We start from the raw sequence: 129,078 nt of genomic DNA on the forward strand, positions 1-129,078 counted from the left end.
GAGCAGGCCAAGGCCGCGGAGGACGCAGCAGCGGCGTGGGCGCGGCGAGAGAAAGAGCTCAATTCCGCCAAGGAAAAGAGCGCCCATCTCGAGTCCGAATTGTCCACCACCCGGGGCGAGCTCGTCAAGATGGGCAAGGATAACGTGGCCAAGGTCAAGGAGATCGCGCGGCTCGCAGAACTCCTCCGCAAGGCCAGGCATGCGGTGGCGTTGGCACGCGGCAACCATGACAAGCTGGCGGAGGGAGACCGAGAAGCTGCACGACATCGCCCAGGCCGTACGCGAGCTTCTGCCGAGGTTTGAGCTGCAGGCTGCCAAGGTGGATGGCACGGACGTCAGCACCCTGATCCCGTTCTTCTCCGACATGGTGGGGAAGCTCGGGGTGCTGGACGTGTGGATCTCCAAGTTCTGCGACGGGGAGATAGCGTCGTGCGCCAGGGAGATCGCCGAGACGATCCTCCCCCGGGTGCATTACCACCACCCTGACTTCCACTTCGAGACGCTGTTGGACGCTTGGTCGGACAGCGAGGACGGCCCCTCCCAAACGAGGGCAGTAGGCCGGTTCGTCGACGAAATGGTGGATTGGATGCAGAGGAAGCCGGAGCCGGAGCCCCCAGTGGAAGCCCCCGGCAACCAGCCGTCTTAGTCCTCTGCAATCTTTTGTTTTTCCTTTATTTCCTGCAAGTGGCGCTTGGCGCCGTTGAACAATTATGGTTTCATTATTCCATGTAATCATTCGCTACTCTTTTAGCAATTTTGCTTTCTGGTTCTACTTGGTACTTGTCCCCAAAATTGACTCGCGGGGTGGATCTTCTTGTCCTTGTGTGTTATGCTTTGTGTTGCCGGGGGCTCGTGCGCTACCCACTTAACCAGACCAGGGACCCGGGACGGACCCGCAGTGCCAACCTGGGGCCAAGTAGCAGCGGCGAGCCACTCCGCTTGCGGGTTAGCTACTCCCAAGCACGCGCCCACGGGGCGGACCCGCAAGCCGCATGAGGAGGGCACTCCCCCCGCAAACGTCCTTTTAACACTCCAGCCTCACGCAAGACCCGACCCACACCAACGAGCCAGCATTGAGTATGAGAAAGCTAGGCGTCTAAGATAATGCACTTAGCTGTCTGTTCTCACGTCGAACGTATCAGTTCCGCACTTGGAATGCCTGCTGGAGGGGTGCGGCAGGGGCACGGTGGCAGTGCACCCATCGGCCCTTAGCACTGATGGCATGCACCACCACCGTGTCTCTGCGGCCTCCCTCGCCTTTGTAGCCATCTCCTTCGCTTTGCTCTGAGTTTCTTCGTGGCCACCATGCCCTTTTATAGGCATGGCGAAGAATCCCGCCGCCGCGCGCGCCGTGCTACCGCTGTACCCGTGGCTTCCCGCTAGGCGACACAGCCCGTGGGTACTCCACGAGCATCACAGTGTGTCCGATCCCTATCTTTATCCTGCATGTCAGATGTTGCAATTTTTTTTTCGAAATACACGAATAAAGGTATAGCACAGACAACCCTCTTGCCTCCCAGCCCCCGGGCACAGAAGGGTCGATACCAAACTTGGGTGTGAGCACTCTTCCATTCCCAAGGCGCAGGTATTGCACGGTGCACGTTGTGGGGAACCCGGCAATGGCACGACCCCGTGCCGGAGTGATCCGGCAACGGGATTTTTGTTTTCGAGGCTCCAGCAGCCCCTTGCTCACAGCCAAGGATGGAGAGAGACTTCTGTGCACCTAAAGCAGGAGACAGAAGAAAGAACATGCAATAATCGAGACAACTTGAAATCCAGAGGAAATTACTTATCTTTATTCATAGAAACTAGCAGATTACAATTGGGGGTTGCCCGGCTACACTAGTTCGAGAGGCATGCTGTAGGAGCATCACCCGTGGGTCAGGCTCCGCCGCTTCACGGGTAGAACTTGCGCAAGTGCTCAAGATTCCAACTGTTTTGCACCGGCAAGCCTTCTTAGGTTTCTAGCTGGACAGCCCCCGGCCTGGTCACCTGCACTACCCGGAAGGGCCCCTCCCATTTCGGAGCCAACTTGTTCCCGGCCTTCGTTCCTTGTATCCGGCGCAGGACAAGGTCTCCGACCTCGAGCTCCCAGGTACGGACCCGCCTGTCATAATAACGGTGGAGTCCCTGCTGATAACATGCAGCTCGTACAACAGCCCGGCATCGAAGTTCTTCGATGAAGTTAAGATCGTCAACCCTTTGCTCGTGTTGGCTATGCTTGCCGTACGTGCGTACCTGAGGGGATCCATGCTTGAGCTCGAGGGGCAGCACCGCTTCTGTCCCGTAGACAAGGGCGAAAGGAGTTTCACCCGTTGCCCGGCTAGGTGTGCTCCTGATTGACCAAAGCACGGGTTGGAGTTCTTCGACCCAGTGCTTCTCGTGGCCTTTGAGCTTGTCAAAGGTTCTCGTCCTGAGCCCCCGCAGCACCTCTGCGTTGGCTCGCTCCGCCTGTCCGTTGTTCCTCGGGTGAGCAACAGAAGCGAAGTGGATCTTGGTGCCCATGTCCTCGCAGTAGGCTTGGAACACGGCGCTTGTAAATTGTGTGCCATTATCGGTGATGATGCCGTTAGGCACACCAAATCGGCACACAATGCTCTTGAAGAATTTGATGGCCGCCTGAGCGGTCACCTTCTGCACTGGCTCCACTTCCACCCACTTGGAGAACTTGTCGATGGCCACGAGCAAAAACTCGTAGCCGCCAACCGCTCTTGGCAACTTGCCGACGATGTCCAGCCCCCAGACTGCGAATGGCCAGGAGGATGGGATGATGGGATGACTTGCAGGGCTTGTGCCGACTGATTACTCTTCTTTGCGTAGAACTGGCACGCCTCGCATGTCTTGACTAGTTGCTCGGCATCGGCTAGCGCTGTAGGCCAGGAGAAGCCGTGCCGAAAAGCCTTGCCGGCTAGAGCACGGGAGGCCACATGGTGCGAGCATGTGCCTCGGTGTATGTCTTCCAGAAGTGTGCGCCCTTCGTCTTGGGGCACGCAGAGGAGCTTTACTCCATTTGCACGTCTCCAGTAGAGATCTCCGTCTAGCAGAGCGTACATCTTGGCTTGCCGGGTTACGCGCTCCGCGGCAACGTCGTCTTCAGGGAGGGCCTCCCCCTTGAGGTAGCGGGCGATGTCCACCGCCCAAGGAGGAGTTTCCCTGCTCATGCATGCTGCCACATCGGCGGCATGGACCCCCGCCGTTGCGGGGTTTCCTTCGGTTGCCGGAGGGGCTTCCTCGGCAGCCGGCTTGGGAGTGACTGAAGGCGCAGTCTGCCTGTGCCAGAACACTCCTGCCGGGATTTTCCGGCTCTCTGCTGCCCACTTGGACAGTTCATCAGCCGCGAAGTTATCCTTGCGCTTGATGTGTTCGAATCACAAACCCTTAAACTTGCGTTCTAACTTGCGGGCTTCATCCACATACGCTGCCATCTGCGGGCAGTCGTAGTCCTTGTTAACCTGGTTGATCACGAGTTGGGAATCCCCGCGAACGACCAGGCGCTTGATATCGAGGGCGATTGCCGCCCACAACCCGGCGAGCAACCCCTCGTAGTCAGCCGTGTTGTTGGTGGAGTTGGGGAAGTTGAGTTGGATGGCGAATTTCAGCTGGTCTCCCGCGGGTGACTTGATGACGACTCCGGCGCCGGCTCCCTGCAGGCTGAACGCGCCGTCGAAGTACATGATCCAGTGACCTTTGCCCAGCTTGCCGGACAGGCTGGTCTGCGACTCCTCTTCTTTTACGCTCGTCGAGGTCCACTCGGCAACGAAATCAGCCAGAGCGGCACTCTTGATACTCTTGGTGTTCGTGAAGTGTAGATCAAACTCCGACAACTCCATCCTCCACTTGGCCACTCTCCCCGTGGCTTCACGGTTGGTGAGGGCCCGCTCGAGGCAGAATCCTGACACCACCATGATGCGGTACGCCTGGAAGTAATGGCGCAGCTTGAGTGATGCAAGAAGAATCCCCAGCAAGAGCTTCGGCACTTGCGGGTATCGCATGCGGGCGTTGCACAACACCGTGCTGACGAAGTACACAAGGTGCTGCACGAGTCGTCTGCGCGGCGTCGTCACTGCTGGCTCGATGGTGGTTCCCGGGTCCGAAGCGGTTGCCGAGGCTGACCTAGCCCCCTGCCCCGTGAGCTCAGCCCCCGGGAGATTTTCTTCTCTCTCAGCAACAAGCACCGAGCTGACCACTTGGTTAGTTGCCGCTAGATAGAGCAGCAACGGCTCGCCCGGCTTAGGGGCGACGAGGATTGGTGGCGACTTCAGGTGCCGCTTCAGGTCCTGGAATGCTGCCTCAGCCTCGGGGGTCCAATCCATTGGGCCCTCCTTCTTCATTACCTTGAAGAAAGGCAAGGCGCGCTCGCCCAGCCTTGAGATGAAGCGCCCTAGCACGGCTACACAGCCGTTGAAGCGGTGGACGTCCTTCACCCTGCGGATAGCCTCCATCATCTCGATAGCTTCTATCTTTTTTGGGTTGGCCTGAATCCCCCTGTGTGAAACCAAGAAGCTTAGACCAGCCCTGCTTGCTTGTGCCATACTCCACGCCTTGACCAGCCCTGCTCGCGAGGAGCCTGTCGGGCGGCCACGTGGCGTCAATGCCCTGCCTGCTGGGTACCGGCCCTGTGGTAAGTGCCTGCGCCAGGGAGCGCTCTCCTGGCAAGTGACCCTCCCGGGGGGCGCCCTGACGGAGATTCTCTTGTTGCCTTACGGGGTGACCCCCGCAGCCCGGCTAGTCCTGCCGCGCCGATGACTTCCTAGGTAGCTCAGGCGGTGCTGCCCAGGGTGCTGCCCTTGCCTGGGGCAAGTGAGGCGACCCACACGCTAAGCAACGGTGGGACCCCGGGTGCCACTGGTGCGACAATGGCCTAACAACCATGGCAATAATCACCCAACCAATGGTTGGTTGCCCTAAACATTCTTTACTACTAGATGATGCCCTGCACGTTGTTGTGGAAATTTTTAGTTAATATCTATGAGTGAAATTGAGTAGCTATGAAAGAGTATCCAAAATTGAAAACATATAATGAAATTGTATGATAAACTCTTCACTTAGTAGGAATAGCTTGATGGAGGGTACATCATGCATGCATGTGCAAAAAATATGAGTTTTCCACTAAATAGGTGTGTACAAATTAATGATGTAATGATGTGACATGCTTGCATGTTGAGAGAAATAAAGTAGTGTGGTTCTCGTACTTAGATATAGAAGATTAAAGTGGACCGCGTTGTAGAACAACTGCATTTTCACTCTAAGTTATGTATTGAGGCTGTTGACCTCAAAATAGAACTGAAAACTTGTGGGGATACTTATTTGTCCTTTCTCATCGAGACATTCGCCACCTCTCTCGTGCAACAATACCCTAATCAATTATTTCAATGATGGCTTCGGGGCCATGAGTCTTGTCTGCGAGTACAGAAAACCAAAATTTTAAGCGGTTGAGCTAGTTAATGTAGCAACCTATGTGCCAGTTGGTAGGCACGTGTGGTTTGTGATCGTTTGTATCCTTAGATTTGAACAACTCCCGCAGAATAACTAGGTTGCGGAACCTTGAAATTGACAAAGTCACCACCAACACTTCACTATGAATGCATACATCACCTAACACTTAAACTGTAATCCGCCTTTATAAGATACATAAAAGCTCAAACCTAGGGCCTGACCCCCGACCCTCGGTCGGTGAGGCATACAATCTTTTTCAAGAATGCAACCCAGCGGGTGCATCATCAGATTAAGAAGGAGAAGCCAGAAGGCCAGTTACAACACCGCGAAGCGGCCAAAACACGAAAAGAACTAAGTAGAGCGTCAAGCAACCCACTCGCCAAGGTTGCCGCGAGCGACATCCCGCTCCTAAACAGTCCGGCACTCTCCCACCTCACCACTTCCTCACGCACAAGAAGAAAAATACGTCGAACCGAAGGAGTGGCTCCATTGAAGACCACATCATTCATGTGACACAAAATGGCCCAAAGCACAAGAGTGACCGCCGTCCGGTAGCTCTTGATCACCGCACGAGGCCCTGTGATGCCGGCCCACCACTCTTGGATGTTGGAGTCTATGCTAGGCCTCCAGTCTTGGCAATCCCACGCCACAAAGACCACCTCCCAAACCTGTCTCGCCACTACACAACCCAGTAGGAGGTGCGACAGGGTCTTCGACTCCTGAGAACAAAGCGGACATTGAGAAGGGTGAGGGAGCCCCCTCCTCTCGCCACCAGCTGGAAGCGTTGAATCCTCGTCCACAGGGCAAGGAACTCAGCAAGAGCCACCTCACCCAGGTTGGGCCCCACATCAGAGAGCCAGGCACCCTGCAACCCCTCGCGAACTGACCTTTTGATCATGACCCGAGGACGAACAGCCGTCACAAGAGAAGGGTACTCATCCCGAATTCTACAGCCCTCAAGCCATCTGTCTGTCTAGAATAGAGTCCTGGCGCCGTTGCCAATCCTCGACGAAGTGGCAGCCTCGAAGAGATCCCTCACCTTAGGAGTGGTCTGGACGGCAAACTCCTTCCGAGGTTTCGAGTCATCCACACGCTCGAGCCAGAGCCACCTAGCATGGAGCGCCTTGTTGAGGAGGCCAAGATTGGGAACGCCCAGGCCCCCCAACTCTTTCGGCCGGCACACCATGTCCCACGCCACGAGGCAGCTGCCACCATTAGCCTCCTTACGCCCTTTCCATAGGAAGCCGCGGCAGATTTTCTCCACACTCTTGAGAACCTTCACCGGAATATCAAGCGACATCATCGAATAGACCGGCATGGCAGAAGAGTCGACTTCACGACCACAAGCCGCCCTCCTTTGGACAGGAGCGGGGCTTTCCACGAAGCCACCCGATTGCCCACCTTGTCAACCATCGAGCTCAACTGGGTGGCGGTAACTCTCCAGATGCCCAGGGGAAGCCCAGATAAGTACAAGGGAAACCACCCACCTCGCAACAAAGCAAGGAGCCAACAAGAGCCTGCTGTTCCGGAGAGCAACGAATGAGTTGAGCCGAGCACTTAGCGAAATTGGTGCGCAACCCGGAGGCCACCCCAAAGTCGCTAATGATGGCCAAGCAAGCCAATAGGTCCTTCCGAGTCGGTTGTAAGAAGGTAACCACATCATCCGCAAAGATGGAAGTACGATGACGGAAACCACGCTCCGCGAGGCGGGAAAGGAGCCCATGCCTCGCCGCCGCCTCAAGGAGATCATGTAGGATGTCCATCACCAAGATAAACAACATCGGGGATAGGGGGTCCCCTTGACGAAGCCCACGACGGTGGAGAATGGTTTCACCAGGGATCCCATTCAGCAGCACGCAGGTTGTGGCCGTCGAGAGCAAGCCACAAATCCAGGATTTGAAACGAGGGCCAAACCCGTGCTTCGTCAGCATCTCCAAAAGAAACACCCAATCCACGGTATCGAAAGCCTTCGTGATGTTCAACTTGAGGAGAACCGCATCAATCCTCGCACTGTGAAGCTTCCGGGCAGTGTTGTGGACAAGCATGAAGTTGTCGTGCAAGCAACGGCCCTTCACGAAGGCACTCTGATGAGCCCCTGCAAGGTCGGGAAGATGCGGCGACAGTCTCGACGCCACAACCTTAGCGAAGAGCTTCGCCATGCCGTGGATAAGACTAACAGGCCTGAAGTCCCGAACCTCCATTCATCCTGCCGTTTCGGCAAAAGGGAAATAAGAGCCCTGTTAATCGCCTCCATACCACATGTATCCAGCCTCGCCAAAGCCTGGAACACAGCCAGCACATCCTCTTTAATGATGTCCCAACAAACCACATAGAAGCGCCCAGTGAAGCCGTCAGGACCGAGAGCCTTATCCCGCTCCATCGACCGCACCACCCCCCAAATCTCCTCCTCCTGGAAGTCGGCCTCCAGACCCGCAAGATCGCAGGTCGGCACCTCCAGAGCGTCAAGGTCCAGCGTGAACTCCCGCTCCGGCACTGATCCCAGAAGGGAACATAAAAACTCGCCCACCGCCACAACCTTGGCCTCATGGTCCGTCACCAAAACTCCGTCAACCGAGAGCTGGTCTATGAAGTTCTTCCGTCTATGATGACTCGCCTGGAGATGAAATTTTTTGGTGCAGGCATCCCCTTCTTTAAGCCACAACAGTCTCGATCTCTGCCTAGCCATCGTCCGCTCCAAGGAAGCAAGGCCCAACAGCTTCCGCTTCAAGACCTTGCGCAATGCTCTCTCCTCCGGGGACAGGGGGCGACCCTCCATCGCAACATCGAGGCGGAGGATGACTTCCGTTGCCACCAAGATTTGCAACTTCGTATTACCCACGAACCGGTCACTCCAGCTCTGAAGCCTCTTGGCCACCGCCCTAAGGCGAGCGTCGAACCACACGAAGGGGTTTGGGCTGTCGGAGCCCCCCAACCACGCCTCACGGACCACCTCCTGGAAACCCTCCACCTTGGGCCAAAAGCATTGGACGATGAAATGATGGCCCCTCAGAAGCTGGGCCTCCAATGCCAAGAAGAGCAGGCAATGATCCGAGGTAGCCGTGCTAAGGGCCGAAAGGAACGCGTCCGGATAGCACGTCTCCCAATCCACAGAAGCGAACACTCTATCGAGCTTCTCGAGTGTCGCAAACTCACGCTCATTAGACCACGTGAACCTGCGCCCATTGAGGTACAACTCCTTGAGATCGAGGTCCCGAAGCACACGCCTAAAGCGCCCCAACATCCTGCGATTAATATTCGCATTGCTCTTTTCACTAGGGTCAACAATTAAGTTGAAATCCCCAGCCAAGATCCACAGGCAGGCATGAAGATCTCTAATGTCCCGAAGCTCCTGGAGAAAGACACCTTGTCCACGTCACTTTGAGGTCCATACACGACAGTGAACCACCAGCCCATCCTCGACCCCTCTCGGACAAACACCGTGACTGCGTTTTTCGACAGATGTTGGTTGGAAAGAGTGACCTATCCACTCTTCCATGCAATCAAAATGCCACCACAAGTGCCATCCGCTGGGAGAAAGAAAAAGGAATCAAACTCAGGCCCCAAGCACTCCTCCACGGTATACTGAGTAACCGAGTTAAGCTTAGACTCCTGCAATCCAACAATGTTGGCCCCAGAAGAGGTCACCACTTGCCTCACGGCCGTACGTTTGGCTCTCGAGTTCAAGCCACGTACATTCCACACAAGCAAATTCAGATTACAAGCCATGGAACTGGCCCACACAACAACGGCCTAAGGCCCAAAAGGCAGCAGCGACTAGCTCGCCGTCGCCACCACCGCACCCTCCTCAAGCAGAAGTGCCTGGAACTCCCAACCGAACAGCGCCAAGATGGCACTCAAGTGCTCAGTGCTCAACGGCTGCTCGAATAGGCGCAAGTAGGCCTGCAGAGCCTCATCCCCAATGTGCTCGCCCTCACGCGCAAGACCGAGATGCTGGATAAGCACCTTCTGCTGACGTTTCACCCCGAAGGAAGGCACTCCTTTGATCGCAAGCCGACGGCTGCGACGTGGTGACGGGGGCGTAGACACCCGCCTACGTGAGCGCCGCGCAGCCAGCCTAGCGAGGATCGAGTCCACCGGGCACTGCACCGACGCCCTGAAGAGCTCGACATCACGCTCCTCCATCTCACCCACTGCCTGCGAATCCACCTCTGGCGAAGGCAGGGCCACCACCTCCATTGACGACAAGCACACCTCGAAGGTGCTCAATGCCGGCTGCCCAAGGCACGACTGGTCAGCCAACCGGAGGTCATCCGCCAACTCGCCAGTACGCCGCGAAGAGTCCCGGGAATCTCTGGCAGCTTCTCCAGAACAGGCACCCCCGGCTCCGGTAGCGTGTCCTCTGATAGAAGAGAACCCGCCACCAGCGCCCGCGGAGAGAGGGAGGCCTCAAGGAGCATCGGGTCCCAGCCCTCCTCCGAGGAGGCAGACCAGTCCCTCGGAAGGAGAGGAAGAGGATCCACCCCTATCTCCGACAGGGCCATCCCTGCCGGACCTGCCGGCTCCTCAGCAGAGAAGAGGGCCCCGCTCACCACAGTGTTCGCACCAGCAAGCACACGGCCGCCGGCGTTTACATGCCTCCCGTAGCGGTCGCCGAAATTGTCGTAGTCGACCCTGCCACGAGAGCACGAGAAGGAGTTCCTTCGGGGTCCACGCGCCACACGTTCGGCACCCGAATAGAAGCCAGGGTCGTCACTATCGTCGTCCGAAGACGAGCAGTCCGTCGACTCGCCCCCCTCCTCCACCTGAAGAAGATGGACTAGAACCCTGTACTCCAACAGATCAACCACAAGCGAAACCATCTGCTCCGGGGGCACCATCAGGTCATCATCTTCCTCCACCGGCGCCGGTGGTTCCACAATCTGAAGGATTTTCTAACCGGGGATCAAATTAGGATTCCCCGTCCTTGCGATTCTCCGTGCACGACCCCATCTGCTCAATCGAGCAAGCCGTGCCCAAAACAGACACCGGGGTCGCCACACTCCAGGCATGCGGCGGGATACCCTCAAGCTCCAGGTGAACCTGGAACAGCTGTGAGCGACCCACCGCCTGCCGGAACCGGTTCCACGGTGCGAAGCTAAGGGTGAAGCCTCGGCCACCCAAGGTCTCCGTCGCTAGCACATCGTCCCGCCCCGCACGCGAGCAGAAGACCACCAAGAAGTCATCCGGCTAGAAACGATGTGCAGAGAAGGATCCCACCAGCGCCGGGAACTGGTCGCTGATGACCGAGATGACAGAAGAGAGTGGCACGCAGGGGCGGTTCCCGACCCCCGTGACCACCAAGCTCCACTGCAAGGTCTCCTCCTCGTCCATGATCGCCCGGGACCTCGGGATGATGCAAGTCTCCACCCTCGGGCGTGCCGAAGCAGCACCCCAAGGCAGCAAGGCCGGCGGCGACACCAGGAGGCCAGGCGCCGGAATCTCCGCAGGCCTAGCTGCCGCAGCCACCTGCCTAGTCGGACGCATCCCTCCAACAGCCGGCTGCGCAGGAGCGACCGGCTGCACCGGGGCCACCGCTATCGATCGCCTGCGCGCCTGCAGAGCCGCCACCCGCTCCTGCACGGGCCTCGACGGCACCACCTGTGCCACCGCGGGAGCACCACGCGCCACCGCCGTCCGCGGAGTCTTAGCCGCCGTAGCAGCAGGCCCCAGCCACGCCAGCAAGGTCACGCTAGGCCGACGGCCACCGGTAATCAGGCCCGCCTGCCCCTCAACTGGCGGCGGAGGACCCCTCACCTGGCGCGCCAACGGAGAGCTGGACGAGCTGTGCCTCACCAGGCAGAGGCGCGCCACTTGGCCTTCGCCCCGACAATGGAGGCACACCGTCGAGTTGGGACAGAGGGCCGCCATGTGATACTCCGCCAAGCAGTTAAAGCAACGGCCGGCGAGCTCCTGGGGCAGCTCCTCCCGCACCACCGTTGCCGGTAGAGGAGCAATTCTTCTTTTTCCCGATGCGGTTCTAGGCCCCGCCCGCCGCCTCAGTCTCCACACCAGCCGGCTCAGCCGCTGGAGGCACCACCACAGACGCAATGCGTCGAACAGGTGGCGTGCGTTCCCCGCAGACCACCTCCGTCGGGGCCAGAGATGCCACCGGAGGGCTGCCGCTCCGGAGCACCTCACAGTAGGACCGCAGAGAGTCCTCCCCCTCCGACGACGGGCTCGAATCCGTCCACCGCTGTTCCATGGTGGAAGGGCGGGACGAAACACCAGGGGTGGACGCCATCCCCGCGCGAAGGGAGAGGGAGGAGAGGAAGGGAGGAAGGTGGGAAGGGGAGCGGAAGGGAGAGCGGGGAGGTGATCGCCGGGACCGGAGTGGTCACCGGCGAGAGGTGTACTCTGGCGCCGGAGTGGTGGCGGTGGAAACCCTAGTCACCTAGTCGCCTAGAGACGGTTTTTCGGGAGAACTCCTCTTCCGCCTTTTTCATCGTGAGGCATACAATCATGGCACTAACCACTCAACTAATGGTTAGTTCCCCTAAATATTCTTTATCAACTGCCTTTTCTGCCTCAAGTATGTACTGAGGCTGTTGACCTCACAATACGGAGAGGGATCCCTTGACTTAAAGTCAGTAACTGTAAAGTCACTGACGTGTGGACAGGGGATCCTGGTCCCTCACAATACATACTGAAAACTTCTGGGAATTCTTACTTGTCCATTCTCACCAAGACATTCACCACCTCTCTCATGGAAGGCCTCAACTGGCAAGCCACCTCTGTGCAGGAAATCGCCAGATCAAGCAAGTGCAATGCTTTGGCCTGCTCATCTTCAGGCCAGTAGACGATCTCCTCATCTAGGCAGCTCATGACGCTGCAATGATCTGCCTGCTTCAGGTTTGATCTCATCCATGTCACGATGTCCACACCATCTCCAAATGCAGAATCCACAGGCATCTTCCTGCACAGGAGCTCGAGCAGCACGACTCCGTAGCTGTACACGTCGCTCTTCTCGGACAACCTTGTTGAGTATCCATGCTCTGAAAATAAAAGTCAACACAACTACACAAGTCAAATCCCGTAGTTGAAGACACAGCGTGGTCTTACAGACATATGATGATGCTATGGTACCTGGAGCAATGTAGCCGAGGGTGCCAACAATGACCGACACTGTCGCATCTGAGTCCTCATCGCCGACGATCTTCCCCATGCCGAAGTCCGTGAGCTTGGGTACTAGCTCGACGTCCATCAGTATGTTGCTTGATTTCACATCCCTATGCACAATCATGGGCACACAATCTTGGTGCAGATAGGAGAGGCCCTGCGCTACACCAAGTGCTATCTGGTGCCGAGCCATCCAACCAAGGGCTACCTGAGGCTTCCTTTCGTGTAATAGCTCAAAAAGTGTTCCCTCGGGCATATACTCATAGAGGATTAGGCCGACGTTGCCACGGATGTAGTACCCAGCCATCCTGACGATGTTTCGGTGCTTGACCGTGTTCAGGATCTTCATCTCAATTGGGAATTTGCACTGGGACAGATCAACTGTCTTGACTGCCCACTGCTTGCCAAGTTTGCAGTCAGTCCGGTAGACCGTGCCGTGCCGGCCTTTTCCAATGACATACTTCTCGCTCCAGTTGTCCGTAGCCCGGAGGATGTCTTCGTAGGTCATGTCTTCGGGCAATTCCTCTGTCGAGTCCAGGCTACGGAGTGAGACACGTTTGGCCGATAGGCGCCCAGGCATCTTCACAATGTAATGTATTGCAAACAGAGCAGCAACTAAAACAACAACTGTTGGAAGTACCAAAGCCACAATAATCCATGAGTTTCTGCTGGTTCTATTTTTGACAGATTGTTTCTTGGAGGAGCAAGGTGCATCAATATCAGACCGTACGCATAAGTGAGGATTCCCCGAAAATCCTTCAGGTGACCGCGCTGCAAACTTTACCCAGCTAGCAGGCAGCTGACCCGAGAGCTCATTGAATGACAGGTTCACAACCAGAAGTGAGATCATGTTGCTCACCTGGGGCGGTATTGGGCCGTACAACGAGTTCTCTGACAAGTCTAGCACTTCCAGATCCTGAAGGTTACCAAGGCTGCTTGGGATTTGGCTGCTCAATCTGTTGTTGCTAATGTTCAGAGTTTTAGATAGGTACTGAAGATTACCTAAACTATGTGGGATAGCTCCTTCAAAATAATTGTCACCAAGTTGCAACTCAAGGAGTGCCTGTGTTGCAGTAAAGGAATCTGGTATTGCGCTGGTGAAGTTGTTCCGGTCGAGTAGAAGATTCTGCAGGCTACCAAGCGTTGTGACCTCTGCTGGTAAACTTCCATTCAGAAGGTTATTTCCAAGATCTAAGCAGACAAGTATTTTGCAATTTCCCAACTGGTGTGGTATCAATCCAGTCAACATGTTTGACGACATTCGCAGGGTTACAAGATTACTTAGAGCACCAAGTTCGCCAGGTATCGGACCCAGGAGATTGTTACCAGAAAGATCAAGCATGGTGAGGTTGGACCATGAACCAATTACAGCTGGTATCCTCCCTTCAAGACGATTGCCACTCATGTCGACGTACGACAACCCTCTATTCGTGCCCAAATCTGCCGGTAAACTCCCACTGATTTGGTTGTTGTTCAGTTTGAGCCTATACAGAGACTGGCATTTGGCTATCTCACTGGGAAAACCCCCATCAAACAGGTTGTCTCCAAGATCAAGAATAGCAAGCTGGCCTCCTGTGCACAGGCCAGGCGGAATTGCGCCGTGGAAGCGGTTGCCAGTGAGGTCGACACGTACGATTCCCGGCGTCGTGTTGAACCCCAGGTCTTGTGGCAGCTCGCCGGTGAAGCTGTTGCTGTACAAGGTGATCTCTCTTAGATTCCTCATGTGAGTGATCTCTGAATGTATCTCACCGCTCAGGCTGTTGTTGTTGAGGTACAGCTCCACCATGTCAGCCAATCGCCACAGCGCTGGGGGAACAGGCCCATGGAGCAAGTTGTTAAATAGATACAGCTTCTGCAGTTGGCTGAGCTCCGCGATCTCCGGCGGTATCGTCCCAGAAAGGCTGTTGTTCTGCAGCTCAAGGTCCACCAGTCCCCGGCAATTCCTAACTTCCGGTGGAATTCTCCCCGTAAAGCCGTTGTCCGCGGCCGAGAACATCTGCAGTTGGCTCAAATTACCAATAAACAGAGGAATTGAGCCTGTGAATCGGTTTCCATTCAGGTAGAGCATGGTCAAGGATTGGCACCGCCCAATTGCCCCAGGAACAGAGCCTGTGAACCAATTGTTCGACACCACCAATTCTTCCAGGCTCACAAGCTCACCGATACTCGCCGGCAATTCCCCGGTGAACGCGTTGTCGCCAAGGTAGAGCTTCTGCAAATTTGGCATGGCGGCGAAGAAATCGGGCACCTCGCCGCTGATTTCGTTGTCTGGTAGATAAAGGACGGTGAGGTTGACGCAGTTGGCGAGGCTCTGTGGGAGCTCGCCGGCGAGCTTGTTGGAGAAGAGGCTGAGATAGAGTAGCCGGCAAGGAGCTGAGAACTCCGGTATTGGGCCGGAGAGGTTGTTGTTGCTGAGGTCCAGGTAAGTGAGCCGCGGGAGAGCGGAGAATTCCGGGGGAATCTCGCCGGAGAAAGAGTTGGCGCTGAGGTCGAGGTACTCGAGAATCATCGAGGGGGACGGAGGGATGTCCCCCGTGAGCGCGTTGGTGTTGAGGTCGAGCTTCCGGAGAAGACTACGTGAGGAGAGGAGCTCCGCGGGGACGGTGCCGGAGAGGAGGTTGAAGGCGAGGACGAGCTCCGTGAGCGCGGAGCACGCGGCGAGCGCCGCGGGCACCGGGCCCGTGAGGCTGTTCCGGCTGAGGTCGAGCGCCGCCAGCGCCGGGAGCGCGCACAGGCGCGGCGCGGACGAGGCGAGGGCGCCGGAGAGACCGGAGCCGGAGAGGTTGACGGCGGAGACTTCGCCCGTGGTGGCAGCGGAGCAGGTGACGCCGAGGAACGCGCAGTGGTGGTGGTGGTGGCGTTTGGAGGCGGGGGATGAGGTGTGGTTGACGCCGGTGCGGAGCCATGTTGGGAGGAGGAAGCGCTGGGCGGCTGGGGGGAGCGCCGCGAGGAAGGAGAGCAGGATGGCCGTGGTGGAGCCGGTGCCAGCGGCAGCGGAGGTGTTCGGGGGCGGGGGCGGCGCGGAGGTAACCAGCGGGAGGAAGAATAGGAGGAGCAGGAGCAAGGGGAATTGCGACATGCTAGCGAGGGAGCGGAGGCTTCTTGCAGGAGCAGGGGCCGCAGCACGCATGAGTTTGAACGGTGAAGTGGCGCTGGCCTGCGGGTTGAGATGGTGGTGCTTTCAAAGGAAGGAACCGAGGGAAACAATGGAGCCATGGAGATGGTGGCCGCGGCATCGCCGAGTGGGGCCAACGTCTCTAGCCGTGGAGCCCCATTGGATTCTCTTAAAATCAAAATTTTGGTCCGTTCAATTTATTGCAAAATCGAAAGTCCAATATGAACACAAATTTCAGGACGGATATGATGAAACTAGTTTGAGCTCTTTACTGAAAAGAGGAATTATCGAGCATTAGCATCGATCATTATCGAGCCAAGTATCTCTTCAAAACCGAGCATTAGCCAAAAATGACAGTGCCCCGGCTAGAGAACACATCTTTAACTCTTATAAGACCCAACCAAAAAGGAGAATCATTCGGTTTATTACTAGCTTGAGATAGGGTGTTGGAACGAAGGTATTTATTCCAAAGTAGCTATTGCCACATGCCTTCCTCATTCCATAATTTAAACAACCATTTGTTAAGTAAACACTTATTTTTTAAATCCAGAAGTTCTCTATATCTAGTCCCCCTTGGTCTTTAGGGCAGGCGTAAATCTTTTGGTATATGTTTCTAATAAGTTGGTAAAACTTAAAAAAGTTTGATGTAGCTTCATTCAATTTTACGTACAACAACCACATGTATTCTTAGACACCAATTGGACTAACGAAATATGACTTATATGATACAAAAGGTATATCATTAAAAACCTTTTTTAATACGAATTAACTTAATGATATACTTTTTGTGCAATCAATATATATTTTGTTAATCAAATTGATGATCTAGGAATACAAGAACCATATAAATCTGAAAGGAGGGAGTACTATTCAGAAACATGTGGTATGGTAGACTACCATGTTAGATAATTTATATAATAAAAGTGGTGGCGTATCCGATGAAAACCACCTCTACAGTAAAACTCAATGAAAGCCATTGTAAAACGTAAAAGAAATTCTCAAGCAATTGCATATGGTAGGGAAGTTATGTTTCATATATGTGTGAAATATCAGATCCAAACTCAATCCCATTTAATGGCAATGAAAAAACCAACATAAATAATGTTTCTTCACTGTTTGACGCTATTCGCTTGCATATTTTGTTCTTTATTTCTTCCAAATGCAATTGAGTTTCGATATGAAATTTTGCATCTTCATGGAACATCACATCTCCAACATACAGTACTTTTTAAAAAATTGTTGCGAAACTTCTAAACATAATTTCTATGAAGTTTGTACAGTTTGCACCGTGAGAGTGATTTTCGCCGATGTTTGGCCATAAAAGTAGCTTTGGAAAACAGGACACTCATACCGCACTGAGTCTAACAGCGCCGCATTTTTTTTCCTACAATGGGATTAGCATCATATGATGGATGTACTTAACAATGATCACGAACATATAGTATATTTTAACACGTGTGTGTGTAGGGTCTGGAGAAAGAGCTAGATGCGTTGTTCTATTTTTATGTTTGTCATAAATTTTCTGAAACCTCAATCAGCTTGCAAAGCCTCCTTGTACTAAAATTTCAGTTACATGTTAAAATTTCTTCCGCTGCACTTTTAGGTGAAGTTTTGAGCTAACTGAGAATTAGAAACTACTGTACAAATTTATAAGCCGCAAAAACTTTTGTTTATGAATTCCTATGTAAATTCATATAACTAAGCAACAAAGATTATTATCACAAAACAAAACAAACTTAACGAACTCTCTACAAGAGCAAAATGAAAGTAGTGTCAAAAAAGAGAGCAAAATGAAAATCACTTACAAGGGGAAATCTGGCATACTCAAACATAATCTTGGGCCACTACTTATGCCCTTAATTATATTATATAATTAATCTTGTATTGGAGCACAACATCATGTTTTCTAAATCTGATAAAGTAATTATTGTGCTCTCGTTAGTATATTCAGGAAGTGTTGACATCTGGAAGATCCTTCAAATCAATATTTTTCGCACCACAAAGATATGATTCGTGCATGCAGTGGAGCAGCTAGTGGTAATTCCGAAATTGACATGAATTTGTTTAGAAGAATTGCCTATACACCCTATGAAGTTCGGCCAGTTTCCAGTAACCAACTTTTGTGCAGAGAGGGTGACATCCATCATCTATCTGAATTACTAGTTAATTAGCCCACTAATGCTGCAGATTTGCAATGGAGTATATATATGATAACCTCGTCAGGTTGTGATCTTCCAAACGTGGAAAGCTTGTTTGAAGTATATATTTTTCACCAGTATATATATGTTCAGCTATTTTTTTAAAAGATAAAGAAGATTGCTCTCCAGGCTCTGCCTCCAATGGATACAGAGACAGAGACAATGTATTTCATAAAAATTAAAGAACAAGTATTAAATGTATACTTGTGTTAGAATTTTACATCCCAAACTTATTTATTAAAAAATGAAAGAACATGAAGTAATAAATGTATACTTGTGTCTGAATTCATAAAAGCATGCATCTCCAGGTGGTGACATTGGAGCTCTTTTGGTACTTGATGGTTCAATTTATGCTTGTTCTGAATGCTTGTACTCCCTTAGACATTTTCATCTTTTCTATCTCCCTTTCATCTGGCTTGCTTTGACTTTAGTATGGTCTGCAAAGAGCAATTATTATATTACAGAATTATCTATTCATCTATGTACTTGACACAGCATGATGAACTTGATGACCCTCTTTTATCCAGAGTAGCAACGCACCAAGAGATAGCATTTCCTAGCTTCCTTTTTACGTTTCGTTTCGAAGAGAAGACATACTTTTTTTTGGCGAGACTCAAAGAGAAGACATACGAGATAAAACTATACAAGTATTGTTGTAAACAATCTAGTGAATAAATACAGAAACCAGCTGAGACAATCTAGTGAATATATACAACTATGGAAGTACTGTTGTAAAACTATTCAAGGACGGTGTTCAGCTGAGTTTCCCCCCAAGAAAACACTGTGTTCAGCTGAGACAAGAAACGTTCGCATGGAGAAGACTCATGACAAATTGAAAATTGATAGAAGATTGTCCATCCATCAGCCTGCAATTGGTTGCCTGTAAAACTTTCTTCTTCAGTTCAGACTTTTTTTTAAAGGAAAGGCCTGCAATAGCTATCACCCATGTTCAAATTACCACTCTTGGAGGAAACAGTCCCGGACAGACCCTGAAAACAGACAACTCAGATCTGTTGTCATGTTCTTCGTTCTGTTTTGGTACGCCCATAAAGCATACAAAGCAGAAAAAACACTACTCCCTCTCCGGCCGGAATTACTTGTCGAAATATTACATGTATCTGGATGCTTTTTACACATAGATACACCCGTATTTGGACAAATTTGAGACAAGTAATACCGATCGGAGGGAGTAGTTTTGTTTAAACCTTGGGGAGTACTGTAGTTTAAGGTAAAATCCGGACATGTTGTTTTTGTTGGAATATTAAGCAATATCGAGAATAACGATTTAATGAGTAGTTCTACAATATAAATCATAACGACAGTAGCAACTATCATGTGCATCTCAAATATACTGCTTCCTCCGTCCAACAAAGGATGTCTCAATTTTAACTAAATTTGAATGCATCTATACACTAAGTCATGTCTAAATACATTCAAATTTTGACAAACTTGATACATCTTTTGTTGGACGGAGGAAGTATAATTATTTAACAACACAAGCAACGGAACATAAACTTGCAGATCATCACTAAGCAGTAGATTGGATCACAAGTTACGTACTGTTTCGTTGGAAAGGAAGACGTTGTTGCGGCTGCGTTCGCTTGACGAAGTTGCTGATGAAGAAGGTGGCGGTGAGTCACGCACCCGCCGGCTCGAGGAGGTAGACGACCCGTGGTGGCAAGGAAGCGAGCAGTCATGTGGAGCGCTTCCCAAGAACCTTATCCGCCCTCTCCCCGTAAAGCACGCCGGCGCTCGAGATGGATTAGACTACGCCGCAGGCGCAAAAGCGAGAGATAGGCGAAACTCTAATTCGGTTTGACGTGGTGTTAATCGAGGGACGGTGGCGGCTCAATATATAGTCACGCAGGTACAGGTCAGTTCGAATTTAGAAAACCGGAACCGACTCCACAAAATCCGATACACGTCCATAACAGATTCCAATTACCTTGCGTGGCAAAAATCTCCTAACCACGTGAGGAGATAGAGCCTGGCCCCGCACCGACCCGGCTCGGCCTCGAAACCGATACACAAGACGCAGCGCGCACGTCGTGACGAGGCGAGGCGAGGAGGAGCGTGTTTGGGGATTTCCTCTTGCTCACTTTGCTACTAGGTGAATACCAACCTTCTTTATATATTGATCTAACTCAATCTAAACTAGCAAGGTGGGACTATTCTCACTCCTCTCATCCCACTTCATGAATTGGCCTTTGAGATTTTTCAGAATTTATATAGAGCATGGGCCTTGGGCTGATCAGGTCCACTCATACCCAAAATTCTAACAATCCCCCACCAGATCTCAAATACCTATTTAGAAATTTGCCTGTTCTCACTACTTGTTTATATACTAGTGTTTTAGTAGAAACTGTTAAGTTGAACTTCCGCATACAACCTTAAGTTGCATCCATCCACACTCACAATGGACTAAGCCTTGAATTGCAAGCTGACCTGAAATACATTTTACTCATAGTCAACCAGTACGGAGCTATCAGTAGTCTACCCCGCGGGTGGAGCATATGCGTCGTACTCCGTGGTCTCTTTATGAGCTTACTAGAGATCAGCCAAATCTTATAGACTGCGACATTAGACAGTCGGACTCATATATGTGTGTTCTTTCAAGAATACTTTGTAGTACAACATCTTTTGGTAATCATAGCCGCAATGAACACAATAAGGCATGTCACCAACCTGCCTTACAACATTTTGAGAGTCGTGCATCTTCACATAGAGAGGGTTATAACATACTCTCCTCTGTCATACCGATAGTTTCGTTCTTCCAAGATCCTACTTCACGGGATCTCCGATCACATAGGTTGGGTTACCACTACGGTGTAACACTCATGTGTCTCAACCCCATCTCCCTCGATGTACTCTCTATCACATTACGTGATAGTCCCTTGGTAAAGGGATCTGTGTGAGAACCCGGAATTAACTTCCAGACCCTCCATGTGTTTAACTTCATCAGTCCAGGATCAAGCTGGTGAACGCATACAAAATGAGTACCATTGCACAACAAAACAAAGATAAAATAAACTTTATTATTAATATGCCAAAAGACTTACAAAGTGCAATGACTCATGACATTATACAATCAGAAATTAGCGGAAATAAAATGCGTAGAGACTCCATCTCAGCCACAGGCAATCGAGGTAGTCCACGTGACCTCACTCATCGAGATCCTCCTAGTAGATGTAGTTAGCATCCTCATCTTCATAGAACTCTGAATATCAACAAAAATGCAATGCGATGAATACATTACGTACTCAGCGTGCCCCCTCAGGAAACCTGAATAACTACATGTATGGCTTCAAAGGAAGGCTATATGGTTATATTGCATAAAAGCGATTTTATTTGAAATACAACCATAATTTTGATGAAAGCGGTTTTACACCAAAACAAGTTTTATATGGTATCAATCCAATGACGTTCAACAACGACACCGAATAGGCGGCGGGATCCTCATGACCCGGCGGCACAATCGACCTATGTCGATCCAACACACTCACACACCAACACCGAGAAATAGAGAGATGACAGGTAGATGACCCAAAGTGCCACTTCACTCGTCCATTAACCGTGGACACGGCTATTCAAATAGTTTTGACTCTGCAGAGTTTGTACACTAGACCCACATGAAACCGACGTGTTACCCCGCTGCTGTCCTCCCGTCGGAGTAGCAATGGCGTCGATTACGTGACCTTTCAATCAATGATTCTTGGTATTGTCTCAGCCCGCTAAGGTTTCCTAGTCGGAGGTGTGTACGTCCACCTGCTAAAGGCCCCTCTTGCGCCAAACAACGGCCGCAGCTGCCAGGGATAGCAAGTCCCTCAAGTCTCCGCGAGACCCAATCCACCACTTGGCCGAGACGCCACCAATTCACGTTGACCTAGTTGGTACGCCATACCCATATAGGCATGTGGTTGCACTGGTTATGTGAAGTAAACGAAAATTGGGCATTTTCCCTTATAGAGTACAACGGCAAACCACAAACTCGAGGGACTCCAACCCACTCCACCAACAATTCGATGCCTCCATACCCTTGATAAGTTCACCAGAATAGTTTTAAAACACACAATCGACACTTGTCGTACAAGTCCGACCACACTCAGCATCGACATGCTCACAATAATTCAGTTTTAAAAAGAAGGCGAAGTATCGAGTGAAAACTGGATTTCAGTGAAAACCTGCAAACTCGCAACGTGGGCCATCGGATCAAAAACGGATGGCCTAGATCAAAGGTGGGATTTCTACTCAACCACTTACTGCACTTTGCACATAACCCCCTGTGGTTGTAAGAATTAACCCCCTTCCTATCCTCTTCCTAATCCCGTTCCCATCCCCTTCCTAGCTCCATGCGACGGCGACGACGACTGCTGCGCTGCCCCGATGCGATGGCGACTAGGCGGCTGCTGTGTCGACGCGGCGGCGATTCTGTTGCCCTGGCGCTTCCCTCTCGTGATGGCGGTTCTGCAGCTGCCCCGCTGCGCCGGCTTGACGGCATCTCGGAGGCCACGGCGCCACCGGCGACGGCGAGTCGACGGCCGCGGTGGTACGCCAGCGCGAAGGATTCTTGCCGACCAAGGCGCTCCCCAGAACGACGGCATCTTGCCACCCACGGTGCTGCCGCAATGGTGATTCGGCGGTCGGGCGCGTCCCCCCGGGATGGCTTCAGACTTTCAGAGGCGTCCCCGACTAAAGCTTGATTTCAGAGCTAATTTTTTTTAAATAATACGATTTTTTAATCATTTTCAAAAATAATACGCGTTTTTAAATTTTTTTAAAAATAATACGGCCTCGGCCAGGCGGAGGCCGACTGGGCCCAGTCGGCCTGGTCCAAGCCGATTAGGCCCAGTCGGCCTCGGCCAGGCCGAGTGCAGGCCGCTTGCGCCCGGGATGCCCAACTGGCGCCCCAGTCGGCTTGAGCTAGGCCGACTGGCCAGTCGGCTTCGCCTGGGCCGACTGGAGCCGACCGCGCGCGGGCCCTCCTGCCTTTCTCTTTTTCCTTTATTTCCTCCCTTCTTCCTCCCCAGGCCGAGCCCGAGCAGCCCAGCGCCATCGCCAACTCCCTTCTGTTCTTCCTCTTCCCTTCTTCCTTCCTTGCTAATGCCCCCAATTTGTAGCCAAAATTAGTGAGTTTTGTTCCCGTTTAACCCACAAAACTGCATCCCCTTACTATTTAGCACCCAATGACACCTTGATCTACTCTTTTCGTTGAACATTTTGAGCTAATTTCGTGTTCCTAAGTTGGGGCAATGGTGGTGGTTTGGAGGAGTTTGGAGGTGGTGGTGGTGCTCATCCGGTGACCGTGAGGCTGCTCGAGGTTGGGGTTCGCACACTTCAAGGGTAAATTCTAATCTCTCACGTATTTATCCTATAATGTATATGTTTATGAGGATATGTGTGTACGTATATATAGAAGTATGTTTTAGCGTTTGGTAGTGCTCATTGTTTTGGACAACTGTTAATGTCGTACTGCTTAGTATTTGATGCGTCTAAATATTATGGCCGGGAGTAATATGTTTTGGTAGAATAGATTTTTTTTGATGCCGTACTATTTAGTATTTGACGCGTATTAATATTTTTAATATGCCGTACTGCTTAGTATTTGACGCGTATTAATATTTTTAATATGCCATACTGCTTAGTATTTGACGCGTATTAATATTTTTTATATGACGTACTGCTTAGTATTTGACGCGTATTAACATTTTTTATATGCCGTACTGCTTAGTATTTGACGCGTATTAATATTTTTTATATGCCGTACTGCTTAGTATTTGACGCGTATTAATATTTTTTATTTGCCGTACTGATTAGTATTTGACGCGTATTAATATTTTTTTTTGGATGCCGTACTGCTTAGTATTTGACGCGTATTAACATATTTTATATGTCGTACTGCTTAGTATTTGACGCGTATTAATATTTTTTATATGCCGTACTGCTTAGTATTTGACGCGTCTAAACATTTTTTATATGCCGTACTGCTAAGTATTTGACGCGTATTAATATTTGTAATATGCCGTACTGCTTAGTATTTGACGCGTCTAAACATTTTTTATATGCCGTACTGCTTAGTATTTGACGCGTCTAAACATTTTTTTAGGCATCAGAGATGTCCGGTGTAGTGAAGTTCGTTTTTTACTACGGTTCCAGAACTGTCTTAACAACCGAGCACGGAGCTGATCTGAGTCAGTTTAAGTATGTGGAGTTGGATCTAACGGCCCCTCAAACATGGACGTTTAGTCAGCTGCAGGAATGGTTGGTACAATGTTTAGCGCTCAATCCTGAAACATACACCGTCCGTGTGCAAGCATTGTGGACCAAGTCAAGTTCAAATATTTTCTGGGTTTTGAGGCTGATAGACCGGACATCAAAGTGGGTGCGCTGGTTAGAAAGTTGCGAGAAAAGGGGAACTACACCTGTCGCCTTAATCCAGGTTGTCGCTCATGAGACCAATCCAGCTGAAGGCGAGGGTGAATCAAGTTATGACTTGTCCAATGCAAACTCTGTGTCGAATGCTGGAGGTGGTGGTTATGAATCAGGCCAGAGCTCCGGGGCAGTAGGAGAGGATGAGTACACTGGCGAGGTAGATGCGGACGAAGAAGATGGTCATTTGCAGAACGAGATGGAGGATGAAGATACAGATGGTCGTAGTTCTTATGACGATGAGTCTCATGAGTCGGACGAAGAGGAGGTGCCGATTCCTGCATCATGGAATCAACACTTCTCTTCAGCTATGACCGTGAACGATGGGCATGACTCTGCATGGCAATATCATCAGAACAACATTGCGAAGGGTGCCAGATTTCCTGACAAGAAACATCTGCAGGACGCCATAGTTGCTTGGGCAATGTCCACGCAAAGGGTTTTCAAAACAACAGTCTCTTCACAAAAATATCTGACAATGAAGTGTGAACAAATAGATTGTCCCGGGAGGGTGCATGGCTATGTTCCTAAGTATGACACAGATTGGGTTGTGAGTGACTTGGCGTTGCACACATGTGTCATTCCCAGTATCCCTCAAGACCATCGTAACCTCTCGTCGACGCTTCTTGCTCGGTTGCTTTACACGGAGATAGTGGAGAGCAAAGCAATGGAAGTGAAGGCCATCATGCATAAGGTCAGGGTCAGGTTTAAGTACAACATTTCGTATGGCAAGGCTTGGAGGGCTAAGCAGAGGGCTCTTGAGGAAAGATTTGGTTCGTTTTTCGACTCGTATGACTTTGTTGTCCGCCTCCTCCATACACTGCAAGCCCGTAATCCAGGCACCTATGTCGACATCCAACACTTCCTGCACCCAGAGTATCCAACTGTGAGGGTGCTGCAACGACTGTTCTTCACTTTCGGTGTATGCGTCCAAGCTTTCCATCATTGTCGACCGGTGTTATGCGTAGATGGAACTTTTCTCACTGGCAAATACAGGGGGCAGATCTTGACCGCCATTGGTCAAGACGGCAACAATCAAATCGTGCCGCTCGCATTTGCTTTCGTGGAGGGTGAGAACACTGAAAGTTGGTTATGGTCTTTCAGGCAGCTCAAGAGAGCAGTTATGCATGATAAGCCGAATGTGTGCATCCTTCATGACAAACATGCAGGCATACTCAGTGCGATAAGGACACTGACAAACGCTGGGCCTGATGAACAGACTCCATGGCAGGACATGCAGAGTCGTTGGTGCATGCGGCATTTGGGGGCCAACTTCTTCTCGCAGTTCAGGAACAAGTCACTTATGAATCTATTCAAGAAACTCTGCAAACAGAACCAACAATGGAAGTACACTAGGATACGTGGTTACCTTGATGAGTTCACGAAGAAACATGTTAGGGAGAGGACAGCGGCACGAAACGCGGCGGTAGCAGCACATGTAGTTGGAACAGGACCATCTGAGGAAGAACCTGTTGGGCTTTGTGACTTGCCAGGGTTTGACCCACCCGGCACTAGGAGAAGGGTTGGGAGGCAGATTAAAAAATTTCAGTAGTGGATAGAGCACGAGCCTCTGGAGCGGTGGTCTTTGCTACATGACACACATGGCGCTAGGTACGGCGTCATGACTACTAACCTGGCAGAGACATACAACTTTGTCCTGAGGGGAAATAGGGCTTTACCACTTACAGCCATCGTCGAGGGTATTTTCCATGGCACGGTGAAGTATTTCAGAGAAAGACGACAGAGAGCTGAAATGCATATCATGAACAATCCAAATACACCGTACTGTGAAAAGGTTATGAAGTACATGGATGAGAAGATGGAAAAAGCTAGGTCTCATACTGTCGTCGCCATCGGTAATCAAGAACACAGGTTTGAGGTGCGCTTGCCAACTGACAAGTTCGGCGTTGGAAATGAATTGAGGACACAGGAGGTGAAGATTGGAAATGAAGCGTGGCCAACGTGTGAGTGCACCTGCAACAAACCAAAGTTGCTTCACCTTCCTTGCTCACATGTACTTGCTGCTTGCGGGCAGCTAGGGATGGACGCAATCTCATTTGTGTCTCCCTATTACCTGAAAGAGTCTGTGCTTAGCACATGGACGGGTGAGATGCTAGGGTTTCGTGCAATGGGCAATTTCAACAAGGTAACCCCTGGTGAAAAGCGGTACATCCCTGACCCCGGGCTATTGCGGACAGGCACAGGCAGACGCCCGTCCAGGCGCATCCGAAATGATATGGATGAATCTGAAGCCGGAGGACCGTCACGACAATGTTTTCTATGCAACCATTTTGGCCACAGGGACACTTATTGTCCAACTTTCGGTACTGGTGGAGCTACTGCCCGTGGAAGAGGGAGACGTGGACGACGAGGGAGAGGAAGAAAGTAGGCTTATCATGCATATGTGAAACTATGTGTTAATTTGTACCTTATGTTTTAATTTGTACTATATGTGAAACTTTGTGTTAATTTGTACTCCATGAAACTATGTGTTAATTTGTACTCTATGTGGAACTAAGTTTTGTTTAGTACTCTGTGAAACTAAGTGTTAATTTGTGCCCTATGTTTTAATTTGTACTCTGTGTGGAACTGTGTGTTAATTTTACGCTTTTTTCAACTATGTATTAATATGTACTCTCGGTTTAACTATGCTTAACTTTAATTTGTATGTCTAACTATGTTTATAAATGTTGCAGGCACAAAATGGAGAGAGTATCATTGCTATCTCCAGAGATTGAGAGTAAGCATCGGGCTGCTCGATTGGTGGCACATCCTGAGAGTGTCGAGCCCCTTGTCATGCGCACTCCTAACGAAAATTGGATGATACATCCTGCCTGGATTCAGCGATATTTATTCAATCATCCCTTGCATGTCCATTTTATTTATTCATCCGTTGCATGTACATTTCATTCAATAATCCGTTGCATTTACATTTTATTTATTCATCTGTTACATGTCCATTTTATTTATGCAGTTTGAAGTGGGCTGGCCTTTTATCTTTCGCACGACTTGTTGAGGCAACTCATGCGGAAATGGTAGAGGGCGAGCGACGAGGCTTCAATTCTACACGGGTACAAATTGACCACTCGCTGCTGAGCTGCTTAGTGGACAGATGGAGACCCGAGACACACACGTTTCACTTTCGCTGGGGAGAGATGGCTCCTACTCTTCAGGATGTGTCGATGCTGCTGGGACTACCATTGGTGGGTGAGCCCATAGGACCGTTGCAGGCACCAGCTGATTGGCAGGAGGGTACGGCACTACGCTTTCAAGGTATGTGTTAATTCGTGCTCTGTGTTTTAATTTGTACTCTATGTGGAACTATGTGTTAATTTGTGCTCTACGTTTTCAAGGTATTCTTGCCGGAGCTGGGCCACTCACCTCGGAGACTCACGGACCTAAGCTAGATTGGTTGCTCAATTAACAGGTTAGATCGATGTGTTTTAAGTTAATATATCTAAGAGCATAGCTCATATACTTGCATGGGTTTACTAACACTTGGTTTTTGTTGCATGCAGATTCAGAAGTTTGGGTATCTAGAGACCCAAATGACTGAGTCTCAGATCACTCGGAGCCTTGAGGCATATATAATGTGGCTTCTCGGGAAGGTGATGTTCACCGAGAACCACGTCACCACCATTAGCGCACGCTATATCCCTATTGCAGTGGAGATCGCGAATGCAACTTGTGGTGACGACATCACATAGAGGAGTTGGGGTTCGGCCGTCTTAGCTGCTACGTACCGAGGTATGTGCAACGCTTGCCAGCTTGCGTCGCCGAAGTCAGCCCTGCTTGGATGTCCTTTATTGTTGCAGCTCTGGTCGTGGGAGAGGCTTTCTAACGGCCGACCAGACGTTACGGGTGATCACCCTAACCCTGAGCAGGAGTTGTTTGACTTAGAACACATCGACCTGCCTACTTTCGCGACAATTTGGACACGTAGCAAGGTATGTCGAATGTGAAATTCATACATTAGTTTACATAAACCATGAATGAAGCTAACTTCTTTTTTTTACAGAGACGCTTTGCACACGATCAGGTCAGGAATTGCTACCCATCATTCAACGAGCAGTTCGACGTGTTGCACTCTGAGGCGGTTGTCTGGGAGCCGTACACACAGGACGCCATCGAGGATAGATACCCTGGCGGGATGTCCACGGTCTACACGAGAGATTACGCTTACTGGATGACAAAATCAAAGATCATCTTTGACGTCTGCGTGGAGGAGATGGCCCAGCAGAGGGTCATGAGGCAGTTTGGGGCACGCCAGTTGGTCGTTCCTCCACCGACGGAGGATCCACTTCCACAGGTCGTCCACAGGTATGTGCAGTTCTCCAATTTATGATTGTCGTCCAGAATTGTCCATAATTTAATTGTTCAACTTTCTATTGCGATCTCAGATTTACCAGGAAGGGAAGTACCAGGACCCAGACTCAGTGGCTGCAGAGGGTTCAGTCGTACGTCACAGAGTGGGAGACTGCGACGACACGGGTTTGGCCATTGGCGGCCTTTGATCTCGATCTATTCAACGGATATTTGCAGAGGTACATGACAGCTACCCGATTGACCATCATTCAGCACTCTCACCCCCAGGAAATAGCCGAGCTGAGTTTGCAAGATATGTACCCTAGCCAGTCTACTTCAGGCTCTAGACAGCACGCGGTAAGTATCTTCTCTTAACATAATGCATGTGTTTGTTACGTACTTTGCCATATATATGTAATACTCTTCGTGCCAATTGCAGGCTCAGCTGACACAGGATTTACAGGCCGAGTTCGCTGCGTATGGATGTTCGCTTTCGACCGGTCCACTTCTACTACCACGGGAGCCGCACCGGTCCTGGCTTAGACGAATGGAGGAGAAGCTACGCTCTGTTTACGCGGCTATCACGTGCACCCGCACTTCGGACGTCGTTCACCACCAGGCGTCCGTACGGCCCCCTCGTCGCTCCACGCACCAGCAGCGGCCACGTCGGCAGGAAGCACCGCACCCGTCCACGTCTACCAGAGCAGTCGACACCCAGGCCACCACCTCCTGAGCAGGCCGGAGGTTCGTCGTGGCACCAGCCGTAGTCTTCTTTCGACTATTGGCACCAGCAGTAGCCCTCTTTTGAGGCTGGAGGTTCGGCGTGGCACCAGCATCAACCCTCTTTTGAGGCTGGAGGTTCGTCATGGCAGCACCAGCAGAGTCCCAGGATGAACTTCGAGTTTCGTCCACAGACCCAGCCATAGGGTATGTATATTTCTATCTATTGTGTTCATTACCGTGACTGCTATGCAATTGTAATGCTAAGTACTTTCCCACATGCAGGAGCCTACGGGCATCAGTCGTCGTTGTCCAAACCCTCGTGGGGTAGTGAGCAGGATCATGCTCAAGGAGAGGACTATTCTGTCCAACACAGCTGGATGTTCAGTACTCCGCCACCAGACCCCACACAGGAGGATACACAGTATCGTGAGGATGGGTCCGTGATTCCTCCGCGCAACGTAGTGCCACCTCATAGGTATGGCTGGACCACGCAACAGGCACCCTCGGAACGCCGTCCCAGACGTCATGCCTGATATTTGGATGTAGGTCCTATGTATGAGAGAGACATGTTACTAATTTTCGCATTCTTATTCAAGTTACATTTGCATATAAATAACGGCAAGACTTAAATACATATGCAATAGAAAGACTGAGATTAAAACCGACAACTTAAAATAGACGGGAAACGGTGGCGGTAAAAGAAGGGGGGAAAAGGAGGCGGGAAACGGTGGCGCAAAAACGAGGCGGGAAACGCTGGTGGGAAAAGGAGGCGGGAAACGGTGGCGCGAAAAGGAGGCGGGAAAACCAGGCGGGAAAAAGAGGAGGGAAACGGTGGCGGGAGAATGAGTTTGAGAGCCTATAAATACCTCATCTCCGGTAGTCATCCAAGCATCTTTCCCACTACTGTTTTTTCCAATATTCCAGTGTCCCCAAATGAGTTTGCCTTGCTCGGACCAGGGCGAGAGGCCGAGGAGGATGAAAGATGCGATGTTGCCTCGGGGGGTGGAACATCTCAGGTGTTGGTGCGGCAATCTATGCAAGGTGAAGGAGGTGACAGATTTTTTAGATAAGCTGGGCATGAGGTTTTTCATGTGCGGGAACTATGAGTATGAACCACCTGTCCCGGTTTCGCTATACGACAAGCCTCCGGTAAGCACATTTAGGTGTTCTAAAACATGTTTTCTGTGTCATAGCAGATTTGTAACAGTAGGCTTTTTTGTAGTCTCCTCCGCCCCTATGCATGTGGTATCGTTGGATTGACACGGAGATGCCGGATTGGGCGGTGGAAGAGATCAAAACAAGGTCCCGAAATGCATGGCAGCGTTTCCACGCGGAGGAGCGTGCGGAAAAAGCTACAGCCCGGGAGAAGGAGGAGCAAGAGAGAGAGATGAAAGAGCATAGGGAGGAACAACGTCGTTGGATTGACGAAGCACTAAGGAAAAACAAGGAGAAAGCGCTTGAGATGCAAGAGGAGGAACGAAGGCGCAAGGATGCTCGTGAGGCAGAAAGGGAGAGGCAAAGAGAAAGGGCCGTCGTGGCAAAGGCTGCAGAAGAATGTGGCGATACGAGCGGAAAATGGCCTAAGTGGACTCAGTAGTGCTTGTGTTTCTAATGTATTTGCTATCTTTAATTATGTCCAATTGCGATATTACCAATGTATGTTAATTTAGTCGTGCCTTGGTTCCGTAACCAGCACATTATCGATGTATGTTAATTTATCCAAATGTCAAGTCTTTCAGTTCAAACAAACCGCAAAGAATCGACACGGAAATTGTCCAGCAAATTATCGATATATGTTACTCTTTATCCAAGTTGTCAAGTCTTTTAGTTCAAAAAACCGCAAGGATTCGAGAAAAAAAATGGGCCTCGGCTGTGTATGCCTTGCTCATGCAACGAACTAGCGGCGAAGACTAATTACTTCCAATCGGATTCGGCGTGTTACTTTTATCCATGTTGTCGAGTATTTTAGTTCAAAAGACCGGAAGGATCCGAAGAAAAAAATGAAATTACTTCGAATCTGCGCAGGAAAAAATGGAATTACTTCGATCGGAAAAAATGGAATTGGCTGGCCAGAATCCAGTCGGCCTGGCCCAAACCAACTGGGCCGGTCGGCCTGGGCGAAGCCAATTGGGCTTCAGTCGGCCTGGCCCAGGCCGACTGGCGCGAGTGGGCCCCTCGGGCTAGGCCAGTGGCCTGCAGTCGGCCTGGCCAAGGCCGACTGGGCCTACTCGGCTTGGGCCAGGCCGACTGGGCCCACTCGGCCTCGCCCAGACCGAGGGCGTATTATTTTTGAGATTTTTGAAAAAGGCGTATTATTTTCAGAAATGATTAAAAAATTCGTATTATTTAAAAAAAATTAGCGATTTCAGAGGCGTATTTTAGTTCTAAAGTTGTATTCAAGCATTGTACCAATCCTAATGTAGGCAATCTGTGTTGTACTATGTATTGTTGTTGTACCGATTCTAAAGCCATGACACTTGCGTGCATTCTGAAGCATTGTATCTGACATTGAGTTTGTTTATGAATTTAGAACCAAATTTCAAATAGAAAGCATTGTGTGTTCACATGTGTATCCCCTGATCTTAACCTGAAACTTACTCTATTGCAATGGCACTCTAGCAGCTGTCACAGATACAATAATCAGTTTGGCAACAAAATATTCAGTACTAGCAATGAGGAGATACAATAATCAGTTTGGCAACAAAATACTCAGTACATGCATGATATTCAGTACGAACATTCAGAGATAAGATCCTCCAGTTTCAGGAGATTGTCATATTGCATACAACTCTCAGTTTGATAAAAAAGAGAGGCACAACACATTTAAAAATCATTTCAACATAAGAACTTCTTGTACTGCACTGAAACAAGCATTGTGGAGCTTCAATAGAACCTGCATATTAACATGAACAGATAAGCATGATGTGTGAGCACATGATTTCTCATAGCAAAAATAATAATTGTGTGTATGGTATCTACCTGTAGGGCTCTTAGCTATTGTTAGGGCAATTACGGCTGTCATGGAAGCCAACTTGGTTACACTTCTTGCATTTTCTACGCACTTTCTTTTTCGGTCCATCAATATTTTTCTTCCCTTTTACATCCTTATTTTGTTTCTCGTCTCCATTCTTATTTTGCTGCCCACCCTTGTCTAAGTGCCCCTTTATTCTTTTGCATCTCCCCTTTGTATGGACATCGGTTGGTGGATGGATATCAATTTGATTAGGCATACTACAACCAATGTATGCCTCGAATTCGTCTTGTCTACTAGGATGATTGCCAACAACCATTTTTTGAGACATATTTCTTTTCATGTCAAGGAGAGTGTTTCTCAGTGCTTCCAATTCTTCGGGAGAGTGCTCAGCCAACCTAATTGTGTCATCCAAGGTTTCACGTATCTCTGAAACCATTTTCCGCTTTGCCAAATCTAGAGAACTACTCTCATTCTCTTCAAGCAAATTGCCACATATATCATATAGTACCCTCCTATTAACCATTTTCTTCCACCTTTCCAGAATTAAATGGCTAGGGAGCTCATTCATCTTTGCACCTCTCAAAACCACAATGATATTTCGGCACGGAATTCCACGTGTCTCAAATAACATGCAAGAGCAATGAGCACTCATAGATGATGTGTTGAGTTGAACTTCTCTAGGCTTGCAATTGGAAGAGTAGTCACCACTTATAATCACGGTTCTTGCATCTCCTTCATTTGATATGTTTTCAATCAAGCAATGATCTCTAGCTTCTTTCACCTCCTTTTGAAAAGCTTTGAAAACCTCATGGGTGAAGTATAGACTTGCATGCTTCTCAATCTCACAGGATGTAATCAATGGAGGCATTGAATTAAGACATTTATGGTCAGCCTTAAGTTCATTCTGACGTTGTTCTTCTAGGGCTGTACCTATCCTAATCCAAAACTCAACCAAAGCATGCTTGTAACCAATAAAGTGGTTGAAGAAAGAGTTCGCACTCTCTGACCTTGAAGTGGTTCTTAGAATCTCACCCACGAATACACCTCTGAAGTAGGCTGGTATCCATGACTCGCGAATTTCAAATCTCTTAGCAAACCATGGATTGTCCTCAAGACAAACTAGGATGCATTGGTTGTACAAGTTAGTATATTTTAGATAAATTTGAACAAAATTGTGGCAATAATGGTACTCACACAAACTGGGCCTTTGGTATCTCTCTTTTTTGGGGTACTAAAGCTATCCAGATTTGTCAGGGGAAGATTTATTTCCATATCATTGCGCCCTCCATCACTGCAATCGTTGGTTTGCATGACCAATAAAGAGTCATACTCAGGCTCCATCTGTAATGCAACGGCACAAGGGTCAATATGCATCATGGTGTCGCGATCAGATTTTTGCTTTGCATCTCACAGGATCCTGAATCAACAGAGATGGGATTTCAGTGATTCAGTCTTACCGTAGCTGGGCTATGAGGAGGCAGATGCATGGGAGGGGATGGAGCTACGAGGGCGTCGAGAACGAGGGCCATCGGCGACGCATGGTCTGAAGGGAGACTCTCCCCCACGCCCGGCGGAGGAGGAGGGCTCACGGCCGGTTGCGCCATCGTCCTGCCGCCAGAACGAAGGCGAAGCGACGAGGAAGATGAACAGGCAGAGAGTTCCCTGACCAGAGAGTTTTCTGATCGTGGGTAAAAGGAGGGGGTTATGTGCAAAGCGCAGTAAGTGGTTGAGTAGAAATCCCACCTTTGATCTAGGCCGTCCGTTTTCGATCCAACGGCCCATGTTGCGAGTTTTCAGGTTTTCACTGGACACTTCGCCTAAAAAGGATAACTCACACTTGAGATGACATACTCGAAAGAATGTGCACTAAATCATTAAGCAAGGCTAAGCAAATCTACTATGTGTAAGAATACTAAATAAACTATGTCAAATATGTTCACAAAGAGGCGGGGGGGGGGGGGGGGGGCATCCCTCCGTCGATGAACCTTCTTCTTCAACCTTTTGTCCTTGTTGCACTTCGTCACTCTCACAATCATCCTGTAAATGTCCGTCCAAGGTTGACGAAGATGGCATGATCAATGGTTCAGGCTGCAGGTTGGGGCGTTGGATTCATGATGTCGCCTCCATACTCTTGGTCCTAGGGTTCCTCAAGCGAGGCTCCGGTTCATCAGAATCGTCCGGTGGCGACCAAGGCGGTTGCAGCGGCATGGTTCAGGATAACGCGGCCAACGACACCCGATAAATGCAAGAACGAACTCGTCAAGCGGGTAGATGCGATGAATATATATAGACTTGTGGACGCAAGGATTCATGAATCACTTACCAAGCACCACGTGATCGTGAGACCAAGCACAGAACAGGATCAAATGAATCTCGAAATTGAAGAGTTGTGGTAGATGGATTGTCGAAATGATCATCTGAACGGAATCATGGAGTTAGGCCGGTGCTACTGGTGCAAGGGTTTGGTCTGCAAGGCTTTGGTTCACCGGAATTGGCGAGGCAGCAACAATGGCGATTGGCTGTGTTAGGGGCGCATGCAAGGGCTTGGCGAAGTCTTAATTAGGTGGCGCTGCAGGAAGGGCACAGGCGAGGGCGTGTGGGAGCGGGGAGAGGCCTGTCGTCGGTGCAGAAAGGAGAGGAGGGATTGAGGAAGTTCTGTTTTTCTGGAGGGATAGACGACGGTTCCTGCCAGCGTTTTCAGAAGGCATCTGTTGGCTGCATCTTCTGAAGTTCGTCTCAAAGAAGAAGAGGGCAAGCAGTCGGGTGGGCTGGCAGCAGGAGAAAAAGAAAACGAATGGGGAGCAGACAGATCGAACAGGTCGGGCTGGGATTTGAAGCTGTTGGGTACAGAAATGAGAGAGAAGGGAGATTGGCTTGCACAGGGACAAATAGAGAGAAGAGATGGTCTACGGATGGGGATGTCAGCCAAAGCTAACAAAGAAATCTTTTTACAAGAAAGCTAAGAGATCGAATGAACTTCAATCAAACACCAAATCAACTTCGAGAATTCTAGAGGGAATCAAAGGTGCATATTCGAACGTTGAGAATCCAAATAAAATATAAACTAACCAAACGAGCAACTATAAATCAAATTTTAATTCTGGTTGGCGTTAATTCAATCAGAACCAAAGAGTCGAGAAAAATTTCAATTAAGGTTGGTTAATTCGACAAAATTTTCAAGTAGTCACTTTTAGGAAATAGATTTTGGAACTCCGAAAATCGGTATGTTACAATCTGCCAGGTTTTTATATGTTTGAATATATGTAATAGTTATTACTCCGGAGTTTTTAAATTTCATGACAGACTGCACACGTTTTCTCATGTGTTTTGATGACTTCGCATTATCCTTTGACATGTTCACTTTAGTAATAACCGTCTGATTATCACAGTTCATCAGGATGGCCGGTACTGGTTTTTCAACCACCGGCAAGTCCATCAAAAGATCTCTCATCCATTCTGCTTCAAAGGTGGTTGTATCTAAAGCTAACAGCAAGCTCTGCTTTCATAGTTGACCTCGTCAATATGGTCTGTTTGCAAGATAGCCATGACACTATGCCACCACCAAGTATAAAGGCATACCCGGTTGTGGCGTAGAGGTCATTTGCTTCAGAGATCCAGTTCGAATCACAATATCCCTCAAGCATAGCTGGATGGCCTGAATAATGTATTTCATAACTCATCGTAGATAACGCAATATCCTTTCAAGTGCACGCCAATGATCTATACTCGGGTTCGACATGAACCTACTCAATTTTCTCACATCAAAAGAGATATCAGGCCTCATAGCGCTAGCTAAGCATATAAGGGAAACGATTATTCGAGAGTATCTCAATTGATCTTTCGCTTCTCCGTTGTTCTTTCTGAGTATCTCGCTAGGGTCGTAAGGTGTTGGTGACGAAGTTCCACTTCGACAATGCCCATGTTGAGAGGCTTTGTATTTAGGGGGAGCGACATGCGTGTGTGTTGGCGATTCCATCGGCTAACAAGGACACAAGGGACACGGTTTTGCCCAGGTTCGGGGCCCTCGAAAGGTAATACCCCTACTTTACAAGGTTGTCGTGGAGGCTACGGTGCACAGATGAGATCTGGCGTGTGCATCTAATTAAGCGGCTTCTTTGAGAGATTAGATCTCTAGGGAGAGAGTTGTGAGTTGTTCTCATTGGCTCCCCCTCCTGGTCCTTTATATATGCAGAAGGCCAGGTCTCGGGTGGAGTCCAAGTCGGTTACAATAGAGAGATGTACTCTTATTGATCTTCTTTATCTTGAGTCGCAAGATTAGGCATCCGGATTCCTGGAGTCTAGTAGGCCTCCGAGTGGGATTCATGCTGGGCTGTAGTGGGTATGCCAAAGATGAGGACCCGGTGGGTCACTCCCACGTTAGTTGGTGTAGGCTTGTTGCCAATAAAGCCGAACCGGTTCAAGACCTTCTCAACATAGTGGGATCACAGCAAAGTAATTCCACTCTCATTCTTAATTAGCTTAGTGTTAAGAATAACATCAGCTTCTCCCAGATCTTTCATATCAAAGCACTTTGATAAAAACGACTTGACCTCATTTATCACTTTCATGTTTGTACCAAAAATCAGAATATCATCCACATACAAACAAAATATAACACCTTCGCCCCCACCATGACGATAGTATACACATCTACCAGACTCATTAATGACAAAACCTGCAGAAGTTAAAGTTCTGTCAAAACTTTTTCTTCCATTGCTTAGGTGTTTATTTCAGTACATACAAAGATTTTAGTAACTTGCACGCTTTTCTCTCTTCACCTTTTACCACAAACCCATCCAGCTGATCCATATAAATTTCCTGTTCTAACTCTCCGTTAAACAAAGCTGTCTTTACGTCCAGATGAACGATAAGACCATAAGAGGCATCAAGAGGTAGTACTCGAAAATTTAGTAAGTCTAGCAACAGGTTAGTAGGTGTCGAAGTAATCTTCGTCTTCTTTCTGAGCGTAGAATTTTGCCACAGGTCGTTCAGATAGTTTCCAAGTTCCATTAGAAAGAATGAAGTTCATCTCACTCTGGACAGCTTCTTTTTAGTCATCTGCACCAGAAGACGCATATGTTTCTGCAATGGTTTTGGTAGTATCCATCACAAGATACACAATGAAATCATTACCAAAAGATTTTGCAATCATTCGTCTCTTACTCCTGCAAGGAGCTTCATTGTTATACTTCTCAACATCTCCCTCGAGATGTTCAAATTCATTATCAGATGTACTAAATTTAGTTATACTAGACTCAGGTAATATTTCAGAAGAAATTCTAGCAACTAATAATGTGGAGGCCAAGTATCCCTTTTCAAAAAAAGGGAGAAAGTTTATCCTCGAGCCAGTCCATTAAATAAAACTTTGCAGGTTCAATCCAATGATTTTTCTTCTTTATCCCTAGAAATCCTACTAAGCAAAACGGCCTCGGCGATAGACATGAATAGCGTCGTAATCCAAAGGGCCTAAAAGCCCGCGGGGTAGCCAACTCTACATCGGATAGTTTGGATACAGATCACGTTGAATGGGCCCGGAATAGGGCCAAAGGTCTCCGACGAAAGCGCAGAGACGGATCCACAAAGCTTTGAAGTGTGTGCGACGAGAATTGGATAAATAGATAGAAACGGACGCACGGTACCAACTGCACAGCGCAAGCTTTAGCAGATTCGCTCACGAGCCTCCGAGGCAAGCAGCAATGGCGGCCGAGATCTTCGAGCTCTCCAATGGCAGGATCACCGCCAAGATCGCCAACTTTGGCGCAACCATCATCTCCCTCCTCGTCCCCGACGCCCAAGGTCCGTCCAAGACTGCTCGAAGAAAATTCTTTCTTCAGATTTCAATAATTGGTAACCCAGTTTCGATTGACGCGATTCCTGTGAGCAGGGGATCTCGCGGATGTTGTTCTCGGATTCGACACCCTGGAGCCGTACTTGGTGAGATCTATTATCCCATATCTGTCTATTTTGTATTTGGATTGTAATGTGTCTTGACTTTTCGATTGAACTGAACTGCTGAGGGTAGTGCAGTAAAAAGGCTGTGGTAATCGTCTTTGTGATTAATCCCAGAATTCCAATCTGGTTTGAATTCAATTGATGATCGGTCATGCTTGGTTGTAACTGATTGATATGTAGTGTTTGTGTTCCAAAATTCGTATCTTAACATTTGCTGAATTGTTGGATTTAACTCACTTTCTTTGTAAATTCTGGTTGAATTTATAAAGTTGAAACAGATTCGTCTAGTGTATACATTTTTATCAGATATTGCCACTTCATCAGGCCGAACAGAAGGCTGATATAGAAAATTACTGAACAGGACTCTGTAGTTTTGGTAGTTATAGCTTCCGCTTTGGATATATGTGTTTTGGCTCCCTGGGTATTAAAGATGTCGAAAAATTCTGAAAGCATTCACATAAATATTAGAGTCTTTAATTAAGGTGCCTGTAGATTTTCATATCAAACGGATCTTTTCTATCCAGGAAAAAAACAAGAAATTATAGATCTCTAAAAAGAAACCTTTTTACTTCTGAATTTGTCTTTTTCCAAAATTAAATATTTTTTTTTACAAAAATCTAAATGCATATGGAAGATTCAAACATTGACATCTATGTTTTTTTGGAGTTTTTTGACACCATGAATTATTATTTTTACCCAGAAGCACGCGCTTCTGGTTGCACCTTTGGATTTCTGTTATGATTAAGCCTAGCGAAATTCAGGGTTTCTGTGTATTGGATCTCGTAATCTAAATTTTTCATTGTTTTTCACCAAAAGAGCGAACTGAAATCCTCTGAAAAAAGTTTTGGGACATTTGTTACTTCAGTCTACCTATCTATCCTTGACGATTTTAGAACCCAAATCAACTAGTGTTTATCATCCTTGATGATTTCAGGATCCAAAGCAATCATTTTAGGTATCTATCGACCAAGTCCTCTTTTTAAATTTTATTAAGTATCAAGCGTATATCTAGTTGAGGACTGCTTGAGTGCAAGTACTTGGCTTAACAATATTGTAAAATTACCCACCCTGGTTTGGGCCTCGCTTATCCCTTCCACACCATTTTTGGGAGGAGCATATCTAGTTCTGTTAAATTTTAGTACAACTTGTTTCAAATGATTGTCTAGTATAAGGTTGTTAATGTACAATTTATCCTATTTCGCAGAAAGGCATTTCACCTTATTTTGGCTGCATAGTTGGCCGAGTTGCAAATAGGATCAAGAATGGGAAATTTACTCTGAACGGAGTTGAGTATTCATTGCCTATCAACAACGGACCCAACTGCCTTCATGGTAAGGTTTTTTGAATTTCATATGGTGGGTTTAGACTCTTTTTACCAAGCGTGTAATGGGTAGTTCAAAGTTACACATATACCTCTTCTAGTCTTTGATGTGTAGAGTTTCATAAACAAGAGCAGTTTTGCACTCTGTTCAAAACCCAACGTCCTATTAAAATTCACCATCACATAGAATACCTTTTTTTTTTACATTTTTAGTGTTTTTTCTTACCATTTCCGAAGGAACTGAGGCTACATTTCTTTTCAATTTCCATTCAAGAGTTTCTACTCCCTCCGATTCATATTAATTGTTGAAATATTACATGTATCTAGACGCTTTTAAGGCATAAATACATATATATTTGGATAAATTTGAGACAATTAATATGGATCGGAGGGAGTATCCGTTTCCACGTCTTCTTTTATGAGACCTTGAAACATGAGGACAAATTACTTCTCTTAGGAACACATACAAGAAAAAGGATAATGGTAGCCCTCTCATTAACTACTTCATTTTCATTTATGAATTTCATAGTAGTAGAGATACATGTCCTACCGAGACAGAATTTCGAACTTGATTGACCTTTGTAGAAAGACTGATTCATTCGGATCAGATCGAGGGTTTAGGTTTCGGAAATTTACTTTTCATCCTTAGCACCTGCTCCTTGTTTAAATCCCGTAGTTCGAGTGTTTGATTAGCCATCAGCTTTTACGGAACACTTTGAGTCTGTGGCTGCGTGACACTTATTAATTTTGTTCATGCTTCTTGTCGTTTTGCCGCTGCTCAGTAATCAGTACCATTCACAGAAATGTGTGGCAGATCGCACTATGTGTAAATGGTGCTATCACAAAGTAAGAAATTATAATTCGCAACTAGTTGCATCTGCACCCCATATACATGTTGCCTTTCTAAGTTTCAAAAAATGATGTGATTTTTTTTTTTGATTTGGATTAGGCTACATCCTATGCACATGCAAATTTCATAAAGAAAATATGACTGTTGTGGCCTACACAAAAAAAGAAAAGAAAAGGCAAGCGTGTCCTGAGATTTTTCATCATAAACTGATTGAGTCTAGAAGCCCTCCGGTCTCCCAAGTTTGTGTTATACTTTCAGGCCATCGCATTACAATTGTTTGCCTTCACATCACTTGCCTGAGACACATTGCTTGTTTTGTTGCTCATTTGCAAATCGTAGGTGGGCTGAGGGGGTTTGACAAGGTTGTGTGGGATGTCGTAGAGCGTAAAGACGGGAAAGACCCATCTATCACCTTTCAATATCACAGCAAGGATGGAGAGGAAGGTACTTTCAGTAACATATCTGTTTTAACTGGTGAACTCTTGTTCTCACACAAATCTACCGATTCAAGCTTTAACTGTTTTTCATTCCTCAGGTTTTCCTGGCGATGTAGTGGTCCGAGCAACGTATTCTCTTCCTGAGCCTACCACTTTGAGACTTGATATGGAAGCTATAGCAGAAAACAAAGCCACCCCCATCAGCTTGGCACAACATACTTACTGGAACCTGGCAGGTCACAACTCCGGTGACACATTGGGCCATTCGATTCAGATCTGGGGAAAGTACTACACGCCAGTTGACGAAAACTCGATTCCTACCGGAGAAATAGTGCCTGTCAAGGACACGCCTTTCGATTTCACCACATTGCACAAGGTTGGAGCACGGATCAATGACGTTCCTGGAGGGTACGACCATAACTATGTGCTGGACTGTGGTGATGAGAAGAACGGCCTGAAGCTCGCTGCCAAGCTGAAGGACCCGTCGACCTCGAGGACCCTGAATCTCTGGACCGATGCGCCTGGCATGCAGTTCTATACTGCCAACTATGTGGATGGCATCACCGGCAAAGGTGGAGCTGTTTATGAGAAGCATTCTGCTGTATGCTTGGAAACCCAGGGTTTCCCCAATGCCATCAATCAGCCCAACTTCCCCTCTGTGGTGGTGCAGCCTGGTGAGAAGTATAAGCACACCATGTTGTTTGAGTTCTCGGCATGATTAGAGATGCTGTCAACAGCTCAAATGGCTGCAACTGCAGCACTTGTAGAGTGGAATAAAACTAGCAGAAGAAACATGGTCTAGCCCTAGGCGTAAAAATAAGGTGTGTTTACCAGAACTGAATGAGTTTTACCTTGCTTAGGAAACAGTGTTCCTGAATGTTCCAATGGTAGATGATATTTTGGTTACACATAACTGAGAAGATTTTGCTCACATTCTTGCCAAAATATTAGAGTTCATTCTCTTGTGAAATTCCGTATTGAAATGATTCTGTCGTGTTTTTGCATGAAAAATTATAAGCTTTTCTAGAACTGAATACAAGAAGGTTATAGCAATGTGAGGGACTGAATCAAGCTGAGAAATCTGGTCTTCAGGACCTACGTTACAAATTTATAGTACCGCAGACAAAAAAAAAAGCAGAAAAAGCATTTGAGCAACAATTACTCAGTTTAAATGTGGTTTACCTGACGCCAAATAACAATTATAAATAATTTATTTTAATACGAAACTAACGACATCAATTTTATGTCACATAAATTGTTGTTCAAAGTCTGTCTTAACCAGTTAAATACGCCCGGAAGGAGCATCTCTCTACTGAACTTCAAATTGGTAGAAATTGGCCAAAACAAAATGAGCTGATTCTTTTCTGAAGCTACAGTCAGATGACAGAATGCTGCAATACTGGAGGTCTCCTTACTTTTGTTGCTTGCTCAAATGAATAAGCAATCTCAATAAGCTTTGGCTCTGATCCTTTCAAGCCTCCAAAGCAGATTGCAAAAGGAACACCATTCGATGCATATCCAGCTGGGACAGTGATTGCTGGATAGCCGCCGATTGCGAGCAGGCTATGAGCTGATGCACCAGGTGCAATGATTGCGTCCAGTTGATTAACTTGCATTATTTTCTCAAGGCCTCTTTTGCACAGTTTGTTCAGTTTAGCAATGGCACGCACCTCAATTGGGCCTATGCCATTCGTCGCTTCAGACTGCAGAAGGTAACTCTGGCCAAATTCAGCCATCCTTTCCTGTAACAAATATTGCAGGAGTGCCTTATTCGTGTTCAGGAAACATAAGCTAGGAAATGAGGAACATGAAGCAATGGTGATGTTTACCTCGATAGGGTGCTTGTTGTTGAAGTCAATTATCTCTGATAATGATCTAACAGGCGAGATAGCCAGTTCAGACAAGTAAGAGTTGAGGGACAGCTTGAACTCGGCCAGCATAAGAGCACGTTCACCGCTTTGTACCGCATCATTGATGACATTCATACTTGGTATCTCAAGATTGTCCACCAAGATGGCCCCCATTTGCCTTCAGTTTTTTAAACATCATTCAGGAGTAAGGAAAAGCAAATGTATTCAGAATCGAACAAAGAAATAAGTAAATAACAAGCCATAATCCATCTTGTCAGTAATTCAACAATTCTCCTTCAGTGTTCTCTTCAGTGTGTACTTGTTTGCCATCTCAAAAAATGCTTGTCATGAACTAGGTTCACGACATGGGGGATAATGGCTTTAGAGCCTGTACGAGGTGACCCTGGACCCAAGAGGCACGACGGCGCCATAAAAGGCGGCCGCACCTCAAGGGCAGGGAGGAGGTATAACTAGATTGATTTATTCTTGCTTGCCTCATAACGATTAAGGGGGCCCTTTATATAGGGAAGACTCGACCTGACATCCAAGAAACTAATCTCTACTTTCCTAACAAACCATATCTCAATATTCCTATCTTATCTCGTGCTTAACTAATTTAGGAGATGCTAATGGGATATTGTCCCTTATTTGGATACCTAGGGCTGTGCCCCTATAGGGATGTACGCCCATGACAATGCTACTGGATGTCTCAATGACATGTGGGACCTGGACCCACATGGCATTTTCAAAACTTTGAACCTTGCATGGCACATAGAGGTTTACCTAGTAACTCTTCTAACTTAGAAACACATACTAATAATTTTGAGAGTATAGTTTCTCTGGTGTAAAATAGTATTCAGTGTGTCTGCAGTCTTCGAAATAGTGTTTTGCTATAACTAGTACTTAGCTAAGACATAAGAGAATCATCTATATACATATGATCTTGTCTCAGCTAACTGCAGATCGATTTCGTGCAACAAATAAACAAGACCGTACATTTTCTCTAGATCAAGCGCACCACTCATTGGATGTCATGGCCCATTGGATTAATTAATAATGGAGATAAATTGTTATAATAAATTCTGATTATGGGTCGGGCCGTGAATGCTACATGTTGACGACCAAGGCAACCAAAGTCTTGTCCGGTCAAGGCGCCAACAGGGCATGGTCAATCCAACAAGGATCTGTCAAGGAGTCAAGCCATGGCAGAATGAAGTAGAAAAACCAAATAAATAGAAGAAAAGAAGAAGGGGCTAGATGGAAAAAGGCCTAGGATGGATGGATAGGAGAGGGTCCATGGTGGGCCATGAACAACCCCCACTCACACAGTCCACACTAACACCACTGACCAAGTTTCCCATCTTACCCTCACTTTCCACTCCCCTAAGGGCAACCTTGGTCATTTGTCGATGACCCCTAGCCTATATAAACCTCCCATGGGTGTGTATCCTCATTCAACTTCACCTTGAAACTCAGGCAGGAACCTAGGGCTCATTTGAGCTCTAGTCTCCACATCCGGAAAGACCTGATCGGTCCGGACTCGAGGGATTTAGAAATAGCAGAGGGGAAATCCTCGGCTACTATTCCCACTCGGAGACTCTCCTAATACAAGACAAGGCTCACTCAACGGCAAGGCCTAACCTATTCAAACAACATCGACGTGTCAACTTGTCAAATGTATGGCGACCCCTCTATAATAGAGCCGGCATACACGAGCCACCAACATTCAACACATGGAGCATCGACACACTGTGCTGCAAGTGTTGTTCTACGATGACAATTGATAGCAGGTTATTTAGTCAGAAGATAAATACGTTTGGATCTGCGGCAAAGCCAGAACTAGCCTTTCCGAGCAAAGCTGAGCATTTTTGGTACAGATAAAAAATCCTTGCTTTTGATGGCAATCTTGCCAGTAACTGCACTTAAAAACTTGCCCACGGAGGAGCCAATTCGGCTCTACCGCATTGACAAGCAAGCAAAAGTTGAAAGAAAAACTGTTGTATCACGTTTTCAGGCTAGGTGCAGCCAAACTGTGAACTTTGCCTCCATAAGCTAACAGCTCAGATGGGCGAGTGTGGCCTAGCCTAGCTAAGCTATGTGAGCTAATGATCCAAACACACCCAAAGTCATCAGTTTAGTTAGGAAGATAAAGTTCTGTTTGTTAGGTAAGTAAAAATCCTAGTCTTAGACATCATGTAAGTCTTCCCTAGAAACGAACATCATATAACCTCCATGGATTATCCTATGGATACAATATACTAGTAAGATATAATCCATGTCCTCAATCTTCTCTCCATCTCATCCCTGGTGCCATGGCCAGCGAATCATGACTCTTTAGAGCCATACCAATCGATTATGGACAAATCTTGGTCCTAGGATTATTAACCACCATGTTACCAAGAAAAACCCATGACATTAGATCTGTAAAATCCTTTATTCCAAAGAAAAAAAATTGATCCATCTAAATTGGTTCTGGACCTTCACCCTCTCGTCCCGAGACGCCTTCGGAAGTCCCGCGCGGTGTGTGAGGCCCTCACGGATAGGCATTGGATTCGTGATATCCAGGGAGCTCTTGGACCGTTGGCTCTTTGGCAGTACATTCAGATTTGGAGGAGGACTCGCGCCGTTCGCCTCTCGGACTCGGCTATGTCCTTTTCTGGAGATGGACGACCGATGGCCAGTACTCTTCCAAGACGTGCTACCGGCCCTCTTCCATGGGGGGATAACCTCCGACACCTGGAAGCTGAACTGGAAGTCTTGGGCTCCTCCTCGGGTGAAAATCTTCATTTGGTTGGCATGTCAGGACCGTTGCTGGACTGCTGAGAGACGGGCGCGCCATGGTCTGTCACACGCGCAACGCTGCTTGCTCTGTGATCAGACCTTGGAGACCATGAACCACCTTCTTGTGGATTGCCCTTTCCCCTGCTCTCCTTGGCATAAGGTGCTTTCGTGGATCCGATCCACCTGCGCCCCACCGGCTGTCGGCGTCTCTTTTGCGGCTTGGTGGCAGGAGTCCATCCACTCTTCCCCTCCCACCGTGCGAAAGGGCACGGCCTCTCTGATCATGCTCACGGCATGGTCTATCTGGAAGCATCGCAACGCCTCCGTTTTCGATAATGCGACCCCCAACCTTGCATCCCTACTGGACCTGATCAAGTCTGATGCTAGGTGTTGGGCAGGTGCGGGCGCTGTAGGACTCGGAGCGATTCTGCCGGCGGTTTCTAGTTAGGCGCGTCGTGTTGTATCTCGGGTGTGGCTCTCTATGGTCTTGTACATAAACTTCTTTCTATCAATGCATCGAGACGCAAAGCTTTTGCGTTTTCTCGAAAAAAAAATCAATATCTAGGAACCACAAAACTTGTCGACAAAAATGAAGAGTGGCAAAATACCTCATAGTGTTAAAGTGCTCCTCAAACACCTTTTCTTGGACAGAGCCCGAGGGGAACCGGAAGAAATCCTTCCTGAGAATTCCAAGCCTCTTGCTTCTTAGACCATCTATGTTCAAGAATTGCTTGTAACCACCTTCTGGGATATAATGAGACGCCATGCGAGTTGCCTCTGCGTCTGATGGATCATGACCAACAATAGCTTCCAACACATGAACAGCATCTGAAACTGTTCTACAGATTGGCCTGTGTCAAGTAAATTACATCACTAAGAAACACTTCCAATTAGCGCATCATGCTCAAATCCAAGTAAACTGAGCAAACGTGGCCAAGAAAGTTTGGTTCTTGCCCAAATTTGCCCTACCAAAAATTTGACAACCTATTGGCCCTTGTTTGGTGGGTATCCGAAAATTTGGTTGTCAAAGGAATCTTGCCGATCTACTCACATCTCTTCACAAATTTTGCCAACATGTCGGCTAACCATGGGCCAACAAATCCCTACTCCTTAGCCCATATTGGCTATCCAGTGGTTGGCAAAAATTGGTAGGGCACAAATGGACAAGAACCAAACACAGCCTTAAGAGCCATATCATTGACAAATCACAAGCCAAAGTTTTATGAATGAATCTACTAGTTAAGGAACGCTCAACTCACCCAACTGTGTCCATCCTCGGGGATATGATGATGACGCCGGCGCGGCTTGTGAGACCAACCGTCGGCTTAATCCCAACGACAGAGTTGAAGCTGGACGGGCACATGATGGACCCATCCGTCTCCGTCCCAATCGTCACCGCTACCATATTCGCCGCCGCCGCAATTGCGGAGCCGCTGCTCGACGAACAAGTTGTTGCTGACGGCACATAAGGATTCTACATCAGCAACGGAATTAGAGCAATATGCATTCCTTCAGATTCAGAGTCACAATTTGCCGTATTTTAGGTTCCAAACAAGGGAAATCAAACAAAAAACATGGAGGAGGCAAAGAGGGGAGGATTCTCTGACTGACCAGGCCTTGGCCACCGCGGGGGCTCCAGCCGGCGGGGATGCCGGGGGCGCGGAAATTGCACCACTCGCTGAGGCTGGCAGTGCCAAGGACCACCGCGCCGGCGAGCCGGAGCCGCTCCACCACGCCCGCGTCGCGCGCGGAGCGCGACCCGACCAGGGCGAGCGACCCGGCCGTCGCGTTTAGCAACCCTCCTCCATCGCCGGCCGCGGCGATGTTGTCCTTAATCAGGACGGGGATGCCATGGAGCGGCGGGAGCGCCCCGGAGCCAGCGCGCGAGAGGCGAGCTGCGTCGGCGCGGTCAGCTGCGGCGAGAGCGCCGTCGGCATCGAGCTCGATGACGGCGTGGAGGGCGGGGTCGAGGGACGCGATGCTGCGAAGGTAGAGTTCGACGAGGCCACGCGAGGTGAGTGCGCCGTTGGCGAAGGCGTGGTGGATGGATTCGATGGTGGCCTCCTCGAGCTCGAACGCGAGAGCTGAACTGGCGTGGGCGGCGAGGAGCAGCGGCAGGAGGATGCGCAGGGAGGGCGGCATTTGTCACTGTTGTGTAGAAGGTGGTGATGAGCGAAGACTATGGAATGTGTCGACCTTTGATGAATGTGTTGACCCTGAGTCCCTAATGGCCTGATGAGATCCGTTTGTGGGTCATCCAGAGTTCGAAAAGATATCCCGTCCCCCGAGATACGTGTCTACAGTGTCGTAAAGTTTCAAAACATATATTCAGATGTGAATACGTCGAAAAAGACAAAAAAAAAAGACACACTATTCATGTTTGCATTTATCTTTTTTGTTTCTCTCTATGTATAATAAATTTAGAGTCGAAATTTTATGACAACATATGTAAATATATTATGAACTCACCTAATTTATTTCGAAATTTTCAAAAACTTTTTAAGAGTGCTACTGTGCGTACCTAAAGGGGTGGATATTTACTCACAGGATTTTTTTTCGTTACTTTATAAATAAATTTGAGTTTCCCTTTAAATATTTTTATATGTTTGTAGGCGATTGCTCTTGCTCCTAATATATTGCTTCATTTTTTTAGATGAAAGGCTTTTCGCCCTGTTTCATTTCATAGGAAAAGAAACAATTTGTCCCAAGTTATTACAAGTACTCCACAACAGTTCAAACGAGCAGAAAAAGCAGATAGCCTGAGCAACATTCAGGATCAAAAGCAAAAAAGGAGAGTTAATACAATAACGCCTACAACACAGATAAGTAGATCTTTTTCTTCACAGCAGCTGCATATGTCTGGGGAAAGCTTCAGTGGATTTTTGGTTCTGCCAAGAGAGGAGTCCCTGGTCCTATGATTGCCGTCCTTCGTTTCTTGTTCATCTCAGGCAGGGTGTCTCGAAAGCTTTGTTCTCCAGCAGCAGTAAACATCTGTCCCAAATCTGAATATCTCTTTTCGGGCACAGCGGTTGCCAACGCTTTAATAAGCGCAGTAATCTCTTCCACAGGACCTGGATATTCATCCAAACATGTCAAGCAAATAGTAAATCATTACGGAACTTCCATAAGGTCCACATAATAGCAGAAGATATCATGTTAATCACACCATTCCTTTTATTACACAGCCATAATGTTGCCATTTGTTCATATGAAAGGATTGGAGGCTTGTGAAAGATCTCAGCAAGCTCATCAAGAAGCAGTCGAATAACCACACAGTCAAAAAACAAGTGGGGTATAGTTTCAGGTTCCTTGCAAAATAAACAGCTTTTGTCTTTGACCTCCTGTCTTTTCTCCAAGTTATCTCTAGTAAGGAGTTTCTTGTTACTTAACAACCAAAGGAACATATGTATTCTTGGGGGAACAGTAATCTGCCAAAGAGCAGGGACATAAACAGGGGAGATCCCTCTGAAATTTACTACAGCATATAGAGACTGGGAGGAATAGATACCAGAATTATTCAATTTCCACATCATTTGGTCTTTTTCATTAGATAGTTCAATACTTGAAACAATCTGGGACAGCATGTCCCATTGTTCAAGCAGCCTGGGTCCAAAGTTTTTTCGGAAGGTTAGATGGATTTCATTGTCTACCAACACCTGATCTAATGTTGCCATCTGTTCATTACAGATGATATATAGGTCCCAGAACTGGATTGCAAGACTGGATCCACCAAACCATTGATCTTCCCAAAAACGAATCATTTTTCCATTTCCCACTAGCCATTGATAACCAAGCTTAGCGGCTTTAGCAGTTCACATGATCCCTTTCCAAAAAGTGGAACCCACTCTGTCATCGCAGGCAAAAATGTTTGGTTGGTCAGCCCCATACTTAAATTCAATAATCTATTTCCAGAGCTTGTTAGAGTCCAGATTGTATCTATGGACCCAAGAAGCTAACAAGGTGACATTAAGATCTCTTAGATTGGGTTGTCCCAAACCTCCAAATTCCTTTTCCATGGCCATCATCTCCTAATTTGCCAGATGGTATTTGTGATGTCCTGCATAATTGTCCCAAAGGCAGTGTGCCATTTGGGAGTTTATGGCATGTATAGCCCAACTAGGGAATTTGATGACAGACAAAAGATAGATTGGTATACTTGCTAGGCAAGCTCTGATCAAAATGATCCTTCCACCATAGGAAAAGAGTCTGCCTCTCCAGCCAGCCACTCTTTTAATGATTTTGTCAATTACAGGTTGCAAGTCTTCTTTTCTGAGTTTACTATGATGCAGGGGAACACCTAAATAGGTGATAGGTAGATTTCCATTTTTACAACCAAAAATCTGTGCCAAAGAATTGATTTCTTCTTCCTCAAGGTTCATAGGTATCAAATCAGATTTATGATAATTAATTTTTATTCTTGAAATATGTTCAAATAAGGTGAGTGCCCACTTCAAATTTTGAGCCATCTGTAAGTTGTTTTGAAGGAAGATTAGAGTGTCATCGGCATACCGTAAGCTGATTATGCCACCAGGACAAAAATCAGGTAACAGTCCAGAGATGAGGGAATGTCTAGCTGCTTTAGTAAGCATTTTGGTAAAAGCATCAGCCACCAAATTAAACAAGATGGGGGACAAAGGATCACCTTCTCTTAGGCCTTTTCCAGTGACAAAGTAGCCACTTTCTGTGCCATTCAGCCTAATGCCCACAGATCCTCTGTAAATCAGTGTTTTGATTTTGTTAATCCATTTTTGCCTAAAACCCCTCTGTGTTATCATTTGTTCCAAGAACTCCGAGTTCACTCTGTCGTATGCTTTTTCATAGTCCAATTTAAGCAAGATACCTTTTTCTTGTTTGGAATACATCTCATGTATTATTTCATGTGCTGTTACCACACTGTCAAGTATATATCTTCCTTTAATGAAAGCTGTCTGATTTTTGGAAATGAGCCTATCAGCACAATTGCCCGATCTAATGGTACATGCCTTAGCAAAAAATTTAAAACTGCAGTTAGTGAGGGCAATGGGTCTGAATTTCTTAAGAGAGGTAGCATCTAGTTCTTTTGGGATTAAAGTCAACATGGCATAATTCAACCTGTGTAGGTCAGCTGTGTTGTTGTCAAAATCTCTAAAGAGATTCATCAAATCAGTCTTTATGGCATTCCAGAACTTCTGATAGAACAGAAAGGAAAACCCATCTGGGCCCCCGTTTGCATATGAGGAAAAGACAGCTTCTTTTATTTCTTCTTCAGAATTCTTGGTCGAGTAAGTTATTTTCTTCTTCAGTAACTAAATTCTCAGGCTCCCAAAAGTTTTCATCTAGATTAATATCTAGTTTCTCTTCTCTACCAAAAAGTTGTTTGTAAAATTCCACTGCAATTTGGAGCATTGAAAGGGTGTCATGTACTAGGTCATCAGGCCTTTCCAATGATACAATTTTTTTTTCTTCTTCTCTGGTTAGCAATGGCATGGAAGTAGACAGTATTTTTATCTCCTTCTAAGATGTCTCTTTCTCTAGCTCTCTGCCTTGCTTTAATTTCCTCCATTTTCCAGATTTTGTTCGGTTCAGACCTAATGGTCTTCATTCTCTCATTTTCAGAAGATGTTAAAGTTTGAGATTCAGACATGATATCCAAGCAGTCATATTCTGCAATTAAGGATTTTTTCTTTTTTTTTTGTTCTGCTGCTATGTTGGCACTCCAACCTTTGAGGAATTTCCTAAGCCTTCTGATTTTAAACTGCCAGGTGTCCAAAGCATTCTGGCAGGGGCAGGACAAGGACCAGTTTTTGTTGATTAAATCTATACAACCTTCAATTTCCAGCCACCATTTCTCAAATCTGAAATTTTTTCCTTTGGGGGAAACAATGCCCTCACAATCTAACCACAAAGGAGCATGGTCACTTCCAATTCTTGCTAATGTAGAGACTAGGGATGAAGGGAAATGGGCTTCCCAACAAGAAGATACAAAAAATTTGTCAGTAGCTGCCATAATAGGATTGTCCTGATTATTAGACCAGGTGAAAAGCCTATTGGCAATTTTGAGTTCCATTAGTGTTGCAGAGTTGATCCAATTGTTGAATTTATCTACCCAGGACTGATTAATGTTTCTGGAGCTTTTTTCACTAGCTTGCCTAATAAGGTTAAAATCTCCACCCACTATCATGAGGGTATTACAGGATCCACATATAGATGAAAGCTCATCTAGGAATTCCTGTTTTGGCTCATCGCATGCTGGGCCATAAACAGCCACAACTTTCTGGACAAAACTGTCCATCTTAGATTTTATATCACAGGAAATACAGAAGGAACTAACGTTCCAAGTGATAATATAAAAAATATCCAGATCAATACCAAGGAGGATATCTCCTGTTGTTCCAACTGCTGGGAGATGTTCCCAGTTAAAATTTCCATAGTTCACTAAAGACTCTAAAGAGTGTGGGGTGACATTCATTTTTTTAGTTTCAAACAAAGCAATAATAGCAGGATGATGAGCTCTAAAAAGCTCATAAACTCTTTTGATCTTAGCTGGGTCATTTAGACCTCTAACATTTCAAAAAAGGTACTGCATCAGCAAATTTATTAAAGGAGCTTTTGGACAAGTGAATTCTATCCTTCCTTATAAGAAACATGAAAATCATACTGCTCATGATCATGTCCATTATCTAACCGGAATTAAAATCAATAGCATGTTCATCATGTTGTTCTAAAACATCTTCAAGGGTGACATCAATTTCAACTGGAAGGAAAATGTCAGGTTGATCAATGTTAAGTTGCTCAAGTCTTTTCTGTTCAAGCATTTTTTAGATGATCAATTTGTCTATGTATACTAGCAGGAGTAGGACTTAGACAGATATTTAAAGCTTTAGCTTGATTAGCTAACTGAGTGTTGCAAACAGTAGCAAAAGAATGTTTGAATTTATTACCTTTGTAGGTGGGTACCTTTAGATTCTTCTGGGACAGGAGGTCTTGAGCTTTGCTTAGTATTGATTTGCCATCTTGTGCAATCCTGGAGCTCTGCCTAGTAGCAATCACTGGTCCCCATTTGTGTTTCTGTTTCTTTCTTCCTTTCACTTCAGCAGGGGTGGGAAAATCTTCAGTATTAATCATGGTGTCAGAGTTATCTTTTCCAACCTCAGGTTGGTTATGTAGAGCAGTATCCACCACTCTCTGAGACAGAGGAGCCTTGTGAATCTTGTGTGCCAATTCCAGGTGGTAGGTCTTGTACCAACAGAGTGTCAATTACTGTACTTATCTGCAGCTCCTGGGGGTCATTGTGGTTATGAATGTGATTTTTCTCAACAGGGTCCACTTCAATGAAAAGGTGATCAGTGTTATCTCCAGAAAGTTCTGGCTCTTCATCAGAATCCACCAAATTAGCATTCATCAGGACTTGAAAACTGTTGGACTAACTTTTAATTGATTTTACGGTCACAGACCCTCCAGATGGAGGATGTGGGGTATCTTTCTTCTCTTTGTTTGGTTGCTCTGACTCTTTTTTCTTTTCCAAGTCTTGAAACTCCTCATCCATCAAGGTATCATCTTCATAATCATCTGATCCATCATCATCTTTGTCATCTAGTCCCATCACTTTATCAATATCAATTCTCTCCCATTCCACAGTAAACTGGAGTAGATAGAATTTCTTTCTCATCACCACCATCCTTTCTGGTGGTATTTTTGAAGGGTTTCGAACAGCAACCTTCACCCTGACCACTTCATAGAGGGATTTAAAAATCCCATTCCAGTCCACATCTAGAAGAAGGCCAAAGCATTTTGAGATTTGAGTGATTAATTTCCAGGAGATTCATTTTGGTGGAATGCCTCTAATCTGTAGCCATAATTCTGTGAGTTCTCCTGGCTCTGTCAGGTCTCCATCCCAGGGCAAAATCTTAATAGTAACTCTATCAATGTCAGCACCCTCTTTCAGGTTAAAGGAAGGAAAACTTATGAGGTCAACCACCTTCTTGCCAGGTGGAAATCTTACTAAGAAACTCTTTCTATCTAATTGTCTAACTTGTCAGGGCCAAGTAGCATCCCAAGTTTCAGACATCTTAATAACCAAATCTTTTCAAGAAATCTCTCCATGTGTAAGAGCTACAACTCCACAATTGTTCATGTTTAGCCATTTTGTGGAGGCCTTCTCATCAATGTTGATATAAAAGAAACCTAAACCTCCATTTGCACTCCCCACAAATTGGGCCATGCATAGCTCTTTGCCCCAAGCTGGGCAGTTGTCCATATGGTGTCCTGGACGGTTGCAGATAAAACAAACTTTTGGCTTCACACAATTGCCTGCATAATGTCCAGGTCCTCCACAATTATGACACAAAATGTCTTTGTATTTTGGGTCAATTGGTTGGATTAACTCCTCATCAGTATTCTTCTGCTTACTCTGTCTACTGGCATGTTGATGGCCATCACCAACAGAATGGGATGGTTGTGTGTTTCCCTGTCCTTTGGTCCCCTAAGTTTGTGTAGCTCCCTAAGTTTGTTTCTCCTGTTGAGTCCCTTTCAGCAGAGGGAGCTGTTGCTGTGTGGTCTGCTGTGTAGAATGTTGTGTTTGCAGCGTGTGGGTCTCCTGTTGGGTTTGTGTCACTTGAGAGGGAGGCTGGGCAGTTTGTTGCATCTGCTGGAACTGTGGCTGGATTTGTATTTGATCTTGCACAAAAGGTGCCCCTTGTAAACCAGGCATCTGTTGGTGAATCTGTGACATAGCAATAATTAGTTGTTGTTGTCGCTGTCCTTGCAATTGTTGTCCCTGGACCTGCTGGTGTCCCTGTGTTGGTTGTTGAGTCTGCATCTGCTGTTGCCCTTGTATCTGTGGCTGGGTTGGAATCTGTTGCTGACTCTGTATTGGTTGCTGAAAAGGAAACTGTTGTTGACCCTGAATTTGTTGTTGGCTTTGCATTTGTTGCGGAAAAATAGGTTGTTGTCCATATATTAGACCAAATGCACCAAACTGCTGCTGGTGAAAGTGTTGTCTGCTGCCCATAGGAATATTGGAGGGGTTGCATAAGTTTTTGTTGGGGCTGCATCAGAAATTGTTGCTGCGGTTGCTGAATCTGTTGGAAAAACGTAAGTGGGGGAGCACTCTGCAGTTGTGTAGGGATCGACTGGTTCTGGGATGTAGGAGTCGAGATCTGAGTCTGACCTTGCAGGGTTTGTGATTGCTGGGTCTGTGGTTGATCCTGAGGTGCGTCCTGGATCTGATTGTGAGCTTGAATTTGTGAGGGGAGAGTACCTTGTTGAGAAGATCAATTGTACTGATATGGGTTGCGGTAGTTGCTATTCTTCGCGAAACCTCGACCCCCTCCGCCGCGACCGCCACGGCCACCCTCCATATCCGATTTCCTGAGGATGCTCGCAAACGTCTCCTTCCCGTGGATGCGGCTCCAGAAATCTCGAGAGAAACTGAAGTGCTTCGGAGCGGGAGCGAAACGATCGGAGTGGATTGCCAGAAAACAGTATTCAGCCATGAAGTTCTTCGCCGCGAATAGATCCCGGCGGATCCACACCAGGTTGGCGGCGGCAGCTGGGTCTCTGGCTACAACCCTAGAAGGGAGGCACGCGGAGGGGAGAATCCACAGCTGGCCATAGTAGTCTTCCAGCGCCTCGTTGGCTCCACACCATGGGTCCCTAGCGTCAGCCGCCTTGCTCCCACCCGCCATGCGCTTGGTGTGGATTCGCCCAGGTGTCCCGTCCCGGTTCGAACTCGTGGTTGTGCGCCGAGAGGGAGGCCTGAACGACTCATGGGTGTGATGGGTGTCCTTCTCAGGATCGATGGCGACGTCCTCATGGGCGTCGGAGCGGAGAGGTGGTGCCGTCGGACGCGAAGAGCGGGCCGGAGCAAGCGCTCCGGTGGAAACCCTCGTCATCCTTTGTCTGTCCGTTTTCACTCCAAGACACGACTACTGGGAGTCAGTAGCGCTACCTACGGAAAGGAAGATGAGACAATGACTCATTGCTTCATTTTTTGAGGAACTGGGATTTTAGATTTTAGGAGAGACATTAGCTCGCTGAATATGTCGTGGAGGAGCCTAGTCACTACCACTTGAAAATCACCTTGCGAGAGCTAGGGCCTCATGCCCAACCAGAGAGTGCCGAGGGTTGTGACTAAGGAGGCGACCATGAGGATGGCGGAGCGATCAGACACAGGTTTGATCATTTGTCCCACTTTATTTTGAAATTTAATAATTTGTCTCGTCCTATGTAACTTACGTGTATAGAATGGAGCTACCTGTTAGTAAGCGGAGCAAATCAGTAAAGGGTGGACAAATGATCAAAACCTACATTTTCAATCCTAGAATTCAAATATTTGAGTTCAAACCTTACAATTTTAGATTCAAACTTTTTGGCAACGGGGCCAATAATTCAGTGAGGATAGCTCGTCCCAATTAATATTCAGTGTACTACGCTAGTTCCAATGGATTGGTGAAAATAAAAAAAATAAACAGAATTTTCATCGCTCACTACTGTTTTCCCTATTTTGTCGTGTGCCCGAGTGTACTTCTCCCAGTTCTCGGTATTTGTGCGTCTTTGCCATAAAAGGTACACGGCAAACTACAATTTGCTGGTAGTGGCCGATATTTCAGATCTATATCTAGTTCCAAAATAAAAGGAGTTCCAATATTTTTCCTTATGTTTCCTTCCATGATAAAATGTTGGATTTATATGAGAAAGGGATGAGGTAAATGAGTGGTTTTGATCTGCATCCAAGAGCTTATTGAAAATGGCTTAGATATCGATGGAAAAAACATAGTACAACGATGGCCTGCATTGGGAAAGCGGTGAGGCTTAATATTCCAAGGTCCCATTGGCACATGTAGCCAAAATAAAATCGCTAGGTTTGTACTGTTCCGGCCGCCACTTTTGTTAAAGAAACACATAAGCATTGTAAATTGCATTCGATGAGGTACAAACGATAAATTCCAACATGGGTTGCGTCGCAGAAATAAACCATTATTTGAGATTCAGATCGATCCATATATAGAGCTGGGACAAATACAACGCAGAAACACCACTTTGAATTTCCCAGAAAACCTTAGTTAGCTTCTTGCTATTCTACACACAGAGAGATCGATGGTGCAAGCGATGGAAGGCGGCCTCGAAGAAGCCGACTTCGTGGTGCTTCGGTGCTTCGACGGCGAGGAGTTCCGAGTCCCGTCGGCGCTGGCGCGGCGGTCGGAGGTGGTCACCGCCGGCGTGGGAGCTGGCGAGCGCGTCGTGCCTGTGCCCGGCGCCGTCGCCGGCCGAGTCCTCGCCGCGGTGATAGCGTACTGGGCGAACCGCGACGGTGCCGCCGCCGCGGACGCTGGCAGGTACGACGAGGAGTACGTCGCCGGGCTCAGCCACGACATGCGCGTCGACGTCATCAACGCGGCGTACCATCTGAACGAGCGCAGCCTGTTGGAGCTCTTTGCCTAAGCTTGCTAGCTCATCATCGTGCCATCCCGCGCTCTGTGGCGTGTCATGCGCGCGCCCAATTAAACTGAAGCAATTTAAGTACGGCATCCTTAATTCTTACTCCAGTGCATTGCATATGTTGTTTATGTTGGAAAATTAAGCAATTTTGAGAATAACAATTCAATGAATAATTTCAGAATATAGATCATGACGACAGTAGCAACTAACAGATGCATCTCGAAAACACTAGAAGTATTAAATAGCCCAACGAACAGCAATATAAACTCGCAGATCATAACTAAACAACAGATCGAATCACAATGTACGTACTGTTGTGATGGAGAGGAAACCGTTGTTGTTACGTTCGCTTGACGAAGTTGTTGACGAAGAAGACGGCGACGCATCACGCACCTGCCGAATCGAGAAGCCAGACGACCCGTGGTTACAGGGAAGTGAGCAGTCGCGCGGAGCGCTTCCCAAAAACCTTATTTGCCCTCTCCCGTACAGGATCGCAAAGGCGAAAGGTTCCGGAGACCTGCTCTCCCGATCGCTGGTGCACGCTGGCGCTCGGGATGGAGTAGACTACGATGACGGCGCAAAAGCGAGAGATAGGCGAAACCCTAGCGCGGTTGTGTTGCGTACCGATCGGAGGGACGGGCGGCTGTATATATAGTTACGCAGGTATAGGTCGATTCGGATTAGGAAATCTGAACCGACTCCACAAAATCTGCAAGCGGTACGTAATAGATTCCAAAAATATCTCGCACGCGTGACAAAAAGATAAGAGGCCCGGCCCCGCACGACTCGAACTCAAAATCGATCCACGAAACAAGGCGAGCGGAGGAGGAGAAGCGCGCATGTTGATTTCTCTTGCTCATTTGCTCAATAGGTGAGAAACAACATTTCTTATATGTTGGTCTCACTCACTCTAAACTAGTAAGGTGGGACTATTCTCTTCTCACTTCCCTCATCCCATTTCATGAATGGGTTTTTGAGATTTTTTAGAATTTATTAAACCTTGGGATTGGGCTGATCAGACCCACCAAATTCTAACAGTTTAACACGCAGAATTTACCGTGTGTGGATCATGTTGTTTTTTGCTTTTCGAAATGATCAACTCAAAGGAAAGTACACATAAATTTAGAAGAAGTGCAGCGTGGTAACCGTTGCCGAAACTGTTTCTAAGGCACCGATTCCGATTCCGATCGATCGATCCAGCCGTTCCTTTTGTGGATCGTAAGACGGACGCACGACAAGACCGAAACCTTTACGAACTCGGACCGGCCGGACGGCACAGAACGACTGGATGCCGAGTCGGACTAGATCCCGTGCGATCCGCGCCCGTATAAATACTACGCAAAGATCGCCGCACCGAGACCAGAAAACACAAAGACGCCCAGCCCACCCAAACCCAAGCTAGGCAGCTAGCAAAGCAAACCGAGCACAGCGAGCAGCTAGCTTGTCGATCATGGCATCGGCGTTGGAGGAGCAGGTGGTGCTGCTGCGGTGCGTGGACCAGGCCACGTTCGCCGTGCCGGCGTCGATGGCGCTGCGGTCCCCGCGCGTCGCCGCCGCTGCGGCGGGGCAGGAGCTCGTGTCGTCGACCTGCCGCGGGAGGTCTCCGGCAACGGTGTGGCCACGGCGGTCGCGTACTGGGCGGGGCGCGCCGACGCCGCCGCGCGTGGCGCGGACCTCGCGGAGTTCGACGCCGAGTTCGTGCGCGCGCTGTCGCACGACGCGGCCATCGACCTCGTCCATGCGGCCTACCACCTCGGCGATGACGCTCTTTTCGGCCTCTTTTAATTTGCAGCTAGCCGAACATCCAGATTTAATTAGTAGGACAAGTACTCGTACTTGTTTTAAGTTGCAAGGAATCTTTAGGGTCAGTTCTTTTTAGTTTCAGCTTCTCCAGAAATGACTTTAGCTTCTCTATCTACAAAAACCATGGTAGGGAGAAGCCCATGAGAAGTTTTTAATCCAGTTCTTTTTGGCTTCTGTCACTAAGCTTATTCTCTATGTTTGACAACAAAAGTCTTATAATGCCCGTCAACAAAATATGGTTATCATTCATTGTTCGTTGAAAATTGCTATCATGGCACACAAGAAAATTGTTGGGAAAGGAAGACAGCGTTGGCTAGTCGGACTCAGGAAGGAGGCGACATCGATCTGCCCACGGCGACGGCGTATTGGAGATAGTCGCCGTCATGTCAGAGAAGGAGACTAGTGAATGGATCCGGGAGGCACCAAGAATCAGCAGCGGCAAGGGAGCACAAGAGGCCAACGAACAATTGGGGCGGCGCCGTAACCCGACGCCGCCGCCGCCAACCTGACGCCGTCGCCGCCAACTCGTCGCCGCCGCCGCGGCCCATGATTTCGCGCAATTAGGCAACGGCGGCTGCAGAATGGATCCCGAAGGCGGGATTCCGGTGGCTGTGGAGGAACGGATTCCGGCGGCGGTGGCGGCTCTATACGTGAGGAACCCTAGGAGTCCCTAGCGTTTACGAGATGTGAGGAGAGGAGTCGGGACATGAGGTGTTGGATGAATCGGTACGAAGCCTGCGGTGGCATTTCGCTGGTAATTACGGTGTGCCGTGAGGTGGGATTTTTTAGAAGGCCGAGAAGCTGCCTTGGACTAGTTTTTTTTCATACGAAAGATTTTGAGTATTGGGCCGCTCACAGAAGCCAGTTGAAATCGAGTTCTTTTCGGCATCGGTTGTTGTGGACCTAGAAGCTGTTTTGAAAGCCGAAAAGAACTGGCCCTTAATTCGTCCTGAGTGGCTATGTTCATATTAGTTCTTTTTTTTCCGAGAAGACTATGTTTATTTTAGTTGATTCAAGTTTTTTCCTTGTAAATACACCTGCGGTCCTACTTTTATTGCCGCGGTGTCAGTTTAGTCCTAAAACTATGAAACTGAACACTTTAGTCCTACTTTTATGATAAGTGGTGCACGTGAGGTCCTAAGCTCTCGGGCGCGTCTGACTCGCCTACGTGGCACGTTGACCGCGTATAGTCTGCTCAGGGGCGTTTGGCGGGAGTTTTGCCGCCGCGGCGGTTGGGAATTTTTGCAGAAAACCCCCTGGCGGAGGAGGCATCCTTATTTCTCCCCGCGCCGTTCCTCTCCCTTCTCCCCTTCGTACCCGACGACGATTCTAAGGGGACGTAGTGGCGACCGGCCGGTATGGTGACAAGCCAGCGGGGAGATGCTAAAGTCAGAGGCAGGGAGACGTTGGTCGGGATGGCCCCTGCATGGAGGAGAGCTGGCCATCGGCCTCGTTGTCATGGCGGCGGCGGCGGCAAAACTACCACCAACTGATGCGGCCTCGTTTTCTGCAAAAATTCCCAATTGCTGCGGCTGCAAAACTCCCACCAAACGCCCTGAGCCGACGTGTACGTGGTCAACGTGCCATGTAAGCGAGTCAGACGCGCCCGAGCGAACATAGGACCTCGTGTGCACCAATTATCATAAAATTAGGACTAAAGTGTTCAGTTTCATAATTTTAGAACTAAACTGACACGGCGGCAATAAAAATAGGACCGCATGTGTATTTACCTCTTTCAAACCACTCTGTTGGCCCGTCAAGTCCGTAGTGGGGTGAGGTTGGCTGCGCCCCAGGCCATCGCCCAAATTTCCCCGGGTTCCTGGGCCGTGCTCGGCCTCTGGATAAGTACCATACTACCTTTTTCAGTACATTCTAAAAAAAAAACTTTTTCGGAAATTTCCGTGACGTTTACGTTTGGTGGCTTAGTTCACAATTTCCGTGACTTTTACTTTTTGGTGGCCTAGTTCACAATTGCAGCTCCATCTATTTTGTTCGTGTGTATGTGCTGTAGCAGTACAACGTCGTATAGCACTTTATTCTGGTACAAACTTATATCATGGAGCAGTTCCGATAAGTATCAGGTTTCTCGTTCACGCAAAGAAAAGGAAAAGTTTGCTTGTTGCGCGGGTTGTGTTTGATTTTTGTCTTTAATGCGTGCGCTAATCCCGTGCTCCAAACTGATTTACAGAGATTACGAGTTAAATGGAATAAAAGGGCAGAAGACATACTAGTGGAAGTACTCCACTACAACTCTTCTTTGTTCTTAGTATTAATCAAAATAGCAGATCGAACTAGGACACTGCATTGGGACAATTAATTAAGCGGAGTTCTTAACAGCAGACCGAAGAAACTCCAGTAGTGCGTCGATCGGGCAAACACAAATGAACGAAGCTAGCTCGAACTAATTTATTTAAGCGAGAAAGAGGGCGAAGAGGGCCTTGTCGTCGAGGTGGTCGGGCGCGGCGGCGGTGACGAGGTCCACGGCGGCGTCGTGGCTCAGCCCGCGGACGAACGCCGCGTCGTACTCCGCGAGGTCGCAGGCGCCGCTCGCGGCCGCGGCGGCGCGGGACTCCCAGTACGCGACCGCCGCAGCCACGCCCTTGCTGGAGACGCCCCGAGGCAGGTCCACCACCACGTGCTGCTTCTGCCCGTCGGCCGCCGCGGCGGCGGCGACGCGCCCCGACCGCAGCGCCAGCGAAGCCGGCACGGTGAACTGGACCAAGTCGGCGCACCGCAACACCACCATCGGGGAGTTCTCCTGCAGATCCATCGCCGCCATCGCAACGAGACTAGGGATTTCGCTTTTGTTTCCGGCGTGCTCTGTTTTGCGAGCGATGTTTGCGGCGTGCTCTGTTTTGCGAGCGATGTTTGTGGTGCGTGCGTGCATAAATGGGTGCGCTGCGTACACGGGCTCGAGCCCGAGTCGGCTGGTGGGACGATGCGCGGGCGTCTCAAGAGTGCGTGTGTGGTTCGGATCAGTTCTAAAGTTTCTGTTCCGGTTTCGTGCACGCGGCGTCTCTGATCCGGAGAAAGGAAAGGAAATGCGAGACTTGGAGAAGAAGATTGCGAAATTAAACCGGCCGTTTGGGGTGCCGTCCGGCGGCGTCAGCGTTACTTGTGCAACGGGTACGGGTGGGGGTCTGATGATTCATCGAGTTGGTCATTTTAGGCCTTTATTACACGTTTCCATTTTATAGTTTTTTTCTTCAAGTTATCTTGTTACGGCATGCGTCGGGCGTCGTTTTTCGCGGATGATGCAGTTGTTGTGATCCAGCCGGTGGAGAGGGAACTTCAGACGTGTGTGGCCTTGCTTGAGGATTTCGCTGTGGCGTCCGGGCTGAGGTTCAATTTCCTTAAGACCTCGGCCCATCCGATCCGTTGCTCCGAGGAACAGATTATGCTCGTTCATCATGTTGTGACCTGTGAGGTTAAACCCTTCCCTTGTTCATATCTGGGACTGCCGCTTGGCCTAAAGAAACCGTCTGTGGGGCAGCTGGTTCCGATTGTGGAGAAAGTGGAGAAGAAGCTTCGATGTGGTCTGCTCCTGTGTTCTCGACCGGTGGGAGATTGACTTTGGTACGGTTTGTGTTATGTGCCATGCCGGTTTATGCCATGATGTCGCTGGAGCTGTCGGTCAAAACGATTTCGGCTATCAAGAAGCTCTGTCGCGGCTTCCTGTGGAAGGGGCGGAAGGAGGTCCGTGGCGGCCACTGTCTTGTGGCATGGCAAACGGTTTGCTCCCCCAAACAATTTGGTGGTTTGGGTATTCCTAACCTTCGGCTTCTCAATGTGGCCCTGCAAGCTAGATGGGGATGGCTGAAGTGTTCGGCTATGGATAAGCCTTGGGCAGAGTTCGATCTCCAAATCCCTAACCTTGCTTTGGATCTGTGCCGAGCGGCTATTGTGATCACTGCGGGAAATGGTCAACGGGTCAATTTCTGGTGTGATCCATGGCTTCATGGTACGGCCCTATGTGATATCGCGCCACATCTCTTCTTGAAGGTTGGTGGTGGCGGGAAGATGTTGACGGTCACCGAGGCTCTAAAGGATCGCAGATGGGTCATGAAGATCAAACATGACCTGAACTCTATTGCCATCGATGAGTTCTTGTGTGTTTGGGACCTTGTGGGCCAAGCGGAGCTCTCTGCCGAACAGGACTCTTTCCGATGGAAATGGGAAGGCAATGGCAGATACTCGGCGGCATCCTCATATGCGGCGTTCTTTGGCGGTCATATTGCCTTGCCTGGGGCGGTTGAGCTCTGGTCTTCGAGAGCCCCAGGTCGATGTGTTTTCTTCATGTGGTTAGTCCTTAGGGGACGTTGTTGGACGGCAGATCGCCTACGTCGTCGTGGTCTTCCCCATCCTTAGAGATGTCCGCTTTGCGATCAGATGGATGAAGACATTAACCATTTGATGTTGGGATGCGTGGTCTCTCGCCAAATCTGGTTTTCCGTCTTGGATCGTTGGGAGAAGAGGGAGTGGGTTCCCGGTGCACTTAGTACCATGGCGGATTGGTGGCCGAGCCTGGATGCTGGAGGACGTAAGAATCGAAGAAATTTAAACACGGCGGTTACCTTAGTATGTTGGAGCATTTGGAAGCATCGCAATGCGGTGGTTTTTGATGGAGCAACGCCGAGCGTGTCACAGGTCCTTCGTGTGATCAGCCAAGAGGGTGATGCGTGGTGTAGAGCGGGTCTTCTTAAGGGTTCAGCTCTCTTTTGCAATTTTGGTCTGGTGGATGTAATGTGGGCGTTGCGTGAATAATCGTGTAATTTGACTTATGCCGCGTTGTGGTCTTGTTCTTTAATATATGATATACCTGTCGAGGTATATTCTAGAAAGAAAAATGTTACGGCATGCTGTACATTACATAATTATATTTTGCGTCCCTCGCCTTGTCAAAAACAAGTAGCAAAATCCTTTTTTCTATGCTTTTGGTCATCCAACTATTAAACGAGATACATTTGGTCTCTCTTCCCGGACGAGGCGGTTTCAGTGCCAGCGTCCCACGTTTTTACTGTCCCACTTGTCACATCGGCTTGCTGTTGACTTAATTAACGGTGTGACCATGATCCCACGGCTTGCTGTTGACATAATTAACGGTTTGACCATGGTCCCACCCCTCGACTTGACCATGGCACTCGACGTCATCAATTTCCCTTGGAACATTCTCCTGTTAAAAATTGTGGCCCAAATCAACCATAATGGCATCCCCAAAAATCCACAAACCCGAGCGCAATAGGGAACACGTACCTTCACGGGGGGCCCACTCGGTTCAATCTCATCCGGCATTAGAATCAGCTCGCCGGTATCAGCTCCAGTCAACATGGCAGCGACGATGACGATCGGGGAACGAGACGGGGCTATGGGAGGGCGAGAAGATGCTAGCTAGGGGAACACAAAAAGATGGAGACATGTGGTCCTGAGCTACCGTCACAGGTGACCTCGACCACCGACGGCGCTGACTTTCCTCTCACCGGCCGGGAAGAGGGACCAAATGTGTGCTGTTTCGACAATTGGATGACCAGAGAGGGACCAAATGTGTAAATGTGTGCTGTTTCGACAATTGGATGACCAAAAGTATACGAAAAATTGAGGAACATTTTGTGTACCTTTTGACAAGTTGAGGTACGAAACATATACTTTGCTCTTATATAAATTGGTCTACATTTGCCTTTTGCCAAGACTTTTAAGTGTCTGTATACAATACGGTGTTGAGAATTAGAATTATCCATAGTTGCAAACTGCAAGGACTACTCGCTGTAGGGAAACAAAACCAATAGATTAATTTTTCAAGTATTTTATGAAACTACTACAAAGCCGCTACAAAATGCATGCATGTCGTCATAAAAAGCCCGTGGTTAAGCTTTTTCGCACTTGGGCTAACAGTATTGCAAATAATAATAGGACAAGAATAAAAGCCTACAACGACTCCTCCGTTACTTTGTGTTACAAAGATTAGATTGCGCGTTTCCTCTCTGGCGTTGTTCGTTGCTCGCCCGGATCCAAGCGCACGGATTAAAAAAGAGTCTCTAAGAGGAAGAGACTCTTCCTCCCCGAACTCCACCCTGCCGCCGCACCTGCTCCCTTGGCCCACGTCGCCGCGTCCCCTCCCCACTCTCCCTAGGCCTCGCCAAAGAGCCAGCTGAGTTTTTGTTTTGAAAATAAAAGTTAAAAGCTAGAGTCAAAAATTAAAAAGTTCACAAATAAAAAGCACGAAAAAAATGAAAAGTCAAAAATTTAAAAGCTAAAATTTTAAAAGCAAAACTAGAAAAAATAAAAAGTTTCCAAAAAGGCAAAAAAATATCCGACACCCAAAAATATGGTTGTCGGGATTTGACTGCCGTGTTTTGCAAAGTTTTTTAGGAAATTTTATTGTATTCTTAGTTATAGGATCTACTTTGTAGTTTTTGTTAGATGTAAAATATTATAGTTTCATAGTTGTGATGGACACCGGGTCTGAATGAATCTACAATGGATTCTAACTTTCTAAGGAAAAGTGCTATGGGACTGGTTTCTTTGTTCTCGGTCAACTGAGTGATCACAAAACCATTAAAAAAAACTATTTTACTTGATCAAATACGTAATATATTTCATAAATCCTTGTTTCGAACAAATTAAGGGCGCGTTACATGAAAGTTGCTGGGATTGTGATATGACAGCATGCAATCCATCTGTAGTTTGAACCGACCAGGCACAGGCCGGCCGCAGTAACCACTCTGAGACTCAAGAAAGTGGATCCCTCTCACCAAATTCCAGAGCGAGCTGCAGCTATCTAAACCCCCCAAATAATTCCTCTATCTAAATTGCCTCAACCAATCCCCTACTCATACAAGCATGCAGTATTGGAACAGGTGATGCTCTCTAGCTCCTCCAAACCGGCAACCACTCAACATCTCCAACTCCATCGATCACCTCAGCTATATATACACACATGACCATGCAACACCATCCACACAACCACAAGCAAGCAAGCAAGCACACAAGCAACAACCACAACTGGCATAGCAACAGCCTATATCCAAGCTACCTCGCTAGCCATGGAGCTCCTGCGAAGCATCGCCGTCCTCCTACTCCTCTCGTGCTCCCTGGCAGCAGCGACAGCGCCGGCGGGCACCCTGGAGCGCGTGTCCAAGCAGCAGATCCTAGCCAGCATCCCACCGGGAGGACACGCCAGCCCGCCCGTGCCGTTCCTGACGTCGCCGTCCGGCAAGTACGCCGCCTACTTCGTGCGCACCCACACCGTCCCCGGCGCCGGCGGTCTCGGCGCCGACTTCTGCTACGTGGAGGTCACAATGTCCGCCCACGGGGGCTCCGAGGGCGCCGCTGGCATCGGCACGAGCGTGTGGGAGTCGGAGTGCCGCCCCGTGAGCACGGTGAACACGTGCACGCTGCTCTTCTCTTGGCACGGCCTCGAGGTGTTCGACGGCAGCGAGGAGGTGTGGCACGGCGAGACCAACACGGACGGCACCAACTTCCTCCAGACGCTCGAGCTCGTGGACGACGGCGACATGCGCGTCCGCGACAAGGACGGCGAGCTCGCCTGGCGCGCCAGCGACGAGCCGCGCCACGCGCAGCGCTGCGGCGCGCCGGGATCCCCCGGTCTCGCCGCCGCGCTCCCGCCCTTCGCGGAGCCCATCGGCGCGCACAGCAGCAGCCTGCCCTTCGGCCAGGAGGAAGGCGGCAACGGCCACGCGGCGCAGCTCCCGCAGGCGGCGGAGCTCGGTGACGGATCAGTGGCCCCGTGGGCAGGCGGCGCCGTGGGAGCTGCGCCGGTGGCTGCAGGCGCCTTGGGCGATGGCTATGGAGCTGCACCGGCGGCAGGAGTGGCACCAGGGGAAGGATTGGGCGACGGCTATGGAATTGCACCGGCCGCGGCCGGGGTAGGAAACTATGGTGGCGCCGGGGCCGTGGGCGTGGCTGGACAGGGTGGTGCCGTGGGATCGGCAGGGTTCGGGAGCCAGCCGCTGGTGGACAACAGCCCTTATGACAGTGCGGCCTGGAAGGACGGTCGTGGGGCCCATCTGTCGGCCATTGGATTTGCGGTGTTTGTTAGCGCCGCGCTTGGTGCTATGGCTGTGGGTCTCTGATCGGAGCACGAAGACGGTGCTCTATATATCTGGTAATTTGTGGGTGTGTGTTTTCCTGTATTTACCCATGTGTTGTAACTTCTAAGAGTGGGCAAGTTGGTGTTGTATGTGTGATTTGAGTAAATTAATCTCAAATTTGAATGGATATTATTGCATCATATTTTATCGGTTCATTTCATGACAATCACAGTTACTAATATACACATCTCTTGAAAAGTTGAGCCTGGCTCGGATGGTTTGGTTCCTTGTGGTGAAACCAGCCTATCCAGGTTCAACTCCTAAATTTGACATGTGTGTTTATATTTTTTTGGATCATTTCAGGATTTAGTCGACGCTATTCTTTCAGTAGTAGGTGACGTATCCGTAAACAGGGAGGCATATGCGGTAACTTCGTCAATCTCTCAAGATCAGCCGCCTCAGTCTTTCATAGGTGCACATAAAATGTTAGGGTGTGCCTTTGTGCGTTCACAACGAGAAGTGTACGCGTCGTGTTGTGAACATCTGCGTTTGTTCTTTGTTTTAAAAAAAACGCTTTGGCATTAGTTTTGCATGGACATGTTAGTACAATAAATAAAATAGCTTTTTTTGAACAACACTAGTATTAGATGGTGTCGGTACGACTCGGTGGTCGAGGGTATACATATTAGAAAAGCGTGTGTACAGTGTAAATCGCGATTTACAGTATACATATTAGTTTTGCATGGACTTGTTTGACTGTCTAGATTGACCTGGTCAATCCTTGTTGGTACCTTGATCAGGTGAAGCTTTTCTTGACTTCATATCTTTACCGTGTACTAGTACATATTAGAGGTTCGACCAATACAGGAAACTAGCTAGTTACAGTCCAATATAAAAGAATAATAAAATTAAATTTCTTTAAATAAAAATTGTTTTCATTTGACACATCAAAATATTACTATTATTATTTGCATATTGTTAGTCGAAGTTAGAAAAAGTTTAACCATGGGCTATTTATGACGACATGCATGCATTTTGGAGTGCCTTTGTAGTAGTTTCATAAAATACTTAAAAAAAATATTGGATCTATTTGCCTACAGCGAGTAGTCCTACAATTTGCAACTATGGATATTTCCAATTCTCAACACTGGTATTGCATGTAGAAAGTTAAAAGTCTTGGCATATGTAGACCAATTTATATAAGACAAAAGTATATTTTTCCTTCATCAACTTGTCAAAAAGTATGCAAAACGTTCCTCAATTTTTTGTATACTTCTGGTCATCCAACTGTCTAAGGAAACCGCGGCATGGTTTTGCTATTCCATTGCCACGTATGCTTGCCACCTCGGTTTTAAGTTGACCGCCGTGACCCAACTCGAGCTTGAGTCCATTTTCCCTTCTCCCCTTCGACCCAAACCCTAGCCGGTGAGAGGAAAGGCAGCACCGCCGATGGTCGAGGTCAACTGTGATGGTAGCTTAGGATCACCTATCACCATATTACCGCTCTCCCATAGCCCCTGCCCGTTCCCCGGTCGTAGTCACCACCGCCGCCATGTCAACTGGAGCTGATACTGACGAGCTGATGCTAATGCCGGGTGAGGTTCCGAGTGGGTCTCCCCGAGTGAAGGTATGTGTTTCCTATTGTGCTCGGATTTGTGGATTTTGGGGGATGCTGTTGTGGTTGCTTTGGGGCTACATTTTTGAGCAGGAGAAACTTCCCACTGGAATTGATGATTTCGACTTTCGAGTGCCCTGGTCAGATCGAGGGGTGGGACCATGGTCATACCATTAATTAAGTAAACATCAAGCCGACGTGGCAAGAGGTATAGTAAAAACGTGGAAGCTGGCACCAAAACCGCCTTGGCGGGAAAAGGGACCAAATGTGTCCGCTTTCGACAATTGAATGACCAAAAGTATACAAAAAATGGATATTTTGTGTAATCTTTTATAAGTTAAGAGACAAAAATATAATATTTTGTTATATAATGTACAAGTACAACCACTACCAGGATCACAGAGTATAGTGACGGTGCAACACCGTCGAAATAACTCCAAAACTGACAGAAACATAATTCGTGTCGGTCAACCGTCAGGCAAATACCGACAGAACTGGCGTGTCAAATAAAGGAATTTGCGTGTCGGTTACAAAGAACTTTCATGGCAGATAGGTCTAAGTCTAACGGTGACCGACAAAAAAACATTTTGGCATCCGGTTTCATCAACTTTTGTTTTGACATCCCACCCGACAGAAAAAACGACAGGAAAATAAATTGTGTCGGTTGACCAGACACGAAAATCAGTACATTTTGCGTACTTTTGACATTTTGAGAAACGAAAAATATAAATTTTTCTTTATATAATGTAACAACGTACATGCTGTAACATGTGAACTTGAAAACAAAACACGGTATAGAATGGAAATGTGTAATAAAGGCCTAGCTAGAATGACGAACTCAATGAATCATCGCACCCCCACACGTACCCGGTACTCAAGTAATGCGGGCCGAACGGCCCCCCAAACGGCCGATTATTCCAATCTTCTTCTCCAAGTCTAGTATTTCCATTTCCTTTCTCGGACCAGAGACGTCGTGTTGCACGAAACCAGAATTATAGAAACTTTATACCCCTCCATTCGGAAATAAGTGACTTATATTTGTATCTATACCTATCTAAAAAATACGGACCGTTCCCTTCACCGTCGTCTGTCAAACTTTCCATAAAATTTGTGGGCCCCTAGGGTTGCATGTATATTAGGCCTACTAAGCTGGCTGGCCCGTTACCTGCACCAAATTGGACTGGAACTCCACTAGATCGGTCCAGATTCAATCAATCACGAATACAACACAACTTCAAACTTAACGTATCAATCACGATCGGTCCAATACAGCCTCCCGTAACCAAGCATGTATCAATATCGGTATGGACTATGGATCGTGTGAAAAAAGTCATAAAGCAATCTCAGGAAATTCAATCCAATCCGAGCCAGAAAAACTGATCCATCCCTCTCTCCCAGCGAAGCTCCACGCCATGGCCCATGGATCGTTACGATAGTCAGGACAGGATCGATCAATGTACTTGCTCGTAAATTATGCCTACGGCCTACAAGCATCTCTAAAAAATTTACTACTCCCTCCGATCAATATTAATTGTCTCAAATTTGTCCAAATATGGATGTATTTATGCCTAAAAAGCGTCTAGATACATGTAATATTTCGACCACTAATATGGATCGGAGGGAGTACGTCTACGGGTGGACAGAAACTACAAGTCCGAACGCATGGCACAAGCCGCTGCACAACGCAATCACCCACGAAGATGCAAATCGGCACAGACGCACAACGACAGTTCGACTGTCGGCAGATCGGCCTATACGAGGAATTCTACACTAGACTCTAGACATCGCTGACGCCTTGAAGCCAAAATTAATTTAGGTGGATCTATTTGTAAGCTAGCCTTTTGTGATAGGTTTAATTAGCCCTAATTGTTGGTTAAAGTTTTGAGATTGTCATGTCGACTAAGAAATACGCATCCGGGAAAAGAAAAAAGAGAAAGCGAGTAGATGATTTGATAAAATCACAGAGAGGATAAATTTATAAAATTTTATGTGCTGTGACGAGTTTTTGACATATTCTATACATACATATTTAGATATTATTTAGATGTTTATATTAGGATCCCGGTTTTTTAAGTTCGACCGAGGCCCCCGAAATCACAGGACCGGCCCTGGCCGGATGCTACCTAGTTAGCCACCATATCATTGGCAGCCGCCTTCGTTGCTCCCATCAACACAACGCCAGGGCCGCCGCCGCATCCACCCTCCAATCTGCCACCACCAGGTCCACCGCCAACTGTCTATCATTGTTTCTTCATGACAGGTGAGCCCCAGGCCTAGTTTTGAAAACCGGACCAGACCGGTGGTCCGACCGGAAAAAACCGGAACCGGAGCTCTCTGCGGTCTGTTTAGCGCACTGGACTGGACGGCCCATGGGACTGGGAAAAACCAGGCGAACCGGTGAACCGGACGGTTTAGCTCAAACCGCCCGGTTCAGTTGCCGATCCCGCGGGGCCACGCCTCTCCACCTCCAGCGCCTCCCCGCCGGTCGATCCCGCGCCTCGCGTCCGCGGACGCCCGAATCCAGCTAATCCAGCAAAGAGAGAGGAGGAGAAACAATCCGGAGTGAGTGAGAGAGTCGAAGCGGAGACCAACCGGCGGTGACGGCACCCGGGCAACGACGGACGACGAGGAGGAGCGAGGGGGCTGGGGCAACGGGATGGGGCAGAAGGAAGAAAGGGTGGCGGTGCTCATCGGCTCGCTCGAGGAGGAAGACGAGCGAGGGGCTGGGTTGCAGCGATCATGGGCGGCGGGGCAGGGATCAATCTCGTGGTCTCCCGTCGCTCCCGGCCGAGAACACCCCATCGCGCAGGCCCTGGCGCCAGCAAGAGGATAAGGAAGGAAAGGTGGGCTTGTGGCCCATGGATGGGCTCTCATGGTGGGCTGGGGGAGGAGTACAAGGCCCGATAAAAGAATTGGGTGGGCTTCCTTTTAAGGGATTTTGTATGTTTATTACAACATATATATGTTATTTTGTATCTAAAAAACCGCTCCGGTTCAACCGGTGAACCGGCGGTTCGACCGGAAAAACCTGAACCGAGAGCCTCGCCGGTTCGGTAGTCCGGTTTTCAAAACTAGGGCCCCAGGATCGTTCCCTCCTCTTATCTGGGCAATCCAGCCAGCGCCTCACACCTGCGCCGACGAGGTCGTCCAACGCCGGACCCCGAGCCGCCTTGCTCCCGTCTGTTTCCACGCGTGGGGTTCCGTCGAATCAGGCCGCCCTTGTGTATCAGTACTTTGCCAGAAAGAGTGCACCTGCTAGCTACTAGCTCCATCCATTAATTCAGAGAGATACATCGTTTGTGGATCGAATTTAGCTAGGTACTAAATACCCTGTTTTAATTTCCTCAGTTGATCGGTGTATATACATGCGTCGAATTTAGCTAGCTTACTAAATACCCTGTGTTTGTTTATGCTGCTACAGGTTTTTTTATGAAATCTTGCAATGTGAGAGAAGGCTTATGACCCGTACGGAAAGTCGGAAACGCAGCAGCAAAGGATTTTGTGATAGTGCTTCTCCATCTTTCGAGCTTTTGGTTTCCGGAGGTCTTCAACCGAGGAGTCATCCCACTCGCATACATAATCAGGAAGAGGAACAATAAGACCGGGCTGTCATTCACCTACTAGACAGCATCCACCTTTTGTGGAGTGGGAACGCACGGGCATTTCGGCTAGTTTGTATAAATAATTCAAAGCAGACACGCACTATTCAGACGCCCGCACATCGTCCCATCAGCCGACTCGGACTCGAGCCCGCGTCCGCAGCATCGACCGATCTCCACCCATACTATATACACACAGGCACGCACCAAGAGCCCGACCCGCAGCACACGCCGAAAACACATACCTCGCGGAAACACGCGCAAGAACGCAAAAGCCCTAGGCTCGTTTCGATGGATCTGCAGGAGAACTCCACGTTGGTGGTGGTATTGCGGTGCGCCGACTTGGTCCAGTTCACGGTGCCGGCTTCGCTGGCGCTGCGGTCGGGGCACGTCGTGGCCGCGGTGGCCGACGGGCAGAAGCAGCATGTGGTGGTGGACCTGCCTCGGGGCGTCTCCAGCAAGGGCGTGGCAGCCGCGAGCGGCGCCTGCGACCTCACGGAGTACGACGCGGGGTTCGTCCGCCGGCTGAGCCCACTGCTCCAGAAAACCTCTCCAGCGGCGGTCAAAAAATGGGGTTTGTGACGGTTATCACGTCCGCCACCAACTCTGCGTCACTGGTGTTTTTAGCACCGGTGGCGGGAATAAAATACCCGCCACCGAAGACCTACAAACCGACACTGTAAATCCCTCCGGCACCACCTGAAAAGTGCGTGGAGTACAGCAGTGGCGGGCGCAGTACCCGCCACTGGACATTTCCAGTGGCGGTCTATGGCCACCGCCACTGGAACCGTTTCCAGTGGCGGTGGTGCCTAACCGCCACTTCTATATTTTCAGTGGCGGTGGCTTATAACCGCCATTCGTACTATTTTTTTCTGAAAAAAATAAATGAATTATGTATAAAAATAAATATTCCTATAGCGCAGAAATAGTAGGAATACAGCACAGCACAAAAAATAGCAGGAAATATATTACAAAATAGCAGCAACAGAATAGCAGCAAATATATTACAAAGTTCCACATGAGTTAAACATTCAAGTCACATGCATGTATACAAAGTGTTTGAAAGAATGAGCCACATATAAAAGTGTTCCCCAGAAATTAACCACTTTTGGCGACAATCCCACCGCAGTAGTAATCCCCTCTCGTTTTGAGGACCTCCTTATTGAGGATTTCGCCAATGTCCTTCTGGATCTCGTACATGATAATTTTTGAGTTGTGGTCTAACTCGGCGTTGGCCAGAAAGAAATTCCTCACTTCTTCGAAGGTCTTCTTCCCCTTCGGTTGGAAGTCGTTGATGAACTGCTGAATAGTGTGCGTGCAGTAGTAATCACAATAGACTGATCCTTCAGGCTGTTGCTCGCAGGGGAACCTGAAAGTGTGCCTGAGGAGAGCGTCGGGATTGCGGCTAAAGCCGGCCATCGCGTACCATTTCACCGCGTCGCGATAGGCTGAGTCGATGACATTTTTGATCGGGTCCCAGTCACGTTGTGGTTCATTCTCCTTGCGTCGTAGTGGATCAAAATATGTGACCCCTCCAAGATCGAGGCAGATGACGATTGTCAACCAATGGCCGTTGTTTCACAAAAGGACGCACATTGTGTCAGCCAAATAATATAACAAGCAAGTCTTCTGATGGAAAAAGATGTATGTATTCATGCGAATTGAAAACAACTTACTGTAGATGGTACAATATCAATATAAAACGGCGGTCTTGGGGCTTCAACATGAATTGAGTGAGGTATTCAATCGCCAACCTTCTACTTTCGGCCAATAATTGGTCTGGACCAAGCAAAGTGGCGTTGAAGAGACGGGGGTCGGCGACGGCCATGCCATATTGCTTCACCTTATAGGCCTCCCTCGTGTAGTGTACACACCACAGTCTTAATATGGCGTTGTCGAGGCACTTGCGGTTGAAGAGGTGAAACAAGTCAAGGAAGTCAATGCCGAAGGTAACGTCGTTTTCCCTCTGGATTTCAACCTTATTGGAGTCGAATAAGCCATAATGTTTTGGCACTCGAACCCTAATTTCCAGATTTGTTAGGTCTGCGCCTGATGATGCCACATTCATGTATTTTTCATGGAGCTCTTGCATCTTCCGTGGCAGGCGATACAGGTCATCCGGGGACACCATCAGTTGTCCGGGGTGGAACAACGAAAATTGGGAGAATCGCCTATCCACGAAATAAGATCCATCAGGCAATCTATCTCCAACAAGGGGGTGAGTGGGCTTCTTCAGAATGTCTGGTCGCTCCTCCAAAATCCCTTCCATCTGCGGCGCGGTCTTTGGTTGTCTTCCCGTAGAAGACGACTCTTTCCTATCCTTGGAGGAGCCTTTGCTTGCCTTGCCACCTGTCCCCCTCTTGTTTTTCCTACGTCTCAGGTCGGAATTGTCCGGTTTATGGGGGACCTGCATCCCAGATGGGGCACTTGGACGGGGCTCCAACGGGGCCGATGCTACTGCGGCTCTCCGAGGGACGGGTCTTGGTATTGATGGATTCGGGGCTTCGGGTTTGGGCAGCGACAGAGGATTTTGGCCTGCATCGTCGTCGCTGCACCCCGCCGCAGATGAGAAGTCTCGTTCTGCGGGCTCATAGTCCAAAGGACCGGGTGAGGCGCCAAGCGGCGATGGACACGTCAGGTGCCGGGTGGGTGGAGACGGACCGAGGCGGGGCGACGGAGATGTGGACGGAGAGGGCTCCGTAGCGAGGACCACCAACCTCCTAGGCTAGATGACGAAGGAGTTGATGCAATGCCTTAGGGTCGTCGCCTCTTCGTGCGGAGGATAAGGGACCGGTTCGTCCTTGAAGCCCTTGAGCACGGAGTCCACCTACACCATGGTCATGTCGTCTCATAGGGTCACGTGGTGCACCACAGCCGTACGCGGCATCAGCAACCCGCGCGCGCCCAGAGGATTCCCCACCGTCGGCATGTGTAGCCGGCATTTGATGCCCTTCTGCGCATTACAAACATGGCAACATCATTAATAGATTGGAGCATAATAGTGGTATTTCACTATTTTTCGTACCGCGCGAAGACGCTTACGGTGAGGTTCTCGTCGGGTGGCCCAAGCGGGTCAACCTGGCACTCGGTGCCGGAGCATGAGGTGCTCTTATTTCCCAGCGGGGAAGGATCCGGTGTGGGTGGGGTTGGTTGGATGGGCGCCGACGGGAAAACACCGTGATCGATGAAGTTGTCGAGTTTGCTGTGTTTGCTGACCATGTGTTGTGTTTGCTGCTCAAGTTTCCGAACGGATTGATCCCGTTCGTACTCATCTCGAACCGGATGTTCCTGTGCTCTGCGCCGAACTCGGGGAATTCGTCGTCCAGAGTCCTCCATTGAGCCGCGTCTGCCGGGTGTCTGAGGACTCCATCATCGTTGCGGTACACTCCCTCGGGATCGATATCTGTCTGAGCCGCGTCGTGGTAGACGAACCACCTGGCCTACTTCTCGTTTTGGAACCAACGCTCCAGCCTGGTGCCACACGGGAGATACCACACCGTCTTTGCCGCTGGACCACGCTTCACTTCTTCCTCCTCGCCGCCGTCAGGATTGGGGTCTTTCTTCCTGTATCGGAATGTTTTGCATACTGGACAGCTGTGCATGTCTTTGTAGTCGCTCTTATATATAATGCAGTATAGTGGACAAGCATGGTATCTGATGACCTCTAACCCGAGGGGGCATGTAACTTTCTTCGCCTCGTACGTGCTCTTAGGCAACTTGTTGCCCGGAGGAAGTACCGTACGTAGGTAACTCAGATCTCCGTGAATCCCGAGTCCACGATGTTGTATTTTGCCTTTATACGCAAAAGCTCAAGCGTTACTTCTAGCACACTGTTATCCACGCCGGCATTTTCATATAACGGTGTCTCGGCATCCTCCCTCAGCTTCTCGAACTTACGGGACACCCTCTCATCCTCGGGGTCATCCAATTGATTCTGAAGATGCTGATCGTCCAGCATTTCAACCATCCTACCGGTTGAAACGTCCTTTACTGGATCCTCGCCACGGTATGCTTTTTCACCAGGCTGGTCGTCAGACTCCATGTTTTCCATCTCAATGCCATCATCGACTTCAATGCCATCCTCCCCGTGAGAAGTCCACCTTGAATAACCAGACACAAATCCCCGCATGAACAAGTGCATCTCGACATCTTCTGGTCGTACAGCTTGCTGTTTCGATGTCTCACATAGGGACAACACATCTTATCACCCCATTTCTTATGCATATCTTCCATGCCGGCATCGACAAAAGTCTTCAGCCGCTCTATCCACTCAACACGTAACTTGTCCTCGTACATCCAAGCACAGCCCATCGAGCTACAACACAATTTTAAAAAAATAAACAAATCAGCTTGATCGACAAAAATGGAAAATTTTGGCATGACATTTGCTAAAAAAATAGCATTTTGCACTACGAAATTCGATGCCTGCATCAAAAACAAATTACCCCCACCCACATCGGCACGACGGCCGGTATCACATCACATAAGACATACACGGCACGAAGGCCGGTGTCAACACACATTTAATATGCTTGAAAATGCACGTACACCGGTCCCGAGGTTAAGCTTAACCCTAGGGCTAACCCCAGGGGCTAAGCTCCCCCATAAGCAGCAGCGGCCATGGACTCCAGAGAGAGAGCTAGAGAGAGAGAGAGAGAGCGCTCATCGGAGCAAAATTAAAGCGATAGAGCGAGGGATCCGGGAGGGAGGGCCCTCACTAGGGTGAGGGAGAGCTCTAGAGACAGCGGGGGCAGCCCAGGAGAGCCGTCGGAGAGAGATCGGGGCCGGATTTGCCACCACCGGCCACCACGCCATTAATGGCTTTTTGGCCAAATTGAAGAAGAAGAAGCGGAGGAAGAAGTGAGAGAAAGAAGAAGGAGAAGGGTGGGGGAGAGCTACCTTGGAGCCGTTGTCATCAATTTTGGCAGGGCTTCGCCGCCGGTGAGAAGCAGAGCCGCAGCTGGTCCAAGACAGAAGCGCGAGCTCGAACAGCTTCGGCCTCGCATAGTAGTTATATATATGAAGGTCACCCGTGGCGGGTGTACGGATAAACCGCCACTGGTGACCTCCAGCGGCGGGCGGAAAAATAAACTGCCACTGGAAGCCTCAGCAGTGGCGGGTAACTTGAGACCCGCCACTGAAGATCACCCACCTGTTTCCCCACTTTAGTCCCACCTCGCTAGTTTACACGAGTTCTGACCAGCATAAAAAGGATTTCGCCACCTCACTTACCGGTGGTTACTACTCAGTGCTCAGTGCGTTCCCCGTTCCGGTTAAGTACTAAACTAATGATCATGCGGTGCTTAAGAGGTTCAGAGAAGGTCACTAAGACTGAGTAGCACCATCATGTATGAGGTGGTCTACCAGTGGCGGTTCTTTTTTACGGCCGCCACTGATGGTTGTTAGGGTTTCCATGCGCTTTTCCAGTGGTGGTGAAAACACCGCCACTTGTGAGTGGCGGTGATTTGTTTCGGGACAATATTCACCGTCACTAGTGATTAGACAACAATGGGCTCGTGGATGTCTCGAGAGGCCTCCAGTGACGGTGTGTCTTTTGGTCCGTTTTAACCGTCACTGGAGGAGGATCACGAATGGGGTTTTCTGTATCGGCGGCGGTGACTCTCGTCACGGCCCCCGCGCCCGACCACCTCGACGACGAGGCACTCTTCGCACTCTTTCCGGCTTAAATGCTTAAATTAGCTAGTTCCAGCTTGTTAATTTCTGTTTGCCCGACCGGCTGCTGGTTTCTCTTCGATCTGCTGTTAAGTGTACCAGGAGTACTCCGTAGTAGTACTCGCTTAATTAATTGTCCCAATGCAGTGTCGTCGTAGTTCGATCTGCTATATATTTTGATAAAGAACAAATAAGAGTTGTATGCCCACTTGTATGTGTTCTGCCCATTTATTATTCCATTTAACTCGCAATCTCTGTAAATCAGTTAGGAGCACGGGACTAGCGCACGCATTATTAAAGAAAAAAGATGAAACGCAATTAACCCGCGCAACAAGCAAAACTTTCCTTTTCTTTGCGTGAACGAAACCAAATACGAAGCCTAATACTTATCGGAACTGCTCCATGATATTTATACCTATCTAAAAAATACGAACCGTTTCTTTCACCGTCGTCTGTCAAACTTTCCAAAAAAAACTTCGGATTGGACTGGAACTCCGCGAGGGAATCCATCACCAGCGGGATCGTTACGAGAGTCGGGCAACAACTCCAAATCTGAGTAAGGATTCCCAAAAAAATTGTGGGCCTTCAAGATTGTATGTATAATTGAATTGGACTGGAACTCCGCGAGAGAATCCATCACCAGCGGGATCGTTACGAGAGTCTGGCAACAACTCCAAATCTGAGTACGGACAGTTCCCTTCACCGTCGTCTGTCAAACTTTCCCAAAAAAATTATGGGTCCCCCAAGATTGCATGCATATTAGGCCTACTAAACCGGATAGCCCGTTTCCTGCACCGAATTGGACTGAAAACTCCGCGAGAGAATCCATCGTCAGCGGGATCGTTACCAGACTCGCGCAACAACTCCGAATCAGACAAAAAAAAGGAATATTTAAAGAAGAGCAAAGAGAGATTTTGATGCATGTTTTTGAATGTATCATTTATTTTGTTGTTTCATCGCAACACGGTAAACGTTCGTACCAGAATAACGCATGCTGTAGGACGTTGTACAGTTGTACTGCTACAGCACATACACGAACAAAATAAATGCCCAATGGCCCGCGCCTTATACAAAGACGAGCAACGGATGGGAGAAGGCCCCGCGCGCGAGAGAAGCAAGGCAGGTAGACCGTCGATTCCCGCCGCATGGACCGTCCGCTGGCGCTGTCTTGGGTGCCCCGGCAGAAGAGCAGGTTCGCTTGTGCGCATCATATCCACGTCAAACACACCAAGGCCATTGTACACTTGTAGAGCTGGCTTCCATCTCCCACGGAACTGAATGTCACGCTTAATTAAGATACATGGACATGGTATCAGACTCGCCAAATGTAATTTACTAACTGATGGCAAATAATGCAGTATTGCTAGTTAGTTTTTATAATCTGGGTATTGTGAACACGTATATGTATATGATGTTGCTCCGCAGGTAAGAAAGTTTTTATCAACAGTTTGCTATATCTAAGTTGCTCGATTTTTAGTTAGAGATAAGTTGATTCTTCGGACGTTGGATATGATTTGTGTTTCAAGATTTGAAACGGATAATGAAAAAAGAAGGATAAATGAGATTTAGATACTAATCCAACGGTTCTGATTCGTCAACTTACATGTAAACCTTTTACTTAAAAAGCAATCTCAGTTGACGTATCAGAGCCGTTGGATTATTATTTAGAAGTCATCCCACTTTTTTCCTTCCATTGTTCGTTCCAAATCTTAAAACATAAATCATATTCAATAACTCAGTAATCAATTTATCTCTAACCAGACAATAGCAGCAGAACCGTATAACTTTTACTAATTCCCCTTTAAAACTGATCACTCCTAACTTCATGGGACCCCAATCATTACATCAACTGGCAAAATAAAATATTGTCCAAATGATATGTGCCTGATTCCCACCCATGGGAGTCTGGGACATACTGGTGGACATCAACATCAACACCAATTAGGTCATTGTACCCTTCACACTTGTACTGCAAGGCTCAACTGAAACGTCAAGTTCACTTGCCCAATCGGGAGTAGTAACAATCAAGAAAACTGGAACAATCCTCGCGAAAAAAGAAAAGAAAACTGGAACAAGACGCTCAAAATGTAAATAGTACATATCAGATCAAATTTAATTACTACACTGTAGCACACAACACACAATTAGCGCAACACTGTTAAATTTATTATACCGATGGACATATTTTATCCCGCGCGAACGGAAGATGGATCCATCCGTCGAGTTTGATTTCTCTTGTGGCTTGTTGTAGCTAGCTAGAGCTAGAGCTGGCCGCAGTCAGTGATGACGACGGGCTTGAGCGTCTTGCCGCTCCAGGATCCGGCCTTCTCGACGGCGCGCACGACGGGCATGCTGCTCTCAAGCACGCGGCCGAAGGCGACGTGGCGGCCGTCGAGCCACGGCGCCCTGTCGAGCGCGACGAAGAACTGGGAGCCGTTGGTGTTTGGCCCGGCGTTGGCCATGGACACCACCCCGGGCGCGTCGTGACGCACCTCGAACCCTTCGTCGTGGAAGTACCGCTGCCCGTCCGCCGCGGCCACCGCGGCCTCGCCGCCCGTGCCGTTGCCCGCCGTGATGTCGCCGCCCTGGCACATGAACCCTGGCACCACGCGGTGGAACGCGGCGCCCTTGTAGCTCAGCGCGCGCCCGGAAGAGCGGGACCGCCGCTCGCCCGTGCAGAGCAGCCGGAAGTTCTCCGCCGTGCGCGGCACCTTGTCCGCGTAAAGCTCGATCTCCACGCGACCGGCGGGCGTGGTGCCGATGGCGATGTCCAGGAACACTCTGGGGTTATTGGACTTGGACGACGCCATGAATTTGGAGGGAGGGAGTAGAGCTATATATATATCAGCTACGCAGGCCACTCGACAGTCGGCACTCGTGAGTCGGGATCTTGCTGACTCTGTCTTTGGTTGAGACTTGCAAGGGATCGGAGAAGGTGATGGTTTATATATAGGTGCAGCTGGGGGCATGGCGACGTCTGCTTGTCTAGAAAAGGGGATATATGCTTGATGCTTCCAGCGATTATACCGCGTAAATATATATGCCCACTCTAGGACAGCTCTTTTTTCTCGTGTAAAATACGTATACTCGAAGACGACGACTCTGTTTAGAGAGTCTCTCCAATATTTAGACGACAGTGCGGTATGTAGTCGTCCGGTACGTCAGCTCCAAACCTTTTCTAGAAACCTCTCTCTCTCTCTCTCTCTCCAATAAACATCCCTAAAACTGAAAATGTTTTCCACCACAAACAGTTTATATAGGTTGACAATCTGTTTCATTGTTAGAGTTCTCATTGTTATGTTTCTTTGTGACTGTTGACAATCTGATGCTGCTATTCTGCTAGAAACAAAGGAAGAGTTTTTTTTTCAGAGCCAAAGGCCCACGCGCTGTTCCATTCTCATTGAAAATGAAACAACACTGTCTTACAATAGATGCGGAAAACTGAAAAGTAAACAGGATACACCCTATCGGGTGCCTAGAACCAACATCAACGAGCAGAACATTCAGCCATTACATGCACACACCACATTACAGGCAAACACCATCAGCCATTCAGGACAATGCACGCCGTGCGCACTAAGCATGAGGAGTTTCAGGCCCTGCGAGTAGAATCTTCCTTTTCTTCATCAGAGCAGGATTCGGGGAGCCTCCGACACCTTGTTCTCCAAGAGCAGCAAGTAGTTCTTCAGCGTAGATAGGTTCTTCTTGGGCACAAAATTTTCCAGCGCTTTAACAAGCACAGCAGCCCGTGCCAAATCACCCCTAGACTAGACCAAAGCACACGACCAAAATGTAGATCACTTCTGAATTTCCAAACAGTCCACAGAAAAAACCATATTAGTAACCACATGCTTGTTATTACAAAGCCACCATTTAGCAACATGTTCATAGAAATTCAAGAGTGGAACATCAAGCATAACTGGAAGCTCGGCCCAGAACAGTTTAGTAATATCACAGGGAGAAGAACAAATCCTTTTCGGAAAAAAAAAAGGAGAAGAACAAATGGTTGATGCTTTCAGGTTCACAGCACATAAAACATGAGGCATCTGGCACATGTTGTCGTTTGGTCAGATTATCTCTAGTTAATAGCCTATTGTGTGACAAGATCCACAAGAAGAAAACGCGGGGTGATATTTACTTTCCAAAGCGCCTGCACAAACACAGGAGTAATGCCCCTGAAGTTAACTACCACATACAACGACTGCACATTGTAAATGCCAGAATTGTGCAGCCGCCAAATCATCTGGTTAGGCTCCTCAGACAATGAGACAGCTTCTACAATAGCAACCAACTCATACCACCTTTGCATCATATGCTCATCAAAACCTCTCCGAAAGGAGATTTTCAGCTCCCTACCGTCCCACACCTCACTGTAAATAAAATATATATCCCAATATTGGATAGCTAAGTTGGAACTACCGAACCACATGTCCTCCCAAAACCTAACAGTTTTACCATTCCCCAGTTATACCCTTGCTTAGCAGCATGAGCAGCCCACATAATTCCTTTCCAAAATGGAGAAGTATTGTTAGGTGAATTGGCAAATAAATTGGCTATAGGTCATCATACTTATAATCAATGAGCTTCTCCAAATTTTCTAGGAATCAAGCTGATACCTCTTAATCCGTGAGGCAAGCAACGCCAAGTTAAGATCTCTAAGATCGAGAATTCCGAGTCCACCATACTCCTTCATAGAGACAAGCTCCCAATTAGCCAGGTGATATTTCCCAGTCCATCATAGTTATCCCACAAGCAGGGGGCCATTTGGAACTCAATGGCCTGAATGGCCCGGGCAGGAAACTTGATCACAGAGAGCAAGTAGATAGGTTTGCTGGCAAGACAGCCATTAATGAGCACCAATCTGCCCCCATAGGCACCAATCTGCCTCCCTCTCCAGCCATCCACCCTTTTGATAACTTTGTCAACCACATGCAGAAGGGCCTCCTTAGTAAGTTTAATATGGTGTAGAGGGACATCAAGATACTTTATGGGAAGTTGATTGGTTTTGCACCCAAAATGTTGAGTAAGTCTACAAAGATCATTCTCAGGCAGATTAATGGGGATCATATCACTTTTATCAAAGTTGATTCTCATGAACATAGCTAAAATCCACTTGAGGTTTTGTGCCTTCTCCAGGTTGTTTTCAAGGAAGATTAATGTGCCATCAGCATACTGGAGGCTAATCAACCCCCCAGGCCTGAAATTAGTAAGAAATCCAGCAATGAGGTCATTTTGGACTGCTTTAGCAAACATTTTGGAAAACACATATCGAACCTGCCTCAGCCTTCCCAGTTTCAAAGAAGTGGCTCTCAACATCCTTTATGCATCAGAGCTTTAATCTTGTTTCTCTAGTTAAGGCTAAAACCTCTCAGCTCCAACATTTGATCCAAGAAGGACCAGTCTACTCTCTCACATGCCTTTTCATAATCTAGTTTCAGGATAACATCTTCCCCATTTTTCCTATGTAGTTCATGGATTATCTCATGAGCAGAAACCACACTTTCTAGAATAAACAGACCTTTTATAAAAGCAGTTTGGTTAGAGGAGATCAACCTGCCAGCACAGGTTCCCAGTCTGTTAGTACAAGCTTTGGCAAAAAAAAACTGCAGTTAGTAAGGGCTATAGGCTTGGGTTTTCTTTTCAAAATGGAGGCCAAAAGCCCCGGCCTCTGCATCAGAATGATGCACACAACCAAGTTTATTGAATTATTAAACAAGTCCGACAAGACAAATACAACGATCAACCAAACAAAAACCACTGGGCTATACCTACAATTCTGATGAAGGGGGTGGCCATTACCAAGGCACAGCATTCCCGGACCGAACACCACTGCCCGACATCCAAATCCAAAGGACATGAAGGCACAAGCGTTCAAGCAATCCTCAATGTGTGTCGTATGCACATGCACCATAATCGTCCGCCACCGTCATCCACCAACACATCGTCAGGATAGTGATCGAAGCATTGACAATGACAGACTTGGCATCGACGATGCAAACTAGTGCCACCGACTAGCACGCACCCAGCAGCCGTCAACCGACCAGGACCTCCACACCCACAGATCTAGCGTTCCCCCAACGGCGCCCCCAACGGGGACGTGACGCCAATGACGTCGCCGCCGCCCAATCCAAGGACTTTGGGATTTCACCCGAGAACCTAGAGCGGGGTGGAAAGGAAGTACCTTGATAACGCCTCAGAAGGGAAAGATGTCTATAGACACCACCGCCTTCGTGTAGCAAACCGCACCACCGACACCTCACCTTCTCAAGAGTCGACGAAGGTCTTCGACTGGCCAGATCCAACGAGGAGAAGAGGATCCATCAGTGGCCGCACTCTGCAGCGCAGACCCCACCATGCTGCCTGTGGACGTGCCGTGAAAGGCAGATCGCCCAGGCCCAGCCAACAGGCCGCAAGAGCGCCGTTGCCAACCGCCAGGGCAACCACACCGCGAGCCGAGGCCAGGGCTGTCGCCACCGGGGAACACCACGGAGACAGCCGCCTCGTCAACCACCACCGAGCGCAGCCATGGAGGCACTTGACGACTCGCCGAGCAAAAACGTGAATGAGAGCCCTGCCACCGCAGTGGCCGCGCGGGCTTTGCCTGGTGGCGCGCCCTGGTGGCGGCAAGGGAGGGGCTGATCTAGGAGAGTGTTTCGGGAGAGAGTTTCGGAAGGGATGTGTGTGTGTGCGCGCTGGAGCCATAGGGCTATAGGCCTGTACTTCTTAAGGGAAGTGGCATGAGTTTCTTTTGGGATAAGGGTAAGCATGGCAAAATTCAACCTGAACAGGTATGCTTGATTCTGGTCAAAATCTCTAAATGGAGCCATCAAATCCTCCTTAATAGTTTCCCAGAACTTTTGGTAAAACAGAAAAGGAAAACCATCTGGGTCAGGATAAGACTGGAAAACAACAGTTTTCACCTCTTCTTCAGTGAATTCCTGATCTAAAATAGTGTTTTCCTCATCAGAAACCTGCTCTTCAGGACCCCAGAAAGTCCTCATTGATCCAAAGAAAGAAGCTAACACAAGCAAGAACTGGATGACCGAGTTATCATCTTGACTTGGGTTATGCCAACTTGTGTTGTGTTTCGTAATCGGAGCTACTCGTCCTTGCGTACTTTGCCCAAGAGAAGTGATCTTTGCTAGGTTGTCTTTCGGTGGTCTAGCCATTAGTTGTTATGTTCCATTGCGACGATTGCTTCGACTAAATTCCATGTTGGTGTATTTTGATGAAAAAACTCCATGGCTTCCAGGCTCTAATAAATAATTACGTCAACACACTATTAGAGACAGATTACTACGCAAGTTCTAATAAATACTCTCCGCTCTAAAATATTTGATGTTTTCTAAATTTTAGAAAAAGACATTGAAACCATCGGCCTTTCCATCAAATGATGTAGACAAATTTTATACTCCTTTCGATCCATAATAAGTGCCATGGATTTAATACAAAGTTGTCCGATCCATAATAAGTGTCTTGGATTTAGTGCAAACTTGCTAACTTTGTGCTAAAATACAATATACTTATTATTAATCAGAGGGAGTAGAACAATCTAACAACATATACAAGTCTAAAGTAGTTTTATTAATCCTATCATGATATATATTTTCATACTATACTTATTTGCCGTTGTAGATATCAGTATGTTTTTTCATAATTTTGCTAAAAGTTGGAGAAGTTTGATTTGAACAAAGTTAGAAAATCTTATAAGTTGGATACATGAAATAGTTATAGTTGATACTGATAGCCGTTCAGCAAAGATCTTCTCACATCTTTTGTAAGTTACATGAATCTCATGTTCAAATCGGATGGTTCTTAGAGGTGACTTAGAATAGTTATTTCTTCAACGGCTGAGAAATTAAAAAAAAACATCTTTCATTTTCTCAGAACAAAAATTGCTATAATTTTAATTTTTTTATGTGGACAGCAAGGTGGTGCGGGACGCATATGCGTGCAAAGTGTTTTGCACGGCTATTATTTGAGTTGCTAGCTGGACAATCACATCATGTTTCTTTTGTGCCTTTTGTTCTCTTTGTGGCCGAAATTTGGATATGCAAGATCGCATCTTGTTGGAGTTAATGTAAATGCAAAGTAGGATTCTTATTCGATGGTCACGAAGCTGTCATAGGTGTTTACATATAAGAGTAGTGCATATATTTACACACGCGGAATGGCTTTTTTGGAGGGAATATGTGCATGGGTGAGCAGATTAACTGGGTTATGTATAATGCATTAGATGCACCACTACTAGCTCCTCTCAGTCCTCGATCTATGATTAAACCATCTAATAAACTACATGTGCAGCCTATCGTATACTAGTCATACTCCTTTCTATCCATAATAAGTGTTGGATTTAGTACACAATTGCACAAATTTTGTACTAAATTTAAGACGCTTATTATGGATCGGAGGGACTACATACTATGCTAACTACAAATTAAAATAAATTTTTCGTACATCAATGTGCAGGGATGATTACAACAAGTTGCATGAACGAGAAGCAATACACTGGCTACAACATACCACAGACAGTTATGGTTAAAATCCATTTTTCTCATACAGTTTCAATTCAAACATCTGTGAAAGGAAGAGAATTGCACCAGAGGTCTCTTTTTAACTCATAGACGGAAAATGTTCATTACATAAACTTTTAAAAATCGTGTATTTAAATCCTTGAACTTAGCGAGTGGAAACATCTAATCCAAATCATATTGTAGAGTTCTAATTTGCCATGTGGATAGTGCAGCGATTTCAGGAGAACTGGAGGGGTTTAGCAAAATGTGGACTACACGGCTTCAAAATAAAAAATGGGAAAAAAGAAGAACAACAATAGACACGAGGCCATCTTCTTTGGAAACACTAGCCTAAGGACGGTCATCGTTAGCCCAAGAATCGATTACATAGAGTAGTCACAAACACCGATCAGATAGTTTTGCCATTTTTTATTTTGAAGCCGTTGCGCAAGGGATTTCTGCTAAATTATATTGCCCTTGATTATGATCTATGGCCCCCCTTGCTGCCGTGCATAGGGTCAACGAGCCACGTAGGCATGTCAAATGTGTCAGAATCATCTTAAGACCCCGTGTAAACCACTTTAAATAAAATTAGGACATAAGTGTGCAATTTCATAATTTTAGGACTAAAGTGACACCAACTCAAATTTAATAGCACAAGCGGGTGCATTACCTCTTTCTTTTGAAAGTAAATGCATTAAAAAGACAATTTGAGTCAACTGGAAAGTAAATGCATTAAAAAGAATTAGGTATCTCCTTTTTACATCAGTGAAGGGAAAAATATAGAAACACAAGGCGAGAACAGATCCACTCAGAATACCAGTTTCTTATTATTATTTAAAGATCCACTATACGGAGATGCTTTTGTGTCAATGCAGCTTGGTCGAAAGCAAGAGCAAAAAGGACGGTGCTTGGATGCATGGCCTTTCGGTTTCAGCTCGGCCTACTGGCGCACGTAATTAAGTGCTTTACAACTGGAACGTACTCAACCAAGTTTATTTGCAACACTCTTTTTTTGGCTGCAAGTTTATTTACAACACTCTGATGAGTCGTCGAACCTGCATGTACACTTTGTTAGGCAAGCTAGGCAGCTAGATAGTAGTCAAATATTCTTATTCCCATTGGCCCGAGGTGATGCACAAACAACACATAGATTCATCAATTTTCAAACGATTTTTGTATGCGTATGAATCAACAGCTTCGTTCACACGTTTACATCATACGAATTATATAGTGACAAGATTCTCTAGCTGGCGTCCGAAAGTGCACACAAGGAAGCTTCATGGACGTACGTTATCACCCTCGACTTGATGAACATCGAGTCCAGGGCATCAGTTGCGACACCAATAGATATCGTTTTCGCCCAAGAATCCACACTTTGGTCTCCCGAAAGAAAAAGGTGATAGAACCCTCACTTTGGTCTTTGGTCACAGCCACAGGTTATGAAGCTTGCGCATATTTACCGGACGAAAACCGAACTGAACCGAATTTTGATTTTTGGTTTGTGATCAGAGACCATTTTGTCCCTTTTTTGTAGAACTTGACCTCGTGCTATATGCTACACGTACATACAGTACCGTTGAGACTAGTTATGGTTGTGTACTTAGGGCTTTCATGTACTCATGCTCTAAATATTCGCATCAACATTGGTTACTTTAGTATTTACCCAAAAAACCATACCAAAATGGTTTATATATATTCGTAGGAGTACTGTATTTAACGAAATATTAATACCATATTCACTGAAACGACTTACCGAACTAAGTTCCCAGGCCTTGCACGGCTTACACTTGCCTTTTCCGAAAATATTGAAACCATGCTTCAACAAGTTTCACGATTCGGTTCTGCATGGTGTGCAGCGATTGTGATAGTGTTTATCACTGGACTGGCGGTCATAACGGCATCACAAAAATGGAGTTTTTTTTTTAATAAACTGAAAACTGAAGAAGAGACCCTGCCAGTACATTCGAAGAAATATTTACAATAAGGAGCAAGAATGTACAAAGGACAGGAGGCTTTTAAGGTTCGATGAATATCAAGGAATTCTAACGTTCCATCCTTCAGCTTCAAGGGGGTTAAAAATGACGTAGATGCACGTCACCATTTCCACGCCAAATGTAGTCCTACCATTCTTCTGTAGATTTGCTTGCGCTGCTTCTGGAGTGGTCGGAGTGGTATCTCTACTGAGGTAGGCATGACCTATACGTATGGCAGAGCACAGCAGCAGTGCCATGAATCCCTTGGGTAATACTCCCTCCGTCCCATATCAAGTGACGAAATATTACATGTATCTAGACGTCTTTTGAATACATATACATCCATATTTAGACAAGTTTAAGTCAATGTGGGACGGAGGGAGTATCTAGTAACTGAACAATGTTATACACCTAATTTTCTCAGTACAACAATGGTTTATGATAAAACCGTTTGATGTTCCAGTGAATATAATTGCTAGAATACACTCTTCCCCTATCCATTTCTACTTGAAGTACCCAAAATCAACTGAAAATGGTCTAACGAATAAGGCTACGATCCGAGCTGCTACTGGCCTTAGAAGTTTTGAGTAAAGTACTGACCTTGGTCCATACATTCACAAAATATCATGGGACCAATTTTGACAGGACTTAACTGACTAATCAATTCGATCTGTGAAAGTTACCAAAGTGATTTCTTAGAAAAAAGATACTACAAGTTTACAAAACTTACATGATAATGCTACTCTGAGAAAGACCGGGATACAATAATGTGGCAATTTGAGTAAGTGACCTAACCAACGGTTTAAAATTGGAATGCTTCTCTAAAGCTGCAAATAAAGAAAAAAAAAGTGAGAAAGTGAATGAATTGCGCAGCATATTGTTAACAGATTAAGTGAACCCTTAAAAATTATTTACAAAATCTTCATTTCAAATAGGAAGCATACCGTGAAGCATAGCCTTGATTCCCTTGGAAAAATCTTCAAACCGACCCAGTACTGGCCTGATGCCACATGACTGGGATACGCACAGTTCCATGTAAAGTGATGTTTCAAGAATCACCAACAGAAAATGGCATAACCTATCTGTCTCACAGCCGAGACTGCTCGATCCATTTGCCTGCAGTACTTCAGTAACAATGGAGACCACTTGATCCTGGAAAGATCACAGCAACTTATCAGGAAAAACACAAGCCAACAAAATATTGATTTCGCATTTCTGACATAGATCTGATCATGGTCCATGTGAAATTGGCAAATAGCCCATAGCATTTCCTATGAGCTGGACTAAGTAATGATGAGCTTTCTAGCCATCAATGTCTTCAAAACAAGGGTTTTGATAAGATCCGAGAAGTCTTTTAGGATAAATCGGAGAATCTAATATCTTATAATACTACCTATGAAACAATTTTTCTTTTCAATTTTACATTAATTTCCGAGTTATTCGAGTGTTCGCTTTATCACTCAAAACCTAATCTGATTGATGGCTAGAATCATGCTTTTGATTCCATGTAACTGGAAGGTAATACAAGAACAGCGATTTCAACAACCATGTGAATATCTGACCATTTTACTTGAAACTAAGAGTTGTAAATAATCAACTAACTTTGATTACTCCAAACCTTGAAATCTCAATGTCTAAATTTCTAACGACTTAGTACTCACCATACAATTTGAATTGAGGGACAGGAAACAATTAAGCACCTAAGTATTTCATAATATGAGAACATGATGATACTACTGTGATTCCACACGATTCTAAGAAATAATGATTAGACCAGGTATATTGTTACCCGAACAGTTGCATGCAGATCTGAGTTTCACCATAAGACTGAAGTCAATATTGCACCAAGCTCTATCATTTGCTCTATGCCTCTATGGTACTTATTCACAAAATGTATATGTAATTAATCATTCTCTACAAATGTTACACTCGATACATTTCTAGGCCTTAGCACCTAAGAAGTTTTATTTGGAAGTTTGGAACGTACGTTACAACATCGCAGAAAGCAGCCTATAATAAGAGCGTAAGGCAACAGTCATAGTTAACTGCAGATCTATTGTGCAAAGAAAAATAGTTACCTGCAGACCATGAAGAATATCTGGCATGGGAAGTTCAGGAAAATGTGCAAGGTCAAGAAACTCTAGCTCTTCTGCTCGTTTTACTGCCTCTTTTGCTTGACTGCACAGGAATTTCATAATAAGAAAAGCAATTCTGTAGACTTGTACAGCCATCATCTCGGTAAAACGAGTCTGTTTCACAGAATCAGAATCTCCAGCGCTTTTGTCTCTGATCACTAAAGATAATGATGTGTTCGAAGGAGCAGACACTACTGCCGTTGACAAAGCACTACTTGCAGCAAATTTGAACCATCCGTATTTGCTCCTGATGAGTGGTGGATCTTCATGAAGCAACAGTTCTTCTTTACCGGTAGGAGGGCAAAAAAATGATGGGTTCCAGTTTGGAGAATCACCAGTCCTTGCAGTTCCTCTGCTTATAAATGCAAGAAGGTGGATGATAATCTCTCTTAATTCAGAATCTACTTCCATCATACTTGTGTCCCGTGGAAAATGATATTTTGCTAAAATACAGAGAAGTGTGAGGATATTCTCAGTTAGACTGAGAGCTGAAAGTGATGTCTGTGGCTGTTGCAATGGCGCTCTTTTCTTGTTTTGATGAGTGTTAACACTTTGGGCAGATAGATAGGATGACATCAATGGCACCTGTCCTGAGAGGAAGTTGATAGTACTGTTCGCAACACTGTTCCGAGAAATATCATCATCCATACAATGGTTGAGAGAGGCAACTATAGCAAGACCCAAACCCCAGAGGTTCACATCCTTTGCTTGGGTGCTCAAAGAGTTTCTATAACAAGAGTCATCCAAAGACAACTGACTCAGAAGTACCTTCAAGAAAGCAAAAATATTTGCAGACTGAAGAATTTTAGCACCATCCTTTGTTCGCCCCAAGGTCAAGAGAAAATTCAATATTACTTGAGTAGACAGTATCACTCCATTCTGACATTTATGCAGTATTGCCTGGAGACAGAAATGCTTCTGTAGAATAGGCACCCATACATGAGGAGGTAGAACGCCCTTCAATATTAAGTCCATTGATCCAATAGCAAGCTCAGAATATTCCTTATTCTCAGCCAATTTGCAGAGTACAGGCAACAACTTTGTACTTATAAGGGATGACTCACCAAACAGATTAACATCACCTGATTCATCCTTCATGTCATCCTCAACATAAATGAATTCAAATAATGACAAAAGCAGAACTAGGAGGGCCTTCACTGGTTTCTTAAGAGCAGCACTGGCTGGCATGAGATCAACCAAAAATGAAATGCTAGCACCTGCGGTTTTCATAAGAATTACAATAACTGAATGCAGATCACGAAAGCTCTTGGTTTGCTTAGCTTGATGAAATAAGATCCTGGTAAGGGTAAGCAATAATTCCACTTGCCCGGACAAGAGAGGAAACAAAACCTCGTTTGTATCAACTTCAGGAAATAGCAGATCAACAGTTGACTGGAAAGATTTGCACGCATATCTAATTGCTGATCGTGTAGTAGTTGCGGAAATCCCTCCATCAGGTAAGTCAAGCTTATTATTGGTACTCTGGAAAGATTGTAAGGTTAGTGGACAAATACAAAATGAGTAAATTACACAAGGTGCTAGAACCCATCCTGTTTTCTACTTTAGGGCCATCAAATTAGGGTTATGTCGACAAGTCCAGTTACTGACACACTAACATAGGTTTATGAACCCACAAAGCTAAGGCTGATGTTTATAAACTAAGGTGCAATTACCAAAGAACAAAGTAGACAACAGGATGCAGAAAAAGTGGCACAAATGAAAAGATCCAAGTTAACAACTTACTGTTCCAATGTAGACAGATAGAAATGTTATGAAGGACCTCAATGTACAAAGCTTTGCATCAGCATGGGACTTCATCAGATTTGCTTTATGCATGATATCCAGCATTTTATCAGCTACTACTTTGCACGGTTTCCAGTCTGAATGACTCCAAAGATCTACTCCAAGCTCATCACGCATGCGTGCAACGTCAAACAAAAAATTTCCATTGGCTGTTTGGAAGGTGTTACGTGGTTGCTCCGAAGGATTGCGTTCAAAAAACCGAAGCTCGAGAAGGAAACACAAAAGCTCCTGAAAGGGACCAGGAGTAATCGGACGACCTTCAAGTTCTCCATGTATATGATAGTACAGATCACTGATTACCAATTTGGTAAGTTCTTGTTCATCACTGCACATGTGTAGGAGATACACTAGAAATTAGCACAAATAATTTTGAAGGATTCTATAAAAACGGTGATTATTTTGTTTACCAGACTAGCAATACAATTAATATGCCTAAAAGATCAGAGCAAAATATACATTAGATGGTGCAAACCAAATTCAGCACCAACATCTCAGTAGGTCAATAGCCTAATAGGATGCTATCTATTCTCATTTATTCCAAAACTCATTATGGCCAAAGCCAGTGGATATCCAGCGCCAAGTATCTAATATGGTGATCAAGCAAATGTATGATCTAGTAAACCATGCGTTCAATCAAGCAAAGCTGCCATCCATATTTCTTATGAGAAGGTCAAGAATAAGGTGAAATAGCAAATACACAGCCAAATTCCAGTAACCTTGGTCCACAACTTGCATGTTTCGGGTTCTACCTCTTCATAGAACAACTTTCTCCAAAACAATAACTGTTTCACAAGGAACCTTCAAGCAATTCTGTTGCCCTTCCAATTGAAGGTTATAAGTACCGAAGAAGAATTTTCAATATTAAGCACTCAGCATCCAACAGATACACAGTCACTTATGTGCAAACAAAACTTACTCGTAAACTGCATTAAGAACTTAAAAAGGGTACCTGTAGCCATGCAAGGCATATTGGGACAGCAGAGCCAAGAATGCACGGTGTTGTAACAACTGCATACAGACACAAAAAAAGAACAGAATAGAATAGTAGTGGGTCAGCAGGTGCAGACTGTTCATATAAAAACAAAGTAAAATCTGGATGCCAAACATCAAACAATATTATTGGAAGGTCTACATCACCCCATGAGGTTTCATCTATCAACTTCGCCACCTCAGGTATAAAATAGGTACTGCATCCCCTCAGGTATTGCGAATGGTTCAAATAACCACATCCGGCAGTTTTGAGAGTGGATTTAACATTGTGGCATGTAGCGTGGCTCGTCAAGTGGCAACCCCTCAACAACTAGAAATATACCTAAGACCCAGTTGATTGTGGGTCTACCCTTTCGTTTGCCATCTTCTCTCACCAAGTCTCTGCTGTGAGATTGTCAACCATCATTTCATTCCTCGGCAATGCACAGTTCAATAACAGAAGCCCCTACTAATTTTTTTTTCTCGCCCCTGATGTGTGCTCATTCAACAAGTGCCCACTCTCCAAATAAATAAATAAATTCTAAACCACATGCAACAACAAACTGGGTATCCAAATGAAACTGTGACACATAATCCAATTCAGATGCTAATCAATTTATTTAGCTTTCCATCACCTCAAGGCAAAAACGTAATCTAATCCAGATGCTAATTTGGTTAATTAAACGGTTGGCAGGGCAAAATGCATGGTTTCATGCCTCAGTGGGTAAAGTAGTGTACAACGAAACTCAGGGGTTAATGTAAAACATTTTGCTATTTTATTTCACTACCTTTGTCCAGTTTAATTTGAACTGGCATATACTACAATACCCGTTAAGTACTTTTGAAAATAAACTCAATCAGTTGAATACAATAAATTGCATCTTTTTATACTCCCTCCGTCCGGGTTTAAAAGGCCCACACGGGATTTTTATGCTGAACTTTGACCAATCATTACATTGGTAATACAATGTTATTGTGACATAAAAGAGATATCGTTGGATTCGTATTGGAAAACTATTTCAATGCCGGCCTTATAAAACCCGGACGGAGGTAGTACTGTTTCATGTAGTTATGCTCAATCTGTCAATTTTTTTACATACAACATGCAATATAGTAAGGGCCATAAAGTAATTGGTAGATAAATTAGAAAATAGCTTTGCTAGAGATGATATGAGTGCACATATTGTATGGAAGATATTTGTACTACATACTGTCACAAAAATGAGACTTCAGATGAGCCTATGGCCTAGTGGTTAGGGCGGGGTTCTTCATTCGCACCCACCCCAGTGTAAAGATAACTCTAAAAACAAAAATGAGATTTCAAACAGAGTTCCTTACTTTGCTAGAGATAAGCTGAACCTTCTTCACCGCCGAGAAAGACAAGCTGCCAGTATCACCACTGGACAAATTCATTATTAAACGAATGATGCAAATGCAGGATGCTACCTGACAAAGGAAATATAGTATCCATAAGAATTTCGAAGTATCTAACCACGTCTATATGCATGAACCAGAAGTTACAAGTTACAAACACAGGTATAGGATTGAAAATGGACAACTGCAACAAATCTTTAGAGCTCAAAGTTACAATCTCTACCGTTAAAGTTAGCAACCAATGAGCAACTGGCCATAGCCCAGCGGCAGGGGAGTTGTGTTATGGCCTTGCCGACTAGAGTTATATTTCTGTGAGGAGCGAATTCTGGTATATCATGGTCATTTCTACCATGATTAACTTCCACAGGGCTGCTCCCCATTGGACTCATTGTTTTAAGAATAGAAAATGGTATCCATACCCTTTTCATTTGAGAACTCAAGAACGAGAAGGCTACCTTTGCATCATGAAGAAGTTCCTTCTGATATCCGTTGCATGACAAATTATTGACGAAATCTTCCACAAGAGCACTGTCAAACCATTTAAGCACTACGTTGCTTGGACAAGATTTGCTGGAAGGTTCCGCTCGCTCCTTCGTACCAACCAGGATAGGATTAGAGGGTTTTTCCTCTAAAACCAATTTTCCTTTCAAGAACAACTCATGGGACATGATCTCCAAAATTTTACGCTGGCAATTATACCTACAAGTGCAACATCTTACTTCATAGAGATTCCAAATAAATCATGGTATTCTTTTATTACATTAATGTTTTCAATATAAATTCTAAAACTGCACCCCGTGGCAAACAGCATGATCGGTGAAAACCCAAATACGTTTATTCAAAAACAAATCAATGAACAAAAATACTGGACTGGCAGCTAAATTAGTGTGTACACATTACAAAACTAATGCAACATGACCATACCTCAAAGAAAATTTCTCATCAACACTCTCAACAGGACAATGATCTAAGGAAGCACGGATACACTGTGACAAGTTCTCCCAAAATGCTATAGAACTTCTCAGCTTATCTAATATGCATGTGAATTGCACCCCACTTTCCCATAATGCCTCAAGTAGGTTGAGAACACTAAGTAACAAAGACGGAGATCTGCAAAGAAAATATTGCGGATGTTAAATATCATAATTCAGTAACAACTGCATACATAAAATGAGAAAAGAAAAAAGATATCAGAACTGCAACCTGGAAGGGACCTATTATTTTAAGTATGCAAAGCGAATTTGAACACCCCACTCAACTATCGTACCCCCCCCCCCCCCCCCACACACACACACAGTTTTAAGATCCCTACATATACTATGAATATCATGGAGATGCCAAGGCTTGAAAGAGTGTGAAACATAGGGTTTCCCACTTAATGCGTACTACTTTACTAAATAAGGAGAACCAGGTCTAACCCCTTGGATTAAAACTGGCAGGTGGAATGGCATCGCCCCTGACCACCTGAACGCTGCTTCATCATGAAAGGACGTGCTAAGTGTTTTAAATCAATAAAACAGTGTGCAAGTGAAGCAGAAAAATTGTTCAAATTATCATCTAAGATAAGATCAATTGATTTCTCTGCTCAAAGAGTGGGCACACAAAATAGTGTAATAGACGGTGAGAAATGCCACCAAATCATTTACCTATCGAGTAAGTCAGTGGACTTTGCAATATAACCTAATGTTTTCTCAACAAGATCGCCATTACTTCTTGAAATGATGGGAGGAGAAAAAATATTGATCTGAGAATTTGTAGAAATACTACGATCAGCCTCAACCCTTGTATTCTGCTCTGTCAGGGAAACAAATAGAGCAGGCTGCAACGAGGAAAAAAAGACAAGTTAACTAATATTATGTGAAATGTTTAGAGCTAGGTCTAGGTATATGAAGGAAAGTTCACATCAAAATGAACTTATAAGAAGGCAAAGAAGGGATATACGAAGGTGGTGGCATATGCACAAGCTTGTCATATGAAGTCCAAATTGTACGACTAGAAAAAATCCAATAGAAATACTCCCTCCTTCCCATATTAAGTGACTTTCTATTACATGTATCTAGACGCTTTTTACGCATAGATACATATTTGGGAAAATTTGAGTCACTTAATATGGGACGGAGGGAGTAATACTTAAGGTTGTTTATACAGTAGTGTTTCGCAGCAGCGAGGACCTCTTCTTGTAGCTAGTTCCATCCATTTTGATGGTTGGCATGGGCATGGTATAGAACAGAATAATCATCGGCTCTACAAGCAGCGGCCTGAGATTAGAGTGACAACTACGTTCAGATCGAATGCGGCAACGAGCAGAAGGAAAAAAAGAAGAAGTTTGTGACGGCGGGAGATCGCCTGACCAAAGGGAAGATCTACCACTAGTGGTTGAGCAAGGACTTCATGCCCTAGCTCAAGGAGAACCAGGCTGGCACTTTGTGACTAAGGCCTTACCAAAGGAGACGTAGGATCGAGCCAACAATCCGAACCCGGAGGAAAAATCCTTCTCTCAATCTGCTCTTCTCCCCATTTACTTTCGTGCAAGTCGATTCCCCTCACCGCTTTCAGTCACTACATTTTGTGTAGGGCCTAATATTTGACAATCTCCTGTTCATTCCCCATCCCCTCCCCCTAGTCGATATACTTAATCCATCAGCTTCGCACCCTTAAGGTGTTACAGAACATCTTTGCTACCACCTCCCCCTAGTCGGCAGTTGCAATATCGGCTTCAGAAGGCCAAAGGTGTTTCCAGCTGGCTAGCAGCGACAGGATATCAGCAGCGCATTAGCACTCCTCGCCTAGTTTAGCTAGGTGGTTGTCCCGTGGTCACGGTTTGTTCCCTAATCAAATGCACTTGGTATGGTTTTCAGCCTACTTTTCCTCATAATCTTGACCAGTCTTTCTTCCATATGAATCAGCAAGAGCTCTCTGCCCTCTTGTCATGGTTCCATCAACAACAACAAAAACCAGGTGAAAAGACTCACTTACGGGTGACTGTCCCTAGGATTAGTTCACCAAACGCATCAGTCGACCCAACCCACACCACTTACCCAATATCTTCACCCTTTACCCAATTCTTTCTTGTCATCTCCTACCTATACTTCAATATCTCTAAGTCATCTCTCCTGAACGTGTGCCCTTCTCTTGTCAGTTATCACCTCTCGTCACCATCGCCGCCTCTACCAAAGGGTTGAGTCCTAGCCACCCTATCTGCCTTCCACGGCCCTCCGCTGATTTCACACTACCCAACTGAGTCATGTGTCACCAACAAGGCATCACTAACAGGTCAGGGCTTGTCCAAACTGCTGCAGCCCCAGCCTCATGTGCATCTCCACAGGTGCCAGCAAGGAAGTGTATGGAGGGCAAGTATAAATTTCCATTTTTTTCCCTGAAGCCCTCAGATTTTCCCATATTTTTGGTTTTTAGGAGCCGAAAGTTATGAGTTAACAAAGCAAAAGTTGTGTTTTGGTTGTTGAAACATCAATTTTTTTTTGGCTTTGAAAGTTTAGTTTGTATTTGTGCAAAGTTGTAGTTTATGAGTCAACTGTGAGTGTATTAGTGCAAAGTTGGTGATGCGTAGAGTATAGTCGAAAGTTGGGGTCAAGTTTATGCAAGTTCATGAAAACATCAGTTCAGAGCTAAGCATTGGAATTTGAAAGTTCAGTCAAAAAATTTGAAAATTTGTTTCAAAACTAATCAAAAGTTCTGTACTTATATTATTTCCTGCATGTGCCATCTTCCTTGGATACCGTGATAGAAGATCATCTCAAAAAAAAAATATATATATATAATGTACAAATAAATACAGAAGAAACAATACCTGATAGCGAGCAATAGAAGTCAAAAGGTTGAATACACCCACAATTAAATAATTATTAATACTCTCTTCCTTTTCAAGAATGTGGGAAATACTTGCTTGCAGTCTCCAAATCTGAGCAATGGTGAAAAGGAAGAGAAAAATACAAAGAAAAAAAAAGTGATCTTAGCACAAGGAAGCAGAGAATAAAATCAGTTACATAAATCAACATAAATATTGAACCAAAGCTACATGACACAGGTGCTAACCTCAGAACCATCAATAATGAAGCTACAATTTTCCATGAGTTGAGCTTGGGCACTATGAGCAGTGAAGCACAATATTGAAAATGCTCTCGCTGCAGCAACTTGTATAGCCTTGTGAAACAAATGAGAATCTTCAGTCAATGGACTCAACGAGATGGATAAATACAAGGTACTGGAAGAAAATAGAACAAAAGGGGAATTATTAAGTTTTAAGGACATTTTTGAAGTTCTTGCCTCCTTGTAATCAATTTTTCCTTCATAAGTAGTCTTGGTCCCATTAACTAATATTATAGCAATGTAAGGATGAAATACAAATGAAAAGTACTAAACTTTTCTAGAACAAATGACATCCTCATAAGAAATAATATCCCATCCGCAGATCTACCTAAAGTCATCAATATGACTGTTATACTGAACCTTTTCGCTTGTTAAAGCTTGCTAATAAACAAATGCCTATAATCTAAATCATGAATACAAATATCCAATGTACAGGGAAGACAATCTAAGATCAGATAAACATGACAAGATAGAAAGGGAAGGTACATAAACTCCAAGTGCAATTATGAACACGCTCTCAGTCCCTCCCGGAGCCAAATATGTGTGCTGGAATTTGATAAATAAACATTACCAAGCAAACTGACATCCCTTCTAAATGGGTTGCTCTATTGCTTAATGGAGGAACAGTACTGTAACACATAATATTACACTACATGCCGTAAATCTTAAAACTTACTGAATTCTGAAAGGACATCGATGATATTGCAGCTGCGACGAAAGGAAATGGCTTCAATGAAGATGACAAAACCATAGTAACAAAAGGTGGAACCGGCATCAACCCCTGATTAATTAACAGGAGTCAAGAATACATATACCATGATTAGTCAGCATTACATAGCAAGATATATATAATGATTGTCTCATGATGAATTTGCAAAATACCAATTACTTCAATGATTTTCCCTTCTTTTAGTATCAATAATGTATCACATAGTAACACTAACTTTCACTCCCTATTCCCATATAAAAAACCAACTTGATACAGTGTTCTAAAAATTAGTCCAGGTGCTGCCGCCTATGAAGAAGGGGCTTCTCGAAGGGCAGCGAGGAGGCAGCTATGCTGTGGCAGGCGCGACATTCTGCCGTCCTGTGGTTTAGTTTTCCTTCTCTGCTTCCTGTTTTAGCCTAGTTTAGTCTTTGTTTCTTTCTCTGTATTAGGCTTTCTTGTTGCTAGTCTTGTTTTGGTTTGGTTTGTCGATACATGTTACGTCTTCTTGGTGTTCTTCTCTAATACAAAATGACATGCATTTCAATATGTGTTCGAGAAAAGAAAACATAGGAATTAGGCTCTCAGGCCCCTGTGATTTTTCCGCAGTCAGCAATATGGATGGCAATGGGTACCCAAAACCCAATTACCCGGTGGGTCTAGACCCGATTAGCATGTGGGTCTGGGGAAAAATCAGACCTACGGGTCTGTAATCGGGAAATTTTTGGACCCGTCGGGCCTGACGGGTCCGGGTCTGGTAGTGGCTTATCTGTACCCAGAAACCCGGAGACCCGGTTGCTTACCTGGACCCCACATGTCATTGGTCAGCACCGTGTACAACCCAAAATTCGGCCTGGCCCAAAATGCATCCGGCCCAACTAAAACCCAAGAATCCCCAACACTATGTGCCCGATAGCCCCGATCCTCCTCCCCCCTGACCCCCAACACTCTGCGCCGCCCGCACACCCCTCGTTTCTCTTCTCCTCCTCGCAATCTCCTCAATCCCCACCCCTCCGCCGCCAGCCGGCCAAGCAACAGCCGGCGACCGGCGGCCAGGCGCCGTCTCCTCCAGCCCCTGCCGTTGCGCCGACTGCTCGCCTTCCCCAAGTCCTCATCCGCCCGCGGCCGGCCATGGACACCATGGATTTTGATGCCGCGGAGCAACCGTGTTAGGCTGCTGTTATTGCTGCGTGCGTGTTCTTCTGTGGCTGCTGAACTTCTATTTGTTACTGCTGTTGTGCGTGTTCTTCCGGCTGCTGAACTTCGATTTGTTTTTTTCTTGGAAGGCTGAACTTCTATTTGTTATTGCTGCTGTTAGTGGCTTAGTGCTACTTCTATGCATGTGTGTTGAACTTCCTCTTTTTTTGAAGACGTTGAACGTCTACTCCCTCCGTCCCATATTAAGTGACTCAAATTTGTTCAAATATGGATGTATCTATATACAAAAAGTGTCTAGATACATGTAATAATATGTCACTTAATATGGGACGGAGGGAGTATTTGTTATTGCTGCATGCTGCTGTTAGTGCTACTTCTATTGATGCCATATTCATGTGTTGAACTTTTGATGTAAGAACCTGGGCATGTAGCTGTGTGTGGCTTCGTTCATTGTTATTTCCTAATGCGCTATTGCTGCTGCCGTACAAGTAATGGTCATTTGCATGTCTATTGCAGTTGCTGTGCTTGTACTGTGTATATGCATGTTTTGCGGGTCGGGTTTATCCGCGGGTCCCCGAGACCCGAGTCGGGGCCAGGCTGGTAAATTTTCAGACACGGTGCCGGGTCCAGGTCTCGGGTCTGGGGCGCGTGGCCGGGTTCGGGTCTGGTATGGCTCGACCCGGCCCCGAACCCGCCGGGTGCCATCCATAGTCAGCAAGCTGGATACTAGGGCCTCCAGGGCACTTAGGGCTCATTCGGTTTGAAGGATTTTTTCTTTCTTATGTGTACCATTTGTTTCATAGGAATAGAGATGCTAGATTCTTAAGGATTGTGTCCAAATTGAGCTAATTCCTAAGGATTTTTAGCATTAGGTGAGACCTCCTGAAAAAAATCCTAAGGGCTTCTTTGGTTTACAGGATTATGACGTCTCACCTAATGTTATGAATCCTTTGGAATTAGGTCAATTTGGGCACAATCCTTTGGAATCTAACATCTCTGTTCCTTTCAAACGAATGATACACATAGAAAAAATTCCTAAGGTTTGAAGTCCACTAAAAATCCTACAAACCGAATGGATCCTAAGGATGGAAGTCTGCAGGACATTCAAATCCTCTACTTTTCCTATTCCTGTGATTTCAGAATCCTATGAACCGAATAAGCCCTTATGTGCTGTAGATGCAGCTTCATAATTTAAATATGCATTTTGGATGTATGCACTCTTGGAAAATAAGGAATGCCTCGACTATATATGTGGAGCTTCAGGTATTTTCTATTTACGTGGAAATGTGTAATTCACATTGTCTGCCAGCCTTCCGACCTTTTCAGAATACTAAAAATGACAGAATTTACAAAGGGAATTGCCACAATATTTTCAAATACATTCTACAAGCTGGCAGATCATGAGTCATTACTATTCAGCTATTCCTATTTGCAATAGCTGGCATTACAGTATTGAGAAAATGTACTAGCATCTGGCTCGTGATTTCTATAAACTATGAAGAGCTGAGCCAAAGCAGTTGATGAAAGTTGTTACACGGTAACACTATTGTTAGCTTAGTTCGTTGTTGTTTACAATAGATGCCATTACGGCACTGAGAAATTATACAGGCATGTGGCTTACGATTACTAATTACTATGGCATCATAAATAGCCCACACTTGAGGCAAAGCAGTTGACGAAAGTAGTTCTACAATAGCACTTTTGTCATCCTTATCAATCTGTCTCATGAGATCACAAGATACATACCTGACACGAGATTCTACCAAAAAAAGAAGCGTTGGGAATTCAGAAAATAAAAGCATAATGTTGATCTGACAAGTGACAACTGGAGGTTTTAGAATGCATTTGTGAAAATGGCAAAACTATATCATACATGGTGTACCTCTGGTAAGTTGGACAGCATGAAAAATATAATATCAAATCCACAGCAAAGAACAAGCTGTATATCTTCAATATCCTCATGACAATTATGATAGCTTCCGTGCGAGTGCTGAAAATGTTAAAACATTGTCACGGAAAAGGTACTGAAACGAAAGAAGTAAAGAATAACAAGGGTATGCTTACCTCCAGTAATTGTGTTGACATAGAGAGGATGTGCCAAAGAATACTGTGGATAGAAGAATCATAAAGTAGTATTTGCCAAACGATGCCACCAAGCTTTGATGAGAATGATTTTAGTTGAATACATCTTTTCACCAATTCAAACACCTTGCCAATTACAATTCAATGAAACATATTCAACATTTGATGTCCACAATAATAAATAACACATAAAAATGAGAATGAACTCTGCCAAATTAGAATGTCTCATAGTATAATACTCCCTCCTTTTCACAAAGGTTGGCGTATTTGGTTTTGTTAGGACAAGACTTTGACCAAAAATTACTTTATTAATATGTGTTCTTTAAGACATGAAATTCATTTCAACATATTCGTCTTGAAAAGTTCTTTCTGATAATTGTGATTTCCTCTCATATAATTTACATATTAGTAGAGTTATTATTGGTCAAAGTCTTGTCCTAACAAAACCAAATACGCCACCCTTGTGAAAAGGAGGAAGTAATGCACTAACTAGTAACTGATCAAATATCAGCGATGACTCAAGTTACGTGACTACGTCAACAGAAAAGAGGGTAAACCTTCAAAACTAAACCTATATGTGGTTTCCTCAAGTCTCAAACATATTATGTATAACAATTAAATTGCACCTTCAGGGTGGTCCTCCAGCGGCTAGACTTCCTGTATTTCCAGCTCATATGATTAACCATGATGTATTGAATTGAAAAGACAATGAACGGTGATATCATATCGTCAGCAGCAGCTCCATTCCGCAAAACCTGAATGGCAAAATCAAGCACTTGGAAAGTTTGGCAGTTCGTCAGATCAGTATTACTATAAACAAAATTAAAACACATACATTAATTTTCTTTCCAGAAATACATACATGAAGTTGTAAGTGAAGAACAGTCTCCATTTTCCTCAGAAGCAGCAAAAAGCATTCTAGCTAGTGCACCAGAAAGTAACCAATCACTGCAGAGGTAATTATGGTTGTTATTGATGATGGTTGAATTTGACATACTTCAAAACAAAAAGAATCTACAGTCAAAAATATGCCAGGATTACAGAGGCATGGAGCTTTCATGATAGTACTAGTATCGAGGTACTCCCTCCAACCCATAATGTGTGTCTCAGAGTTTGTACTGACATAGTACAAAGTTGTACTATATCTGAGACACTTATTATGGATCGGAGGGAGTACCTTATAAGAGCATGTGCCAAATGAAAAAAAAAATCTTTCACTGAAAACTTTCACTTGAACTACTAAAAAAGTGGATTGGAAACACCAGGATACAGCCTTTTTTTCAGAGAACATCAAAAGGCTTGTATGGCTTTTCCATTAGCAGCAAATACAAGATGTTACCACTAATTCGTCAAAAGAAGCCGTGAGTAATCAGCCCAGGACCCATGCGCAACAGGGCCTAACCCTAGGCTACAACCAGAAATATAACATTGGGCATCCCATGAGCAGGTAACCGAATTAGTTTATTCTGATTAAAATCATTTAAATCAAAATGCAGTGACTCCAAAAGAAGGAAAGATTCGGTGATGAAAGTCTAAACCATTTGGAATGAAAGCAAAACCTTTTACTATTATTAATAGTTGTGTGCGACAAGGAACAGGGGTATGTCAATTACTAGCCCAGACTGCCCGGTATATATATTCAGTAAGGTTGTCCCCTACTGTTCCAGTTAAAAGAAAATAGTACGTATAGTAACAGATAATAACTGGTTTCAAAAGGATGGAAGTTACAGGAAAATTACCTTGATGAACCATTTAATTGTGAAGTGAAGATGCCGCACTCCAACCCCATATCAAACATGCGGCATGGAACACTGAGTGCCCATCGAAGTAACAGCTCATTAACAAAAAATATTTATAAACAAAGAAGTAATCGAGAACTTAATAGAAGGGGCAGCTTCAATACAAACAACACTTCAGCACTACATAACTTAATCTAACAAACCAAGAGGTAATGCAGCTTACCACTTCAGGAATTCAGTTAACAAACGAAAGGTTTTTGCCATTATGGTAGCATTGTTACCATCTTGCACATATTTCAAAATTGATGTGCATAATATCTTAATAACATCAATCCTGAAAAGGACAGAGAGTAGAGTATGATGTTCATTCCATGTAGCTACTGCAAATCTGAAAGTGTTATATTACAAACCTGACATGTTCTCCAATATGCCCCAAATTCTTTGATTTTTCAACAACCAGCGATTTGTCAGCATGAACTAAAGCACAGCATAAATCCTACATAGAACAATAAAATGTGTATCAAGTGTCAACAGATGATCATAAGCAGCACACAAATCCTACTGCACTGAATAAAAAATGGTAAAATTGAGGAATCAATGCTTAAGAACAATAAATGATGATGGGAAATATCAGGTCAGTGAAAAAGACTTGGCAGCTACCAACTTGAGGTGTAAGTCAATGAATGTCAAAGCAGACTTAGCAGCTACCTTGTTTGACAATACCATCTGATACAGCAAGTCCATTATATCGCAGGCTTCCACATAATTGCAGGAATAGAGATCTTGTGCCAAAGTTACAAGCAAAATGAAAACACCTGAATGTGGGAACTGGACAAATGTGGCTCATGTTAACCAAATGATCCGGCAAACCAATAAGCATTTAGAAAGCAGTGGCAATTACTAGACATAAATTTTAAAACCAATGCCTAAGTCATACAGAAAACTTGCAAAAATCTATCAGGAATACTTTAAGAGTAATAAGACAAACTTTTCATAATTTTTTACTAACATGTATGTACAAAAAGTAACGGTCAAAGATACATGTTGGACCCCCTGTCAATATCTAAAACGCCATATATTTGCAAACAGACAGTAATATATAACAAGTTAACAACATAGCTTCTATGTAAAACTATGACTGCAGCATCATAAAAAACTCAAGCCTGGAAGATATGATTTGTACATTTCCTTCTACTTGCAAGTTTTTGATGAAACAACATCTTTACTCCAACTGTCGAACAACTAAATGGCCACTAGACGTGACCATAGTCTCCTCTAGCTTATACGCGTAGTTGCCTAGTTGGTGATCCAGAAGAGGAGTTTAAAGTTACTTGCTCATATGAATTTTCCCAATATCCCAGTAAAACCTAAACAAAATGAACTCATGGAATCTGTGGAGCATGAACAAATTTTGAAAGGAATGAATATAAAACAGAAAAGGCAGCTAACAGATTATGCAATGGGCAACATTAGAAAAAAAGGAACAACCAAGTTGAAAGCAGCAATGAGAAAAGGTTCTCTCATTGTAATTAACAAGGCCTAATGAAGCGCCACATGAAATAGAAAAGACTTCACAAGACAAGGATTCTTCCGAAAACAAGCTGTTACATGCTAGAGGGCATACTAATAGTTAAGTATATGGGTGGCACAGGAAAGGAATACCTCCCAGCGAACTAATGCAACATCATCTTGAAGAACTCTCAAAATGTAACCATGGGTTCCACAGGGTAATATAATTCCTTCCATACCAGGAATATTCATTGGATGATGAATTTCAATTTGATCACAGTACTTCACACTGTCAGGAACACCACTAGGGATAGCATACAATGTCGTCACTCCATTAATCCTTTCTAGGTAATTGTACCTACGATCAAGAAAGATTAAAAGACACGAGTTAATTTAAAATGCCAAAAAAACCTAAATACAATAGTATCATCTGCTCATAAGATAACTAATGGATATTATAACCACATATATTTATGTTGCATAAACACAAAAGTCATACAAATACATACAGACACCACTTAACAGATCACATAATTATTGATAGCTGCGATGCAATTACACAACAGCATACTGTTGGAACTAGAATTAACTGGATACCAGGTTTCAGGTACCAAATGTCAGTTTAGAAATTTCTGTCTTTCATGCAGGTCTCAACTATCTGGTTTCAATTTTACTATTTTAGGCTAATTGTTGATATCGATAGTTCTTTATAGGAAACTGAACAGTAATAATATTTTGAAATGGTGATCACTCAAAGCATACAACTTGAATATGAGATAATATATTAATGGTTCTTCTCAATAATACCAATGCAACATCGAATTTTCTTGCTATGTTTGAAAACAAAATAACCACAGCCAGCACTAAGAATATACACAGAAACTTTAGTAGGGTTCTCCTCTACTGTTTCCTTTAAAGACACAAATATGCAGAGAAAAATATTAGAAGCACAAAGATGCAGAATAGCAAAATCCATATCAGGAATGAAGATTAGAACAGGTAGGATGTGCACAGAAGTAAATGTGGTTATAAGGTAAAAGCAGAAAAAAAAATAAGTAGTTGAATACATACACACATTGAGCAGGCCAAGTCCCGTGACAAACAGCTGATAAGAAGCGAAGCAGATCTGATATTTGGAAAGGATATTCCTTCTCTACCATATGAAGAACAGATCTGATTGGACCATCAACAAAACTATCTTTGTCCCAGAATTGCATACAGAGTGATTCCTGAACCATTAGAAGGAACAAATAAAGTGATTTATGCTGTGCAAATGAGTAAATTACACAAACCACCACACTGAAGGCAAAGGTATCCCATAGCTCAAGGTTTGTTTTTGTTTTTTTTCAAAAAATCGCAAGCCTGATGACAGGTCGTCGCAAATAACACTGAGCAAATTGACAACCCTCCTGACCCTGGTGGATCCCGCATGCAGGGCTGATATGGTGAAGAACACGTAGAATCTGCTGACATAGATGTGAGCCCGCTTATCATACTCATGTCTCATCTTTTCAATCTCTCTCCACAAAGAAACATGGCATCCACATACGCCAAGGCACCTGCCCGTGGCAACTCCTCCGCTGCCCAAGACTTAACAACAGGGGCTGCAGGTGGAGACAGCTCATGCAAGAAACCGGGGCACCAGCACACGACTACGAGAACTTGAGCCTCCCCTTGACCAGATCACCAGACCGTTGCTGTCGGAGGAGAACGATGAGGAGGTCCCCCCCCATTTCCTTGATGTGGACAAGCTGGACTAAGTCGTGCAGGGCATCATCAGAGGCAGAGTTGTTGTCGCCGCTGCTGGCAAGGATGGGTCCTGGACTGAGGTTGAAGCACCAGGCAATCCATGGGCTCGACCTTGCCCTGCAGCCACACACAGAACTCGTGCGCCAGGAATCCATTTATGTCGTCCATCAAGGCAGGTTGCAGAAGTTAGATCAGAGAGGGGACACACACACACACAGGAGAGAGAGCACTGGTTCAGTTTCGTGCCGCTACACTGCTTGCAACATGTCAATATGATGCAATGCCGACTCTGCTAAAGCACCATGCAAACATGCAGGACATACTAATCACCAACACACTACACTGATACACAACAAGGTTAATGGCAGCCCAGCTGCCAACGAGTCCAGAAGGAAAAGGATCCCCCCCCCCCAACCCACCCCATATCGCCCCCAGCTCCATCGGCATCACTCTGCTGCTGCATCTGCGAACCTCCTGAAATCGTGGGGTTCACATCCATATAAATGCAGTCTACACAATCATCGCCACGTCCACAGGTCAGAACGCTGACAATTTGCTCCCAGCATCAGTGGGTTTATTGAAGAAAATACCAAAACGGTGGATATGTGATACTTTCGCCTTCAATGTGGTGGTTTTGCGTAATTTACTCTGTGCAAATATATGAATGACTCCACAATAATAACGACGAGATGTCTAACCGAACCTCTCCGCCATAGATTTGACATAAAATATTCAATATCATTTCAAGAGAACTATCTTCTGTCTGCACAGAAAAAAATAACAAGGAACACTAATTATGTGTGTTGTTTAGGACCTACCAGAAGTTCAATTTGAAATTTTGAGTGCAACGAATAATAACCTAAACAATTACCTGATAAGAGATCTCATATGAAGCAATGAATGCTGAAATGAAAGTTCTCAATACACCACGAAAACCAGAAACAGGACCCTGAAAATAAGCTTCACCATGCACTTGTTAGAATGCTATATAAGTTCAATTAAAAATGGATTTAGATTAGATATCATAAAGTCAATGTGGGCTTCGTTAAGTCTATGTAACATACTATCTCTGTTCCAAAATATAAGACGTATTTCATTTCCTTTGATTTCCTTTGAGGCTTTGACCAAGAATTACATCATCAACATGTGACTTAATGCGACACAAACCATAAACCATAAGTACTTTTCAATACAAATAAAATGATATCAATTTTATATCGCAAAATTGATATATTTATGGATTAGTTGTTGGTGAAAAGGCTTGGTCAAAGGGAACGAAATATACCGTGTATTTTGGAACAGAGGGAGTATATTACATCACTACAGGTCTACAGCTGATATTTTTTGTCGTCCTCATCCCAGATTGTCGAGCTAAGACATAGTGCAAACAGTTGGTATCCCGATATCTTGTATTGGATATGTATGACCTATGAATGAAAATGGAAACTAGAACATGGCCCTCTTGCCAAGTTGTACATCTAAGAAATGTCCATTTACAAGTTGATTAAAGCCAAGCAAAATCCATTGCTTCGCTTTATTCTTGGTTGTATGAAACATGGGCCTGAATAATATCGTGTATAGTGTAGGCTTTCTGAGTTACAGCTGTAATGCGATACTACCAGTTGCTGTGCGGCTGCTGTTAGCCTTTTCACAAATGGCAAACAAAGGTGCAGGCATGTACAATAAACAGATCCAATCAACAGTGCCACTTCACTACTTAATCAATATGTCAAATTTTCTACTTTAATCTGGAACATTGTTGCACCAATAGGTGTACTGAAACAAACTGGTATTTGCAAATACCTTATGCTAAATAAAGATATATTTTTGCAACCATTGCATGCAACAAGTTTGCTAACTGTGGTTCTCAGCTTGTTAATCTAAATGTAACTGAATAAGCATATGCTGAAAAGACAAATCCCGAGCATGGATTTTTATCAATTTTGACAGTTGAGTTGTGCACCACAATTGCCCATAGTGTAATTCCATAGTTAGTTAGTTACCCTAATTAGTTTGTGTACTTTACTTGCACAGTCTGTGCCAATAGTGATGGCGATTTTTATGTCTATGCAATTTCTAGTGATCTTTCTTTCTATTTTCAAACAATGACTCAAATTTGTAAGTGCATGTATGAAAAACTAACGTATTTTATTTATTGCACACTAATGTAACAGCTAAATTTTTTGTGTTGAATGCACCACTCTTGTATGGATCCACTAGACAATTTTCGTTAAATTAGCAAAAACAATCTAATGTACATTGAATTGTTTGAATACACTAAAAAATGGTCAAATAGACCTAATCAGCGAAACATAAGGTTGGTCTGGTTGTTCTGATAAAATCAATACATGAGGCTGTAACAGGCTAACAGCCAGTTTGCCAAATGACTCGCAGATTTCCTATAGCAGCTTTACCACAGCAGACCACCCAAAGATACTTTAAGATAAGTCACAGCCCAACAATACAGGGTTGCGTCAATGCACGGGTACCGTACTAGTGAGAGACCAAGAGTAATACAGTTATCAAACATCTAGGGTAATTCTTATATGGTACATTGCTAGTCAAACTCAGTATGATTGCATGTGTTACCTTTTCTGCATAATTAAGGATTCTCTAGGAATAATTAATTTTTGGACCATAACCAGCATACTTAAGAGTACCACAATTATTCATTCATTCATTCATAGGCAATGTACTTAGGATTCCCCACTAAATGTCAATCCAATCCCTGGACTGGTATTATATATCTATAGTAGTTTTGCCAGCCTCTCCAGTCCATCCTCCATCGTTAGTTCCTCACAAAAACTTAGTAATACCAATTTATACATCTGAAGAATGAAAATAGAAAGCATTGAGGAGAGGAACGCAAACGACTTCAAACTAAAAGGATTAAGGATAAGCAATATCATAAGAAAATTCAAAGGAGCATTTAACTGTTGAAAGCTTACATCTGACTCCCTGAAGATGCTGGAGCAAAGAACTCCAAGTAAATAATTGAACGGTGCAAGCTCAAAGGCCCGTTGGGCATAAGATGCATGATCAATTTCCTGAGACCATAAGATAATGAGACACAGTATTTGTATGCTGTGATGGCATAAATGGTATCAGATTGAATATCACTATTACCAAGTTGGTATTGCTTCCTGGAAGAGACAGAACCAAGCAGAGAAAAACTGCCCAAGCGAGAATAAGTGGTCCTGATTCCACAGCAAATTCAGGTAATTTTGATACTTCAATGTCCATCTCAAGAATATCAACAACAGAATATGTGGAATACCCTCCACTGAGACAAAAATATCAAGTAAGGTCCTAAACCACATAATTACAAGTTGCGACATGTTAATGGGCCATGGAAATGCATAAAATGAAGGAAGTTGGCAAGACCTGAAAGAGACTTCATCATGAACCATCCGGAGGAGATTTTCAAAGTCCAAACTTTCAATGAGAACAAAAAGTAGCTGAGCTTTAGCATGATGAAATGATTTTTTTGCTTCAACAGATACAGCAAATTTCGCAACATCATAAGAGCCAGAGATCATATCCTAAAAGGTTAAGCATTCAATCAAAACTAGAATATCAAGTGAAAAAAACAAATAACGGCAAGGGTGCGAAACACACACAAATAATTACCTTAAAGATTGAGCACAAAGTTATCCACAGTCCAGTGTTGCACCTTGAAAAGTTATCATAGATAGCAAGAAACACAATGTCCAGAATCAAGTTAATTTCAATCAAACTTTCTTCCAGCCAAGAAACCGTCAAATCAGCTGCCTGCAAAATAACAAAGCTATATCAGAGCGATTCAAAGCTGTAACATCACAAAGCTGTGCACAAAATGCAACAAAAATAGTACTAGCTAATAACTGATAGAGGAATATATATATATACACTCACAGATGGTAGTGCACTTTGCAAGTAGATCCATTGCATATAAACACATTTCACACAAGAGCATGTCATCGCATGCACAATGAAGATGAAGAATACCAGGCCTACTTTGATTGATATCTATACCTACTTACCCTAATATAGTTATGTTAAACCATGACTACTGGCTAGTACATTTTTAGTTAATAACTAACAAAACTAGCGCAGTACACATGTGTTCTTACGGATTAAGGATAAGAAAACTGTGTCAGATGTTTGATTACTGCACTATCACATTTGTACGTCTCGCGACCCAAACGTTTGTGCCAGATCCAAGTGGTGTCCTGAAGATGGATGGATCGCCGCCACCGATTGACATCATTATAGGAGTAAAGAAAACTGAAGCTGGTAGATCGTATCTAGTATTAACGTTAATCTTGGTACACCCATGTATTGCTCTGGTTTGGGGCCAGTTAAGTAGTGACTTTTGGCGGTTACAACTTACAATAGACAAGGCCAAATTGGTGGCTTCTCAGTGAAGCTGGAGAATCCGTATTTTGTTATTCGCAGAATATTGATTTCTATCTAGAAATATCAACCAAATCAACACCAGCGATACCCACTCAAATGGGTCCACAAGCTGTGAACCAGTTGCAGACCTCAGCTGCAAGCCTGCAACATTGCCAAGTTACAGCAAGAGGGCACAATCAGGATTCAAGTTTTGCCTTAGAGTTCAGCAACAACAGAATTAAATGCCAGGCCAACAAGAAAGAAGCCTGAAGGAAGAACTTGGGATGTACTTGCTGTGGGGAAGCCAGATGAACTTGTCAAGAAGCAGATCCATGGCACAGATACCGGAGGGACCATTAAACAAAGGAGAGTAAACTGGCGATGCAGTCTGAGTAGTCGGCTTATGGAAGGTATCAACTTATCAACCAAGGTGCAAGGTCAACCCAAAGATGCCAAGCGGAAGCAGCCTTGGATTTCCTACATGCATGAGTTTTTATGTAACACACAACCTACATATCATTGGTCTAATTAGACGGCACAAAATCTATACCATTAAAAACTTTTTCGAATACGAATCAATGATCCATTAAAAACTTTTTCGAAGACGAACCAATGATATAATTTATGTAACACAAAACCTACATATCATTGGTCTAATTAGACGGCAGGACACTGCAGGAGTAATATGTTGATAAAAACAGGCAATGCCACGTTTTCATTAAATTAGCATCAGGTTTGTGCATAACATACTCCTTTTACAGAAAATGCAGCTGCAAGGGAATCTTCAGTGATGGATAGTAATCTCCGTTCAATATCTTCACTAATCAATAATGAGGCCTCTTCTTTAATGGCGTCAGTCGAATCGGAACCACCATCTGTACATGCTGACAGGAAAGCAAGAGACGTTCAGTTTGAGACAAATAGGCTAATAAACAGTTTGAGTTTGTCAAGAAAAGCATATCTGAGTTGCAGAATATTGACTTCAGTTTTCCAACATGTATATTTGGAATTTGGATAGAAGATAGATTTAGATATAGGAATTATTACCTACATTACAGAAACATTTAATGATTTAGATAGTTCAGAACATTTTTCTATGAGAAAGAATGCCTTAGTGGGAATATAGCATGCACAAAAAAAACTCTTCCGGCAGCCCATATCAAATGAAAATCTCCCCAATTTTATTTTTTTTGCAGCACTACTCAAAATTCAAAATGTGTTAAAATAAAGAGTAAAATACAACAGAAGTCATAAAAGTATCCGAGGTGTTTCAAGTCAGTCCCTGGGCTACGAAAATGCACATCTGAGTCCTAGTAGTGTAATTAGTGATTCATCTGAGTCCTATGACTGATGCCACATAGGCGTAGGATCCATGTTAGCTAACCAATAGCTGTGACAAGTAAGCCAAAAGAACCCTCTAGTTATCTCTCATTTCACAGTTCTTCTGGCTTATTTTCCCGAGCACGAGCTCCTGATAGGCAATTCAAAGGTTCCCAGATTCGACGGTTGGAGCTCTGATTGCTGTAAGCGGCAAAGCTGCGATCCATCGCCCACTTCGTGTGGTGGCTCCTTCAGGACTCCAACAACGCGCTGGAGATCCTCCTTTGCAGTATAGCAAGAGCACGAACCCTATCCCATTTGAGTTTCGATTTTATGATGTGATTCAAGTTTTATTTGGATGTTGTTAGTTCAATTCCTCGACAAGCAGGTCAAGCAGCAGCATCGGAGGCGGCTGCTGCCAGGGGGAGACCCTTCTTGTCTCCCCGCTTCACTCCAACTCCCAATTCAATTCCTTGACAAGCAGGTCGAGCAGCACCATCGGAGGCGGCTGCTGCCAGGGGGAGACCCTTCTTATCTCCCCGCTTCACTCCAACTCCCAACTAACAGAATAAGGAGATAGCAACAAAGTGCCTGACATGGAAGAGAGGGGGTGCAAGAGAAGAGGGAGAGTGCCACGGGTGGAAGAAACAATGGGAGACAGCACAGGTGGAGAGGAGGTGAAGAAAAGAGTATGTACGAAAGAGCAAGCTGGGGAATTATGGGGGGGTATTTAGCAAATTGTTGGTAACTTCCATGGTGCCTAAAATGAAAAGGTTTCCATGCTTCTCCAGAAATATTCCCTACTTATTAGCTTTCAGTTCCAATCAAGCAGAGACATCCTCGGCCCAATCCCACCCATGTTGTTGCCTAACCCTAACACATGGGTTATGCACACACTGCACAAGTTTAAGTGAGTGGTTCATCATTTCCTGGACCACGATTGAAATGATAAAATCATGTAGATGCACTGTTTCTAAGATCAGACCTGAAAATCATAATTGTAGCAAATAAAGAAAGGTAACCATACTGCTGTCAAACAAAAAAGAAAGGTAACCATACTTGATTCATGATTAGACGGCATTGCAAAGTACTCCCTCTGATCCTAAATTCTTGACTCAAATTTTTCCAAATATGAATGTATCTATTCTTAAAAGGCGTCTAGATACATGTAATATTTCGACAACAATTTAGGATCGGAGGGAGTATAAAAAATGACAATTCTGCTGACAAAGATATAGCAAACCATATCTGGAAACAATCACCAATGGTGGATAATATCATAGCCTCATAGGAACACATGTGAACTATAGAACATATATACTTAGAATAAAAGCAGTACGGGGTCAAGAATAAAAATGGTTAAATCATTCTACCATATTTTTTTCCTCAACTATCAATACAAACTTACTGGCATGAACAAAGATTCTTCGAATGCACTTCAGCAAGCATTGGCGCTCAAGATAATACTGTAGAGATACCTTCAATAAAGAAAATGGATTCATTAGAGAGAGAAACAAGCATCTGTTATTAACTTACAATAACTTGGCAAACAAAATTTGTTCAACCGCTGTTTGGTATGATGTGAATTATCAAATATTTGGAACTTTTGGGATGCAGCAAAGCGTCCATTTAGCGGTAATGCGGTATAGTCAAAATAAACAACCAATAATAGTTATGTAACTTAAAAAAGATCTATTATTTGAATGGCAACCAGAATATCTCACAACAGATGATGTGAAAGAGAAGAAAACTAGAGGGAACATCATTAAAAAAAAACTATTGCAGACTACACAAAAAAAGTGATTAGAGACAGGAAGATTGTTTGAAAAGAAATTTTGAACTCACAGGAACATTGTTTGAAAAGAAAATTTGAACTCGCAAGAACATACCAGACGAAGAAGCTCTTCGGCATCAGCATCATGGGTCATCGGAGTGCTTTCCAAAGATCTTTTAACCAGAATGTATGACTGCACCTCATCCAAGTTCTGAGGAAATATAGAAAATTAAATGCAGCATTACAGCAGAAGCGCACAACTTTTTGTTAAGAACTATCTCCAGAGTTCACGAATTTGCGAGAAAAGATGGGAAGAACAAGTTTAAGAATATTTACCTGAGAAACAATAATGCCATAAAGCATTATACTTATGGTATGTTCTTTACTCGTTGTGTTTGCATTGTTGTACGTAATTCAACCAGAAAAAGTTAAGCTCATGTAAGTGATTACGGCGATGAAGATCATATACAACACTTGTTACGTTAAACCAATGATAAATAGAACTGTGACCTTTAAACTAAAATCACATAGCAGGATATCATGGATATTGTCATCAAGGGTGGCATTCATCTTTCCAACCACTTATTCAACAATTGTCAAAATAAGGATTCCCTAATAATGATGTGGCTGTGTATAACTGCAATGGTACTACTCAGCATTCCATCCCAGTGTTGTAAAAGGCGGGTCTACAAAGGAAGCTCTAGGACGCACTTCCTCTGCCGTGACTTCCATAGTTGATTGGCTAGGCGATGAGCCCATGTTACAACAATGTCAACACCAATCATTATTGCCTCCTATGCTGCCTCCTTCACTGGATCCCATAATCGCCCTTCTCTGAATTAGATCTTTCAAGCTCCCATCTCCTTGAGATCCTCCTCCCCAGAGAGGGAAAACGGTCGGCCGGAGGCGCTGCACGTACGAGTACAGAGTTCGTGTGGAGGACTGGAGGTGTCCTATCGCTCCATTTTACTTTGTTCTTTTTTCATTTTGTGCTGGCTTATTCAGCTATTCTAACAACCCTGCCCGCCGATACATACATACTCTTCCTACGCATTCACCTAGGTGTCCTACACACTGGATGACCAACCACTAGTGCCTTCTTGTGCACTGTTCCAGTCACAGTGGAGTACTGAATAATCCCAACATTCATGCAGAGTCTATTTAGGCATCTTAAAGGTTTCACTACTCTATCCAACAATTCTATGATAAGCACAGCATCGCTTGTGCTTTGAACTAATGGCCAAATTCATCAGTCTACTTTGCTCCCCAGACCACTCAGAAGCACGAAATGGGGATGCAGCGAGAAATTACCAGGCACTTGCTCATGCGAAGCGCAGCCTTCTTGAGGTCGGGCTTGACTGCGAGGCAGTGCGTCCCAATAGCAACTTGGCCGGCATCCAGTGCCCTCCTCGACGCCTCGTTTGGCTTCGCAAACATGGATACCGCACCGCGGAACCACGCATGGTGGTCCTTGATCCGCTCCGCCTGCAGCACGGAAGCCGGGAACAGCAGGTTAATTACGGCACAGTAGTGGTTGTGGACGAGGATGGTGCGGAGAGTGGTAGAACGGAAAGGAGCTTACGAGGGCATCCGAAATAGGGGTCGAGGGAGAGGCAGCGGCGCGGTCGAGGTCGTCGGAGAGGTCGACGAAGGGGTCCCACCAAAGCGAGGTGGCCACAGTCTTGGCGCCAGCGCCACCGGAGGTGGAGGGGTGGGTGCCTCCGGAGGCGGAGGCGATGGCACCGCCGCTCGCCATGGCTGGTGAGCAGCAGTGACGCGGAAACCCTAGGTTTGCCGGAGCGGGGAGGTGAGGCGAGGTCCGGAGAAGGGTGAGACAGTGGGAGCAGAGGGTTTTGTGTTGTTCACAATCACGGAGATGTGAAACTTTTGGCAAAGGGTTTAGGAATTGTTGGGCTCGGGATTCATGTCTTGTAGCCCATTTACGTCTCTTTTTAGAAAATGCTTCGCCATGCCTATCGGTCCCGGGCCCAGAGAAATGCCGGGAAGCTCGGCTGTTCAGGCCTGAGATGGGCTCGGCCCGGCACAGAGCTAATCGGGCCGGGCCGGACCGTGGCTCTTTTCAGCCGTGTCTGACCTTCCACCCTGAGCTAGCGAGCCAGTCTAGCCTAATTACCATTTATAATTTTTAGTTATAAGAGTTGCTTTGTAATTTATTTGGTCAATCATCAAAAGCATTGTATCTGTAACAATGATGGATTTAAATAAAGTTATGGGTTATTCTCAGAAAAAAAAAACTACTTTTTTAGTTTTTTTACTTTTCCTCGTCCTCTTTCCCAATTCTGGCCTAACCCAACTCATTTTCTACATTTTGTCTATCATCTCCCAAAAGCTTTGGCCAACTCAGGCCTTTTTTTTTTATCTTTTGTACATTTGTCCTAAAGGATTAGCTGGGCCCGTAGAGTTTCCATGCCGCACCTGGATCTTCAGGCCGCATTTTGAGGCCGACCTAGCTCCTTTGCGACCGGGCCTGAGGGGCCTGCCTGGGCTAATTAAGCCCATACATCCTAGGCCAGGCGGTGTCCGGCCCGATGGCCAACTATACACTCGACAGATCATCCGCGAGGGCTCCTTCTCCGTTTTTAGCGAGTGGTCACCGATTGTGGTCCACTAAGGACATTGCGGTGCAACATTTATCTTGGACATACTGTTCTTCGTTGTTTCGACTAGTGTGGCAGTGGCGGAGCCAGCGTAAACAAAACCTTTGTATATCGGCATTTTTTTTAAGTAAAACATCTAGTACTAGCTAGACCTCCGGATAACTACATCAATAAGTAGTACATTCCTTTGTTGAGCCCGAGCGGTTGTCCAAAGTCGTCGGGCAGTGGCACCGCCAGTGGCTACCGTGTGCTTCCATATTTCCTTTTCAAAACACCAATTATAAACACATATACAAATCCCCGAAAATTAGGGTCATCGTAACTTGGAAGGACGAAGTAGTGGGCGGAATCAGCCAAGCGGGAGCCCCCGGCACCCAAGCGGCCGTGACAGGCGCCCTGGACCTCCTGCCTCACGCGCCTAGGAGCTAAGGGACTTCATTGCCGTCGCCTTTTGACATGCTCCTCTGTACCCCTAATCTAGGGTTTTCGTTATATATACCCATAACAGGTTACGTCTGGAAGGAGACGAAAAACAACAGAGAGCGAAACTATGAGAAATTCTTCCTCTTGGAAGGGGGAAATCAAGGTGGAGACGTTGTTGGATCATTGTTGGTGCCTTCATCAGCTCCCTGCTACTCTCCATGGGTAGAGAGTAGTTCTCCTTTGGGCCAAGGTTCCATGATGATACATTGTATTAGGGGAAGGAAAACCAGACCGTTTGACAGATCGCCGATGAGCACATACCAAGACCCTCAGTGATCATATTTGGCACCTCTTCTGATCCATGGGTGGACAATGGTGCAGTTGTTGTTCATCCGGACTTTGCCGATTGAAGTCATCATGTCCTCACCGTACTGATGGGTAAACTACCTACCCGCCAAACCGATTACGGAAATGTGTTTTTTAGTAATCTATCTACTTCAAGATAAGATATCTTCCTGTTTCCTCGTTAAATAGGGTGTCATGTTAGTTCTTTTGCTTAGAGACATGCTTTATATACGGTACAAGGCCGGACATAATGGTATTGTTATTGCAAATTATAAGATTTACATGGACAAGCACAAACGTGTAGCTCTGTCAAGTGGTAACACCTCTTACTAAACAAACCGTAACAGTAATGCAAACCCAAGACATACTTTTATTTGGGGTGGAGATTAGCATAATCTCCCGGACCATACACCTCAGTTAACTCCGCAAAAAAACCACTCTTCCTTCTCGGGTTGCATCCCATATCCTTGCATAGTTGATCGTTGTACCAAATGTTAAGAATTCCAATGCAGGACCTACGAAAGTACTGACTGGAATAGCGCTTCATGAATTTTTCCCATTCAAGGACATCCTTTTGCATTGCTTCTATAGATGGTAATCTAAAGCCACCATCCAAGAAATGTGTCAACCACTTGACACGAAGTTCTGTTGTGTAAAGATTTGCTAAGCTCTCTGAATAACCGATGACGGCAAGCTGCGGGATCTTAGGATGTATGCACTCTCTGCAAAAAAAAAAAAATTTAAAAAAATTAAAAAACTATTCTAGATCCGAAACTCCCAATATGTGTAGAAGCAAATGTGTAGTAAAATGACCTATAAAGAGGCACAGTTGTGGATGTTGACCCCACTGCAATACTCTGAAAGTACTCTGATTTGAACATATCCTTGATCTTTTGGTCCCCCTTGAACCCAGTTCCAAAAATCACTATGTCACTTTTTATCGGAGAAGATTGTCCTTCAAGAAGCACGCCTTCCTTGCAAAAGCTAAAAGTCTTTGACTTCTCCAGAACAATGCTACCTTCCTCCAGTCTCTTGTAGTGATCCTTGGGCGTAATGGCGATGAGGCATGTAACTAATGCCTCAAAAAGACTATGGTCAGGCACCATGTCATGCTTCTTCATTGGAATGGCATAGTAGCTCTCAGCAAACTTTGAAAACATCCACCTCTATTCATGTATAAATAAGGAACCATTTATGGATCAGATTTATTTTAAAGCTGAAGTGCACAAATCAAACTCAAATAAGAGTAGTAACATGTCGTCTTGCAGTACCAATGGAGTCAGGATGGTAGCCAAGAGGCTAAGGAGCATGCCTTCACCGGGCTTGTGAATAAGGAGTTCGGAGAAGCGATTCAGGTACAGCTTTGATATGTGGACACCCCAAGCATAGTAGTCTGGTAGGATCCAATGTTTTGTTCGGACAATCATCGTACATGGTTGCTCAGTACCTACAATACCAACAAATTGTAATTAAGTTAGCATTCTCTAATTTTTCACCTACAGAACTGAAGAATATACACAATGCACAGAATCATGAGGATGATTCATACAAATTGCAATAGATGTGGTATATCGACAAACAATATGGCGTGTATAGCTAGTTTTGCTAAGAGGAAAGCATTGGATGTTTCTTTAACGGAAGTGAAAGAATTTGCATATTCTGTACCGTTGGTTTCTGCACACTCAGCAGCAACGTCAAGTGCAGATTTCAGGTATCCCACTACAATCACACGCTTGCCCTTGATCATCTCCTTAGCTTTCTCGCTGCCCATTTTGGAATAGTCCATGGAGTGGATCACTTGTCCATCAAATGCTTCTGGACCTCTCCCTGCAGGGAAAGTGGGTATGTTGGGCACACCACTGAACCTTCCGATGCAGAGTACCACAAAATCTACATCGTGTGTCTGCAGAAGGGAAAAAATATATACCGAGTTATGTGAATTATGCTAATTAAATATGCTTTTATGGCTGTGTGCAACTGTCGATGCGGAGGCCGGGCGTTATGCTCCTTTTCAAAGAACAAATAAATAAATATGCTGTGATTTTCGGTTGCCTTTTGTTTTTTAATAAAAATTTCAGTCACCTGAAATTGAGCATTAAAGAGCCTAAAATTGTAGTCTTTCTCCGTTTGGAAAGAATATGCATGCACTCTTCGATAATGTGCAACTTTAGCGATAGGTGCAATATTTAGTTTGTAAGTTGTCCATGGATAGAGGTGTTTGAATATTAATCTAAAGGTGTGACCGAAGCTTTTTTGTTTTTTTAAAGTCATCAATAAACAGGCAACCCCTATTAAATAACATTGTTTCCTGTACAAGCAGCTCAAATTAAATTTGTAATTTTATACTCCTCGGGATAAAGGGCTTCACTATGGAAATAAAAATGACTCGATGCATCGGTATAAGAAAATTCTAGCTTCACTGCCGAATGAATAAATTATGTTTTACAAAATGGGGTAATCAAAATTCTCTAACTTTGTCTAGTGAACATAAAAATACTAAGACTAGTTAGATGATACGATTATCACTATATTTAGAAATTTTTATACTGCTACCAATCACTTTTTTCCTACCATATTATTTTGATGAGAAGGACCAACGGTCATTACAAGGCCACATGTTGGTGAGTACATCCGGCCGCGACCAAACCACACGGCACAGACCACCACCTATTTAAAATCTGTTCTTTCCTTCTGCACACACATGCATCCTACTATTTGGGGAGTCAAATAGATCTTTACCTCCACGTGTCCATCAGCGTCGGCCACCTCGAGGCGCCACTCGCCATCGCCGTAGCCGAACGCCTCGCCGCTGCCGCCCCACTCTTGGAACCCCGCCAGCTTCTCCTCGCTGACGCCGACGTACTCCATCCCGAGCACCCGGTGGCCGAACCGCACGCAGTCGAGCACCCCGAAATGGCGCGCGTAGGCGCCGAGGTAGTCCATGACCTGGCGGTGGTCCGGGAACACCTCCGTCACGGACTCGGGCCACGGGAAGTCGGAGTACTGGTACATGGGCCGCGGCGTCTGCAGGGACGTGCACTCCGGCGCGCGAGCCCACACGCCGCCGAGGCCCGTGTCGGCCTCGAAGACGATGGGCCGGCAGCCGCGCTCCAGCAGGTGCTTGCATGCCGCCAGGCCGCTCACCCCGGCGCCGACGATGGCCACCCTCCTATTCTCCATCCCGGCTAGTATTGCTAGCAAGAAGGGTTTGGTGCTGTGTGTTTTCAAAGGCAGCGGTGGTGTCTACTTATAGCCGGCCTATAGGGTGACCGGAGAGCAATGGTTTGCTACTTCGCTTCATGTCACCAAAGGCGGTTGTAGATAAGTTATTGTATATAGGCCCATCGTATACAGATATATATTCTTTGTATTTAGCAATCAACCAAAATCTAGTATTTTATTGGAGGCTCATTTCCTGCGTGAGTTATTTTCTTATGCATCCAAAAGTCCAAAGTTCTAGACAAGCCTGTGGACACCGACGTGCATGTAATGACTTTGTTAAGCTCCCGATTCCAGGTTTACAATCTTTCGGGACGGCCTTTTTGTCATATTAGTATGTGCAATTAACGGTATCCATGTGTCATATGTGCGATTCTACATGTTGTACTTATTGTTTCAAAATAAATAAGTTGAGAGTAAAAAAAACATGTAACTCGCATCTTTCCTTTTCTTTTAGTGCTATATAATCATTTAGTGCTAGGGGAAACCCACTAAAAATGGCCGTATATAGGTTAACTTTTTGTTCTTTTTCTTTTGCAACCCACAGTACTTGTACTTTCACGTATATAGACGCCATGTCCCAGGATTCATTTTTTTTTGAGGAAAATATTCTAAACGATTTAGAAAACAAAGCGAAATGTGCCTACATAGACATGCTAGATAGCTGAAGCCTATCTCCGAATAACCGTTGCTTGCCGAGACAAAAAAAGGCCCCCTAAAGAAAGTCATGTTAGGACAAGCTTGCTGCCGCACGTCGGACATCCTTGCACCGCTCCTCACTGGTCTATCGGCGGCGGCTAAGATTTGCTTGTATTGTACTTGTTTTGTTTCCTCCTCACCAGGTCTAGCTACCAATTACCGCATTCATTTGTCGTAGACGATAGTGGTGGCGGCTAAGATTTGAATGCCATGTGCTTGTTCTGTTGTTCCTTACCAGCTCTACCAATTACCGCATACGTTTAGACTCTAGCTAGTTACTGCATCATGTAGTTAACAGTTAACTCTTGTGTTTTGTTTATCAGCTTGCGCGCAGGTCACGCGTGATTTGTTTTCTGCAGATCCAAGGTGGCCAGCACACAGCATATCTGGACAAAATCAAAATAATAGAGATCGATGAACGCCATGATATTTTTATCGGGGTCAACAAAGATCCGTCGATCGGTACTCACTAGTGCGTGGTGGAGATGCAGCGGCGACAACGCCATCATGTGCATTTCTTGCAATTTAATGGTATCTTGCTGTAACATTTTCTTGAAACATCGACGATTTTCTCATGTAATGCAACGTAATACTGTATCAACTAAAATCTCCGTAGTTTTTCTTCGCAAAGTTGTAGCTTGTCCCCTCGTCTATAATCACCACACCCTTAGTCATTTGCGAGAGATAAGCGATCGACTGAAAACGAAGAGATGGTGTTACAAGGAAGGAAGAGAGCACAAATCAATGGAACTACGAACGGGAGCATGACTCATGAGTAAACAAACATTCGGATGATCTAAATGTAGGGATGGGAATGAGCTGGCATGCTGCATCGGGCCAAATTCTTCTGGCCCACGAAGCCTCTGACACCAGGGCCGACCCATTTAGCTTAGGCTATGCAAATCCTCTTGTGGTCGAACCAGAGAAGAGAATGAATCGGAGAAGACCAGGTCGAAGTGGAGAAAGACCAGCAGCACGTCAGCAGAAAGAAGGACGGAAAGAGAAAGACAGGCCCAGATCCAGGACTCGGAGGGCCACAGGTGAAGAGGCCGCGTCGACCCAGCAGACGCTATGACCCGACTCGGTTTGAGTGGACTCCCAGGAAGACGGGCTTGTGGTCTTGTGGATTATCGTCCTTGTGTCTTTAGAATTTTTTTTAAAAATCAGAAATTCTAAGTGGGGCACGTGCCCCACCTAGTCTTCCGGCCCGTGCGGCGCCAGTGAAGACCGTCCGATCTCCCTCTCTATTCTTTCCCCGATCCCGTTTTACCTCGCTCGTTCTGTCTCTTCTCCTCGCGTCCTCTCTCTGCTTCTCCTAATCTCCTCCCCAGATCCTGAGCGGCGCAAGGCGCGGCCCCCGAATCATGACGCCGGAGCAGGCTGCGATGGTGCGTGGAGGCACAGGGCACGGCCCCTAAGTGGCGACACGGAGCAGGCTGCGGCGGCGACGTTTGGCGTGTCAGGGCAAGGCGTAGGGCTCTGGAGCAGGCGGCGGGGGAGAGGGTCGTCGCGGCGGAGTAGGCGGCGGCGGGGCATAGTTGTCTGGTCATAATTGCCATTATGTTAGGTTATAGTTGTCATGTCATGAACTACTAACTACCTTGTCATGTATTACCTAGTTGTCATATTTGTCTGGTCATAATCGCCATATTTTTTGGTACTCATAAGCAGACGTGTATAGAACGTCAAGTAGTCGTTGATAAACTAGTAAGTGGACACATCTCTAAGTTGGCAAGTAAGCATGGTTAACTTGGCATGCATACATAGTTAACATGGAAAATACGTGTGAATAAGCTAGTAAATAGACGTGGATAAACTGACAAGTAGGCATAACTAAGTCGGCAAGTGAGATTCGATAGACTGACAAGTTGGTAAATAGCCATGTATAAGCACTATGCACAAATAAACCGGTTATGCGGAGGTGACACTGTTTTTTGATACTTGAGTGTATACTGGTGAAATTTTACATATTAGTGTCATGGAGTCACTGTTTTCTCATAACATGTCTTTTCGTGTTTTTGTTTTTTTTCTTGTTGATTCATCGACGGAGAAGTAATTTTACAGCTTGTCTTGCAAGGGTATGACCCCGACCATGATGCCTTCAATAATTTTAGGTTCCCACCATTTGAGGTGGGCTGTTCATATAATTTTTCAAAACCTCTGTGGTTAGTTCAGTTTGTGCAAGCACGATATTTTGCAAATTTGTCAACGAAAATACATGGAGAAGCATCAAGATGCAAAAGGTGGATCAACAGAAGTTTATTTCGAGGGACTACAATGAAGCTTTTGGTTTTGTTGAATATCTTGTTTGTGGTCATTCGTGTATCGGTTTTTTTGTTCTTTGTATCATGAATCAATAAAATCAGATGGTTGCTCCAAAATATTATACGTGAGAAAAATTGGTGCTATTTTTTAGTGAAGAAAATTCTAAAACAAGATAGCTCCGGTCTGAGAAAACATGTGCCACGCTGCTGTACTATATTGGGCTGTGCTAGTGCGTGTGCTTGGTGGGCCGCACCGGCGCATGAAAACTTACGTGGTCTGCGAAGGGAGCTGGAGCTGGCATGTGCATGCGTGCGAGAGCGAGCGTAGGAACGGAACCGGGCTGGTGCATGCGGCCGAAGGCGCCGCTGGCAACTCCAACGCGGTGCACGCCGTTGTGTAAATCCACTAAAAAAAACTGTATCCAATCCGAGAACAAACTCCTCCCAGTTTGAGATCCAGATCCTATAGTACCGATCCAATCAGATAGCGAACCTCGTAACACGAAAGGCGTCACCACTCGGTCCTATTCTTCTCCGAGGATTTCCCCAACAAAATGAGACTGAAACAGAGGCAAGTACAACATAATTAATTCTCCTCCGAAATCTCTTTACCACACTACTACTACAAAACCCCCATCCGTGATCCCCCTCCAGCGGCGGTTAAAACAGATCAAAGAACACACCGTCACTGGGAGCCTCTCGAGGCATCCACGAGCGACACCAGTGACCGTGAGGCACCAGTGGCGGTGAATATTATTCCGAAACAAGTTACCGCCACTGGTGGTTCATCACCAGTGGCGGTGTTTTGTCACCATCACTGGAAATGGCCATGGAAACCCTAACAACCATCAGTGGCGGCCGTAAAAAAGAACCGCCACTGGTAGACCACCTGATACATGATGGTACTACTCAGTCACAGTGCCTTCCCTGAACCGCTTAAGCACCGCCCGATCATTCGTTTAGTACTCAACCGGAACAGGAACGCACTGAGCACTGAGTAGTAACCACCGATAAGTGGGGTGGCGGAATCCTTTTTATGTTGGTCGGAACTCATGTAAACTAGCGAGGTGGGACTAAAGCGGGGAAACTAGGGGGAGAGCACCAGTGGCGGGCCTCCTTTAACCCGCCACTACTGAGTCCTCCAATGGCGGTTTATTTTTCCGCCCGTCGCTGGAAGTCACCAGTGGCGGTTTATCCTTACACCCGCCACTGGTGATCTTCCTATATATAAGTACTGTGTGCGAGCCCCAGCTGGTCGAGCTCGCGCGTCTGTCTGGACCAGCAGCGGCTCTCTCCTCACTTGTGCCGGCGAAGCCCTGCCAAAATTGATGGCGGCGGCCGGCAGGTAGCTCTCCCCCCTTCTCCTCCCTCTTCCTCTCCCTTCTTCCTCCTCCTATTCTTCTCCAATTTGGCAAAATCGCCACTAATAGCGCCGTGGCCACCGGCGGAAAATTCGGCCCCTATCTCTCTGTAGCGGCTCCCCCGGTCTGCCCCCGCTCTATCCGTGGCTCCCCCGCAGCATAGCTCTGCCCTCCTCCCGGATCCCTCTCTCTCTCGCTTTAATTTTGCTCCGATGAGCTCCCTCTCTCTCTAGCTCTCTCTCTCTGGCTCTCTCTCTGCAGCTCTCTCTCTCTAGCTCTCTCTCTAGAGTCCATGGCCACTGCTGCTTATGGGGGAGCTTAGCCCCTGGGGTTAGCCCTAGGGTTAAGTTTAACCTTGGGACCGGTGTACGTGCATGTTCAAGCATAGTAAATGTGTGTTGACACCGGCCTTCGTGCCGTGTATTTCTTATGTGATGTGATACCGGCCGTCGTGCCGATGTGGGTATGAGTAATTTGTTTTTGATGCAGGCATCGAATTTCGTAGTGCAAAATGCTATTTTTTTAGCAAAGGTCATACCGAAATTTTCCATTTTTGTCGATCAAGCTGATTCGTTTTTTTTTAAAATTGTGTTGTAGCTCGATGGGCCGTGCTTGGATGTACGAGGACAGGTTACGTGTTGAGTGGATAGAGCGGCTGAAGACTTTTGTCGATGCCGGCGTGGAAGATATGCATAGGAAAGATGGTGATAAGATGTGTTGTCCCTGTGTGAGATGTCGGAATAGCAAGTTGTACGAGCCAGAGGATGTCGAGATGCACTTGCTCATGCGGGGATTTGTGTCTGGTTATTCAAGGTGGACTTCTCACGGGGAGGATGGCATTGAAGTCGATGACGGCATTGAGATGGAAAACATGGAGTCTGACGACCAGCATGGTGGAGAAGCATACCGTGGCGAGGATCCAGTACAGGACGTTCCAACCGGTAGGATGGTTGAAATGCTGGACGATCAGCATCTGCAGAATCAGTTGGATGACCCCGAGGATGAGAGGGTGTCCGGTAAGTTCGAGAAGCTGAGGGAGGATGCCGAGACACCGTTATATGAAAATGCCGGTGTGGATAACAGTGTGCTAGAAGTAACGCTCGAGCTTTTGCGTATAAAGGCAAATATACAACATCGTGGACTCGGGATTCACGGAGATCCTGAGTTACCTACGTACGGTACTTCCTCAGGGCAACAAGTTGCCTAAGAGCACGTATGAGACGAAGAAAGTTACATGCCCCCTCGGGTTAGAGGTCATCAGATACCATGCTTGTCCGCTGGACTGCATCATATATATGGGCGACTACAAAGACATGCACAACTGTCCAGTATGCAAAACATCTCGATACAGGAAGAAAGACCCCAACCTTGACGGCGGCGAGGAGGAAGAAGTGAAGCGTGGTCCGACGGCAAAGACGGTCTGGTATCTCCTGTGTGGCACCAAGCTGGAGCGTTGGTTCCATAACAAGAAGGAGGCCAGGTGGTTCGTCTACCACGACGCGACTCAGGCGGATATCGATCCCGAGGGCGTGTACCGGAACGATGATGGAGTCCTCAGACACCCCGCAGATGTGGCTCAATGGAGGACTCTGGACGACGAATTCCCCGAGTTCGGCACAGAGCCTAGGAACGTCAAGTTCGGGATGAGTACCGACGGGATCAATCCGTTCGGATACTTAAGCAGCAATCACATCACATGGCCGGTGATCCTGTTCATATACAACCTCCCCCCGTGGCTTGTCATGAAGAGGAAGTACATCCACCTATCAATGCTCATACAAGGCCCTAAGCAGCCTGGAGCTGATCTGAACGTGTATCTGGAGCTGCTGAAGGATGAGCTCAAGGAGCTTTGGGAGAAGGGTCGAAAGGTTTGGGAGCTCATAAGATGGAGGAGTTCACCCTTTGAGCAGCTCTCCTGACATGTGTGCATGACTACCTGGCGAACGGGAACTCATCCTGCCAGTCAACACATGGGTACAAAGCGTGTGCAAAGTGCGGGGACGAGATAGAAGGGTTTCCCGTCATCAGGTGAACGTCAAAAGAATCTCGGCACTGCTTGAACCATGGCAGTTTGCTTCCAAATGCAAACAAGTCTTCTTCAGAGAAGACTCGATAGTGAAAAACCGCGTAGTCGTGAGGAGAGGCAAAAGGGGCATTGTTGGGGTTGACGGAGTAACTTCACAACAAGACTATAAAGGTTTTCCCGATCCCACGACCAGGCAAGAAGAAGAGGTGGCAAGACGGACGATCCAGACAAGAAAGAAGTCAAAATTACCCACACAAGACGGGGCCTACGCCAGAAGCAGCCACGATGAGGTCCAAACGTATAAGAGGAAAGAGAAGACAACAAAGAAAAAAGACAAGATTGTCCAATAGTTCACTATTTGTGTAATTTTGATCAATTATGCTCGTTGATGATTTTCAATGTAATTTGAATTCTAACGAGGTTGGGATTTTAACTGGTTCAAATTTGAAAACAAATGCTGTAAATTTGTTCGAAATATTTTTCTAGTGTGAATGCATATTTTATTTGCTTGTTTCGATTTCGGAAACAATTAAGAGATATGGATTTTTTTAAAATCTTATTACATGTTATTTTCATTATAAAGGAGAAAAAAAGTTTTTAAGCCGCCCGGGTCAACTGAGCGTTTCGGGTTCGGGCCCAGCCAGGCGAACCCGGGAACAGCCTACTACCTACTAGGCCAGCGCAGACCCGGACCCACGGGGCTGTAATCCGAGCCCACAAAGAACAATACAGGTATCAGGCCCACAGGCCAGGCGAGGAGCACATGAGACAGGTGAGTGGAATATTCCGAAGCTGATGGGAGAAGGGAGGAATGCCTTATATGCTGGTCGAATCGCTTGTAAACTCGCGAGGTGGGACTAAACTCCCACCTCGCCTCGCGCGGCATCCCGCAGAAGACCACCAATGGCGGTGATTTTCCTGAAACCCGCCACGGGAAGGGGGTCCAGTGGCGGTGATTATAGGGAAACCCGCCACCGGAAGGGGGCACCAGTGGCGGTGATTTTCCTGAAACCCGCCACTGGTGAGTGCTACAGGACTTAGGTATTTTCCAAATCTTGTCCAACTCACCAGTGGCGGTGATATATATGAAACCCGCCACTGGTAATGATTTCAGAATGCACTATTATATTCCTATTATATTCTTTGTGTTTCCAAAAAATATAGCAGTTCTACTTTTGGGTGTATAATAATA

At 45.9% G+C, this 129,078-nt stretch overlaps 7 protein-coding genes and 1 long non-coding RNA gene across 13 annotated transcripts; 2 read left to right on the forward strand and 6 right to left on the reverse strand.

Annotated features, from left to right (window-relative positions):
- Positions 1-11,909: 11,909 nt before the first annotated feature.
- LOC100834510 (leucine-rich repeat receptor-like protein kinase PEPR2) lies at positions 11,910-15,693 on the reverse strand. Its single transcript, XM_003571605.3, has 2 exons — positions 12,520-15,693; positions 11,910-12,428 (listed from the first exon to the last, which is right to left on the reverse strand). The coding sequence occupies exons 1-2, from the start codon at positions 15,680-15,682 to the stop codon at positions 12,100-12,102; spliced, it is 3,492 nt and encodes a 1,163-aa protein (XP_003571653.2). The 5' UTR covers positions 15,683-15,693; the 3' UTR covers positions 11,910-12,099.
- A 22,118-nt stretch (positions 15,694-37,811) lies between these two features.
- On the forward strand, positions 37,812-41,823 carry LOC100837094 (aldose 1-epimerase). Its single transcript, XM_003573671.4, has 5 exons — positions 37,812-38,089; positions 38,178-38,227; positions 39,450-39,576; positions 40,756-40,860; positions 40,952-41,823. The coding sequence occupies exons 1-5, from the start codon at positions 37,990-37,992 to the stop codon at positions 41,569-41,571; spliced, it is 1,002 nt and encodes a 333-aa protein (XP_003573719.1). The 5' UTR covers positions 37,812-37,989; the 3' UTR covers positions 41,572-41,823.
- A 172-nt stretch (positions 41,824-41,995) lies between these two features.
- LOC100835116 (probable amidase At4g34880) lies at positions 41,996-47,697 on the reverse strand. Its single transcript, XM_010236287.3, has 5 exons — positions 47,096-47,697; positions 46,744-46,958; positions 46,093-46,335; positions 42,683-42,881; positions 41,996-42,595 (listed from the first exon to the last, which is right to left on the reverse strand). The coding sequence occupies exons 1-5, from the start codon at positions 47,624-47,626 to the stop codon at positions 42,230-42,232; spliced, it is 1,554 nt and encodes a 517-aa protein (XP_010234589.1). The 5' UTR covers positions 47,627-47,697; the 3' UTR covers positions 41,996-42,229.
- Positions 47,698-65,665: 17,968 nt separating this feature from the next.
- LOC100835422 lies at positions 65,666-66,968 on the forward strand. The gene has a single exon (XM_003571608.4). It carries the CDS (start codon positions 65,746-65,748, stop codon positions 66,793-66,795), a length of 1,050 nt encoding a protein of 349 aa, XP_003571656.1. The 5' UTR covers positions 65,666-65,745; the 3' UTR covers positions 66,796-66,968.
- A 12,437-nt stretch (positions 66,969-79,405) lies between these two features.
- On the reverse strand, positions 79,406-80,581 carry LOC100837401 (peptidyl-prolyl cis-trans isomerase). Its single transcript, XM_003573672.4, has one exon. The coding sequence runs from the start codon at positions 80,448-80,450 to the stop codon at positions 79,902-79,904; it is 549 nt and encodes a 182-aa protein (XP_003573720.1). The 5' UTR covers positions 80,451-80,581; the 3' UTR covers positions 79,406-79,901.
- A 396-nt stretch (positions 80,582-80,977) lies between these two features.
- LOC112272011 lies at positions 80,978-84,804 on the reverse strand. The gene is made up of 2 exons (XR_002965654.1): positions 83,822-84,804; positions 80,978-81,443 (listed from the first exon to the last, which is right to left on the reverse strand). It is a non-coding gene; the product is annotated as an uncharacterized LOC112272011 (long non-coding RNA).
- Positions 84,805-88,487: 3,683 nt separating this feature from the next.
- On the reverse strand, positions 88,488-116,793 carry LOC100837705. Of its 6 annotated transcripts, none has more exons than XM_024460930.1 (33): positions 116,514-116,791; positions 116,243-116,416; positions 115,047-115,142; positions 114,566-114,635; positions 112,588-112,721; positions 111,091-111,231; positions 110,845-111,002; positions 110,587-110,743; positions 110,409-110,507; positions 108,332-108,409; positions 108,164-108,250; positions 106,783-106,940; positions 105,865-106,069; positions 104,911-105,030; positions 104,613-104,698; positions 104,426-104,536; positions 104,203-104,274; positions 103,326-103,411; positions 103,090-103,238; positions 102,446-102,589; positions 102,255-102,371; positions 99,194-99,298; positions 98,464-98,571; positions 98,219-98,329; positions 96,057-96,229; positions 95,335-95,520; positions 94,866-95,109; positions 94,375-94,482; positions 93,017-93,075; positions 92,008-92,392; positions 90,208-91,746; positions 89,074-89,281; positions 88,488-88,956 (listed from the first exon to the last, which is right to left on the reverse strand). In XM_024460930.1, the coding sequence occupies exons 1-33, from the start codon at positions 116,685-116,687 to the stop codon at positions 88,856-88,858; spliced, it is 5,943 nt and encodes a 1,980-aa protein (XP_024316698.1). In that variant the 5' UTR covers positions 116,688-116,791; the 3' UTR covers positions 88,488-88,855. The 6 variants fall into 6 exon arrangements, with proteins under 6 accessions (XP_024316698.1, XP_003573721.2, XP_024316699.1 ...); XM_003573673.4 differs by having other exon boundaries at positions 102,264-102,371; positions 108,164-108,223; positions 116,514-116,790; XM_024460931.1 differs by having other exon boundaries at positions 108,164-108,223; positions 116,514-116,790.
- A 1,751-nt stretch (positions 116,794-118,544) lies between these two features.
- Positions 118,545-121,521, reverse strand: LOC100838013 (probable flavin-containing monooxygenase 1). The gene is made up of 5 exons (XM_003573674.3): positions 121,057-121,521; positions 119,983-120,220; positions 119,589-119,764; positions 119,131-119,483; positions 118,545-119,039 (listed from the first exon to the last, which is right to left on the reverse strand). Exons 1-5 carry the CDS (start codon positions 121,495-121,497, stop codon positions 118,688-118,690), a joined length of 1,560 nt encoding a protein of 519 aa, XP_003573722.1. The 5' UTR covers positions 121,498-121,521; the 3' UTR covers positions 118,545-118,687.
- Between the last annotated feature and the right edge of the window lie 7,557 nt (positions 121,522-129,078).

This window comes from Brachypodium distachyon, chromosome 3 (genome assembly GCF_000005505.3).
Source record: "Brachypodium distachyon strain Bd21 chromosome 3, Brachypodium_distachyon_v3.0, whole genome shotgun sequence".
Lineage (NCBI taxonomy): Eukaryota > Viridiplantae > Streptophyta > Magnoliopsida > Poales > Poaceae > Brachypodium > Brachypodium distachyon.

What these genes read in the sequence shown, in the direction of transcription:
- LOC100834510 (XM_003571605.3), bottom strand. Translation starts at nt 15,682, where the DNA reads ATGCGTGCTGCGGCCCCTGCTCCTGCAAGAAGCCTCCGCTCCCTCGCT. An exon ending in CCTCGGCTACATTGCTCCAG is followed by an intron (nt 12,429 to 12,519) that starts GTACCATAGCAT and finishes TTTTATTTTCAG; the next exon opens with AGCATGGATACTCAACAAGG.
- LOC100837094 (XM_003573671.4), top strand. Translation starts at nt 37,990, where the DNA reads ATGGCGGCCGAGATCTTCGAGCTCTCCAATGGCAGGATCACCGCCAAG. An exon ending in CCTCGTCCCCGACGCCCAAG is followed by an intron (nt 38,090 to 38,177) that starts GTCCGTCCAAGA and finishes TCCTGTGAGCAG; the next exon opens with GGGATCTCGCGGATGTTGTT. An exon ending in CGGACCCAACTGCCTTCATG is followed by an intron (nt 39,577 to 40,755) that starts GTAAGGTTTTTT and finishes TGCAAATCGTAG; the next exon opens with GTGGGCTGAGGGGGTTTGAC.
- LOC100835116 (XM_010236287.3), bottom strand. Translation starts at nt 47,626, where the DNA reads ATGCCGCCCTCCCTGCGCATCCTCCTGCCGCTGCTCCTCGCCGCCCAC. An exon ending in CCCGCGGTGGCCAAGGCCTG is followed by an intron (nt 46,959 to 47,095) that starts GTCAGTCAGAGA and finishes TTGCTGATGTAG; the next exon opens with AATCCTTATGTGCCGTCAGC. An exon ending in CCGAGGATGGACACAGTTGG is followed by an intron (nt 46,336 to 46,743) that starts GTGAGTTGAGCG and finishes TACTTGACACAG; the next exon opens with GCCAATCTGTAGAACAGTTT.
- LOC100835422 (XM_003571608.4), top strand. Translation starts at nt 65,746, where the DNA reads ATGGAGCTCCTGCGAAGCATCGCCGTCCTCCTACTCCTCTCGTGCTCC.
- LOC100837401 (XM_003573672.4), bottom strand. Translation starts at nt 80,450, where the DNA reads ATGGCGTCGTCCAAGTCCAATAACCCCAGAGTGTTCCTGGACATCGCC.
- LOC100837705 (XM_024460930.1), bottom strand. Translation starts at nt 116,687, where the DNA reads ATGGCGAGCGGCGGTGCCATCGCCTCCGCCTCCGGAGGCACCCACCCC. An exon ending in CCGAAGAGCTTCTTCGTCTG is followed by an intron (nt 114,636 to 115,046) that starts GTATGTTCTTGC and finishes TCTTTATTGAAG; the next exon opens with GTATCTCTACAGTATTATCT. An exon ending in TTAACTGAATTCCTGAAGTG is followed by an intron (nt 104,275 to 104,425) that starts GTAAGCTGCATT and finishes ATGGGCACTCAG; the next exon opens with TGTTCCATGCCGCATGTTTG.
- LOC100838013 (XM_003573674.3), bottom strand. Translation starts at nt 121,497, where the DNA reads ATGGAGAATAGGAGGGTGGCCATCGTCGGCGCCGGGGTGAGCGGCCTG. An exon ending in CTACCATCCTGACTCCATTG is followed by an intron (nt 119,484 to 119,588) that starts GTACTGCAAGAC and finishes ATACATGAATAG; the next exon opens with AGGTGGATGTTTTCAAAGTT. An exon ending in ACAACTGTGCCTCTTTATAG is followed by an intron (nt 119,040 to 119,130) that starts GTCATTTTACTA and finishes TTTTTTTTGCAG; the next exon opens with AGAGTGCATACATCCTAAGA.